The sequence below is a fragment of the Crinia signifera genome, chromosome 1, assembly GCF_055691185.1.
Source record: "Crinia signifera chromosome 1, ASM5569118v1, whole genome shotgun sequence".
Taxonomy (NCBI): Eukaryota; Metazoa; Chordata; class Amphibia; order Anura; family Myobatrachidae; genus Crinia; species Crinia signifera.
Genome location: NC_139217.1, coordinates 187,302,543 through 187,424,438, shown reverse-complemented (window position 1 = coordinate 187,424,438; position 121,896 = coordinate 187,302,543). Strand labels below are relative to the sequence as shown.

Sequence of the window (121,896 nt, the reverse complement as noted above, 5' to 3'; positions counted from 1 at the left end):
CCAGACTGTTACAGTATCACTTTATGTATTTATAAGGGAGGTTAGATATATCTCGCTGGCTAGGATAGTAATTAGTCTCTTTTACATTAATACGTAGACACTGCGTCAGAGGATTCCCCTGACCCTATGACAGTCGGGTTTAGCCTCCGGGATATAGAGTCTTTCTTTCTTTACAACGAGGGTGTGTACGCAGGCTTCTTTTAGCAGGCGTCCCCTGGCTCTCCCACAGCCGGGTTTAGCCTATGAGCAAAGCTGGGGTGGTAATGGAGGTGTGGATGTGGGGCGTTCCTGGCTGGTGGAGAGGCCGTCTCTATTAGACAGAGGGTGGGGTTAGCACTCACCACGCCCCGATGGCACTTTCAGATCAATGGCGTCGCCGCCTTCAGGCCCGCCTATCGCCTCTGGTCTCCGCCCGCTGTGACGCGTCTCTTCCTCTCACAGCGCGTCACGATCTCCGGCTCCTGCACCGCCTCCGGCACCGTGGATACCTCCCTGGGGACACCGGATCGGGATGTCGGGTCTCTGGGTAAGTACTCAGCTCTGGTCCCCGGCACCGCTTCTCGCTGTCACCTCTGCGCTCCCCTCCTTCCGTTTTCACCTCCGCAACTCACACACTTTTTCTGCGACCCCGCTAACCGTCTCCTCCATCCGGGTCTCCCTCCAACAGCCCTGCCAGCTCGTGTGCTGTTTACTGGCCTCCCCTCTTGCCACGCTCTGGACAGCTTTATTGTTCCAGGGAACGGTACATTAATTCATCTCAAGTCTGGGGGTATAGGCTGTGGCTGGTAACACCTAGCTGGCACAGTTATTGTACATAAGAGACTCCGTCTCCAGCCACTAAATACACATAAATATATATATACACTCTTATCAGAGACCAGGACTAACATCTTTAGGTAGAGGATATCACATTCTTCCCCTCTAACAATTTGCATGTCCTCATGCATTTCAAAGCCATCTTATTTTCATCCGTTATGAATATCAATAACTAAATACACTTAACATAGGTACTAACTACCATGCTAAGAACTTGGGGGTTATTCACATCCGTTCTTATCTCACACACCCCAGTGGCTGTAGCCGGAAGATGGACAATCGCACTTGATTCCGATTCCCGGAAGGGAGCTAACTCGTTACTCCATTGACCATCCATCTTCCAAACTCGGTCTAATGCAACATTCGTAGTGTGACCATAACTTAGCCTTGATTGAGAGTGAGCTGTCCCCATCTCTTCTTGCACTACTTTCTCAGCCAGTTCAAGCCGATGCCCATGTTCGTTCACCCCATCAGGCTGTATAACTTTGGTTCCCTCGGGCCTGGTGTTAAGTTCCTGTTTCGCGGCTCGGTTTCTTTTACCAGAACGTCGTCGGTGGAGAAATGGCGGTGGACTTCCACATTGAATATATCTCTGCGGAGGGAATGTCTCTTCCACCCTTTCCTCTTCTCTCGCTTGGTACATACTGATTCCTTCTCCTCTGGCTTCTGCAGCATACTTTACTTTTGGCGGGTAGGACTGCCGGCGGAACTGGCGCCTGTTGGGAGCAAATCGGCTTCCTTTAACCGGTAGACCGCCAGGGCCAGTCACATTAGCTGCCTCAGTACCCTTCTCTCCTTCTACCACATCAAACTCCACGACCTCGCCATCTCTGACACTGCGCAGCAACTTCCGGGGGTTATTTCTGGTTATAGCCGTTTGATGAACGAAGACATCAGCTTTAGTGTCATTCCGGTTGATGAAACCATACCTCTTACGGACATTAAACCACGTAACAGTTCCTTGCACCTGGGTAGCCAGTACTCTCTTCCCTGCCGGGCTTCTCCGGCCATAGATAGAGTGCTGTATAATTTGGGTCCGAATCTGAGGTTGGCTGTACAATTTCTGCGTCAGTATTGAGGTTAGTTCCGCAGGGCAATTTCTTAGGACATTCATGCCCACGATAATTGCCGGGACCAGTGGGTCTTCAACTGATGTTATTAAACACCCCTGTACGGGCATGGCAGCCCCGCCCACTTGGAAAGTCATTTCACAATAGCCTATGCAATCAATATCTTGTCCGTTGCTAGCCAGAAGTCGCAACCAGTTAGGAGGAGTGGGTAAAGTTTCGGTGGGTCCCCAATGTTGTGTAAAGAACCCGCGTTGTATGGTGGTTACTGGAGATCCTGTATCTAATAAGGCCACTACTTCTTTTCCCCCAATAGTGATCGGTACCACCGGGCAATGTCCAATGTAGTGGCCACTCCACTCCTCCGACGAAGGACCTTGAGTTACTGTTGCCCCCGGGGATCGGTCTCCATCCTCGGGGGTTGTGGGTTTAACCCTTCTTCACTTCGACACACTCTTTCGATATGGCCACTCTGTCCACAACGTCGGCAAATCGGACGACCTTGCGGGTCGAATCGATCGGTAGGACGGCACTCTCGTCCCGATGGAGCCATTCTCCAATCATTTCGTCCCGATCTATTACTGGGACGCCATTCTTTCTCAAACGGCGGATTATTACTTCGCTGAGCTAACTTCTGAAGCTCCCGCTTGATCTCACTCATTCCCAAGGTTAGCTCCTCTACCTGCCCTTTTAGAGTATAGGCCAGGTCTGTAGTTGGGGCTTGAACACTTTGTGGTAACGCTGGTCTCCTCCTACCTTCTTCCACCGCCAGTGTACTATCTCCCCCACATGCCCCCTCTTGGAATCCGGGTAATTCCGGGAAGTCTATTTCTTTGACTCTCACTTTCCCCAGTAGTTTGATGGCTATTCCTTTAAACTCCTCAAAAGACTTGGTGCTGTTCTGTGTTCGCAACATCTTTAGTTGGATCTTTATTCCTTCATTATTGACCCCCTCTATAAACTGAGTAACTAATGCCTCGTTATTTTCCTCATTCTCCTCGACATATCCTTCTCCCTGAATGTCACGTAAGGCTTCTTGCAAACCCAGTGCGAAATCCCTCAAGGTTTCCCTTGTCTTCTGTTTCCGATTATAAAATCGACTCTTCCGTTCGTGAGGGGTACTTGTATCGAATGTTATTGCCAGTTTCCGAAAGATTTGCTCTGATGTCTGTCTTTGTTTTGCTGGCCAAGCTGACACTTCTCTTTCTGCGGCTCCCCTTAGCTGGCCCAATAAAATTTCCACCTGTTGTTGGCTTCCTGGCTGATATAAGGTAAATGTAGACGTAATCCTCTTTCTGAAGGCTCTAAACAAACTTCCATCCCTGTCCTCCTGTTCCCCGGAATACGTAGGAAGCCATGGGGCCCCAAAATAGTATGGGAGTGTAAGTGGATTTGCCCCTGAGCCCACAGGATCCGTCTGTACACTTGATGATACTCCCATCCCTCCATCTTGCTCATCTGCCGACATATTTTTATCTGTGCTCGATCCTGTTCGTGGGACGCCAAATGTGACCTTGTCCTACGGCGCTGATAGCAGAGTTTATTCCCTTCGGTGGTCACAGTAGAATTATGGCACGATATGTTAGTTTCAACAATTTTATTACAACAGTTTCCTTATATGACATAACATTTACATTTCATAACACATTTATAAACATCACACGGACAATTTTATTGTACTGGAACAGGAATTGTCTTCTCTCAGCTCTTACTCGCTGCACTTGTAACGTTCCTGAATTACTACGAAAAGAATCTCATTCCAAGGTTAACAAGTTACCTCTATTATTCCTATAACTGACTAAAACTCTGCCTTCTCCTTAATTGCTCAAATTATATATAATATTTAACAAGTCAAATGCTACGTCTCCTCCCAGCAGCAACGGAATAAACAAAAGTAGTTTCCTTATAACTCTTTCTATTACTCTACACAAACACAATATGCTAAGTCAACAATGTATCTATTAGCTAGGCTTATGTTATTGCGCAATAACTCTACATTAACATATTAAACCTGAAAGCGCTTTCTGTTTCTCCCAGAGCCCCTTCCCGTGGCCACTGTCCAGAAGATTACAGTTCCTAGTTGATGTTCCGGATTTTTCTGCAGGTAAGTCTTTTCCCTTTGGTTAGCACTATATGAAGCTTGTATGTAACTGGCTGTCTATCCTGCCTGTTCACTTGCTTGTATATCTGTCTATCATCCAGACTGTTACAGTATCACTTTATGTATTTATAAGGGAGGTTAGATATATCTCGCTGGCTAGGATAGTAATTAGTCTCTTTTACATTAATACGTAGACACTGCGTCAGAGGATTCCCCTGACCCTATGACAGTCGGGTTTAGCCTCCGGGATATAGAGTCTTTCTTTCTTTACAACGAGGGTGTGTACGCAGGCTTCTTTTAGCAGGCGTCCCCTGGCTCTCCCACAGCCGGGTTTAGCCTATGAGCAAAGCTGGGGTGGTAATGGAGGTGTGGATGTGGGGCGTTCCTGGCTGGTGGAGAGGCCGTCTCTATTAGACAGAGGGTGGGGTTAGCACTCACCACGCCCCGATGGCACTTCCAGATCAATGGCGTCGCCGCCTTCAGGCCCGCCTATCGCCTCTGGTCTCCGCCCGCTGTGACGCGTCTCTTCCTCTCACAGCGCGTCACGATCTCCGGCTCCTGCACCGCCTCCGGCACCGTGGATACCTCCCTGGGGACACCGGATCGGGATGTCGGGTCTCTGGGTAAGTACTCAGCTCTGGTCCCCGGCACCGCTTCTCGCTGTCACCTCTGCGCTCCCCTCCTTCCGTTTTCACCTCCGCAACTCACACACTTTTTCTGCGACCCCGCTAACCGTCTCCTCCATCCGGGTCTCCCTCCAACAGCCCTGCCAGCTCGTGTGCTGTTTACTGGCCTCCCCTCTTGCCACGCTCTGGACAGCTTTATTGTTCCAGGGAACGGTACATTAATTCATCTCAAGTCTGGGGGTATAGGCTGTGGCTGGTAACACCTAGCTGGCACAGTTATTGTACATAAGAGACTCCGTCTCCAGCCACTAAATACACATATATATATATATATACACTCTTATCAGAGACCAGGACTAACATCTTTAGGTAGAGGATATCACAATAGTATTAGTCTGATACCGTGTCCATGTTGAAAATCGAGCCAAAAAATGTGAAAACTCATGTTGCCCTTTTGAGTGTCGACCTACAGTTTGTGTCGACCTTATGACCCTGTCATCCTTAGCCATGTTGGCCGATTTCATGCATGGACCTAAGCTCTGTTGACCTTTAGTGGTCGACCTAATGTATGTCGACCTTCATAGTGTCGACCGTATGACCCATACCCATACTTGCCTACCTGACCCTCTCCATGCGGGAAAAAATGCTCTGTTTCTGGACTTCCCTGGTAATGTATGATTGCCAGCACCTGTGGTGAGCTAGGTAATTGATTAAAAAGGTGTTTCACCACAGGAGCTGGCAATCATACATTACCAGGGAAGTCCAGGAACAGAGCGTTTTCTCCCTCATGGAGAGGGTCAGGTAGGCAAGAATGCCCATACCCCTTACCGATCAGCTGTCACTGCACCAAAGTCACGTTAAATTGCTGGTATTTTAGTATCCACTGCTGCAAAAATAGTATTATTGTCCATCCAATATGTAAAAAGGGGACACCTGTGTGGCCACTTATCAGCCAGTCACTTATTTCTATGATCTGGCTCCGCCCAGACTGGCAGCCCCATCCCCCATATGTCTCCCACACACACCTTTGCCAGTTTACAGTTTACAGAGCCCATCTATATCCATTGTGGCATCTGTAAAAGCAGGGGTGGCCAAACCGGTCCTCGAGATCTACCAATGGTAGATGTCACATTTTAAAACATACTGCATTCATTTCTACTATAGATCCACGGGTTGTCTGGAAAACATGCACCGTTGGTAGATCTGGAGGACAGGTTTGGCCACCCCTGCGTTAAAGGGATAGGAGTGGGTGCTATCTGGTGGTGTATCTGGGCTCCACTGGGGGAGGAGTGGGGATAGTTGAGATATTTAGGGGATTATAGTAATACATTGTTTGTCTGAATGATGGAGGTTTTGGCATTTTGGGTATTATGTGAAATGTGGAGTTTTGTGGTTTGTCACAGTGGCGTAACAGTCTGGCGGTCTCTAGACTGCCAAGCACTTTGAAACCAATGGCTACCACCCAGGTGTAGTGATGAATTAATCCTGCCTATTTTGGTTTTGCTGCTATGTGCTGGGCTGCAACAAAACCAAAATAGGCGGGATTAAAGGTAAAGTACTCATTTTTCTGAATTTTATTCCGAGTGCATGGCCACACCACCCATGATTAGGCCATGCCCCCTGAAAAGTAGCTGGACCCGCCCAGGCTCTCTACTGCCCTGCCATGCTTATACGCACCTCCAAGAAAATCATAAGTAATTCAACTGTGCCCATAGAGCTGCATACACATATCTGTGACTATGAGGCAATATAAGGCTGTGATTGCTTATTCTGTTGTCAGCATTTACATACCAACGCAAAAGCAATTCGCCACCTACTTCACACCCGGTACAGGAGTCAGGGTATTTAGATTGATCCCATAAAGCACAATCCCATTTACAGCACCACACATGAGGGGGCAAGTTGCCATTTGTGGCTCATTGTATTGGCCCCATGTTTTATGGGGGGGATAAATTCTTAGCGATGTTCAAAAGTGCGGTCAAAATGCCATTGATGTTGTGGATATGAACATCAATAGTTTTTTCCACACACCTGTCCTGAAAGTGACCGTTTTAAAGCTACTGTAAATGACTGAGATCTATATGGCCACACATCACATAGTAAATAATCCATGCCGCCCCACTGTGTCTTCCAGGAAATCTTCCAAAATATATCATTATTAAACATAAACTGCAACCTGAGTAAAGATATATAAGACAATGTAACTTTATTGCTACATTAAGAAAATGCACCTAGATACCTTTTCAACTACAAAACCAAACAAAACAGATACCGTACATCTAAAATTCTAGTACATCAACTAAATGAATTGTAATCCTTCAGTATTTCTGATCTCACCATTTTATATGCCTCCCCTAACTACGTTATTGTTAGCTGACAATCCCTTTCATGCTGTGGTTTGGTGACTTTATGGGATGGGCCAGGGCACTTCCTGGTTTGTGTTACATGTCTGACAATGCCTGAGTAACTCGCAGCTCGTCAGTCAATAACATCAGTACTAGCTCTCAGCGTGTGATCCACTGTGTATATGTGACTGGGATCTGATGGAAGAAAGCAAAGCATGACCTACCGGGCACATAGGGCGAGCTGGAAGGATGGGGACGGTGTTGAGATGCAAAAGGATGGGGAAGAGGACCAGACTGAAAGGAATGACCTGCAATCCTTGGGGTAAAGTTAAGGAAGTTTACTGTAAGAGATTAGTTTTGTGTATAATGTACATGAGAGCATGTAAACAGCTACATAGATAGATATATCTATCCAGCCTTTACAGAATAATACTTAAAATATTAGATTTAAAACAAATTCTGTAAACATGTATTGTATACAATGTAAATATATGGCCTGATTCAGACCTGTTTGCTAGGCTGCGTATGTTCGCAGCCCAGTGAACAGGTAAACGCGGCCCAACCGAATGACCCCCCCCCCCCCCCCACACACACACACACACACACACACGTGAATCTCGGCATTCTAATGATTTTGTTCACGTTTGGCGATGACAGGCAGTCTAAACTGACTTTTACCTTGGCCGGAGATGGCTGATTTCGGGATGTCATGTGACCTATAGACACTGGCCGTTCCCCTGCTACAGCCTCCTTCCCTCCCCTGACAGAACAAATATGAAGGCATTCACACAGGGGGTTTGCACAAGCGCAGACCCCCACCAACGAAAACAGGGACGAAATTGCTTCTCACTGAGCAGTGTATATATATTTATGGAACCTGAGACTGAGCAGGTCTGAATGAGGCCCGTAGTGTATATATATTTATGGAACCTGAGATTGTACACTTTTTAAATTTAATATCACTGTTTACATTACTAGTGCGTATTTGACTCTACTAGTGCATATATACCATAACACTAGTGCAAATATGACAATACTAGTGCATATACAGTATACGACAATACTAGTGCAAATACGACAATAGTAGTGCATAAATACGACAATACTAGTGCAAATACGACAATAGTAGTGCATATATACGACAATACTAGTGCAAATACGATAATACTAGTGCATATACGACAATATTAGTGTGTATATGACAATATACTAGTGCAAATGTAGAAATGCTTGTGCATATATTACAATACTAGTGTGTATATGACAATACTATTGCATATATGACAATACTAGGGCACTACAAAGTATGTACAGTATGAGATGTGGCTTTTTTGAATAGTGAAAGGGGCAGACTAGATGGGCCAAGTAGTTCTTATCTGCCATCAAATTCTATGTTTCTATGAAACTGCATGTAATCCATAACATCTGGTCATTAGCTTGTAAATATCTTTATACATATAGAAACAGGACATAGTTTAACAGCCGATGTTGTGTACAAGCCTCTGAGACTATTCTTTAGCATACAGAAATTGTGAGCCGGGATCCTGGCTTGTTTGCGGTCAGATCAACCACATAATGACAGACGGGATTCAATGTCCCGCCTGCCGATGGGCACAAAGGGGGCGTGGCCACGAAAACGGCCGTGGATTGTCGATCTGTGGTCCGGATAACAACAATCCACAGCCGCAGAACGGGCCCAACAGCTTCTGAAGTCAGGCCCATTCTGCCGTGATCCTGCATCAATGCTGTCGTTAATGACAGCATTGAATAAATACTGTAGCCGCCGTTATTTCCCACGTCAGAAATATCGGCAGCACATTGCATACCACCCAATGTGTTCTCAGAACAAATGCTTGTTTCCTAGCATGGCGCCCATCGTATGCCATCGCATACCACTAATTAAGGTATGCGATGGGACCCGATTTTTGGGTCCTAAAAACCGCACTGTACAATTTTAATATTGCGTCGCATCGCATGCCATTACAATGGCATGCAATGCGATTTGTAATTGTACAGGCACCCTGATGGGTGATTACTATGAAGCGTGCCGAGCGGCGGCGGTACGCGCCCTCTGACCTTTTCATAGCCCCACTATCTATGTCGGTGTGGGGTTGACGTTATATAGTGTGGCGAGCGCAGCGAGCCACCGAGCCCGAAGCGTGGCGAGCGCATCGAGCCCTGCGTGGGGACGCGGATTACTTTACATGTATTGGCGTAACAGTCTGGGAGATTACTTCACATGTATTCCGCGTCCGCTCGCCACGCTTCGGGCTTGGTGGCTCGCTGCGCTCGCCACACTATATAAAATCAACTCCACGCCGACGTGGATAGTGGGGGTATGAAAAGGTCGGAGGACGCGTACCGCCGCCCCTCGCGGGCTCGCTGCGCTTCTGGTTGGCGTTCATAGTGGGGGTGGCGTTAACAATGGGGGTGCATTTAACATAGTAATCACCCATCAGGGTGCCTGTACAATTAAAAAATCGTTTTGATCGCATCGCATGCGATCGGGTCACATGCGATACGATCAAAACTATGGCATAACATGAAAATCGTGGGCGTCGTGCTAGGAAACAAGTACCAAAATGCTAAAAGAAAAGTACTGACAGTTCACATAAATGTCACCTGAGTGGTGTCATATGCTTGTACCTGAGACTTATTCATGCATGTTTGCCATATCATACCTATTGATCATTTTGTGACTGGTGGGGTTTTTGGGGGGGTTTCAATCGCACTAGTCTTGAGTTAAAGTACAGATATATATGTCTCCGGCCCCCTGTGAATGCATATATTATTAAGACTTTCTTTCATAAACATTCAGGGGTGTGCTACCACGACAAAGAGTCATCAGGAAATTGGGGAAAGAATATGGTTTGTCACATGTGTGGTGCTCCTCATAAGAAAAAATGATACACAATATTTACTTTTTACTGGGTTTTAACTTAAACATTTTATTGGGTTTTATTGGGTTTTAAGTTAAAACCCAATAAAAGGTAAATTTTATGGTGTATCATTTTTTCTTGTGAGGTGCACCACACATGTGACAAACCATATTCTTTCCCCAATTTCCTCATTTTGTGACTGTCCTGCTGATGCAGCTGCAGATACCATCACACGTGTATTTTTGTACAATATTCTTTTAAACTCTATTGAAGTGGTCAATTTATTACCATCCGAAAATCAGAAAATAGAGATGTGCTGTGATGCCATCGAACTCGCAATTCGATAATTGACTACATTGCATGGATGTACCAATTATTGCATGCAGGGACTGTCTCTACGATCGGTCTCCACAGTACTATCAGGGTATTTTTCAGAAAAAATACCACAAAAGCTGTGCTGCACATGCGCCACCGCTGCCGCCACTTCTTCCCCATTGCCATGCCCCCTCCTGTCCTGTGCACCCCTACCTTTGATCACAGTCACTACCTGGGAATTGGCTCCTGCAGTCTTCCTGGAGACGCTAAATCCAAATGGGCTTGAGGAATTTTCACGCCCAAGGGGAGGTGCAGGGCCAGTGGCTTATGTCCAGGGTGCAGAGCAAGGCCAGTGATCTTGCAGTGTCACTATTCACGTCACCACCGGTTGCCTTTAGTAACCAGGTGGTGAGCAAAGTGTGCCAGCAAGGGTCCGTTTGGGTTACCTTCTTTTCAGAGGCGCAAGTTCATCTTAGTTGCCCAGAGGCAAGTTGAAATTTGGTGCCCCCTCCCTGTAAAATATGTGTGGAAATAACCGTTGGGTCAAGGTCAGACTCACAAGATTCAGCCATCTGTGGCATGAATCAGAGTGCACAGTTGCTTGATGCAGCACAGGCTGAGCGGAACCAGGCAGGAGCTGTCCTGTCCCCTATTGCAGGTGTTAGCAGCGCTCCTGGGACAGAACTGATTAACTCTGCAGCATCGAGTATGCCACAACGCTCCATTTGAAGAGCTACAATTACTCCCCTGCTTCTTTCGACCTTGCTCCTCCCCCTGTCCTGCCCTGTCACGTGACAGGTCATTTCTCCCACTAGGATATAGACCTAACCCCAGTTTTTCAGACTTCCTCCTTATGTGACCCCTGGTGCTGTAATGTTAGCTGCCATTTTGCAGCATCACTTTACTGCACTGGGGGTCACAGAGCATCAGCGAGCCCCTAAGACTGGCAACCCTCACCAGAGTATCAATTAACAGATCCTGGGGAGGTGAGTATAAACTTTTTTTACACATTGATCAGCTTCTTTGTCCATTGGATCACTCTGGCCCTGTCCCTGCACTGCTCTGCAGAACCCTCTATTGGCAAGTGAGCCCTGTAATTCGCCAGCTGAAGCTGGAGTTACCATAGGACTCTTGCTCATGTCACTAATCTGGTAGTGTCTATGGGACTATGGGGCTTTATTGTTAGCAGGAGAAGCCTTAGCGACAGCTATGTAGTTATTCGCATTGACCCCCTTTATGAATAGGGAAAGATTCTGTCATTACCAAAAACATTCCAACTGTATAAGCTAAAGACAGAACCCATCTTACTTTTCTGCAAATAGTAAATATTTGATGGGACAGATAATTTACTTCATTTCCACAACTTCTGTCCTAGCAATCCTTCCTTCACACATTCTGGCATAATGTTTATTTCTGACAATGCAAATCGTATTGAAATGACAAATTTTGAAAAACATGCCCCCTATTTTTCAAAATAGGGGTGCATTATTGTGGCTCTCTCTATAATACTGGCAACATGGCAGCTCTTTTCATTGTATTAATTCAGGCATTTATCTATGGCTTCAGTTTTTCTGCAGATTATTTTCCTCACATTAGTTGCTTTCCTGACATACTGAATTCAGCTGCTGTATTTTTACCTCCATCATCTGATGCTCTTATGGGCCCTACATGTACCGACGTGTGTAGGGAGAGCTTTCTGAGCAATGCTGATTTGGTCAAAATACTCAGGTCTCTCAGCACACAGCGCTGCACAGCGATGTGGGTGGAGCAAGGTATCAGGGGCTGTGTTCTCCGTTGAGAATACTGGCCGGATCGATTAACCCTTTAAATGCCAACGTTGCTGTGAGTGATCCTCAAAATGTCCACTAAAAATGCCAGCATCACTCAGAGCGACTGCTCTTCTAGTATACTGTAAATAAATACAAATACAGCCAAGTCAATGAATTGAAGTTTAGTTAAATGTTGCACCCAAAAGCGGTGCTGGCATTATGAGCAGATAGTTTGATGATCTGGCACAGCAACATTGGCACACAGAGGGTGCTTGCCAATTTTCTCACCTATTTTGACAAATTCCCTTGGCACTCAAAGGGTTAATAACTTGCGAGCAGGTTATTATTCGGCGGAAGATACAGACCCATGGGGTCGCCCATTCAAATTGTGGTTTGGAGTGATTTTCAGGCATTTCCTGAGCGCATTACTGAAAAAATGTAAAACGCTCAGAAATGATTGAACCTCGCTCCGTGTGTAAAGCCCATTAGGCTTCTGACAGGTTTAGCATTTACCGTACCTTATTTATTAATGGCCAAGCAATTGCCAAATCATCACTAGACTCGTCTGATGTCACTTCCTGTCTCGTCTCTCTGTGCCTCAGGCATCCTGGATATGGAAAACACTGGTATGCAAAAGTCAGTGGCGTTTATTCCACTTTCTCTATACTCACGAATCCAGTTGATAAGAAATTTACAACCTAGAGACATAAACTCTGTTATCATCTGCCAAAGGGAAATTTGGAATATTAGTGTATAATTAAAGCAAAAAGGGCGAGGCCTGTGGACTGCGTTTTCTTAGAAAGTCCCCCAATGAAATACTGGGTCACCAGAAATGTCACCAGTGTCCTGGGCAATGCTCTGCAATGGCCCGATTCAGTGATGCTTTATTGCGGCAACTCTTTCATATTACCATCTTTCTGTCAACAGTCTTTGCGTTTTTGGGAGCACAATTAATATTATTATTATCATTATTGTTATTATCCTTTATTTATATCGGATCTGTAGTGTCCGATGTTCATTTATGTACATTTAGTACATAAATGAATAAGAAAAACATTGACTTGGGGTGTAGACACAGGGTGATTACAGCCCCATTTCTACGCTATCTGTCTAGATCAGTTAGACATGAAGCGCGGATCACTCCGTGTGTATGGCCCTCGGTGATGATGATGCGCAATGCACGTCGCAATCGCCTGACTAGATTTATACTGCATGCAGTATATATCTAGTCATTGCCACTGTTCTCTCAATGGACAAATCGCTCAGCACACAGTGCTTGACTAGATCGCTCAGCACTCTGCTCCCGTCACCCCATATGTACGGGGCATTACCAGTGAATACAGCATATAACAAGTACAGGGTATATAAATATAGCTGCATCTGCAGAATTGGATGGACGTTTTTGGTCCAGGAGGTGTCTGCTTGTCTTTTACAAGCAGACCCCTCCTATCGCAGAAGTCATCTGACCTGCATCTTTTTACACAGTATCAGATCTCTCTCCCACCATCAGCCACCCGCTGCCCCTAGCAGCCAATGCCATGCCTGCATTCCCAGGGCAAAGCCCAGTGTTATTATGGCATAAAATGCTGGGCATTCCCCATGCTCCAGCCCCCTGTCCTCCCCCCCACCCACCCCCTTTGATGGCCTGGTGAGTGTGAAACTTGCTGAAGGGGTTTGCACATGTGCAAACGCCAATCACCGGGGAAGAAGCTTAATGTGACCCGCTATGAGCAGGTCTGAGGCAGCCCCAAAATGCCTACCTTTTATGTTAGTAGCTATATCTTCTATGATGAATCTGGCACTGCCTCCTGTGTTTGTGTAGGGTGGCACTAGCTCTTGCATGTTCAGGGTAGCATTAACCCCTGTGTGTGTAGTATGGCATTGCCTCCCATGAACATTCCTCCCAACTGGCCGTGGTGGGGTGGGGGGAGTTAGGAGTCTCCCCTGTCATTGGCTGAGCAGCGCTAAATAGACGCTGTGTGCATGCGCACAGCGCCTATTCCCACAGTCTAGAAGCTCATAGAGCCTCTGAGCCATGCCCCCACAGCGTCAAAATGGGGGACGTGGCCTCACAGAATGATGCAAATTATAGTCCACACCCCCTTTTCAGCAGGCCATGTCCCCTAATTTTGATGGCACGCATATGTTCCTCATGCAGGTGTCTGAGAGTTGGGAGGTATGTATAAATCTATGGCGTCCGTGACCCCTTGTGTGCCACTGCAGGTCAGAGCTCTGAGGGACAATAAACCCACCAAAATGTGGAGCTAGACTCACCCTTTAGGCGAAGCATGACATGCCCCCCCTAATGGTGTACATTCACTCTGGAGCCATATAGAATATCCCTGAAACTGGTTTCCATAATAGGCAAGTATGATCCATGTCCTACTTGTTTCTGCAGTACAATACATTCAAGCTCATTATTTGGCAAGTATCAATACACATGTTTCTAAAATAAGTCCAAACAATATTGCAGTTTACAGTATACAGTAGATGTATCACATGATTGTACTGGCTGGTCTTAAAAGCAGCCCTGGGGAACAAAAGGAAACACTGTATGTGAATCTTTCTACTAGTGACACTAGCAACTCAGTATAACAATGCATGATAAGATATCAATGCATGTGCCACATTTACTGTCTCCTCTGATTATTAAACTGAATATACTTGTATCATGTGCAGAGAAATTCCTTTCTCAATGTGTGATCAAGACCAGGTTAGGCTTTGTGTGTTCACAGTAAATATACAATACCCACTAGCCCAGGGGTTCTGAAACTATTTTTCTATGGGACCCCGTCAGACAATAAAAATGATTACAGGAGCCCAGCAAGCTTCAACAGAATGGGCGCCACATGTGTTGTCAGCAGAACACACATGCACTCCAGCATTGCTGAGGCATACCTCCCAACCTTGATTGAGGAGCAGGTGGGACAACGCTGATGCGCGCCGGGGGCGTGGCCTATACTCGCGGCTATGGGGGCATGACCCAGAGGCTCTGTGAGCCTCTAGCCATGCCCCCAGCCCCCTGGCTGCGGGAATAGACGCTGTGCACATGCGCACAGCGTTTATTCCCCGCTGCTTAGCAGCCGACAGGGGGGACTCCCAACAGCCCCCCCTCACCGCGGGACACTGCCAGCCGCGGGAGGGACAGCGGGACAGGCCCTGATAATCGGGACTGTTCCGCTGAAATCGGGACTGTTGGGAGGTATGCTGAGGCACCAAACAGAAGTGAAGTGACCACTAAAACGATCACTTCATTTCTTATATGATTGCAGATTGCAGGAGTCCCTACATTCATGCAACTGTTAAAGCTTTTACCTGCTGTGAAGGATTTGGGGATGGCAGGGAGACAGTGGATGACAGTGCAAGGCAGAGGATGGCAGGATGCCTGATGACGCCTCAGATCTCTAAGCCAAATAAGGAGAGGAAAGTAACAAAATCAACTGATTTTTCAGACTCCTTGGATCACTGACTGAGAGATCCGAGAACTCATCAGCCTGATGGTCAGCAATATGGATTCACGACCACATGCTGAAGTGGTCACGACCCAATTTGGGGTCAGGACCCACAGTTCGAAAACCACTGTTGTAGACACATTCACCTCCTTACTTAATGTTCCTGTACTTATATGTATATATTGAATACCCCATGCCAGCCAGACTAAACAGTCCAATCATCACCCATTCGATGAAACACCTGTTCTAGTTTCCAGGACTAAAAGTTCAGCTCCTACATAAATATCACAAAGGCTCCCATCCTCTACATCTATTTACAGAGGAGCGACAGCTGCTTGCTGAATAACTCCAGATAAAATAACACTTAACTGATTGTCAATTGCTTTACCCACAGCTCCAGTTACATACCTTCAGTGTAACATTTTATTGTGTCATTTTCAATTCATTTCCCCCATTGATTACTTATGATTTTGAAATATACCGTTCATGTAATCTGGGATCATAATGACTTTCTTCTTGTATAGTGTTAAAAATCTCACAACTTTATTTCTTTATTTATATATTTATACTTGCTTAGTCAGATTCCAATAATCAGACATAATTTCGGGATAGTTGCATCTTTTCATAAAGGACTACAGTACGTATTGTTGCGAGCAAAGGGTGTAATACCAGATTGTATTATCATAATATAGTTATATGATGTCATTGTGTGTGCTGAGCCAATAATTATGATGATTATTAGATTGTCATTAGGAACCACCAATGCAGTACATGGCCATTATTTATTAAGCATAACTGACATTCATAAAGCACTGATTCCTAGTAGAGATGGGCGAAGTGACTCACGGAAGAGAGCCATGCATGCTTACCCGCTCAGTGAAAAGAACCGGTTCTTTTTTAGAACTCACTGGCTCGCTTTGAAAATAGACATCCCATTTGAAATACAACTTTCATCTTGGTAAATTCCCCCAATATGTTAATTTGGTAAGCCGAATATATCAATTCAGTTAGTAACCAAGTCAGCAGAACAACTGAACACCAATAAGATCCCATATGCCTCCGGCTGGACCCACTTGTCCGATGACGCTGCTAAAATGATGATCTCCACAGCGTCAAGCCATAATGGGCCAAATGCACTAAGCTTCAAAAGTGATAAAATGGAGAGTGATAAACAACCAACCAATCAGCTCCTGTCTGACATTTTTCAAACACAGTCTGTGACATGGCAGGTAGGAGCTGATTGGCTGGCTGTTTATCACTCTCCATTTTATCACTTTTGAAGCTTAGTGCATCATGTACTTCATGAATCTGGTGAAAGTTAAAAGTACTACAAAGTACAGCAAACACATATCTAATAAATAATAAAAAACATGTGAACTGCCTAGCCAAAATCTGTGTGTCTGTGACAGTAGCGTCATGCTACTCACCTTTCAGTGATACTATGCTGCTTCTGGTACTGGGTACACTCCTGTGGGTAGCAGACTGCTGTATCAAATCCTCTGCTGGGACCTGTGGTGCTTCAAGATCTGCAGCAGCCCTGTTATTCATCACTCAACAGCTCCAATGCAATACTCTCCGGAGTTAGGACTTTAATGTTGGGAAGAGGAAAGGTTTGTCTTATGGCGGTGCACCATTTATAAAATATAGGAGCATCTCACTAGCTGCAGGATCTCTTATACAATCCACATTAATCTTAAAACCCCAGACACCTCTCTCCTCTAAATTTGTGATTACCAATAAGAAGGATTATTAGAGTGGTGTCACATTTATACTAAAGATAGGCAGCTGCTCTCAGACTCCGCACGTGCTTTTTTAAATCACACTGTATTCACTTGTGTCTATGTTTCATGTTGTTTGTCATATTTCGCAGATTTTAATGTATAACCAATAAAAGGTATATTTTATGATTCCTTTTTATAAATGGTGCACCGCCATAAGACAAACCTTTCCTCTTCCCAACATTAAAGTCTCTACTCCATTTGTCCGTGGTAGCACACCCCTAAAATGTATATGATTACATCCAAATATTAAGATAACAGGGGGCCAACTTTACTTCATTAAGTATGAATCTCCCAGTCTGGTGCAACAGATCTCCAACCCCTGACCTACATGTTTTTCTCTCCGGAGTTAGTACATCTCAGCTGCCACAGTCAGTACAGTTTCTGTAAGCTACCATGTGTGGCACTGCTGTGCTCATGCAAATACAAGGCTGAAACCGAAACTGAAATGAAGAATGACCATTCAATTTTTAGTGAGAAACGGCTCACTGTCTCTTTTAAAGGAACCATTCAAAAAAGATCTGTTTCACTCACAACCGCCCCATCCCTAATTCCTAGTAATTGATAGGCTGCACAAAATTACTTCTTCCTGTCCTGGTAGCCAATCAGCATGTTATAAATAATTACCTTCATTACACAGTTTGTTAACTTACGTATGTCTAGTCTAGTTTTGCTTGAGCTTGGTCCAGAGAATTAAAAACACTTCCTCAGTTTTATTTGCATATACACTAATGAGATCTGTAATTAGTACATAGGAATAAGAGTCTTTACCAATATTTTGAGTAATTTCCTAGAATAATTCTAGACATTCAATGGCTTTAAAGAGTCTATAACAGTAGAGAATACCGATGTGTAACCTAATGATTAACATTATTGATGCAGGGTTTCATCCTGCAACACAGGGTGGGATAAAGGATTAATTTTGTAGTGTTTAGGGCAGACTAAATTCCAAAATGTAAAAATAACTCATAATCTAGTGGATGATTTCCCCATACTTCTATTTTCAGTCAAAAAAAAGGTAAAGAGTCTTAAGGATATACTACAGCTCACAAACTAGTCCATGTTGATATATAAATAGGTTTGGCCTTATTTAAGCCAAATGTAAAATAGTGATTTTTGTAAAAATACATCGCTTAACTTATACCTCTGCCTCAGTATTTAGAGTTGCATGTATCCAAGTTGTACTTTAAACTGGCGTGTAGATATGTCCAGCACAAAAATGCCCCTGTCATTGTCATCAACTCAGAAATTAATCATATGGGATGAGCAAAGATATGTCTCCTAAAATAAGTCTATTTGTGTTTTTATGCCTTTACTGTATTCAAGTTACATGCGAATACCCCAATTAATCTCTCCAATTGCAAAGAGACACAGGTGCTTATGTATTCAACTAAAAAAAAATTCTGTAGGTGAGTAGTGTTACACATTTAAATCATTGCAGGCATTCCACCTCTCCGGCACAGTGCCTCTTCTCTAGGACCCAAACTGTTATATCTACCTCAGCCGAAGGTACATTTCCACAACATTCATAATGTTTTGGCACAATTCCGGCGATGATCGCTGAAAGCTATGATATGACTGCACAGGGACAACATACCTCCCAACTGTCCCGTTTTTGTGGGAACATCCTGGTTTTTTTGGGGACATTCCCGCATACTGCCCCTGGGGCTGGCAGTGTCCCGCGGGTGGGGGGGCAGTTGGGAGTCCCCCCCCCCCCCACCTGTCACCTGTAAATAGAATTCACACATCGTCTATTTCTGCAGCCAGAGGGGCTGGGGGCATAGTCAGCAGCTCACGGAGCTGCTGGGCATGCCCCCACAGCGGCTAAAATGGGGTGTGGCCTTGGAGTAGCATAGCGAGTACATGCCATGCCCCCCTTCCCGCTAGTCCATGCCCCAAAAATTTCAGGACTCTCCCTCCTCCCAGCACTCAAATGTTGGGAGGTGTGGGACAGACTGTGCATATCCATAGCAATTTACTGAACCTCCCATACTACAATAATTGTAATTTAATCTGCTGAGTCTGTTTAAGAAGCTATAGGCAGTGGGGTATATTGATTTTGACCAATCTTGTATTTACCGCTGATTTTTGGTTGCTTTTATAAATCTCTGATTTGCTAAAGGTATTTAATCCAAAACCATCTTGTGAAAAACATCAATGTTTTCACAGGAATCAATGCAAATGGGAGATTTACTAGTTCATTTGTTAAATCTAAAGATAATCATCCCAAAAATTTCTGAAATTTGATAACAATAGACCAATAAATTATAGTTTTCCACTTCTAAAACACATTCTATTGCCTAATCGTTCGTTATGATAAATCTAAAAGTAAGGATGACGCTATACCCATTTATTTGCCATTGAGATTATTGCTAAATGTAAATCACGCATAAGCTTCACACTGTGTATATGCCAAAGTGTAACAATAATGATGCTTGCATGGCTTATGTTTATGCAGAATGCTTGACAGTCAGGCCCCATGTGGGGTCATTGAACATAGACATGTGACGAGCCTGTTTGAGTGTCTCTGTTCATTGCTGATTGGTCACTGATTTATCCATACTGATTTATCCATCCTAGTGATGCCACTGATAACAGCTATGATCGCCATACAGTTCGTCAGTGAATCAAGGCTCCAAAGCATTGCGCAGGCAACCCACCATCAAAGATGTACGCAAACCATCATATGCACCTCACCATCAGAGATGTGCAGAAACCATCCCAGACATGTCACCATCTGAGATGTATGCAAATCAGAATTAAAAGAGCCATAGCAGCTTCTTGCATGTGGTATGTTTTGTCCAATAGAAAATCAGCAGAAAGTGGAAGTTCACTTTTGGTAAATTTTGACAGAATTTAAATGGAACTGACAAAAAATGATCGATTTTAAAAATGAAAAATCGCTAAACAAAAAATTTGTCACGTTCTTTTGATAGTGGTCAATTTTAGCTTAATTTTAATTGGAACAGAAAGTGCCTCCTAGTGGCCAAGTTGATATCCTGTTTATAAGTAAAGTACACAGTTGCAGACTCCCCGCCGTGTTAGCTAGCTTCTTTCTGATTTTCTCATTTCACACTACGTAAAACTATGCTGTAACCTAAATCCTTACCACTCATGTCTAATCATAGGATAAAGGGGGCCTATTTATGGCCCCCACAAAGTATAATTTCTTATCCCAACTTATTACAGCAATAAAAAAATATTTCCATTTGAATTATTACAAAATCTCATGCCACGAAAAGTCTGTCCTGGGAAAGAGTCTATAATAAAGTTATAGTATTTGCTCTCAATGTAATTCCATAGTTATGATGCAGCATAATCAGTGTATGAGTATGTTCTGCGTTCACTTTAAGTGTACCTATTATAATGCAATTGAATGCAAATTATGCAAATTGCAGTCACTGGAACATAGAACAACTTGCCACATACCTGCTCAACAGTGGTCACGTCCCATATTTGTTCTAAGTAACTATATACAGTATGGGAAAAAAATATATATGTCCTGTGACCTGGGTGTTACTGTTTGATAGATCTGTTATTGCTGACCCCTGACTTATGAACCTTGTAGTCTGCTTTGAACATTTGCCTGGTTGTTGACTACAAGCTCCAATTGCCATTCAAACCAGTTTGACATAAGTATTACATGTATGGTAACATTCAGCTCCAAAAATAGAGCATTGGAGTGTTCATTAGTACATAGAGCCTGAGGTATTTTCCTGCAAGGTGAGCACTTTACTTACATATATAATTCAGATACTTACTTATGTAAAACACATTATTGAGTTAATAAACAAACAAACACACTAATTACCATTAGATGTTGGAATTGTTAACCTCAATACAGCAACATCCCCTGAGTAGTTATTTAGTTAAAAAACAATAATTATATGAGATTTAAGTAATTAACAGCTCACCAGTTCTCCAAATGAGCTATCTGCAAAACTCATGTTGTGTTGTTTGCAGTCTTGATATGTAGTGTATCAGTTAACAGTAGATTACACTTCCAGAGATCTTATGTGCACACAAATGAGCAGTTTCAAGTCCCATACAGAGTCAGACTATGCAATATTTTAAACAATATAGTTAATTTTGGCAATTCTGAGCAATATCGTTTGTAATATCATCCAGTGTGTGCTCATTAACAATGCGCATTCCTGTGGGTTGTTAACAAGAACTTCTGTCATCTGCACATGCAGCTCAATGATTACATGTCCGAAGCACTGACAGGATGATGTCACTGAGCGATATCATTAGCGGTGTTTAGGCAGAATTTTGTTTATCCCGACATCAGGAAATTCAATGGAAATTATTCATTGTGTATACACCATTAAAATCACATAGTTTTAAAGCTTATGTGATACACTGTGAAAAGTGAAGTGATTCCGCCTGGCTGGTTCCAATGTCAGAGGCAAACGCAGGATTTGCGGAAGGGGGTTTCCACTGTGCACTCCTGAAAAGGGGGCGTGGTCACGGCAAAAGGAGGCATGGCTTTTTTGGCAATGCCGCAACCTCGTCCCTCTTTGCAGTCACTGTGGTGGCATTCCCAGTTCTCTGTGAGCTGCTGGCATGTCCCCTATCCCTCTGCATTGCTGTGAGTAGATGCTGTGTGCATGTACACAGTGATTATTTACTGCTGCGGTCGGGAAAGCATGACAAAAAGATGATACGGACGGCTGGCGATGCGCCGGTAACAATGAGAACAGCCCCATCTACTGTATATAGATCTATATATATATATATATATATATATATATATATATATGGGAGAAAGTATACCCAGCGCAAAAAGTCCAACAGTCTATATGTCAGGAGTGATCCGAATGTCCCATAAATGTGTGCAGCTCCAAAACAAGGATCCAACCACGAATCCAATACGGGTATGCTTGTAGAAAAGAGAAGAATGAAGCGCACCAATCAGCAATAAATTTAACAAATTTTACTTATATAACTGCTGACATACATAGGGTTAAGAATAGAAGGCTTGCCGTGTGGACAGGGCTATACAGCCGGACCCAGCGTAGATGGAGAACCGTGAGCAGTGATCAGTTGCAGACGGGGCTTCAGGACCGGAGCAGACAGCCAGGGAACTTCCACAGGTACAGCACGGACCAGACCAGGACGTCACCACGTCGGGAACAGGTAACCACGCCCAACGCGTTTCGTCACAGCTACGGACTTCGTCAGGGGGTCCGTAGCTGTGACGAAACGCGTTGGGCGTGGGCGTGGTTACCTGTTCCCGACGTGGTGACGTCCTGGTCTGGTCCGTGCTGTACCTGTGGAAGTTCCCTGGCTGTCTGCTCCGGTCCTGAAGCCCCGTCTGCAACTGATCACTGCTCACGGTTCTCCATCTACGCTGGGTCCGGCTGTATAGCCCTGTCCACACGGCAAGCCTTCTATTCTTAACCCTATGTATGTCAGCAGTTATATAAGTAAAATTTGTTAAATTTATTGCTGATTGGTGCGCTTCATTCTTCTCTTTTCTACATATATATATATATATATATATATATATATATATATATATACACACACTTGTTTAAAGCAAGAGTTCAAGTGAGTGGAGGCATGGTCATAAAGGCAGCAACCATTGGAGGACAGTGCACATGATTGCACATCCCACCATTCACGGACCTTTAAAGGGACGGAGCCATGGTCTATCAGGGGGGTTTCTGGGTACTCAGAACCCCCCCCCCCCCCTGCGTGCGCTAGTGAATGTCATGGTGTTGTTGGTGGTAACCAGTGGTGCCAGTGGTAACATCCATATAAATAACAAGTACTGTTTTGTTTGCAACTCTTTTAATAAAATGGGGCCTATTTATCAATGAGTTTTTAGCTATTTGAAACTCGTTGCCTATGATAAATGGTGCTACAGCCAATAAGCTCCTGTCATTTTGGCTGAAGCACCATTTATCATACACAATACTTTTTAAATAGCTACAACTTTTAATTAAATAGGCCCCAAGTTAAATTTGGTATTGTATATAAATATAATATAAATGTATATGTTTATAGTCTTTTGATTGTGTTTTTGTACTCAACACAGTTTTTTTTTTTCTTCATAAAATATTATTTTGGATTCATACATGTAGCTGCAACAAAGAGATTTATGAGGGGTTGATTTGGGTCATTCTATTTATAACATTTATGCAAACTATAAGAGAATGTGATGAGTCAACCTCCTCCTACGCTGTGGCATATTAATATGGGTGCAAGTAACTAGAACGTACCATTAGTTTTTGTACTGTTTGTTGATATGCAGTAAAGAATATTGCACTCTTTGCTCATAAAACACACTTTTCTATAGTAGAATTTGATGAACATAAACTTTGTGTGTGAAGCCCATAGGCTTCGTCGTTTTTTTTTTAAGTGGCAATCATTTACACTACAAAACCAGTTTGATTTTGCAGGGATGAGCAATGCTAGGGAGGAGGAGGACACTGGTCCGGGCAGCAGGTGAGGGGGGGCGGGTCGGACAAGGTCCGTGCGGGGCAGCAGGTGTCCATGCGGGGCGATGTGGGACGCACTAAGAAGCCCATAGGCTTCTATGGGGTATCGCTAGCTTTTGCTAGCGATACCCCTGCAGCGAAAACTCGGTGTGCAGGTTTTCCTGCATCCCAAAATGTGGTAAAAACCCAGATAATGGGGGGTTTTACCGCATTTTTCCTTTAGTGCATCCCACCCAATGTGTCTGTGTGCTGAGCGAGCTGACAGCGCCAGTGTTCTCCGGTGGAGAACACTGGCGACCAGCGAGATTGATGGACACTGCCCATCAATCTCAAAAAGCAACGCATGGGGACATGCATTGCTGTCGCTATAGCCCCTACACACAAGATGTAGGGGCATTTTCCAAGCGACTTTGCCTAACTAAGAACGCTTAGAAAATGCCTTAATATTGGCAGGTGTGTAGGCCCTATTAGTTTGCAATATAGTCAACTGCTGGAGATTTCTAATATCATTCATTTATTTGTATACATACAGTATAAGTGCAACGGAATATGCTGCACTATATAAGAAACTGTAAATATATAAATAATAATAAATGTAGAGCCACTGCTTGGTCTGATCTATATAAATTCAATATATAGATGGAGGCAGAATTGTGTGCCCTATCACATTGATTTCAGTACACAGTGGACAAGTCACCCCTCTGTGGCAAGTGGGAAATTATAAGTAGGGGGTATGGAAATTTAATAGACTAGAGATATAGGGTACACCTAGAACCGCAGAAGCTTTAGGGGTTTGATAATGCAAAATACATTTTAGATACTTTTAGCACTATACAAGTTTGAAAGAAACCATAATATATGATAAAAAGTTATTCAACTTGTGTTCCTTCCTCCCTTGCCCATCCACCTCTTCCCCTTCCCTTAATGTCTCATTTGTCACTTCTACTCCTCTTACTGCCTCATTTTCATATTTACCCCCTGCTTCTCTCAGCCTCTGTCTCTCTTCCCTCTCTCACCCCTGCAACTCTCACTCCTTCCTTCGCTCTCACCCACTGCTCCTCTCACTTCCTCCTTCCTTCTGTCACCCCTGCATGTCTCACTCCCTCTTCCCTCTCTCACCCTTGCACCCCTCACTCCCTTCTTCCCTCTCTCACCCCTGCACCATTGACTACCTCCTTCCCTCTCTCACCCCTCCTGGGCCATCTTAACACATGGGGCAGGATGCATTGAGATTCGCCGCCCCTCTCCACTGAACATCGAAAGCTACCGCATAGATAATTATCGCATATGCACTAACATATGCGATAATTATTGCAAAAGGACAGCTCTTGCGTTAAGAGCTGCCCTTTGTGTTGTGGCAGCAATTGGAAGCGGGTCCCCGGCAGCTCTCCAGTGGCTCCTCCTCCCTCCCTTACCTGGCAGATGCTACTGTGGGCGGGCTTTCCTCCTCCCTGAACCCAGAAGAGGATGTACTGTGCAGGGAGGAGGAGGTCACTGGTCCTGGCAACACAGTACTGTGCTGCCCAGCAGATGCGAGGGGGAGAGGGTCCGTGCGGGGCAGCTGTGGGTCGTGTTAAGAAGCCCATAGGCATTCCCGACATTCAGGTTTTCCTGCATATCAAAATGCAGTATAAAACCCGATAACAAGGTTTTCACCGCAGTATTCGCTTAGTGCATCCCACCCATAGGCTTACTGGGCAGCTGCCCTAGGGCCCACAATTCTAGCAGTGGTTTGTTGGTACCTCCTGAGTTTCTTGTTAAGCTAGTAGAGATTTCTGCCCAGCTGCTTAGGTTGTGAATTACACAAAACATTCTCTACCAGCCTGAAGCCACACAGTTAATGACTGTAGGCATGTTAATTGCTGGATGGCTGATAGCAGGTGTAGAGACACCGCTGGAAAATATGATTTTTTTTTTTTAACTTAAGTAGGAGCCAGAGGGAATTGCTTTGCCTAGGGTCCAAGATGCCATTAAGATGGCCCAGATCCCTACACCTCTCACTCCATCCTTCCCTCTCTCACCCCCTGCTCCTCTCACTCCCTCCTATTCTTTGTCATCCCTGCACCTCTTAATCCCTCCTTCCCTCTCTCACCCCGGTACCACTCCCTTCTTCCTTCTCTCACCCCTACACCTGTCCCTCAATCCTTACCTCTATCAACCCTGCACCTACACTCCCTCCTTCCCTATTTCACCCCTGTACCACTCCCTCCTTCCCTCTCTCACCCCTGCACCTGTCCCTCAATCCTTGCCTCTATCACCACTGCACCTACACTCCTATCTTTCCTCTATCACCACTGCATCTCTCCTTCACTCTCTCATCCTTGCACCTCTTACTCACTCCTTCCTTTACTTAACCCTGCACCTCTCATAAGGGCTCATTTACTAAGGATAGTATATACAATGTGATATGGGCAGGATCTTTTTGCCAAGGAACATATTAAAATATGCAATCCTATCAGTGGTATACTGTAAGAAGCAGATGCAAATTTGCAGCACTGCCGATCGGAAGACCATGCATACACACTGTACGCTTGCGCAAGCTCGTTCTGTGAAGTAAGCCAGCGATGGCCTTTTATCACTGGCAGTTTTCAAGAAGATTGACAGCCAGCCGGCATTTGGAGAAGGGTCCCGGACATTTATCAGGGAGGATCCGGAAAAAGCAGAACCCATGTGCTTTCTGGAAGGCCATATGACATTAGCACTGGCCCCAATCGGCATTTACCTGATTGCTGGGATCCAAAGAGTAGCAGCACAGCAACCAGGTCTGAGTCAGGCCCAGTGAGCACAGAGCCCCTGTGATTTCTGTTTAAACCATGTGGGCAAAAACCGTATTGCACCCCAAATCTAGGAATTGTTGTGCTGTGGATTGGTGATATATATATATATATATATATATATATATATATATGTATATATATAGTGATAGAGGCATTGTCCTTAATGCGCTGATTAAATGAAACAACCAGCTAAATAACCATATAATGTGGTTTAAAAGTCACCAAAGTCCCAAATATCGGACTGCTGCTCCTCCTCTCGTGTAGGACACGGGTGCCAAGGGTCCAAACTGGCAGTAAAAGATCTAGAGTGAAGAGAATAGAAGAGGGCGCTTCATGGTGCATTAAACGAGTAAATTTATTGGATCCAAATAGACATAAAAATCCTTAAGTAAAAGCAATTGCTCGTACCATATATTATAACACTGTGGGCTGGTTACCACAAGGCATGAAATTATCACACAAGGCAAAGCTGCTCACTTGTCCAACACAAACGAATGGGAGACTCCTGAAATCTGCTACTGACAGGCGCTGGCTTGCGCTGCTGGAGGCAGGAGAACTGGGAGAAACCACCGCCGGGCAGGATCAATGGGAGACAGCCAAACAGTCGGGTAGAGCGTCACGTAGCCATGCCCTGACGCGTTTCATCACTGGGACTTCGTCAGAGGGCGTGGCTACCGTGACTGAAGACCCGATACTTAACAGAGTGAACAACCAATGGGAGCGTCTCCACTGATTCACCTCTGTGAACACCGGGGCAGCAGCAGTGATGATCTAAAACGGCATTCAAAAAGAGCCGGCTGGTTCTTAAAGAGACCGCATCCTGCTGACACCGGCGACACATGTGTAGACATATATTGAAACACAAGACAGCACCTGTGTGCATATACACTAGAATCAACATAGCAATGGTACAATCAATAAACATATTTTACAAAAAGACCGCATTCAACATGAATACTGAGCAATTTTTTGTTTAAAAAATGTTATAAAATACATATATATAAAAAAAAAAAGAAAAAAATTAAATAAAAATACAACAAGCAATATAAAAATCTGTATGATTACAAATGAACCACACGATAAACGACATAATAAAACGCATATATGCAAATAGATACAAAGATATATTAAATGGATACGGGCATGGTGACAAAGTGGAGAGTGCTAAAGTGCTAATGCAGAAAAAATTAAGTAATTATAAACATTAGTTGATAAAGGGTGTAATTTCGTAACCCTCATTGAGTCCCCTAGGGGTCAATGTATTTAATTTTAAAATCCACTGTCTCTCTCCTCATAAGACGTTTATCCAAGTCACCACCCCTCCTGTTGGGTTTTACAACTTCAATACCTTTAAAAACCAGGCAAGATGGATCACAGTTATGGTGTTCCTTGAAATGACGGGGGAAGCTGTGGTTAAGAACCCTGTGTTTTATGTTGCGGAGATGTTCTAAAATGCGTATCTTCAGGCATCTCTTAGTTTTGCCGATGTATTTTAACCCACAGCTACATTTCAGCATATACACAACATGTGTTGAATTGCAGTTTATAAAATCATTGATCCGCAATAAACTGCAATTCAACACATGTTGTGTATTTGCTGAAATGTAACTGTGGGTTAAAATACATCGGCAAAACTAAGATATGCCTGAAGATACGCATTTTAGAACATCTCCGCAACATAAAACACAGGGTTCTTAACCACAGCGTCCCCCGTCATTTCAAGGAACACCATAACTGTGATCCATCTTGCCTGGTTTTTAAAGGTATTGAAGTTGTAAAACCCAACAGGAGGGGTGATGACTTGGATAAACGTCTTATGAGGAGAGAGACAGTGGATTTTAAAATTAAATACATTGACCCCTAGGGGACTCAATGAGGGTTACGAAATTACACCCTTTATCAACTAAACATTGAATAAAACGGTGCAAACAGTGTCCGACGTTTCGGGGCCATAGTCCCGTTTTCAAGGTGCAGGAAGACAACGTTGTCTTCCTGCACCTTGAAAACGGGGCTTTGCCCCGAAACGTCGGACACTGTTTGCACCGTTTTATTTGATGTGATATAAATTTTTCACTACAAGCCTGCAAGTGCCGCCTTTGTTCTTCCCTAACTATATATATATATATATATATAGTTAGGGAAGAACAAAGGCGGCACTTGCAGGCTTGTAGTGAAAAATTTATATCACATCAAATAAAACGGTGCAAACAGTGTCCGACGTTTCGGGGCCATAGTCCCGTTTTCAAGGTGCAGGAAGACAACGTTGTCTTCCTGCACCTTGAAAACGGGGCTTTGCCCCGAAACGTCGGACACTGTTTGCACCGTTTTATTTGATGTGATATAAATTTTTCACTACAAGCCTGCAAGTGCCGCCTTTGTTCTTCCCTAACTATATATATATATATATATATATATATATATATATATATATATATATATATATATATATATATATATATATATATATATATATTAATAATCTTCATTCTAGCACACTGTGTTTCTAGCACACTGTGCTAGTAGCACTACAGCAGACAGCGACACCCCAGGCAGGGAATAGGAACTGCATGGGTTTTCAAAGATAGCGGGTGCTAGAATGAACAATATATATATATGGCCCGTAAACACTGGGTGATACCCACTGCCACCAGGCAATGAGCAACGGTGAGGAGGGCGGAGCATGCAGCATATGGCAACATGGCCCTTGTTAACGATCTGCTCCGGCATTTGTACATGCACAGACGATGGAGGGGGTCGTTAACAAACCATGGGAGCTATATTGCTCATTTTATTGCCCAGTGAATGCAGGTTTAACAACCAAAATTTCACCAAATTTGGTAGGTAAATTAATTAGACATGTAAGCAAGATTTGGTGCTAATGATGATAAAATTAGGTTGTAAGGAACGCTTACCTTCATTAAGTTATCGTCTTTACAGTTTTATCTTGTTGTTTATTTATCTGTCCATTTTACTACTGTTTCCACATTTTGCACTAAAACATGTATTCACATAATCCTGGTCCTCATGTAAAACATACTGTAAGTCTCCTTACCAAATACTGCCATACTGATGTACAGGTGGTTACATTTGCAGTATGGACTTCTCTGAGTCTGCATACAATTACAATGTATTTTGTTTCATTTGAATTTCTCCTGGTCCTAGCAGACGGATAGTATTGCAGAAAACCTTGTTACATAAACGTCTCCATGCTTTGTACATGGAAGCAATCACCAGCAAGACCTGCCAAGTCTCATTCTGCTTGACGTATAGGGTGAAGATAGAACTTTTCGCCATTTAATAAATGTACCCCGTAGCGCTGCAGTGAATATCAGTAGGAATTAGGTTTTGCATTCTGTGTGTTGCTGTATATCAATCACTCTTTTAGCACAGTCAGAGGCCTCACAGGGAGAGAAAGAGTAGCATGTATTAGCAGCAGAGTTCAGGATGGCTGTCCAACAATCCTACGTGGCTCTTGCTAATCCTCTCATCCCCGGTAGGATGTTGTTTATTTTTAGTCTCTACCCAGAACCTGCACTGGAACGAGTAAACCCTCTGCTTTGATATGGATATGTGACCTTTAACTGTTAATTAACCTGGCTCTTAGAAACACCGTTTTTGCCAGTAGATGTTTTAACAGTGGATCTTTGACATTTAAACAAGTATTATGTTTTAAGTTTAATTGTGGATGTTGTCCTATGTGTTTGAAACTGAAAATCACTGTAACATTAGTTAGACAATCCCTTTCGACTCTTATTACGTTCCTAAGTAATGAGGCCTGTAAGAACCTTTGTGTACTGCATAGTTGCCAACTGTCCATAATTTCCAAGGATATTACCAGTTGCCAGCCGTCCCTAATTTCCAGGAACAGGACCAACTGCACAGTATAACTTTTCTTCTTTTTACCCTGAATTAGGCTAAGCATACGTGGAGTTGCACACAATTCTAGGCAGGGTTGGGTGGGTCAGGCAAGGGCATAACTACAAATAACTTGTCCTTTGGCAGCCTTTTGAAAAGCTCCATGCAAACACATCCAAAGGTATTATACAAAACATGGAAGTGGCTGAGATGAGCCATAAACTTTCTTGCACATGCTCACAAAAGGGGCCTCAAGCATATGCAATTATGCAGAGTCTGGCAAATGTGTCTTCTAGCACCTTGAGAGGCCGACTGAGATAGAGAACGACTTCTAACAGGTGTGAGGTGTGTTGATGAACGTAGGAAGAGTGTAGATCAGCACATACATCACCTGTCAAGTACATTGCATGGTGGTTTTATCCGCTGTATGTGAGCAATGTGACACAGGTATTAAGCCTACTTCTAAAAGACCAGGGGCTGATTTGGATTTGAAAGGATTCCCGATGTTCACAGAGCTGAGCATTTTCCGTTAGACTGTGCATGCGCCAAGGTACTCTATCGCTGCCACCTGCATTTAGCAGCAAAAATATATTGCTATGGATTCTTTGAGGAGGGCCCCAAACCAGTATCCTGCCTAGGGCCCCATGAGGGCTTATTGCACCGCAGATTATACTAAATGCACTAAAATGCAATTGTTCTAACATGTATAATAAATAAATAATTAAATGTGTGTGTATATGCAAAGTTTGCTGTAGTATAATGATTGCGTTCAAGAGTCATCAAAAGTTGAAATAAATAAATGTAAAATATCATATAGGAGGGTAAATTGGTTCTTAATTGGAGCAGCAAATCCAAAGGGCTGGAACTGTTGCAGGTTATATGGGTCCTCTTCATTGACCAGATTTGTAATAGGACTATCATGTGGTGTTAAGGTTTAATGGTTTTTCTCCCTATCACTCTTCCCCTCCTGTTTTGCAGTTGCTAGCTTTGACCTAGTGTAACTTTTCGCATGGTGTGCTTCTATAAATCTTCTATATGCTTGTATAGAGGATGCTGGAAACAGTGCTCCTTCCTTCTTTAGTCATCAGTGTCCTGCCATTAACATGGAGGATGCTAATATTGAAAATCCGGGGGCTTGACCTTCAACCAAGCTCAGCATATTCACACTCATCCCTCATCCTGCTGACTTTGAGAAGGGCCAAATGTGCAACCACCTATTTCTCTCTCTTCCTGTATATGTGCCGCTCTCCGGCTGTATCTTGTCTATTGTCCACCACATCTTATCTATGCTCTTCTTCTACCCCTGTTCCTTTTCCAGGTTACTCTCTTGTGGGTTTCTGTCTTTTCTGCACATGTTTTGTCTTGTGTATACACCTCTTTGTATTAAGCTATTTCTCTGCTACTGATGTCTTGTGTGCATCACTACTGGGTCTTTGTGCTACACTCTTTGTACCTGTTTCTCATCTTTGACCTTCACTTCATCTGGAGTCATGTGTCTCCTCCTCATTATATCTTACCCATGCCTCCCCCATGTCTTGTTTATGTCCCTGTCTCACTAATTCTTACCTGTACTGTTCTCAGATATATGTTCTATATTTATCATCTCCAGAGGCCTACCTAGATATTCTTTGGCCCCATTGCAAAAGTTTGTAAGGGCCCCCTATTTAGCAACTGATGGTGATAAATGTATGTAAAACATATTACTTAGACAGTAAAGATGGGCCCCCTTCAGCTCTGGGCCCCATAGCAGCTGCACCCCTTGCACCTATGGTAGTTACGCCCTTGATCATCTCCTTATCTCCTGTCATTGAATTTAATTTAATTTATTATTATTATCAGCGAGAAAACAAATTCTTACAGACAAAATTACGATGTACAAGAAATACTAGTGCAATAAGAACAGTTATCCATAAAAGAATGCAGATAAAAGATTGCAGGTAGCACACACTAATCAGGTCCTGGATACTGCATGCACTAGCAGTATGTCCAGCCACAGTGTATGCACACACCGCTATTTTTTTGGGCCCATTCTCCTGACCTTTTGTCCTTAAACACCTATCTTTAATGTCTCATTTTATCCCATCCTGCCACCTTCCTACATCATACAGTATCTTGTGTTTTATCCCCCCGTCTCTTAACTTGACCCTCCTCACCTGACTGAAGGTCTACATGGGTTAGGTCAACAGGGTCATTAGGTCGACAGGTGTTAGGGTGACAGGTGTTAGGTCGACCGCGTCATTAGGTCGACAGGTATAAGGTCGACAGGGTCATTACGTGGACAGTGAAAAAGTCGACATGGTTTTTTTTTTTTTTTTCAAGTGTCGACACAGTCAACATAGCACTGCGTCCCGTCGCATGGCTCGCTGCGCTCGCCATGCTTCAGGCACGGTGCCTCGCTACGCTCAGCACACTATTTTATTCTCCCATTACGCCCTAGTGCAGGGGTGAGGAACCTTTTTTGTGCCAAGGGCCGTTTGTATGGGGAAAAAATCCTTCGGGGGCCATATGTAAAAATTTCTCTAACATATTGTACAGCTGCAGCCGTTTGACGCTCTGGCGGCTGCCACTGAATAGGACTGGCAGTCTCCAGCTGCTGTTAATTAAAAGGAATCTCGCAAGAACTACCAACTTCTTGCGAGAATTCCCCTGTACTTGACTCCTGGCAAAGGGTGGGAGGGCCACTCACACCGGCTACGGGGGCCGCATACGGCCCCAGGGCCTGAGGTTCCCCACCCCTGCCCTAGTGGATGCTAGGGCATGAAATACCGCCTGTCGGCACATGTCGACTCATAAAACAGTCAAATGACCCCATGTCGACCTTTTGCTTGTCGACCTTCCCCATGGCAACCTAATGACCTTATAAAAGTCGACCTAATGACCCTGTTGACCTAATGACCATGTCGACCTTCAGTCATGTCGACCTTCAGTCATGTTGACCTAAATGCATGTCTACCTAAATGCATGGTCGACCTTAATGCAGGTCGACCTAGTGGTGTAGACCTAATGCTTGTAGACCTAAATGCTGTAGACAATATGACCGTATCCCAGATGGGTTTAGTGACACAATGCTGCACTTCATTGTCCTATAGCACAGGAAGCAGGTGTTACTTTCATAAATGGAAAGCTAAATATCATTTGCATAATTTTTGTTTATAGCTGAATATATATGAGAATTATTTATTCCTGATACTTACATCAACACTAGGATTGGGTGAAAATATCTGCAGATGGGTAGGGAATTGGCTATGTAATAGAGAACAAAGAGTGGTTGTGAATGGTGCCGTATCAGATACAATACCGGTACAAAGTGGAGTGCCCCAGGGTTCGGTTTTGGGGCCCATTTTGTTTAACATTTTTATTAACGATATTGGGATAGGGTTACTCAGCAATGTATCCATCTTTGCAAACGATACAAAACTTAGCAAAGTCATCAAATCATCAGAAGATGTCACCATGCTTCAAAATGATCTTGCAATTCTAGATGAGTGGGCAAAAAAATGGAAAAAGAGGTTAAATGTAAGGTTATGCACTTTGGGAGACACAACCAGTGTGCAAGTTACAACCTTAGCGGAGAGGAACTGGGTAATTCCATACTTGAAGAGGATCTAGGAGTCCAAATAGACAGCAAACTGGGATGTAATGTAGCTACAAAAAAGGCCAACAAAATTCTGGCATGTATTAAGAGGGGAATGTAAACTAGGGACTCAAGGGTAATTATGCCACTGTATAAAGCATTGATTGGTGAGACCTCACCTCGAGTACGGAGTGCAGTTCTGGGCCCCACGCTATAAAAAGGACATCATACAATTAGAAAAAATCCAAAGGCGAGCAACAAAGCTTATTAGGGGAATGGAGAATTTAAGCTAAGGGGAGAGATTAAGCAATTTGGGACTATTTACATTGGAAAAGAGACGTTTAAGGGGGGACATGCTCAACATGTTCAAGTATATCAAGGGCCAATATAAGGAACTGTCACGCACCCTCTTTTCTACTAGAAAGGAATCTAGGACACGAGGGCATGAGTATAGATTAGAAGAAAAAAGATTTCATTCAGCTAGTAGAAATAATTTCTTTACGGTCAAACTCTGGAACTCTCATCCCAGAGAGGTGGTAACGGCTGGCTCATTAAATGCGTTCAAGGCAAAGTTGGACAAACATTTACTGGAAAAAAACATCCATGGGTACAAATAAGAAATATAATCTGTCTGTAAAATATCAGAACCTACCAAATCAGCAATGGATATCTATACCAGGTTGAACTAGATGGACGCAAGTCTTTTTACAGCCTTACCTACTATGTAACTATGTAACACAAACAAAAATTTACTCCTATACACAAATTCTTCTTATACCCAGTTCTCACTGCCACAAAAACCCTGGATTTTGCCAGGGCAAGCAGTAATTTCCTGTGTCGTGCCTCAGTATGTATGGGTGTGAGTGAAACTCCCGGGTGCAATTCATAGGGAATTGCACACCGTTATTTTGCAGTGTTATTCCTGGGAATTACATGAGTTTTACCAGTGTGAACCCGGGATTTTCACACAGGATGTGAAAAGTCAGTCTGATTGGGGAATGAGATCAGGTGACATATGACGTCCATTTAATGCTGCAGAGAGGAGATGAGATGGTGCACTGAAGGGATGAGGAGGCGCTGGAGCTGTTGACTGTGAGAGGGGAGGAGAAAAATAAAAAAGCAAGTGCATGGCACTGTCAAGGATTTAACAGTGTACTACTACTGTCTGACCATGCATTGATAAAACTCAGCAACAGGTTGTGAACAAACTTAAAGCACTTCATAAGCAGTACTCCAAGGTACATGATCTCAACCAGAGGAAGAGAGGTGGTGCCCCTATGGACAATCAAAGCTGCTCTTTAAACAGCCAATCAAAGCTTCTCTTTCAACAGCCAATAAAAAATGCTCTTAGATTCCTCACAATTGTTGTCAGGGCAGACCTGGGAACCAGTGTGAACAGGGCAGACCCAGGAATTTCCATGGTGCAGTGTGAAAGGGGTTTATGAGCTACGATGCTCTGTGCCCCTGTAAAAACCCATGATCAAAAACCTGGGATTTTGCAGGGGTGGCAATGAGAACATGGTATAATCCATGCAATTAGTGACAGGTCTTACAGGTGTAATTGTGCAACACTGTGAACATCTTTTGAAAAACATTTTCTAAACACTTGTGGTAAATTTACTAAAGTTTCTAAAACAGGCAATGTTGCCCATAGAAACCAATCAGATTCTGTTATTTTTGTATTGCTTCCTAGAAAATGATAGACAGAGTCTGATTGGTCGCTTTGGGTAACATCTCTTTTGACTTTCAGAGGCTTTAGTAAATGTACCCCATATTGAGAGAAAACTGCTATATAAATAGCTGCTATTATTATTATTATTATTATTATTATTATTATTACACTGTAGACCGTAAGCTCTCAAGAGCAGGGCCCTCTTCCCTGATGTGCTTTTACTTATTAAACCATTTTTGATGGTACCAAATCCTGTGGCTTATTCCAGTGTCCTCTGCGTAAGCAGCTAAGCTTATGTTCCCTGTACTTGTCCTCTACTATGTTCAACTGTAAGCCATTGTTTTGTTTATTCATTTTTATACTCTGTAATTGGGCACTACGGATCTCTTGTGGTGCCATATAAATACAGGTTAGTAATAATAACTATTATTATTATTATATTATTGTGTACAGTAATTTGCTCTTCTTTACATAATTTTCCACTTCACTCACCTTCTTATCTACAAGTATGTAACCTATATCTTAAATGAACAGCATTATTTATATACATTCTTTGGCAGAGTGGAAGAACTTGGAAGGAGTGCAGGATAAGTGGGAAAAATTAAAAAGTGCAATTCTAAAAGCAACAGAACTTTGTGTCAAAAGAGTTAGGAAAAACACAAGAAAAAGAAAGCCATTGTGGTTTGCAAAAGAAGTAGCAAGTATTGTGAAAGCAAAAAAGTTGGCCTTTAAGAAATTTAAGCAGACGCAGAAGAATGAGGACAAAGAGGTGTATCTTGTTAGACAGAAGGAGGCTAAGAAGGTAATCAGATGTGCAAAAGCACAGGCTGAAGAGAAAATGGCCCAGTCAGTGGGTAAAGGGGGGAAAACTTTTTTTAGGTATATAAGTGAAAGGAGAAAAACAAAAAGTGGAATAATTAGACTGAAGACAAAGAGTGGAAGTTTTCTTGAGGGGGACAATGTAATAGCAGATAATATTAATAATTATTTCTGCTCAGTATTCACTGCTGAAAGAGAGGGGAAGGGGCCACAGTTAAGTTGCAAGTATAGTCAGAAAACTGAGGGAGAGACAAGTACATTTACAGAGGAGAAAGTCCTCACAGAACTCTCAAAACTGAAAGTGGATAAATCAATGGGGCCAGATGGGATACATCCAAGGATACTAAAAGAGCTTAAAGGGGAGCTGGTAAAACCAATAACAGAATTATTCAACCAGTCACTAGCTACTGGAGTAATCCCAGAGGACTGGAAAACAGCGAATGTAGTCCCACTGCACAAAAGTGGAAGCAAGGAAGAGGTAAGCAACTATCGACCAGTGAGCCTTACATCAGTAGTAGGGAAATTGATGGAAACACTCTTAAAACAAAGAGTTGTAGAATATCTCAAAACCAGCAATTTACAGGATCCAAAACAGCATGGGTTTACTGGGGGAAGATCATGTCAAACAAATCTTATTGACTTTTTTGACTGGGTGACTAAAGTAATAGATCAAGGTGGGGCTGTAGATGTAGCTTATCTAGACTTTAGTAAAGCTTTTGACACTGTCCCACATCGCAGACTGTTAAATAAACTTGAAAGCTTGAGATTGGATTCTACGATAGTTGAATGGATAAGAGCGTGGTTGCAGGACAGAAAACAGAGAGTTGTAGTAAACGGAGTACAGTCAAAGGAGGGAAAGGTTACAAGTGGAGTACCCCAGGGATCTGTACTTGGACCGGTGCTTTTTAATATCTTTATTGGTGATATTGCAAATGGAATTGAGGGTAAAATGTGCCTTTTTGCAGATGACACAAAGGTATGCAACAGGGTAGACACACCAGGAGGGGTAAAACAAATGATTGAGGATCTAGGCAGATTAGAGAAATGGTCAAGAGAATGGCAACTACAGTTTAATGCCAAAAAATGCAAAATCATGCACTTGGGTCTCAAAAATCCAAAGACTCAATATAGTATAAATGGCACTATAAAGGAAACTACTGAGGAAGAGAGGGATCTAGGTGTCACTATTTCAGGGGACTTAAAAGCAGGTAGGCAATGTAACAAAGCAATGAAGAAGGCAAGTCAGATGCTTGGTTGCATAGGGAGAGGTATCAGCAGTAGAAAGAAAGAAGTAATAATGCCACTGTATAGGTCATTGGTACGACCTCACCTAGAGTATTGTGTTCAGTTCTGGAGGCCATATCTCCAGAAGGATATAAATACATTAGAGACTGTACAAAGAAGAGCAACTAAAATGATATATAATATATATAGGTAGGTAGTTTATTGAGACAAACCTATTTCTAACATGTAAAATTGGAATTGTTCTAATAATATGGCAACCAGATAACACTGATTTACACTATTCATCCCCCAAAAATCTAACATATCCATTATCCAAAATATTCTGAAAACCATAGTGTCCAAAATGTACTATTATTTTTTGGTAAAAACCTACTGGGGACATCTGTAACTGGCACTACTGGGGACATCTGTAACTGGCACTACTGGGGACATCTGTAACTGGCACTACTGGGGACATCTGTAACTGGCACTACTGGGGACATCTGTAACTGGCACTACTTGGGAAATAAATAACATGTAACTGGCAGTAAATATGTACAAGAAAATGATTGCTTGGCATTCACATTCAGTACTTTATTTCATGTTTTGAAACCTTGTTTCAAGCACAAATAAAATGTATTTGTGTGTATTTCATGTGTTTGATGTGTTTATACAGCATAAAATGCAAGATACCTCATTCAAATATAAAATATTCCAAAATACGGTCATTTTCCAAAATTCTTCTGGTCCTGAGCATTTTGGATAAGGCATACTCAACCTGTATATATATCAGTGTGTTATAAACCTAACTTGCCATGTCTAGTATGCCTGCAGTTTACATCTGTCAACACAAGATAAGCCATGTGCTAGAGCCAGTACAAAGTGAGCTGTATATTGCTTACAGTCTTCTGCACGAGGTACAAATAAGCCCGATCCAAATTAAGTTGCTCACAGCTGTGAAAGCCATGTTACTAGAAGACTCTCGGCGTGTGTCCATCATTTGTGTTGTCTCCTTAGAGGTCATTCCCTTATGATAAAGTACCCCTTAAGAACACACACAAAGTAGGGATTCGGGAATATTACGGATCCGTCACCTTTTTGGTTGCTTAGTCCAAACCCTGATCGTACAACCATTTGTGGAACTGGTTTCTCCTTTCTGGTTATGATGCTGGTTGTCAAATATCAGCATGCTCAGGGCATGTACAAAATGTTGGTATGGTGGTTTATTGTGGATTATCACATAAATGCTAGTTGCCAGGAGATTTATTTCACTTAATTACCACTGCAATTACTGGTTAACGCATTTTATTCCCATTGTGTCTAGAATATTAACAAAAGCTTACAAGTACCAACAACTTCTAAGTCACACCCCAATATATTATCTCTGCTTCAATTCATAAGCTTGTAGCTATGATTATCCATCTATTCTCAACCCTCCTCTACCAGCTTTAAAATGCATATCACATTATATTTTCTGTTTTTAATTTGATTTATTACATAAGTTTAGCAGCAATGGATTTTACCTAGGGGCTGCAGCCCCCATAGTAAAAATCTGCCACCACCAATGAGCCCCCGTGATTCCCATTGGAAGCACTGGGGCAGATGTATTCAGCTTTAACAAGAGATAAATCCAAGGGTGATAAGGAGAGATAAACGTTCAGCCAATCAGCTCCTTACTGACTTTTTTCAAACACAGCCTGTGACATGGCAGTTAGCAGGTGATTGGCTGGGTGTTTATCTCTCCTTATCACCCTTGGATTTATCTCTTGTTAAAGCTTAATACATCTGCCCTCAGCTGATCACATGCTATAGTATAAATCTGCCACCACCAGTGAGCCCCAGTGATTCCCATTGGAAGCAGTATCAGCTAATCACCTGCTAGACAGGCAGTCTGGAGGACTGCAAACATCAGAGAGTGCTTTCAATGTGAAGCCACTCCTGCTTTCGGCCAGCTTAAATGAGCTGCTAGAGTCTGCAGCTGCTGCAGCCACAATGTATTTCTAGGGTCTGTAATGGGCTGTAATATGGTGCTGCAGCTCTAATGGCAGGTCTGTCCTGTAACATGTGCTGAGCTTTCGGAATGTTGTAGATGTGACACTGCCCTCACTTTCTTAACAGGCAGTGTACTGCTGGTGCTATCTGTACAGTTAATTAATTGGGGTCAGCAGCAATGTTTTACCATATGTAAAAGGACTCACTGAGAGCTGCTGGCGGAGTTCAAGGGAAGTCGGATGCGAATTATCGTGGGTGCTAAGATGCACCCTTGATCTGCTCACATGATTTATTTTATGTGTAGCATGTCCCACCTCCTCCAACTCTGACCTAATGCAACTGTGCATTGGGTTGGATCAATGTCATACACAGGTGATTTGGTCCAATTCCACACGATTTCTTGGCCCGATTTGTCGGAATCGGATGAAATTGGTCCAAATCGCACTAGTGTATCTTCAGATTCAATTGGAGGAAATACATAAGAGGTGAGGCATATAGATAGAGGTGCAAAATCTAAGTTGTGAATTTATTAAAGCTTCTAAATATAAAAAGAGGCGATGTTGCCCATTGTCTATCATTTCTCTATTGCATCCCTCAAAAATGATAAACAGAAACTTGATTGGATGCTATAGACACCATCACCTCTTTTCATTTTTGTAGGCAGTCCTTTAGCATACAATGTATTGTATGCGACCCCCAGCATGTGCTGCCGGATCCGACAAATCTTACGTGCGACACTTGAGATCTCCAGATCTGTGCATCGGATTGGAATTGGAGGTTAGGTGCATTGGAATCAGGTGAAAAGGTCCCAAATTGTATAAGTGTATGGCCAGCTTTAAGGTACACACTGCACAATATATTGGTAACGCTATGCACAATAATGATATCATTAACGATATATCATGCATATCATCTAGTGTGTATGCACTATATTGTAAACGCCCCCTCTCAGCAGTCATCTCTACATGCAGCTCAGTGTTGACTATATCGTCAACGACTGTATGTTTGGGGGGTGTTGATTTCACTGAACGAAATCATTAGTGATATTGCTCACCGTGTATGCACTAGATCGTTTACCAGGTAGTTCAAGGTACATTGATACCGATATCGCTCAAGGAGCATATCATGTACCCACCATAAGAATGTTAGAGCATGGGACAAGTAGGAAAATGAAGATTCCAAGCCCTTGATTGCAACCAAATTAGGCAGAATGATTTTCCTGCACCCCACCCTTAAAAATCTGCACCTCTGGAGGTTGACCAGGGATTCGAGTGTGGTAGCAAATTATACTGTGGTAGCAAATGGGTTAATATTAGGGATATTAAATGGGTACATCTTTCCATTTTATTGCTTGATTAGTTGAACAAATGGCATTGTGAATCTCAATGGGTTAAAACATAAACTCTCTAAAATCAAGAAAAGGGGAAGAGAAACTTGCTGATATTTGGTTTATTAGAATTATTATGTATGAGCAAAAGTTACCTTAAAAAGTGTTTGTTTTGTTTAATTCCCTACATTACAGTACAGTTCTGCAGTGCAACACTCTTTTCAGCGGATGCTACTACAGTTAAATGCAATAAAGTGGTAATCTTAGTAAATAGGCAAATACTTTTAAGTAGCTATGAACAAAGGCCTGATCAATGTTGCAGATGACTGCGAGTAGATAGCTGCTGCCCGGACAGAAAAAAACAGCCTTGTACAAGTCGTGTGAATGAATTGCAAAGATATTGCTATTTGCTATCCTTTCGGAAATCCATATGCAAGTCACGAACCATGAAATGATTTTCCACTCTGGTCAAATGTGAGTATAAGAGAAACACAAAGGGATACACTGCGCTGACAATAACATTATTAAAAGTAAAAATGGAAATGTGTGCCAGTGGTATGAAAATATGTCAAAGTTTTAATTATAAAAACATGAAGTTTAGCATGAAATGATAAGAATAAAAATTAAAAAGACAATAAAAAAATGGTAATGATAAAAAAGAGGGGTGTTGAAAAAATAGTCCAGTTCATAGGGTACCGTATTTAATATAACCACTGGTGGGTGACTCCGTTCCTGCAAAGTCTCCTGGTGTGTAGCTGGGTAGATGAAATATTCAGTATATCCAGAATTGTCCGTGGTAGCAGGGGCGTAACTAACTATTTTGCGCCCGCCCCCGCCGCATGTTTTTTCGGCGCCCCTTTTGGGGTTCCAGGGCCATTTGCATTGAGGCATAATGCCTCGGCCCATTTAAAAAAAAAAAATGTACAAATCACCCTGCGGCAGCCGTCCCGCGCTCCTGCAGCTGCACGAGTCGCCTGTCTGTGTGAGTGTGTGGTCCAGCGGCTGTGCAGGGAGTCTGATACAGAGGAAATCTCACGAGAGGTCGGTAGCTCTTGCAAGATTTCCCCTGTACTTGATGCGCTACACAGCCGCCGGGCGGGTGAGCGGGCCACAAAGACCTCCTCGGGCCGGAGGTTCCCCACCGCTGACATACATTATAACAGCTTGATCTGTGATTCACACATCAGCGATTAACTCTGAATAAATCTCAGACAGCAATCTTTATTTGTAATTTGCACATTTACAGTACAGACCTGATATTCTGGAATTGTTGGATTTATTACTGTAGTATTGCATGTTTACATATTTAACTAATGTTGATTTGGGCAGCACGGACAGTGTAATGGTTAGCATTACTGCCTCAAACTTAACCCTAGAATGAATGTGTGTGCATGTACTGTACATGTGGAAGGGAATATAGATTGTAAGCTCCAGTGGGACAGGGACTGATGTGAATGTTTTAATATATTCTCTATAAAGCGCTGCAGAATTTGAGTGCGCTATATACATAACTGTAAATAAATAAATTTGTGTTTACTATTATCTTGAGGTATTCACAGGTGATAAATAGTAGACGTGTGCGCAATCTTGTAGTGTTCACAGGTGATAAATAGTAGGCGTGTGTACTATTTTGTGGTATTAATAGGTGATAAATACTGTACTCTCTTGTGGTATTCACAGGTAAAAAGTAGTAGACATGTGGACTAGATACAGGTTATGTGGAGAAGCATTACAGGGTTACACACAGCTTATAACTACACACATCATACATGCCTACTCTACTGAAAGTTGTGGGAGACTCGTGATTTTTCAGGTAGTCCCCCACATCCCCAGAAAAGAGGCAGGATCTCCCATATCTTCCCGCTTCCTAATAATGTAGGCAGGATTTGCAGCTACAATTGTAGTGGACAATGCTAACTAGAGAAACATTTAACCCTTCCCCCTCCTTGCAAACCAGTTATTTAATTGCTGCAATTTCAGGTGGTGGGATAGAGCATAATGCCATGACAGCTTGGACCCACCCTACAATGTGTCCACCAATGTCTTCTTTCCAGGCTTTTCCCAGAGAGGAGACATTGAAAGTAGGTATGTATGCTCCACATGTGTGTAGTACTGTGGCACTCAAACACAGTTGTGTACAGTATATGCAGAATACCTATTGTTTGTCATCTTGGTAAAGGAGCATATACACAGGGAGATTTTAACCCCATTTCTAAGCGATCTGACTAGATTGCTTAGAAATGAAGTATGGATCGCTCCGTGTGTATAGGCCGGGCTTTAACTATTTATCCTGCTAAATTGCTGGGTTTTTCCTATAAACAATAGGCAATACCCCTATCAGCACAGATGGCTCCGCACACATTGCGTTATCCTGCAGTCACCCTGTGTGTACTGGGCGTAAGAGACAGATGCCTCAAATAATGGAGCATCATGGGGATGGCACAGGATCAGACATGTAATTATATATACTTTATTTAAAAAATCAAATAAAAAAACACACATTTTGCTAACCATTTACATGCAGTACAATATATGTTGGAATTGATCCTTTCTAGTTCACTAAATTCAGATTAGCAGCAATATTTGGTGGTTATCAGGCTGCAAGCTGGTCTGTATATGATTCACTGTCTGTCTTAGTTCTTGAGTCCTGAAGTGCTGGGGAGTAAACCCGCTCTCGTTTTAGCTGCTAGCAGAGCTTTTTCTATTGCTACAGGCTGGAGCAGTCGGATTCACTGGGCTATCGGGTGTTGCTTCCGGGGTCGGCTGGAGGAGGGAGCCTACCAAGCATGATACACACAGCCAGCCATACAGGGCTCAGTCAGGAGTGTGTGTTTGTCCTGAGAGGGGTATGCGAGAATGTGAGTTTGCCCTAAGAGGGGTATGCTTTCACATTAGACTCATTCTCCTCTTGTTCGATTGGTCCTTGCTTGCTTGACCAGTGGGGCCCCCCTGAGCCACTGGCCCCATAGCAAGAGCACCTATTGCACCCTCTATAGTTACGCCAGAGCTTGTGTCAACTTTTTTTCAGTGTCTTCCTGGTGCATGATGATCTTTTGGGGTTGACCTAGACATCGTTGAATGATTTATTATGTCAGAACCCATTAAGTAAATCAGTGGTCGCCAACCTTATTAGGGCAGTGAGCTACTCGAGAAAAATTAAACTGCTAGAAGAGCTACTAAAATGGTTTTTAGTGCTAATTTCTCATGAGGTCCCCGGACCTATCTGGCCAACTTCCATCGGATCCCCTCTCCATCTCACAGTGACTCCCATCTACCTTCCCATTTATGTCTGTGGGAGTGTCAGCTGTTCTGCTGTCTCCCACCAGTGGCTACCGGTGATGTGCGTCTTCGTGGGTCTTCGGAGCAGCTTCCAGTCTGCTATGGGACAATGACACTGGATCTCTCTGCAGCTGCCATTGGCATCCAGATTCTCTCTTCCTGCCGTGTGGTGGCTCCCGGATTCAGGCCCTGATTTCAGTCACTTAATCCCAGCTGACAGCAGTACTGCGGCTAGACGAGCTGCCCAAACTATGGCCGTGAGCTACCGGAGACCAATGAAGTAAATCGAACTGGAAAAAGCATTGCATTTGACTAACCATGGTTTCCATGGAAACCATGCTGATATTGCAATAGACTATTTCACAATGTGCCATCATAGCTTCCGAATGTGTAACACAGCTATTTCCTCTACTGTACACAGAGTGTTGACGGATCTTTCGGAAACTTCAGTCAGCTGTGCCTTCACAATAAGTAATATATAGAATCCAACAGATTTTATGTAAAAAATCTGTGGTTTTGTGTACACTCATTAAATCTCATTTTCCTCATCAGGTGGTTCCATGAGAATCTGTCCCGGCATGCAGCGGAAGCTCTTCTGCTTACAAATGGACAGGACGGCAGTTATCTTCTGAGAAATAGTGACTCCACGGCCAATGTATACTCATTGTCAGTGAGGTAGGTAATAATGCTTTGAATTCAGATAAAAGCTGAAGCTGTGAAGTAATAAGTACAAATTGTTCAAGCTATGTAACATAGGGACTAATCAGCATGGATCACATAAGAAAAATCTTATTTGTTTTTGTGCAGGGTAAATACTGGCTGCTTTAATTTAACATTGCAATTTAGTTTTCAGTTTGAACACACTGCACCCAAATGTAACTCTCTCTGCACATGTTACATCTGCCCCACCTGCAGTGCAGCATGGTTTTAGAGAAAGATTTTGCTCCTGTCATCCATGCTGAACCAGGCCCACAGTGTATGGTGGGTTTTTTGTGTTGTAACTTATGTCTGTTTTGTGACTAGTTGGGCAGAAATTATCTAGAGAAGCTCAACAAACATTTACAGACTGGATAACGGTAACTTGTCCCCTTTTTGCCACAAAATGATCTTCTTGTTTTATGTATTAAATAATGCAGAAACTTTTGTAAATGATTTATTCACGTTATCAGAGATGCTTTTATTAAAACATCAATTCATGGGGACAAATGTTTTAGGGTGTTAGAATTTAAATTTAGAGATTTTGGGAGTGTTTTCTCATAAAGGGTCAGATGTATCAAGCTTCAAAAAGTGATAAACTGGAGAGTGATAAACAACCAGCCAATCCGCTCCTACCTGTCATCTTTCAAATCCAGCCTACAACATGACAGGTAGAAGCTGATTGGCTGGCTATTTTTCACTCTCCATTTTATCACTTTTTAAAGCTTGATACATCTGGCCAATAGCGCCAATCATTTCCATGGCAAAAAATCAACCTGTTTTTTCACGTTAAACAAATGGGAAATCTCTCCCAAAATCTCTTGCCTTCTGATTCTCACACCCTATCCCATGATTTTAGCACAAATATCTGCAATAGTAGATTATTAACATGGAAAAGATGTCATCTCAGAAGGTCTGTTTTGTTGCAATATGCTAATGCATGTGTAGTATTAGCAACAATGTGATTATTTTCTTTTGCACTGGAACAGTTTTACAACTGTACCTGCCAGGCCCCCTATCAGATTCTGGGTCTGGATTCCCAGGCAAGGACATACAGTAGATCACAGAGGGGGAGCCAGGCATGGAGAGACAGCAGCGGAAATTCAAATTTGGAGCCATCCACAAGCAAATTGCATCTCGTGGACCAGCAGCCAATAAGAAGCAGCCACGCCTGCCGGTTTGCAAGCTGCAGCTCATCATGGCTGGCACCAAAATTGAAATGCTGTGCTGTCCAGGGCACTAGGTACGTGAGGCACGTGCCTATGGATGACATCTGCTGGGGGCAGCACGGCATCTACCCTTCTCGCAGGGGTCCGCGAAATGTAGGACAGTGGTTGTGGGGGTCGCTGCGAATCACTGGAGGGGCAGGTGGGGGGGGGGGGGGGTGGATGTAAAATACAGGAGGGGGGTTGCGGGGGAGGCGAATCGCAGGAGGGGGGTCGTGAAACACGAAGGGCTGCTGCTCCATATCCTAGCAGCACTATGGCAGCGGCTGTGGAAGTGACAGGAGACATCTCCAGCACTGGGGAGGAGGAGAGGACAGGACACCGGCTACATCAGCAGATATGGAGGGGGGGGGGGGGCGCATCAGCAGGTACACAGGGGGGGGGGCATAATGTTGTTCCTATGGGCGGCCTGCTACTTACTTCCGGCCCTGGTGCTGTCTCCCTATGCCTGGCTGCTGGTCCATGGTCTGCATCCAGCTTGGTGTCCTAGCCAAGAGGGGGGCAGTGTGTTTATGTTAAAGGGGCATCAGATACTGAATGAAAAGAATAACAGTGCTGTGTAAATCTGGCAATAATAGGGGATGTCAGTGACAGGAAATTGCCTTAGTTACTCAATATCACTCAGACAGACAGTGACGGAAATTGTGCAGACAGTTAATGCAGAGCTTTGTCACTTTGGAGCCAGTAAGATCTTTGGATAATTAGAGCATCAGTCGTTATAAAGATCTTCTGTGATATAACAGGTGAGTCTGATACTCTTACATCTTCAGCTTAATTGTTGTCAAAGATGGTAATGGTATGAAAATTCTGAACTTTCTGTTTCTGAAACATTTATCTAAAAGAGGAGGAATACAATAACAGTTACAGCAGATATTCATCCTCAAACTGATATGATTTCCACATTGTTGTTACTTATATTCCTGAAGATTTAATGTGAGTACATATAAATGCAACTGATGGTAGTCAGTGGTGCTGGGGGTAGCGGGTTGTTTATGGACAACCAGATAATACACCAGGCGATGTGTGGGGCATACACATTGCACAATGGGTGGTATTCAATTTTATATCTAAAATGACGGGAGATTGTAGGGTGATATTCAATTGATCTATTTTTGTGTTCATATCGCGCTAATTATGATCAGGTTTAGCCGCGCATTCACTCGTTTTAGCGCACCAGCACCCGGGGATAGCGAGATGAAATGCTGGTAAAAAACAGATCAGTATGTCAATATGCCTGAAAGTAAGAAATCATGCAGACCTCGTGCATGTGTAAACCTGGCCTAAGCATTATACCTTATAAGAAGCAAACTGAAAAAGTAGGTTATAAATATACTGTATGTATATTATATACATCATACATTCAAGAAAGAATCACACAGTACATAGCCCCCTTTAATACCTCAGTACAGTCACTACAGTGGTTCCCAACCTCGATCCTCCAGTAAACCCAACAGTGCACGTTTTCCAGGTCTCCCCATAGAATCTCAAGTAAAATAATTAGCTCCACCTGTGGATCTTTTAAAATAAGTCAGTGAATAATGAGTGCACCTGTGTACCTGAAAACCGTGAATTGTTAGTTGTACATGAGGACCAAGGTTGGGAACCATTGCTGTAGTAGATTAGCCATGAAAGTCCCTCATACTTAAAGCAGTCTCCTGGAGAACACATGAAGAGAATTAAAAGGTGACAAACTAGTGGCTCTGACTTCTTATTCAGGGCAGGACCACATTTTGAATACAGGTTTTCCCCTCACTCCTGCATAACAGTGTTTATTAAACCTGTATAAATGAAGATTTCAGCAAATGACTGGTCTCCCAATGAGAATTCTCCTTTGTGATGTAGAGGTTAGCCAGGTTTATGACCCAGGAGTCAATCTGCGCTATATGCAGGGCAGCCGAGAGGGGGAGGGGGGAGCGGGTACTAATTACCTGGGCCTGGGTTTGTTGGGAGGGGCCCTGGTCTGATACCCCCCTTCCCCCTCTGTCCCTCCAGGGCAGCAGCAGCAGTACACACCTACAGCTGTAGGTGTGTGCTGCTGCCGCTGCTGAGGAAAGGGGGACAATAACACTCCCCCCTCGGTTTTTTCCACACACCCTCCAACCATTTTGGGGGCGTGGCCTAATCGTGGAAGGTGGTCACGTCTTCCGTAATTAGGCCACGTCCAAAACTTTTACCGGAGCCCAACATACCTCTCGACTGCCCTGGCTATATGCTTCCTGTGCCGTAGGGAGTGCAGGGAGAGATCTGATGTAATCCCTCTCAAGGGGAAATGTGAATAGCAGCCCATAGGCTTCTAATGGGTACCACCATACTAAGGTGATGTTCCCTACCAGAGACAAGCTCCGGGATATGTTGTATTCCGGAGATTTAAGCATATGCCATGAGTGTCCAAATCTATAAAAACAGCCATTTCAAGCATCCCATCTTTAGTGTGGACCATTGTGATGACAGTACCTTGTTGTGTCACTGAGCCAACTGTAGTGTTAGTATTAAAACGGAAGTGGAAATGTTCCTGTTAAGCTTGACTAATCAAGCATAGATCCATTAGCTAAACCATACAGTGGAGAAAGGTTAGGGTAAATGAACAGGCAGTAATTTCCATGCTCCCACTCTGTAATCATTCAGCCATCACCAAATAAAATGTTACTATTCTCCTGATTCTAAATTAAGATCTTCATAAATCTAGGGCAGGTAAGAAAAGAAGAAAAATATTCTAACCTATTTAGTTAGTTTTCAGTCCACCTTTAAATGCACAGTATTTTATAAAATAATGCACCTACCCGCTTACAAACTATAAACACATTTCAATTCTTCATAGTAATTCATTCATAGTAATGGCATTTGTTGTTACCCTGACTTGAGCATGCAAACATTTAAACACATCTATTTATATAGTACATGCTAGAGAGCCAATTTATCAGATAATATACAGTACTTTGTGTACAGATTAAGAGAATTAGGGCCAGATGTATCAAGCTTCAAAAAGTGATAAAATGGAAAGTTATAAACAGCCAGCCAATAAGCTCCTATCTGCCATGTTACTGGCTGGGTTTTAAAAATGTCAGGTAGGATCTGATTGGCTGGCTGTTTATCACTGTCCACTTTTTCACTTTTTGAAACTTGATACATCTGGCCCTTAAGGTGCTTATTCTGCAGGTAGGGATGCCAATCCCGGGGCATTTTTTCAATCCCGGGAATCGTGATTAAAAAATGCTCAATCCTGGGATTGGCATCCCTAAAAGAAAATTGCTGCTGTACCCCCACATAACTTACTTTTTGGGACCTGTGGAGGGGGGCAGGCATCGGGAATGACGCAGACGGCTCTAGGCGCATCGGGTATGACGTGTGAGGCTGGGCTAGGCCCGCCGGCGAGTGAGTGACCTATGACCGAATCACGCTGCGCAGGCCACACACCGGGTCGGGAACAGCCGGGCAACGTCTGGGCACCCGCTGAGCAAACTATAATGTGCCTCACCACATGTTTTGTTATAGGACCTGATTCTGGTTTACTCACAAAAGCAAATTCTTTCTTTACTGGACTGCTTTATTTGGTACTTGTTTCCTAGCACGGTGCCACCGATTTTGATTGTATCCATTAGGTCGAAAAAATTGCGTCAATCGCAACGCATGCCAACCAAATCGCATGCGATGCGATCGACGCACAGGTATCCGCGTCCCCACGCTTCGGGCTCATTGGCTCGCTGCGCTCGACACACTTTATAAAATCAACTCCACGCCGACGTGGATAGTAGGGGTATGAAAAGGTTGGAGGACGCGTACCGCCGCCCCTCGCAGGCTCGCTGAGCTCGCCATGCTTCGGGTTGGCGTCAATAGTGGGGTGGCGTTAACAATGGGGGGGGGGCACGAAACATACTTTTTAACCATATTCAATGTGAAATTGGCCATATTGGCCCATTTCACATTGTCACCTATGTAAAATCGGGTTGATTTTCACTTTAAAAATAATTTAACATTGTTCCCTATGGGAAAATCGCGTCGGTCGCATCGCGGCCCCTTATTAGGGACCACGATGGACGCGATCAACGCGATTTTGTCTTTCACCGGCAAATTAGCTGGTGATTGACATAAAATCGGGTCCATCGCGTTGATTGTATGCCTTAAGTGCCTTAAACTTAAGGCATACAATCAACGAGATGGGCGCCGTGCTAGGAAACAAGTACCCTTTATTTTTATACTTCAATTCACAGTAGATATCAGTTGTTGTCTCCGGCCGCCTCCGCTGTTGTCCCTGGCTGCTCCCGTCGTCCCCAGAATCCGCGCCTGCGCACCCTGAACCCATGCACAGTAATTTCATAGATACTGTGCATGCGCTGGCCCAAGCCTCTGTGAGCTGGGTTTGCAGCAGCCCCCGGGGGCTTGATCGGGTTCCGGCGCATGCGCAGTATGGTCTGTGGTACTGCGTATGCGCAAAACCCGTTTTGGGGGCTGCCAAGCATTTGCGCAGAGAGAAGTATCCCAAAGGGAGGGAACACCTCCCGATTGGATGCCTTGAGTGACTGGCAGGTCAGACTTCCAGTAGGAAATCACTGCCAGTCACAGTGAAGCCAGTGCAGTCTCACAGACTGCATCTGGCTTCATTTTAGGCAGAGACAGTGGCGGATTTTACCTGGGTAAAAACTGCCACTGGTTTGAACACACCCAAATCTAACTCTCTCTGCAAATGTTACATCTGCCCCACTTGCTGAGCACATGGTTTTGTCCAATAAAGAGAGAATTTGCTTTTTTGCAAGTGAACCAGAATCAGGCCCATTGTGCCTTTACATACAGGATATTGAAGATTGTCTATAGCTAAAAACAATGTTATCAACAGATTACTACATACAATAGGTTGCATAACACATGTATCTTTGATTTAGGGCCAAGGACTCCGTTAAACACTTTCATGTCTATCAAAATGGAACTTCATTAAAATTCGGATTCAATGAATTCTCAAATGTAGAAGAGTTTACTCAACATTTTGCTAACCAGCCTTTGATTGGAAGTGAATCAGGTAACTGAATAAATGTTTACTGTGTGTCATTCTATCTGTGCTATATCATGTCTACTGTCCTTAATGTTTTTGAAATGTATACATAATTGCATACGTATTGGACTACATCACATCACATGCGATTTGCATGTGATTTGCGTGTGATGCAATCTGAAGCTAGCTCAAAAATTATGTGCAGCACATACTTTTTGAACTGTGCAATTGGGATGTCCAAGGGAGCATCCCAAGGCAATCGCACTGTGTATGGGCAACTTGAGGTTTGCTCCTGGGATGTTTGTTATTGACTAATTCCACAATATAACTTCTCTTGTCTCTAAGTTCATTGTATCGTACTGTATCCTACCTTTATGCCATGCTTTCTGTGGTTTCACTACAGTCTTTAGGGAAAATTTCCATCTGGCTAAAGTGCCAACACCAATTAAATTAATAGTCCAGCAAGAATCATGCCTGAAATAATGTGTAACAACTAGGGTAAACAATATGTAAGGTGACTATATAGTATAATTGATTTGTAGTTGATACGTTAGCTGTGATAATACATGTGTGCGAGACCACTTATCTTTAATTTCGAGTTGCTTATTTGCTCTGCTATTTGATGTATAATACAGTTCAGCAATGCTGTGTGATATAGATGGAGCTTTATCGGTAGCAGGGGCGCCGATATATGTTTTTTTTTTGGTGGGTGTTCAAGGGAGCGTGTCCTTCATGGCCCCCCCCCCCCAGTCTGGAGGCATTTGGCCCTTCGGGCAGCGCCCTGCAGTGCTGGGGAGGCAGCGGAGTCACAGCAGGGGATGAGCAGTCAGCGATGGGGTCCCTGCGACTTCCTGTGATTCTGAATTTGGATAGAAATCCAAATTTCTAGATTGGAAGAATTATATGCTACTGTATTAACTGTTTTCATCTATTTTTTAAGAAAACCAGAACCCATAATCATATTTTAAATCAGAATAACAAATCAAAACACTGGAGAGCCAAACTGAAACGTGAAAATGAATTTAAAACCAAATCCCTAGACTCCGCACACATCTCTAAATTACAATTACAGTTATTATTGTATTTTGTATAATGTGATGAAAACGTAAAAGAACACACACACCCAGTATAACAATACCCTGAAACCTCACCTGACACCTATCACGCAACAATGGTTTTACAGACATTAGTAATTTGCTTAATACTCACCTGTAATTCAGAAGTTATAACATTGTGCTGCTAATTAGTCCACTGTATTCACATATTCTTGGTTACATCATAAAGACTTCTAGCATCAAATACTGTATATCACGTTTCGTCTTGTCTATGTACTATTAGTTTTGCATCCATTGTTCCAGTAATTATTTCTTTTCAGTTTTGTATCCTTTTACAGTCACTCTCCTACGGGTGTGGTATAGCTCACAGCCAATGACTAGGTCCATAGTCATTAAGTCGACAGAAAAAGGTTGACATACATGATGTCAGCATGGACCAAAGGTTGACACAAGCAAAAAATCGATATGGGGGTAGGGGGAATGGGGAAGTATACCGATGCACAGGTTAGGCTTATTTGTTATAAGCTATATACAAAATGTGAAAAAGATAGATATTCATCCACCAATCTGTTTAATGTGAGAATAAATTTTCTTCAGAAAATTTGTTTCGGTGGAGGTACACCCCTAAAAGTGATAGGGCTATTTGGTACTTATGTATTATCTGGGCTCCCATGTTAAATGCACCCCATTTTTTCATACCCCTACTATCCAACTATGCATGGAGTTGATTATATATAGTGTGGCGAGCGCAGCGAGCCACCGTGACCGAAGCGTGGCGAGCGGACGCGGTCTCATAAGAAAAACAGGAGCCCAGATATTACATAAGTACCGGCTATTTCAAGCAAGAAGGCGGAAAGACTCTCTTTTTTGGGGTACTCTTATGGAGAGATTAATAAACGTAATCTCAGTTTTTTAGAATCAATGTTAATGCGGGAAGATGGAAGGAGAAACGCCACACAGGAGGACCCTGGAGACGCCCCTTGTGATATCAGTCAACAAACTAGTGTCACATATAAGACATAAGAATTGGTGTAAAGCAAAGGATTTAAGTGTAATAAAAATTAGCTTTTATTTCTAATTGTCGTTAAAATAAGTACTAGACAAATGTATACAGTTTAGACACATAAGACGACACACAAAGAACATAGAAAGCACATTCTATTGAACCACACTTTGTGATAGTAAGTATATGTACATGACCTGTGATGAGATTGTCACATAGATCCCTAGCTCATCAATTGGACCAGACCAGCTCACAGCAGCCGGTGTCCTGCGCCGCTATTGACGGACAAAGACCATTTGCCTCTGTTACGCTCCCAGCACCACGCAAACCAGCAGCTGACACCTCATGAGAATGTACGGTACTTCTAAATCTCACTAAGTGGGACCAGCCTTTATTTATTGGCGATTACCTGTCTGACCATTTTCTGCATTTTTTGCAATAAGGGTTTTTCCTACTACACACTGTTCTCATTTCACCTTTATCTTAACTAATCAGCCCGATCACTAAACAGGTGCCGCTCATCCTTCACCACTACAGCCTGCTGCAAATGAGGGACAGCAGCGCACCTGAATGACCTCTTTGAAAGCTGATACTTACTATTCCCCTTTACCTTTTTTCTGAACACACTCATCCACAATAGCCTGTGGTAACCTCCCCGCACTGGATCATATTCTATCCAGGGGGACCTACAGAACTACTGTATGTGGGACAGCAGTTGTTCATACCCCTCTGAATACCCCTAAAACTAAGTGTGCTCACCCACAATACCTCTAGAGCCCATCACCTCATTTTGATGGCAGCTGGCAAACTGTGGCATTTCCCATGATAGACTGAGAGGGTGACCTCCCTAACTTTCAATGGAAATTTGCCCACTCTGGGCAGTATTCAATGAGAAAATTCTCCGTGTTTTATGGAGAATTTTTGCTTTTTTCAACTTGGACGGAGCATTTTGCTCTCCAAAAGCGAGCAACCCTATTCAATGTGAAATATTCTCCGTCTTTCTAAGTGATTTTCTCCGTGTCTCTCCGTGTAGCAATTCGCCATCTTTTGATGGGGAGCTGGAATGTGAACTTTTAAACTAAAAGTTTTTTTTTTAAATTTTGGTGTCAAAAAATCAGATTTTTTTTTCTGTGAAGGGGCATGTTATTTTTATTCATGTGCTTATAGCACATGAATATATATTTAATTAAAAATTAGATATTCATATATTCACTGCACCCGATCGTTAATATGCACGATCGGGTGCAGTGAATACTGGGTCCCCCGCTGGCTATAGGGGGGGGCAGCCTGTGCTGCCTGGGTCCTGGGGAGCCCCCCTCCCCACCACATTCCTCTGGAGCAGCCAGGGAGACTTTAATCTCTCTGGCTGCTTCCGTCCCCCGGCTCCCTGAAAGCTCCCTGCCGCGGACGCTCGTCCGCTGCAGGGGTTAAGACTCGCCGCGAGTGGCGGCGAGCATCAGCCACATTGAATAGTGGGTAAAGTGCCGTGACGGAGAATCTCCAAACATGGAGAATCTCCGCAAAAACACGGAGAGTGCATGGCGAGCGAAATAAAACGCTCTCCATGCACGGAGAACTTTCTCATTGAATACTGCCCTCTATGCCATAGGTATATAAAGTTAGGGTGCAGCATCCGAAGTACAGGGTCAGTAAGAGACTTTCAATTTCTATCCCTTAAAACCCAGTGCAATTTGAGATTTCCCACAATACCTGACAAAGCCCACTACTACAGAGTGGAAGCTGGCAAAGGTTTCTGGGCCTTTTCTGATCCACAGAGGGTGAGGTGACTCCCCTGAGACAAACAGAATTTCCCACCTTTGCCATAGGTATATAAAGTGTGTTTAGAATATCTTTGAGCGGGGCATTGAAGGGAGACTAACACTTGTTCCCTACACTAACTCAGCTCCCCTCTCTCTCTTCCTACACCTATACTTGTACCCTACCACGTACTTAGAAACATAGAAACATAGAATTTGACGGCAGATAAGAACCATTTGGCCCATCTAGTCTGCCCCTTTTACTTACTTACTCTGGTACTTGCTGCTGCAGGTTAAATGTAGCATATTTCTGTAATACCCATATATACTATACATTATACATATTGATTGACTAAAACCAGTTTTGAAAAATATTTTCACCAGGGGATACTCATCCTTAATTTAGCTGGAATCTCTAAAACCAGCCTACAGCACTCTTTAGGTTAATCAATATCGGTGTTGTTATATATATTTGAAAACCATCACCTTGTGACATATAATTGACTGTTTGTTTTGAAAAAAGGATATGTAAACCCTGATATTGTCTGATCAAAACCTCTGACCAACAGATTTTACCTCTACAAACTGAATTAGACACAATGGGCGAGATTTAGTGGGTTTACCGTTTTTAGCAAATTGCGAGTTTTTCTCAAATCGCCCTATATCGCCGTTTTTTTATATCGCCGTTTTTTTACAGAAATTGCGTATTTAATGTCTGGCGTAATGCCGCATGAAAAGTGCGATATACGGCGATATGGTGCGAATTGAGTCTATGTAATACGCCATAAAAGTGCGATTTCAGGGTTAGGTCATGTGCGTATTTGCGGCCAACCGGAATGCGATTTACAGCAATACACCTGATCAGCCCATACAACATGCTAACCTATTGGCCCACCTTAGTCCCTTGCAATACGCATCACACCCCCTATATAAAGGGGCGCAGGCGCCATTTTACCCTTTGAAAGGGAGTAAGGCGTTTGAGATGGAGAGGAGAGGAGCAGTCATAAGGTGCAGAGGAGGCAGAGGGACAGCTAGCTTGGGCCCAAATACCCCAACCACTGGGAGAGGTAGGGGAGTGAGAGGCAGCACTGTGAGAGGCAGGACGACGCAAGAGCTGCGCCAGGGAGAGGCCACATGGTGGAAGCTGAGCAGGTGGCTATGGAGGATGAGGAGGAAGCAGGCACAAGCCATGTGTCCTCACAGGAGGAACAGAGTGCCAGGCACACTGAGCAGGTGGCTATGGAGGATGAGGAGGAAGCAGGCACAAGCCATGTGTCCTCACAGGAGGAACAGAGTGCCAGGCACACAGCAGACTTGGAGGTGCTGGGGGAAGAAGCAGGACAGGAGGAGGAGGAGGAGGGTGAGCCTGAAAATGTGGAGGAGGATGATGCAGCTCGTACAGCCAGTGGGAGGAAAGTCAGGTTCTCATACGAGGAGAATATGGCCCTGGTGCATGCACTCTTGCCCCTGTATGACCGCCTGCTTGGTCCTCACCATCACCGCACAAGTGTGGCAAGGAAGAAGGGGATGTGGGACAATATCACCTCCGCTGTAAATGCAGTCAGCACACACAAGAGAAGTGTGCGCAACGTCAAAAAGCGATATAATGACATCAAGCGCCTCCTCAAAGCCAAGCTTGCCCTGGAGAAGAAAGAGGCCTGTCGTACAGGAGGTGGACCTAGGCAGGAAGTCCGCTTTAAGGCCTATGAGAGGCTGCTACGCCGAATAATCCCACCAGAGGTGCTTCCCGGCATCCACAGACAGGCCCCCCATTCCACCGCCAACTGGTAAGTGTCCACACATGTCAACTTCAAATTTTGCTATGTCATGTGCGCATGCAATTATGGTGGAATGCTTTATGTGTCCAATAGATTGCTGTGTGTGGAACTACATATCCCAGCAAAAACACATTTTGCTAGGTTTCATTGTTAAATAATGGACTGTGCATTTTGCTGGGTTATGTAGTTCTACAGATCAAAAAAATGTGTGCTGTCCTAATCACTGTAGGCCTGCAGCACATTTGGAAATTCTGAGAGCCGATAGAATGCCACCTTCAGGTCCTGCCACTCGGACTCACAACGTGGGAATGTGATATATGTGCGCCACAGCTTCTTTAATGCATTTAACACTTGAGATAAATGTTTAGAGAAAGTGGCTTGTGACACCCCCAAGGCCCATGAGCTCACAGACTGAGTGGAGCCTGTGGCAAAGAAGTGGAGGGCACACATTAATTTCTGCAGCCCAGACACTGCATAGTTGGCCCCCCCACAAGGGTCCAAATCATCTCTCACCTGCTCATATAAGTTCAACAGGTTCTGTCGGTTCAACCTAAACATGTCCACCACCTGTTGATCAGAGAGGGAGTCCAGGTACACCCTAGCACGGTACCGACGAGAAGCACGGAGTGGTCGGGGTACCTGGATCTGGTGGGCAGCAGCATCCCTCCTGCGTAGCTCCTCCAAACGCCCCAGCTCACACACTTGCACCTCCAGTCCACTTTGCAACATCTCCATCTCAAACAGCCTCACAGGTGTCCATAATCATGTGGGGGTATATGTAGGGGACTTAGTAATTGCTATGTGGGTCACCTGTGAGAGATTTAACCTTTTCTATGCTCAAACGCTGGTAATTTTGAGGAAATCGCCACCCTCTACTTGGTCTTTTTTTTTTAGAAAAATTCGCATTTTGCTGGCGATTTCCAAATGCGGCAGCCATTAAATTAGCGATTTGTATCTTTTTCAATGGGAAAACATCTGGATGCGATGTTGGAAATCGCCGCGGCAAAAAGTGCGATTTATGACGCAAATCGCCACCCATTAAGTAGTCGATTTGGAAAAAAATGCGATAATGGACGTTTTTCCGATAAAAATCGCCAAAAATCCAACATCGATCTCTAATAAATGTCACCCAATGTCTCCTTTTCAAAAGGTTCTGTGTAACACTCTGGTTTGAAACAGTGTCAAATTTCTGTACTCTTCCTATTAAGAAATATTCAGGATATAATTAAAGAGGATTTGTTTTCCTAGGAAATTGACTCATTACAGGAACCTTCTCCCCAGCGATCCAATTGATGAGCTAGGGATCTATGTGACAATCTCAGCACAGGTCATGTACATATACTTACTATCACAAAGTGTGGTTCAATAGAATGTGCGGTACTTGTTTCCTAGCACGGCCACAATCTTGTCCATCGTGTACCTTAAAGTTAAAGTACGCGATGGACCCGATTTCCTTTGAAATCAGGTCCATTTTGCCGGCAAAGGCAAAATCGGGACCATCGCGTCGGTCGCGTGCATTAACATGGCCCGCGATGGACGCGATTTTGCCATAGGCTTCAATGTTAAAATATTTTTAACATTGAAATCGGGAGCATCGCGTCGGTCTTGTGCCATTATAATGGCAGAAGATGAGATGGACTTGATTAAGTCCATTTTACATAGCAAACAATGTGAAATGGGCCAATATGACCTATTTCACATTGTATATGGCCCCGTCATCGTTAAAAAGTTAAGCAACCCCATTGTGAGCGTCACCCCACGATTGATGCCAACCCGAAGCGTGGCGAGCGCAGCGAGCCCGCGAGGGGTGGCGGTACGCGTCCTCCGACCTTTTCATACCCCTACTATCCACGTCGGCGTGGAGTTGAGAATATAAAGTGTGGCGAGCGGACGCGTATACCTGTGAAGTTATACGCGTCCCCTCGCCACGCTTCGGGCTCGGTGGCTCGCTGCGCTCGCCACACTTTATATTCTCAACTCCACGCCGACGTGGATAGTAGGGGTATGAAAAGGTCGGAGGACGCGTACCGCCACCCCTCGCGGGATCGCTGCGCTCGCCACGCTTCGGGTTGGCGTCAAACGTGGGGTGCCGTTGAGGGGGTAAAATTTGGGGTCTGGGGACTACTTTACATTGAATCCAATGTAAAATAGGGTCCCAGGGGCCCTATTCACATTTGATTCAATGTAAAAATCGGGTCCATCGCGTCGGTCGCATCGCATGCGATTTGGTCGCATGCGATGCGACCGACACGATTTTTCCGACCCGATCACCCCAATACAAATCGGTGTGGCCGTGCTAGGAAACAAGTACCGAATGTGCTTTCTATGTTCTTTGTGTGTCGTCTTATGTGTCTAAACTGTATACGTTTGTCTAGTACTTATATTACCGACAATTAGAAATAAAAGTTAATTTTTATTACACTCAAATCCTTTGCTTTACACCTATTCTTATTTCTTTCATTATGACACTAGTTTGTTGACTGATATCACAAGGGGCGTTTCCAGGGTCCTCCTGTGTGGCGTTTCTCCTTCCATCTTCCCGCATTAACATTGATTCTAAAAAACTGAGATTACATTTATTAATCTCTCCATAAGAGTGCCCCAAAAAAGAGAGTCTTTCCTCCTTCTTGCTTGAAACAAGCAAAAGATCGACATGTGAAATGGTCGACATGCGGTTTTCACATTTTTTTGTATCATTGTCGACACCTGAGCCCATGAACCCTGAGTTGGTGTACATTAGCTTAGCTTGCCATGCTTCTGGCCAGGCCACACTTTACCATTCCCAATTCCACATGGATGATAAAGTATGTAAAAGTTAATAGAGGTGGAAAATACCCCCCAAAACTAATTTCAACCTTTTCATGTGACGACTGTTTTCATGGCGACTTTTTTGCTTGTGTTAACCGTGTGCATGTCACCTTTTGGTGTCGATCTATACAGGGGCGCCAATTTACGATTTTTCCGGTAGGTGCTCCCACAGACTATCAAACCCCCTCCAGACAGGGACAGGTGGGACAGGTTACATATATACGGGGAGGGGGCAGTCTGTATTTAATCGGAGGCTGCGCTCACCCGCCAGTGGCTGGTCATAAACTCTGTCCTGTGGTGGCTCCTCTCCGGCCCCTGCACCGGGTGACCGCCGGCCCGGGACCGCTCATAAGTGAACTCCGCCCCGCACGGAGACAGACAGAGCTTCCCCCGTCACAGTACTGCGCTTGCACCGAGTCATCCGCATACAGGAACAGGTCGCAGGCGGATGTCATCCCCGGCACTGGCAGACACACACTGCGGTGACCGCTCCGTCTTTCCACCGTTCAAACAGCCCGGTGGGCCCAACGCCTCGCTGACTGGACATAGCGTGAACTGTCCGAGCCTCTGATTGGATGAGGCTTGAGGTTGTCATGGGACCATCCGCACGCTCTCTAGGCTACGAAGCGCTGCCAGCGGGGTCCCAGCAGCGGATATGCCGTCAGCAGCAGGGTCCCTTCGGAAGATGGGAACTAGCAGCGGTATTAATACTGCTACTAGTTCCCATCCGCTGCAGGGACCCCCTCTGCTGACAGCATATCCGCTGCTGGGACACTGCTGCCATGGCCTGTGGGTGCTCCTCACTTTCCGTGGGAGCTCGGACACCGGAGAACCCACGGTTTCGGTGCCTATGGATCTATAGACATTGTCAGTCATCCAAATACCCTCTCCTACACCCCTGTTTCATTGATTTTAATTGTGAAATGCAGCACAGAATAAAGGACATCGGCTCATGCTCTAAACTTATGTACATATAATAATCTAACATTGAAATATAGAATATTTATTCCCCTCTGAAATTAATTGGTGCAGGTTTAATATACAGTAACACTTTCTTTTCCTCCACTAGTGCAGGGAGGATGATGGATATAGCCTGGAGATGAGAGTCCGGACACTAAACAGTTCATTTGAATTGCCCAGCAGTGCATGGCTCTCTCTTCCCAATTTCCAGCCAGTTATCAGTTTGCTGCCAGCAAGGAAGGGCACCATTTTGGAGGGTTCTGATTGTAGTGGCCTTCATTTCAGTTTTATTTCTTTTACCTGGTCTCCATGTTTCAGGATCTGCACATTCTTAAGTAACCTTAGTGCCTGTCCAATCCTGCAGGTGAATTCTGTCTCTCTGGTCTCTATTTTTGATATGGATGAGTACGTAAAGATTTGGGTCCTCTGCAAGTTGAAATTTGAGGAGGAATGATGATCCTGTTGGTTCTGGAATGGCCAGAGTGGGTGTTGTACATAGATATTCTGGGCCTTTTCAATGACACTTGACTGCATCTGTCTCTCTGGTTCAATCTTCTGTCTCAGGGCCCTTAGTTTCATCATGGATGGTGAAATTGGTTAAAAAAACAAGTCATGAAAAACTCATGTTGACCACTGGCATGTTGACCTTTTGATTGCATTGACCTTTGCTAATGTCGACCAATCGTGGTCTACCTATTGACTGTTGACCTATCAACCGGAACCAGCTTGAAGGTATACGTTTTAGCCATGTCTGTTCTTACCTGATGTACATACATTTTGTACCTCCAATGGTTTTCTGGAAGCTATCTTTGGTTCTTTGGGCTCTTTGTCTGCTCCTTTGCATCCAGTGGACTTTCTTTGTCTTAAGTAGATGACTTTTCATACTTGCCATAGCACTGGCCCAGCAGGTTTCCAAATTGAGTGCCTTGTCTTATCATTTCTGATATCACATTGGCCCTTTCTGATCTCACATTCAAGCTGGGCCATTCTGTAGCCTAATTTAGGTTATGTACCCAAAGTTCTTAGTCAGTCCACATTAACCAAGAGATTGTAGTATGGTCTTTCAGTGTTTTGGAAGTGGAAGCCTCTCTGTATATTTGAAGGCTCTCTGGATTTATGTGGACAGGAACATCGGAGCAGGTCTGGCTGACTTCTAAACAGACTTTAGCCAGTGGGCTCCGCTTGACTATTCTCTCTGTGGTGAATCTTCTGCCCTATACCATAACCAACTGCAAGTGCCGGCTCCTAAACACTAACAGCAGCCAGGTGCTGTATGTTATGTTACAGTGCAGCACCTATATTCTGTAACTGAGCAGGAACAGGCACTTTGTTGTCACCCTTCTGTAGGTGGCACTCTGCTGCGCCCTCTAGTGAAACCACTGGTTACAATTACTTCCAGAGGCCAGAGCATAGATTTACTTAGGTTGTTGTTTGATCACTGTACTGTAGGTCTGAAGGTTGCATCAGGTAGAGCAAAGAATATGGAGCCCGGTGTCTACATAATTTACATATTTTCACACAACCCTGTGTACACTTTCGTAGCTGTGACGGCATTTGTGTACACCTCTGTGTAAGGCCCACATTAACTATTTACTCATTGCAGAATTCCAAAATTCCAATATAAAATCATTTGAGACACATTTGATACTTTATGTGTCTTCAAATTTGTGCCATGCCACATCTTCCAGGGGCATCTTCTGAAGCACTCTGTCTAAATTTCAAATTACGTAAAGACCCTTTTTCCTTTTTGACAGCAATTAATCTTTGAGTGGTATACATGTTGTACAAAGTGTTAGAAATTATATAATGCCTGTATTTTCTCCCAGAATGACCAGGGGACACTAAGGATTTTATTTACTAAGATGGGACTTGTTTCCTGCCGCCCTCTATCAACTCCCTGCTGCTCCCCGTAGCCCCTGCACCCCCCCCCCCCCCCCCACACACACACACACACACACTCGCCCTGCCCATCTCCCTGAAGGGGAGACGGGCAGGGAATCTGCACCCCACCACCATGCTGATCGAGACGCGTGAGCGTGTGAGACTCTCGTCCGTCCCCCTCAGATGGAGCTCATGTCTGCCAGCCTGCGCCAGCACAGGAGATCTGGCGATTCTAAAGGCTGGCTGACAGGCACTCTATCTGTACTTATTTATTTAGCACCTTCTAGAAGATAATAGAATCTGATTGGTTGCCCTTAACAACATCCTATCTTTAATAGAACTCCCATCTTAGTAAAGTTACCCCTAAAATTCCCAGCGTTCTGTACTGGGAGAGTTGGCAACCCTCCCTCCTAGATCCTAGAGTTTGTGGCAGGCAGTGATGACACAAAATTCAAAAACAGGGATGGGGGTATGGGGAGTGGTCAGTCGCACTGGATCTGTACAAAAGTATTTTTTCTAAATAATGGTATAAACGGACCCTCAATACAGTAATAGTGGGTGTTTCCACTTTATTCTCAGGAGGGTGTGCTACCACTGGACATGAAGAAGAGCTTAATTCAAAAAGAAAGAGAAGAAATGTCACTGTGTGGTGCACCTCAGTTCGCAGAGTTTATTAAAATATAGCCTTTATTGAATATTTATTAAAAGACAAAGAGGCGAAAATATTGACAAACATGTGACAACATATAACACAGACAGTGTAATGATAAAAAAGGATAAAGATTTATCCTTACTCAGTGTGGCCCAATTCCCCACGTGTCCCCTATGGATGTCACAACTGTGGCACAACTGGCAGGAAAATTCAAACTTCAAATATCTGAGTGCTCAGCACTTCATTCAATTCCTGTCGGCTATTGATCGGTGTCTAAATGGCTAGACTTGGCCTGCTATTTGTCTAATGAAGTTTTACTTTAAATGGTACTGCTAAATTCCCACCGGGTATATGGTAAAGTAAATAAGTACAATTTTGCTCCTGAACCCTGCTGGGGGGAAGGGCAGCACAAATTCACAGGTAATTGGCAAGGTTTAGTAGGTATATATCGAGTTAAGACTCTGCTTAAATACTGCCGTTGCCAGTCCTGTAAGTATGCCTGTGCGGCTGAATGCCTTCCCAGCGGGTGAGAACTGCCGAGAACTGCCACTCCTATGTCAGTCTCATACCGCTGTGGGGAGGCGAATACAGTAGCGGCCAAGTGTCACAGAGCTAAGCGGGCGGCGGCGTGTGAGTAACAGCGCCGTCCGCCTCCCGTCTTCTCTGTGAGCAATGAGCGGCTATCACAGAGCTATGCAGGCGGCGGCGTGTGAGTAACAGCGCCGTCCGTTTCCCGTCTTCTCTGTGAGCAATAAGCGGCTATCACAGAGCTATGCGGGCGGCGGCGTGTAAGTGACAGCGCCGTCCGTCTCCCGTCTGCTCTGTGAGCAGTAAGCAGCGGTGCAGACGTTACACCCCGCGGCTTAAAACAGGCGTGCGATCCCAGTGAAAACTGGCGTACGCTCGTCCTGTCAATTTACAGCTAGACACAGATCAATACAATGTATACATGGGGAGGGGAAAAGGGAGTCAAAACACACTGAGTTGTTAGGTCAGTGTACACTAGGCCGCTACTGTATTCGCCTCCCCACAGCGGTATGAGACTGACATAGGAGTGGCAGTTCTCGTCAGTTCTCACCCGCTGGGAAGGCATTCAACCGCACAGGCATACTTACAGGACTGGCAACGGCAGTATTTAAGCAGAGTCTTAACTCGATATATACCTACTAAACCTTGCCAATAATGACACAAAATTCATGGTCTCGCCCCATGCACTTTCCCCTTGGTCTTCTTAGTAGGAAAGTATGGGTTAAACCAATTGTATACACCATCAGTAGTAGTAGTTTAATATATTTCTTGTGGGTTCAGTGTGTGGGCTGTAGAGGATTACACTGTAGCCCTGAGGATTCATCTGCCTCCTATTTGCTTTAGCATGCCGTGCTTGTCTGCTAAAACACAATTTCAAAGAGGATCAACACCAGCAGAGAGTGAGTGGTTTAACTTTCAAGCACTAGTGAGTCAATGTGTGTTTGGAGCTCCCAGCAGATAGAGTGTTGTTGTGGGATATGGACACCTGTCAGTGTAGGGAACTGGACTGCTACCACAAACTCATTGCACGCAGGTCACAAAACAGCTGTCAGCCACTACTAATTTTATGCTGTACCTAAAGAGGGTCAAATGTGAAGTTCATTCTCAGGGTGAGAGGTGTCTGCATTTTAACCCTTGCCAATGAGGGAAAATCCTGTACTACGTTAAATAACCATTTCTAAAACCACTGTGATGACTTGTTATCAAAAGCTAAAAATATTTGTACAAGAATGAGTTATACAGTTTGCTGCATCATTCATACAGTATGTCTGCTCTGTCTCTTTGCTGCACATCTACCTGGTATAAGCATGGTTGGGTACGAATAGCCCATGTCTACATTCACCATGTCCACATGGATTATACTGTATGTCAACTTGATAAAACTTAGAAATGTAGAATTTGTGGTCAGGACCACTTGGCTGATCTAGTCTGCTCCTTAAACATTGCTGCCTACCCTCCTGCATTCTGCAGGAGACTCCGTGAAATAACATCAATCTCCCTCTCTCCCTGACTAGTCTAGCAATCTCCCTCATTTCATCTAGCCCACATTGTACTGTTGCATTTATGGGGAAAAAGAAATGAGAGATAGATTCATTTACACTGAATCATCAGTACCATTTCCAGCACTGGTGATAAAACACAATGATCCCACAATGAAGGCTACTTGCATTTCTTGTGGCTTTTTATATGGTACAATCCCTGACCTGTACCAGTGACTTTTTTTTAGCAAGTATAGTAGCTCTTACAAACTACATTTGGATATAAGTCATTTTAAAATATTCCTCTCAAATGTAGCAGTACACACCCACGCTTCTAGGTGCCACATTAACAATCTCTTATCACAATCTCTCCATATATGGAACTAGACACACCATTTGGATGGAGCATGACACGCCCCCTCAGTGGGGCACTGTGCAAAATTATACTACCAACTATAATCTCCTTGAAACTAGTTTTCAAAAGTAGGCAAGTATGCCCTTAAATTATCGACAAATATTTCCTAGTGGTCGAGGGAAATTATACCTTGTCCTAGCGGCTGCAGCACATTCTTCTGGATCTTAGTGATCATCAATTCCAGTGCTAGTGTCTGAAGAGTGGCCTTCATGTAAGCAATTTCCCGCTATCCAAAACCCTTACCTTCCCCATAGTGCCTAGCCCAAAGCTCCCTCCCCTTCAGTCTAATCCTAACCTTCGGTATACTCAGAATGTCGACAATGTCACATGGCAACATTTCAACATTGTGAACCTATTGACATAGTGAGGATATCGACAATTAATAGTTTGAACCATTTTGAGATTGTGGTATTGACATTATGAATATCAACATGTTTTCTGTTTGCCTTCTGACCGCACAACATTTAGTCTTAATTTTAAGAATGCCTGTCAATGCTAAACTGCTGTAAAATCATTGCACCCGATAACTCTTACCACTGTATACCAACCAGCAGTTTATAAAAAGAGAAACACGCAACATGATGATAGGATGACGATGAGATACTGTATGTCCCATACAGCTGGAAATACTGCAAAATAAAGAATAAAGAATCTTAATGTGACACTGCATGCTAACATCAATCAGATTTGTGTTTATGTATAGTATAGTGCGATGTACAGACATTGGTTGATTAAACTGTTCCCTGAAGGACCTGAGGAATAATGTGTACAGTGTAAAGCCACAGATTATTTTATTTCATTTTAGGTACTTTAATCTTATTGAAACATCCTTACCCTCGGGAGGTTGAAGAGCCATCAATATATGAATCTGTCAGAGTTCATACTGCCATGCAGACTGGTCGCTCTGGAACTGACCTGGTGCCTGTGGCCCCCTCAGTAAGTCAACTTCATTAACTGAATTCTGCTTACATAGTCTGATGATTTATGTTTCTCCCTGTATTTTTTTTCATAAAAACATGTATTTTGTTTTATTTATGTGCATAAAAGACAGCAGAACTAATATAGGCTTAGTTGTACGGTACTTGTGTAATATCTGGGCGCCCGTTTTTTTTTCATTGTATTGCATCGCATCGCACTACTTAAGGCATGCAATGTGATTTTTCATTGTAAAGACCCAATTTTTAATTGTATAGTCACCCATGGGTGCTTTCATACCCCCACTATCCAACTATGCATGGAGTTGAATTTATATAGTGTGGCATGCGCAGCGAGCCACCGAGCCCGAAGCGTGGCGAGTGCAGCGAGCCCCGCAAGGGGACGCAGAATACATGTAAAGTAATCCGCGTCCCCTCATTCGCCACAATATATAAAATCAACCCCTATACGTAGTTGGATAGTGGGGGTATGAAATCACCCATGGGTGACTATACAATTAAAAATCGTGTCTTTACAATGAAAAATCACATTGCATTGCATTGCATCGCATTGCATGCCTTAAGTAGTAGCATGCAATGAAAAAATCGGGCGCCCAGATAATACACAAGTACCAGTTGTACTAATATTCAGTTTGTTGCCATTTTAAACTGTCTGATTGTACCTTCTTGTGCTAACTAATTGATTTATGCTGGGTACACACTGAATGATTGTTTTGCCTTGTAAAGGACTGCAGCTTTAAAAAAAAACAACCACTGAGTCGGGCCAACATACCGCCTGGGCGCAAGACTTGCAACCTATTTTATTGCACGTCATATGTCTGTGTGCAATGATAATCACAGGCTTATTATGTTGGCAATGCAACACAGCCAATGCTCAATGTATCTGCAAATATATTGGTGCATCTGGCTATGTGTGCAGGTGACAACTGACCATTGTACCCTTGCTGCAGGGACCACTGGTGAATTACAATTCAACTAACCAGGCAAATTCAAATGCCCACCCAATTTTTATGTCAATGCCAACACATCAACCAGCTGATTGGTAAGTGTCAGGGGCAAATGCAGGATTTGCAAGGGGGGTTCCAGAGAGGGGTGGAGAGAAGAATGGGCTTGAGACTGAGGTGAATCGGTATATACCTGGTCATTTAAACAAGTGTAATTAGATACAAAAATTATATACATAATATCTGGGTGTGGTAGGATTGGCCGACGGTTGTGATCTCAACGATCAGCATACCGACATCGGAATCCCAGCCTCTAGTACTCCGACAGAGGGGCAATCACAAAACAGCCCCTTGCTGCGCAACGAATACAACTTTTAAATGAGATTAATCGCATTGTTGGTGCCACTTACCTACATGCTCGTTGCCAGGGGTTCCATGCTCATTGCCAGGGGGAGTACTTGCTTGTTGCCAAGGGGGATTACATACTCCTTGCCATAGGGGGTCCATGCTCGTTGCTAGGGGGATTACATGCTTGTTGCCAAGGGGATTACATGCTCCTTGCCATAAGGGGTTCCATGCTCATTGCCAGGGGTTCCATGCTCGTTGCCATAGGAAGTTTACATGTTCGTTGCCCAGGAGGAGTTAAATGCTAGCTGCTCAAGGGGAGTTAAATTTTCATTGCCCAGGGGGAGGTAAATGCTCATTGCCCAGGGGGAGTTACATTTTTTTTAGGGCCGGCAACAGAATTTTTGGGGCCCCATACACTGATATATCTTGGGGCCCTCCACCCCCTCAAATGCTATCACCCCTCCCTGTTGGAACATAAACTGGATGCACTGTGGCCTGCATTCTTTCCCACTGACGCCCTCCCTCACCCCACAGCTTGGGCTCTATCACATTGGCACACTCCCTTACCCCACGGCTTACGCTCTATACTGTAACACCAATGTGCTCCATTACCCTGTGGCCTGCATTCTATCACACCAACGCGCTCCCTCACCCTGCAGCCTACACTCTATCACACTGGCGCACTCCCTCACCCTGTGCTCTATCACACTGACGTGTTCCCTCAGCCCATGGCCTGCACTCTATCACACTGACATGGTCTGTAACCCTCCCTACCCCTGCAGCCTAATCCTTACCCTTTTATCCTGCACCCTAACCCACCCTATATATACACACACTAAGCACTTACATTAGAAACATCCACAGAGTGCAATCTCACTCTGTGGGTGGCCCTGGAATGGCAGCAGCTTCTCTTCTTCCTCTTAACCAGGCTCAGGCAGCACAGCATGTCTGTCACTCTGAGTCACATGTATCCCCGCCCCTTCCGGGACCAATGTAGCCCCACCCCTTCAAGGCCTGTGTAGCTCTGCCCACTTTTCTCCACATTCGGGGCTGCAGCCTGCAGGACATATGAGCGAGGGGAAGGGAAGGCAGGGGAGACACCATCTGAGTGACTGAGAGGGACGGAGGGTTGAGCTTATTATTTATGCCAACCATGTGGCCAGCTTGTGTCTGTCTGGTGATCATCCTTCTGTCATGATAGTGGGCCTATGTTTATGTGGAGACCTGGATCTGCAGCTCCATCTGCCCCATTATTAATTTGGCCCTGCCAGCAATGCAAAATGGTGTTGCCCAGGTGCAGTTAACTTGCTTCTTTTTTTCTTTTTCTTTTTTGCATTACTTCCAAATAAAAATTAGACCCGTAGATACTATAGTTCAAACACTAACATACTCAACCCTCACCATACATCAAGCTTTATTTCTTAATAACATTGTCATACCCCCCCAAAGCACCTGGAGGGCGGCAGTTCGCCCCTCACCCCCAGCATGTACATATAGCTGTCGGCGTCCCTGCAGTGCTGGAGTGGGCAGGTGCTGGAGCGGGCAGGGGTGTCCGTGCCGTGGGGGTACCTGCGGCGCTGTCACTGTGTATAAAGCTGCTGATGGCAGCGGCGGCGGGGTCCCTGCAGTGAATAGAGAATAACTAGCGCTATGCGTCGGCGCGGGTAGCGCTTCTGGGTTTGAAAACACTTGCCGCACGCTGATTGGCTGAGATTCAGCCAATCAGCGTGCGGCAAGTGTTTTCAAAATCGGAAGCGCTTCCCGCGCCACCGCATAGCGCTAGTTATTCTCTATTCACTGCAGGGACCCCGCCGCCGACAGCAGCTTTATACACAGTGACAGCGCCGCAGGTACCCCCGCAACACGGACACCCCTGCCCGCTCCAGCACTGCAGGGACGCCGACGCCGCCAGTTTTATAATACAGGTACCACCCCCCTCCCCACCCCCCAGGGCGCCCCCACCCCGACTCGCCTGGGTATGGTACATATACATATGTGTTTGCGTGGCACTCCCAGGGTCGGTTCAAGGTTTCTAAGCACCCTAGGCAAATCCTTTAAAAAAAACCATACCCAATACCCAGCCTTCAGGTGAAAAGTGTGGAGCCACAATCTTATAAGTTCCCCAGCCAAAACCCCCCTCCCCTCCTACCTTAGGCTCTTTCCTACACATTGGTATCTCCTGTCAATGTCATGGGTCCAAGTTCTTTCTCTGTCATCATTGTCACAACCTGTGCCATCGAAGGTGGTGGGGACAGGACTAATTCAATAGTCCCTGGCTAGTGCTGCTGCTGCTGCACCTACCCTGCTTCATCCTGCAGTGTGCACTTCAGCCCCTGTGTCACTGCATGTCCCTGCATGGAGCAGAGGATGCAATGTGTGTATTGTAGCTGACTACACATCACACCTCCGCTCCTCTCCCATGTGCATGTTATCCATGAGAGGGGGATTACTGTGGCCGCTACCGCCTCTGTCCAGCTCTGGGGGGGTTGCTTTCAGCCGCCACTAACTGCTTCCTACATACATACATACATACATACATACATACATACATACATACATACATACATACATACATACATACATACATGTTGTATATACCATCATTAGCTGTGGTCATCCAGTCCAGAGAAGGTCAGTATGATACTTAGTAGAGAGAAATTGGGCTAGTGGGGAATAGTAAAGCAACTCATTGTTACTGTAGGACAAACTCAAGCTTAGCACAATTTCCATCTATCTCGGATAAGACTACACTCTGTATAACCACACGACATAACCGCATTATTACACACATTACATATAGATACTAAGTGCCAGGATAAATACTCTGGATTCCATATTAAGGCCCCATACACTTATGTGACTTCTCAGAGAGACAAGACGCATGCGGTCCTTTTGCATGTAATATCGCATGTGATACTATTCACCGCTGCAGGAGGTTGTCCGATCCGACAGATCCTTCATGCAGCAGGTCTGATCTCTATTCGCATGAGACCGTGCATCGGAAGCACTATCCATCCACTGGAATCAGGTGAAAAGTGGCCAAATCGCCCTAGTGTCTGGCCAGCTTCAGAAACTGGTTTCCTAACGCATGCAGAGAGGACAGTTTGACTCCTTTCACTTTGGAGAGCATTGCATTTTACTTTCTGCTTGAATCAATATGGGATAGTTTATTTGATGTAAAGTCAAATATTTATTGAAATCAAAAATAAATGCTACATGTAGGAGCAGACAGATATCTCAAGGGGATAATGACTCTGGTTAATGTGGAGTTGACTCTATAAATGGCCATTGGTCCATGGGATCCAGTACTACTATATAACTGAAAAAGGAGAAATAATGGAATCTAAGCACTGTCAACTTAAGTCTCTATCACATTCTGCATGTTTAAATGTGGTCGATGCGTTCTATGATTGCTGATGTTGCTCTTTACTCTTCATAATGCATGAAGGAGGTGTGCTCCGTCTATTAAATTTTCATATTTTCATACATATAAATTGTATTCCTTTTTTTGTTTTTCAGTTGGGCACGAAAGAAGGATATCTTACAAAACAAGGAGGACGTGTGAAGGTAATGAGTGCTGCTATGTTACCTGGATGGCCTCTGTACTATGCTGGATATATTATAGGGATCAGGTTCCAGACTCTGTACATGAATTATACATTATACTACATGGGACTGTATCTTCTACAGAGCATTGCTGTTAATAATCTAGTACATTATCAGTAGTAGTACTAGCAGTATTTCTTATACTTTACTATTTCCTCTCTAGTGGTTAGTCAGACAAAAATTGCAACTGGCTACACCCCCTCTGGATACTGGCCACACCTCTAAAGTGGGCCTCCATTCCTAAATAGGGCTTTCATGCTCCAGTCAGACACTGGCCACTGTACTGTGGGATATATGAGTGCTGCTTTGTAACAGATGGCATCTGTACTGTGCTAGATATAAATGCTGTGAGACAAAAGCACAGTTTATTTGCCAAATACATAAACAAGATTCATAGGTCTGCCATATACAGATGGAGTGCAGCTCATTCAACCGGGGGCTGGTGATAGAATCGCCAGCCCCGGCCAGAAGAGGGAACGCGCGCACGAGATGCTCGTGCTCCCTGTTCCGACGGAGCTCTCTCCAGAATAACCTCCTAAAGCACAAAACCAAATCAAAATAGAACAATCCACATGCCTCCCAACTTTGCGTCCTCAGCAGTCGGGACACCCAGAAGCGTGCCTCAGGCGTGGCAAAATTGTCAGGGGCGTGGCCTAATTTTCAAGGCCGTGGTCTATACTCGTGGCTCCCGCTAGGCCACGCCCCCTTTCCATCATTGTGGGGGCATACCCAGCAGCTGGACATGCCCCCAGCCCCCTCGGCAGCAGGAATAGACGCTGTGCGCAAGTGCACAGCATCTATTCAAGTTGAGAGGGGGGACTCCCAACTGCCCACCCCCCCCCCAGCCGCGGGACACTGCCGGGAATGTCCAAAAAATCGGGACGTTCCCGAGATAGGCGGGACAGTTGGGAGGTATGAATCCGCCTTGCATACAACAGTTTCCATTGCTGAAATGTAATTGTACACATGCCATGATGTATTTGGCAGATATTGGTATGAATAAGCTCACCACACCTGCACAGGGATATTATACAGTATCCAGAAATAGGACTAATATAGGAATTTTCCTTCAACCAGTTTGATATGTCTTCTTTAAAGTGGTAATTGATATTCTACTGTAGACCCCTGCTCTTAACTATCCATATTAGATGTGTTTCTATGCTAACATGTGATCGTGTAATAGTAGTGATGAATGAGTAAAACTCTTTGCCAGCAGCATTAGTATAACAGGCTGAAATTTAATCTTTGACACTGTGATATTTTTGCACAAGTCCAGCAGCCGCTGTGAGTATTGTGTTCCTTCTGCAGGAACACTCTTTTCTCAGTGATACAACTAGACCAGGGGACATCACTCACATTCTAATAATGACAACAATGTGATAATTGTCATCCTGTCTTACAGAGCTGGAAAACCAGATGGTTTATACTGACCCGTAATGAGCTGAAATATTATAAGGACCGCTTGGTAAGTTCTGTTACGTGTCAGGTGCTCAGATGTTATCAGGTTCCTGAAGGTATAACATCAAACATGGCCAGAACAAATCAGGGCTTTCCAATAACGCTTTTTTATTTAAGCTTTTTTATTTATTAAACTGCACAAACAGTTTTCTATATATGTGAAAACAGAAGACACAGCAGCTTTGAATATTTTAATTAATATTGCATATATATCAGTGGTGTAACTATAATTTAAGCGCCGCCCCCCCCCCCCACCGATAATAAAGCAGCGCCCACCCACCCCCCTTCCCCCCCGGCTACCCACGCGCCCCCCCCCCCCCCCCCCCCCATCCCCGGCAGATTTGACCTGTATTCGCTGCGGTGGTCCCGGCTCCCCTCCTGGCTTTATTCTGATGCTATGAAAAACAGACCATCACAAAATGTCCGCCCCCATACAGCAGACAGTTTCAGAGAACTGTCTGCTATATAGGGGTGGACATTTTATGATGGTCCTTCTCCATAGCATCCAGGTAAATCTGCTGGTCTGTGGCAGCGGCATTACAATAGCCCCGCAGCCCCCCGGCGCAGTGCCTCCCCACTACCGCGGTGGCTGCAGGGCTATTGTTACGCCACTGAAATATCTGCTTGCTTAAATTGTCTGCTTAATTTTTAAAACATTAATTAATCCAGATTCACTTTGTTACGCTACAAAAATTGTTATCCATGGTTTTTTTTTGTAATTTGTTTCTAATGGGTATAAAAGTGCATCTCATTTCTATGTACACTACAGTCATTACTATCATAAATCAGAATTAGCACACATACTGTGTATATATATGGGCATAGGGGGATATTCAGACCTGATCGCAAAGCTGCTTTTTTCTCAAATGGGTAAAATCATGTTGCACTGCAGGTGGGGCAGATGTATTATGTACACAGAGAGAGTTAGATTTGGGTGGGTCAAAACTCAAATCTAAATTGCAGTGTAAAAATAAAGCAGCCAGTATTTACACTGCACAGAAACAAAATAACTCACCCAAATCTAACTCTCTCTGCTCATGTTCACTCTCATCTGCCCCACCTGCAGTGCACATAGTTTTGTCCATTTAAGAAAAAAAATAAGCTTTGTGATCAGGTCTAAATAACCCACATAGTTTGGTGATCAAAGTACTGTATTATTAAGATTATAATCTCACATATCCATAATACTAACACAGGATTAGTATTTAAAAAAACAGCATTACCAAAAAAGACATGGTAATGCTATTCAACATTTTAGAACAAAATCTTAAAGTGCATGGAATAGTTTATTTTCAATTGATTTTGAATATGCTATTGTAATTTCTTGGCCTATAGCAGCCACCAGTGCATTAATGGCTCTTGGTCGATGAAATCAGCTTCCAGATGGCCCAAGGAGGCCTTCCATGAAGCTGATGAGGATTATTTGACACCCATTAATGAAAATTTTGCTTGTTGACTTAGACCAGGGTTAGCCAACTCCAATCCTCGAGTGCTACCAACAGTTAAAGTGGTACTTGTTTAGTTTCACGGCGGCAGCTCTACGCTACGCTGACAAGTAGTCTAAGCTACGTTGTCAGCATAGCCGGCGCCACCTGCAGCAGCCGTGTCACTCCTCCACTCTGCCCGTGCTCTGTCACTGCTGCCCTGGGGGGGGGAGGAGGGGGCCCAGCAACACTGTGAGAGCAACGCTGGCGCCAGGGACACAGAGGAGCAACACTGGCACCGGGGACATGGCGCCAGCGGGACATGGAGGAGGGGAGCGCCGGGGACATCGTTGAGGGTAAGTATAAAACACTGCACTACACACACACACTATCAACACACATTTCACACACTAACACAATCATACCCACTATCCACGTCATACCCCCAGTATCCACGCGGGCGTGGAGTTCATCTTATAAAGTGTAGCGAGCCACCATGCCCGAAGCGTGGCGAGCGCATCGAGCCCCGCGAGTGCACCAGTGAGCTGGAAAAGGTGAACTGTTGGTAGCTCTCAAGGACTGGAGTTGGCTACTCCTGATTTGACAAATAAAAGTGAGCTCTGTGAAGAAATTGCATCTATAACACTGGAAATACTGTAACCTGTCAGTAACCTGTCAAGTAATGCAAAAACTCAGAGATTGACTACTCATCTGGATCACGAATGAACGCCACCTTCTGGATTTTACCATGTCCTATTTGATAGCCTTCAAAATTTGGGAGTATTTTTGTACCACCCTGTATAATGCGCCTCATTGTCTTTAGAATATTTCTGCAGAAGCTATACAACTGTGCCGCTGTCCCTCGGCAGGAGATCATCGCTGCTCAGCAGTGATCGCTGAAGATATGCAGCGCGCCTTCGCACAGCATCTCTTCAGTGCAGGGAGGGAGAAGGGCACGGAGGGAGCCAGGGGCTGCCCAGCTGCTATGGGAGACAGAAATGGGGGTCGTGGTGCTAGGCCATGCCCCTCTGTCCAAAGCCCCGCCTACATGCCTGGTAGCCCCACACCTCTGAAGAGCAGCATGGGGAGCTGGGGGCACCCCAAATTTATGAAAACTGTGGGTATCATGCCAATAGTCCTGCCTCTTGGATCAAGACCATGCCCAATCCTCCCTTGGCTTTGCCCCCTTTTCGGATCGGTCTCACCTTTTGGTATATGTGTGTGTGTGTGTATATGTATGTATATATATGTGTATACTGCCTCTTGGATCAAGACCATGCCCAATCCTCCCTTGGCTTTGCCCCCTTTTCGGATCGGTCTCACCTTTTGGTATATGTGTGTGTGTGTGTATATGTATGTATATATATATATGTGTATATATATATATATATATATATATATATATATATATATATTATTGCGTCTCTCATCCACACTCATTACTCGCTCCCATTCCCGACTGCAGGACTTTCTTCGGGCTGCACCCATTCTGTGGAATGCCCTCCCAAGCACAATAAGACTCTCCTCCAGTCTCCAAACCTATAAGCGTTCCCTAAAAACTCATCTCTTCAGGCAAGCTTATCAAATTCCAGAACCAGTCATAAACCCTTGCGTTCTGGTGGAATCGATGCAATAAAGAATACAGTATCTATCCTTATGTATCAATGCCTATTTCCCTATAGATTGTAAGCTTGCGAGCAGGGCCCTCCTACATTTTGACTGACTGTAAATACCCTGTTTTGTTGTATCACTGTCCCCTATGTAAAGCGCAATGGAATATGCTGCGCTATATAAGAAACTGTTAATAAATAAATATATAATTAAATAATAATAATAATTAAATATTAATAATAACTAAATAATGCATGATTTCATGGATCTTTCCACAGGCCCAGGAGCCAATAAAGACATTAGATCTTACAGATTGCAGTGCTGTACAATTTGATTATTCACAGGAGAAAGTCAACTGTTTCTGGTAAGCGATCTCTAAAATATATAACTCAATGTTCCTGCGAGTGTAGACCAAACAAGGTCACGTGAAGGTTACTCTAGGGCCTCAGACACATGAAAGGAATAAGCCTATTAGACGGAAATGAAATAAGCAATTGAGTGTATACTAAGTAAATTAAACTTGTTATTTTATCTTAGAAACTACAAGCTTGTCTGTTATACATTTATACTTACACGATGGGGTTAATTGAAATAAGTTGGCACACAATAATGGAAGTTTGGTAACCATTTGCAGGTACTTGGATGTATGACATATGAATCATAACTACCCTCGCTGTGGTGTATAAGATGTTCCCAACAGCTCGGTTGCAAGCGGGACAGTCCCGCTATTTGGAGACTGTGCCGCTGTCCCTCCCGCAGGTGGCAATATTCAGTGAGTGTAAATGTTGGGGCAATTGGAGATCATCGCTGCTCAGCAGTGATCGCTGAAGATATGCAGCGCACCTTCACACAGCATCTCTTCAGTGCAGGGAGGAGGAAGGGCAGGGAGGGATCCAGGGGTTGCCTAGCTGCTATGGGAGACAGAAATGGAGGTTGTGGTGCTAGGCCATGCCCCTCTGTCCAAAGCCCCGCCCACATGCCTGGTAGCCTTACACCTTTTTCAGACCGGTCACTCCTCTGGCACCCCACACCTTTTTCAGACCGGTCACACCTCCGGCACGGCAAGTACCGATTACAGATTTTAAAATGTTGGGAGTAGGGAGGCCAATCCCGGGATTGGCGGGATCCTGGGATTTAGGCTTAAAATTGGCGGAATTTGAATCCCGGGATTGAAGCTTCCAATCCCGGGGATTCCGGGATTAGTACCCCGTGTAAAATTCACTTTTTTTTTTAAAGCCGGGCAGCGCTGAGCACCTATATGGCTCAGATGCTGCCCGGTTGACTGCTACTGACCAGTTACCAGTGCCATCCGGCAGTGCCGCTATTCAGGATAGTGATCTGTGCCGACAAGCATGGCAGCGCCCAGGTTGTGCAGCGTGACCCCTGACATCATGTCACGCTGCACAGCCCGGCCGCCAGCATGTCTATCAGCACAGATCACTGTCCCGATCACAATCGCCCGGCCACACGCCCACTGCCCGTCCGCAGGAGGAGGACTCCTGTTCCTGCCTGTCCCCGACTCCCCATCAACGTAAGTGACTGCGGACTGTCGGGGGTGGCTTATTAGTCATTTCTATTGACATTTGCGGGGCGGGAAGTTTGCGGGGGCCGGGTCATTTTTTATTTTTATTATTAGAGAGGCCAATCCCGGGGATCCTGGGATTAAGCATTTTTCAATCCCGAATTCCGTGATTGAAAAAATGCCCTGGGATTGGCATCCCTAGTTGGGAGGTATGTGTCCATACACTTTCTTGGTTTTCCCTCCTGCTTATAAGTAAAGCAGGAAGTGCTATAGTGTCGCTATAATACACCTGCCCCCAGTGTACTTTACTTAAACAGGAAGCATATATAAAGATCCTTAAATAAAGATATGATACCACAATTTCCCTACATTATCAATTGGAAGAATTACTGTGATCATTTAGATGTGAAAATTGGTTTCACATAAAACTTACAAACACACCCTGCAGGTCGGTAGATGTATGAAGCAGTGATAAGGGAGGATAAATGATAATAGGGCAGATGTGTCAAGCCATAACAAGAGATAAATGCAAGGGTGATAAAGAGAGATAAACATCCAGCCAATCACCTGCTAACTGCCATGTTACAGGCTGTGTTTGAAAAAAGTCAGTAAGGAGCTGATTGGCTGGACGTTTATCTCTCTTTATCACCTTTGCATTTATCTCTTGTTAAGGCTTAATACATCTGCCCCAAAGTGCCTGGGACTTTATCACCAGCAAATCAGCTCCCGGCTGTTAAATTACAGGCTGGGTTTAAAAAGGGACAGTTAGGAGCTGATTGGCCAGTGATAAAGTACCAGGCACCTTATTACAGTACTTCTCCTCCCTTATCACTGCTTCATACATTTACCGCTGTGTTCCCAAAGCTCTGGCACAACTGAAATTCACATTTAGATCAACAAGTACCAGTTAAAGAAACCCTGAAAACAAAGACATGGCCGCCTAAATAATCATATATTTAAATAGAAATTGTATTATTTATCCTATGGAAAATGATATGCTGATTTTGTTCCTGCTGTTTCTTTACAGTTTAGTATTCCCACTGAGGACATATTACCTCTGTGCAAAAACAGGTGCAGAAGCAGATGAATGGATTAAGATTTTAAGATGGAAAATGGTAAGATGGGTAAGAATGTGTATAGCTACAGTAGGTACACAAGATGGGAGTTCTATTGAAGATGGGATGTTGTCTGTTTTAGATTCTATTATCTTCTAGGAAGTGCTAAATTAATAAGTAGAATTGATTGGTTGCTATGGGCAACATCCCATCTTCAGTAGAACTCCCATCTTAGTAAATTTACCCCCATGAGATTCTTCCCAGCATCGACCAATTCAGATGACCCTGAAAATGACCCTGAAAATGGCCGATTTACAATGTACACAATGCCCAATAACTGGTTAGTTCTAAACAATTGATTTGACTTAAAATCATCTTGCCCATCATGTTTCCATACACTGTGGGGGGTAATCAATGTTGGTCGATATTTCCAATATTTTTTATATAAATAAGTCAAATTTGGGTACTTGTGTATTATAACGGCGCCCATCGCATCGCATACCATAAGGCATGCGATGGTATGCGATGCGACGCGATATTGTACAATGTCATACAATTACAATGTCATGCAATTGTGTATGGCATACAATGCGATGCGATTAAAAATTGTATAAGCACCCTAATGGGTGCTTACAATGTTAAATGCACCCCCACGTCACCCCCCCACTATAAACGTGAACCCGAAGCGTGGCGAGCCCGCGAGGGGCGGCGGTACGCGTCCTCCGACCTTTTCATACCCCCACTATCCACGTCGGCGTGGAGTTGAGAATAGAAAGTGTGGCGAGCGCAGCGAGCCACCGAGCCCGAACCGTGGCAAGCATAGCGGATACCTTTACGGGTATCGGCGTCCCCTCGCGGGCTTCACAGGTATCCGCGTCCCCTTGCCTCGCTGCACTCGTTTATAGTGGGGGGGGGGGGGGGGGTGGCGTGGTGGTGCATTTAACATTGTAAGCACCCAAAAATCACGTCGCATCGCATGCCATCAGGTGCATGGCATGCAATGCGATAAAAACATTGTGCGCTATAATACACAAGTACCCAAATTTGCATTTGCCTATTTAATGTCAGGGCCTTTTCTTCAGCATCCTCCTGAAAACGCTGGTCGTTCCCATGGGTATGCGGACGGATGGCTGACGTCACATGACATCCACCGCCCGCCCTGTCTTTGTTCTGGCGGCCGCAAATATAAGTCATATTCAACTAACTTATATTTGCAAAGGCAGTGGAAATCATTTGATGGCCATCAAGTAATTTCTCCTTTTGCGGGCACATGTGAGGGGATGTGTCTTCCTAACAAATCTCCGGCAGTTTGGGCATAAGGGGGACTAAAGAGGAGGGTGGGAGACACTGTGCAGCTTCTGCCAGTGGGTGGGGGTCCAGCGTGGCAGTACAGGAGTACAGGACGGTGGCCCGGAGTCAGTGTCTCCTCCTACTGTGTGGGAGTTAGGGTGCATGAGAGCAGGAGGCTGGGCTATGAGGCATGATAGGGGTATGTGGGCAACACATTGTCAGCGACTCCCCAATGGTGGAAGTTACGGTTCAGGAGAGCAGGAAGCTGGGTAGTGATAGGGGTGTGTGGGCATACGGGGGGGGGGGTGTCGCGAATTGCGGGAGGGGGGGCGCGGTGTGTTGGCGCGAATTGCGGGAGGGGGGTTCGCGGGGGCGGGGGCTGCCGCAAATCGTGGGAGGGGGGTCGCGGAGGGGGGTGCCGCGAATCGCGGGAGAGGGTGGGGTCGTGGGGGGGGGGGGGCGTGAATCGCCACAAGAAAAAATAAAAAATAAACACAGAAAGGTACACATAAGTGTGGCACTTCATTGGTGTCCATGTCGATACATGAGAATGAATATGAAAATATTCAAAAAATGAAAAATAAATCTTCAAAAACTCATGTCAACCTTTTTCATTGTCGACCATAGCCATGTCAGTGTTTTGCTTGTGCCATTTAATCCTGGGGTTGTCGTGAATCGCGGGGATAGGAGGGGAGTTGGGGGGGGCGCAAATCGCCGGAGGGGGGGGTCGCGGGGGGTGTGTGTTTGTGCAGTGAATTGCGTGAGGGGGGGTGGATGCCGCGAAACGCAGGAGGGGGGGTCACGGGGGTTGCCAAGAATCGTGGGATGGGGGGTCGCGGGGGGTGCAGCGAATCGCCACAAGAAAAAAATCAACACAGAAAGGTCAACACATGTAAATGTTGACATAAGTGTGGCACTTCATTGGTGTCCATGTCGACACATGAGAATGAATATGAAATCATTCCAAAAATGAAAAATAAATCTTCAAAAACTCATGTCAACCTATTGCATTGTCGACCATAGCCATGTCAGTGTTTTTTGAGAGTCAGTGTTTTTTTGAGAGTGCCTCCGTTTGTTTTGTACTGTTCGCTATCCGAATTATCGGGAAGGATCCATGCTCACATGTGATGGCAATCATACATTACCAGGGAAGTCCAGGAACAGAGCATTTTCTCCCTCATGGAGAGGGTCAGGTAGTAACCCTGAGTTCAACAACAGCTGGAGGGCCAAAGGTTCCCCATGCCCGCATTAGGCTATACTAGTTCCAGCACTAGAAAATTTGTTGTGAACCACAGCTGCTATTTGATCTGATGCACCTAAATCTAATAGGTAAACTTGACAAAGAAAGCTGGATTCTCATATGCATTACTTGTGTCTACACTACAGTTTCCTTGCCAGTACTTCTTACGGATTTGGTATGAAATACCGACGGTCAAAATACCGACAACCATGGCCTGACGGTCAAAATACTGACATAAAACCCGTATACGTGTACCGCTGCGCTCGCCATGCATCCGGTGCGGTTTTATTCTCCCTCCGCGCCCTAGTGGATGGTAGGGCATTAAATTCCGCCTGTCGGCACATGTCGGTGCGACATGGACAGTCAAATGTAGTACCGCGTCCCCGCGCATGGCTCATGCTTCAGGCATGGTGCCTCGCTGCGCTCGGCACACTATTATATCCCCCCCCGTCCATATCCACTGGGATGGTAAAGTATGAACAAGTTAAATATTGGTATTTTGACCATGTTGGTATTTTAAATGTCGGTATTTTGACCGTCAGGATTTTGATTGTAGCTAAATTGACTGCATCCCCTTCTTACAGCACTCTGCAATTTTCATTTATAGACACAACCCTGCATTCCAATGTTGCCATCTAGTGGCCGATTGTTAGGGTTGCATTATATAGTATTGTAAATGAGTTAAAAGCTGGTCTGAATTATGGCTTGTGCAGTCAAGGGAGGTAGTGCTTCCCCAGTCATTTTGTTTAAAATAATACAAATAATATACCTATGGCATATATTCTGTGTCATAAGTATTTTCTTTATATTATTTATTATATTATTTTAGTCATTTGTAACCTGTAGATTAGTTTGGGAGGCTTTATACTTCAGCCTTTAATGTATTTTGAGCAAAGATTCCTTTTGCGTCGTATATTAGGGTTTACCCCTGATGAAGTCTCCGAGACAAAACGCGTTGTGAATTTGTTTTATCACCAAATGCAACAAATTGTTGTGATCCAGAAATGATTACTTAAAGATAAGAAATGTCTTCATCTATTTGTTTTTACAAATGGATTTTTTTATTTGAATAAATTCTCTTGAAATATATATATATAGCGAACAGTACAAAACAAACTGAGGCACTCTCAAGGTCTTTGCAAAACAAGCATAATTTAGTGGGGATTTATACCACTAAATTATGCTTGTTTTGCAAAGACCTTGAGAGTGCCTTTGTTTGTTTTGTACTGTTCGCTATCCAAATTATCGGGAAGGATCCATGCTCATTTTATATATACACACACACACACACACACACACACACAGATATATATTTATTTTGTATTGGTGTTATTTATATGTCCTTTACTTTACTTTATAAGCACACAGATACTGATGTGTCATATAATAAATGCATAGTCCCATAGCTAAATATTCTCTCTCTCTCAAAGTGGGAATATAATTTGCATTAAAATGCTCAGTCCCTAAATTGTTTTTTTTATCTTTTTTTCTTAGTCTCAAATAAAAAGACGGGCAACTTTGAAATGAAAATGGTCGCAGTCATAATTGGAAGAACCATGCTCAAATCTATGGTGTAACTTGTTTAGGCCATAGAAAATAAGAATATGTATTCATTATTTGATACAATGTGATAAAAATAACATGTTCTCCATAGGTCTTGAAAGCGACAATATTTCTAACTGACAAATGTAATTTAAAGCAAGTTGACAATTTTCTCTTTCATCTTAATATGGATTTTAATTGTTTTTCGGCACTTCCTAGTACTGAAAGTCCAATATTCAGTTGTTCAGTGAGTCCCAAGGGCACCCATTCATTTTCTTGCCCAACAAGAACTAGGTTTAGACATGTAGTTTAGTGGCTAAACCGCTGCAGTGTTATGGGTGCACTGCTGTAAAAGCAGTTTAGGAACCCTAAGAGCACAACTTTTTGTAGATTACTGATATTTAGGATGACTTGCGTAAAATCTACTTCAGCCATTTTACTTCAGATTAATGTAGGTCACTAGCAACACAAAGTAATGGAACCTTGTTTGATACACTCTGATATGTCCCTTAACTGTTACATTCCATTAGTCTGTTGTAATATTTTACTGGAATACAAAAGTGAAAATGTATTTTAAGAATAAATAAATGTATCCATTGCATTGTTTACATGTTAATATGCACGAGACAAATAATAAAAGTGTGAAAATGAAATAAAATGAATGTTTACCTTATACATAAATAAAGGTATGTTTCACTTTAGGACACAAGCTTATGCCAGCCTCATCCATATTGCATCTATTTTCCAGCCAAGTGGAGATCTGACCTATAGATGAGATTTCTCTGATTATATTTAGCTAAAATGGCAATCTATGGGGAGGTCTCTTCGCAAGGGGCTTCACAACATCTTCATCTGCAGACTAATCATTATTTCCAGTGCAAAATCCGCAACATGCATAGCATAGAGCCATGGCACCTGGAGCAAGCTTAAGACATTGTGCCATCACAGATATACAGACATATTGTACTTGACAAGGAACAAAAAAAATTGATGGGAAAAAGACACAATGTCCCCTAACAGGAAACATATTGGCTCCCCCATCACCTTCCTCAGCCCAAGCACCTATTATCACTGCCCCTTTCACATTCCATGGACACAGTTCCATCACCTTCCATTGCAGCCTGCCTCAGCACAGATGTAACAATGCACATTGACCTGTGGCCTCACTTTTCCGCACCACCAACGGTGCACTCATCCTGGTCTGTATCTAGGAAGAGCCCAGCGCTACACCCCTGACAATTCATATATAGAATATAATTTAGAAGACAACCGTAAAGGGGAAGTTGGGTGGATCTATAAATGGTTTATCACAAGGAGTGCAAGTTTTACACAATGCTATAGCATACTGCAGTGTACTTTAAACATCGAAAGCTAAACTACTGATTTCAACAGCATCCAACATATAAAATATGGAAAAGGAACAAGTTGTACACGCATAAAGGGGAGAGCAGTTATCCAATTATGGCCCAAAAAAAATCAGCACAATGTTTTCCTTGGGCAATCCAATTGAAGCCTGTTTTTCTGCCCAAAAAATGACACATTTTGGATCATAGGATCTGGAACATTCTTTTTACAGGTGGACTACAAGTCCAAAGAGGCCCATTAATGCCCGGTACTTTTGGTTTATATATCGATGGTACACAAAGCCCCATTTCTAAGTATTCTGACTAGATTGCTTAATGTGCCCATACACGTACCAATTACCTGGTACTTTTTGTGCTAAAATAGCATCGCATGCACAACAATGCTATTTTAGCACAAAAAGTACCGGGTAATCAGTACGTGTATGGGCACCTTTAGAAATGAAGCATGGATTTCTCTGTGTGTATGTCCCCAGCAATGGCGATAGATTTATGGGTACTCTTTACTTAGCACGGCGCCCATCGCGGGCATTGAATGCATTAAAAAATCAGGTGCGACGCGATGCCCGCGATTTCCCATAGGGAACAATGTTAAATATCTCAAATGTCCCGATTTTCCTGTTCAATGCCTCAATTGACCCGATTTTTCCATAGGAAACAATGTTAAATGGCCCACAGAGGCCAAATAGGCACCCTGAAGTGTGAAATGGCCCCCACAATTGTTAACACCACCCCATGATCAACGTGAACCCGAAGCGTGGCGAGCGCAGCGGTACGCGTCCTACAACCTTTTCATACCCCCACTATCCACGTCGGCGTGGAGTTGAGAATAGAATAGTGTGGCGAGCGCAGCGAGGGGACGCAGGTACCTGTGAAGCCCGCGAAGGGACGCGTTTACCTGTGAAGGTATCCGCGTGCGCTCGCCACCCTTCGGGCTCGCCACACTATTCTATTCTCAACTCCACGCCGACGTGGATAGTGGGGGTATGAAAAGGTCGTAGGACGCTTACCGCCGCCGCTCGCCACGCTTCGGGTTGACGTTGATCGTGGGGTGGCGTTAACAATTGTGGGGGCCATTTCACACTTCAGGGTGGCTATTTGGCCTCTGTGGGCCATTGAACATTGTTTCCTATAGAAAAATCGGGTCAATTGAGGCATTGAACATGAAAATCGGGTCAATTGAGACATTTAACATTGTTCCCTATGGGAAATCGCGGGCATCGCGTTGGTCGCGTTGCACCCGATTTTTTTACCTGCGATGCCCACGATCAAAATCGTGGGCGCCGTGCTAGGTAAAGAGTACCGATTTATGCGCGTCACTATCGCCTGACTAGATTTAGGGGGGTATTCAATGTGCCGCCGCTATTTCCGACAGGGGAAGTAGCGGCGGATCCCTACTCAGTGCTGTCTTTAGCGACAGCATTCAAGCGGGATCACATCAGAACGGGCCCGACTTTAGAAGCTGTCAGGCCTGTTCTGCCAATAACTGCCATGGATTGTCGCGATCCCGGCCGCATAACGACAATCCACGGCCGTTTTCACGGCCACGCCTCCTTTGTGCCGATCGGCAGGCGGGACATTGAATCCCGCCTGTCGTTCAGCTGTCGGGCTGACCGCAAACGGGCCAGGATCATGGCTGTCGGCAGGGATCGACAGCCGTGATCCTAGATTGAATACCCCCCTTATACTGCATGCAGTATAAATCTAGTCATCGCGTGCCCTCTCAATTAAAAACACTGCCCATGACAGATCATGCAGCACACAGTGCTGGTGCAGCGCTGTGTGCTGAGCGATCTGAGCTTAACTAAATCGCTCAGCACGGAGGCTAACTCGCCCCGTGTGCACAGGGCATAACAGGTCATGTTTTATGTATCTCTTTAATCATGCACAAGTTATGTAATATATTTTGCTGAGTCAGTAATTATCCCACCTGCTTCAACAGACAGAAATCCACAAAACATGACCTGTTAGGACAACATGAGGGTTAAGGCTGAGAACCACTGTAATAACCAGCTTTAATAATTGATTGCAGGACACATTGTTTTCAAAAGGGAAAAAAAAAACATGTACACTGCAAGTGGAGCAGATGTAACATCTGCCGAGAGAGTTACATTTGGGTGGGTTATATGGTTTCTGTGCGGGGTAAATCCCTTGCATTGGCTGAATGCACATTGAACAAGGCACTAGTACAAGACCCCTTTCACACTGCACCTTGGACCCAGGATAGTGCCGGGTTGCTACGTAACAACCCGGGTCGAGGTGCAGGGTGAGAGTACCAAAGCTTATAACCCTGGTCAAGCAACCTGGGTTATGACAAGGGTAAACCCAGTTCGACCTCTGTATAATGGGCAACTCAGGTTTAATGTGAAGGCTCCGGACCCAGGATCTCCAGGTCCGACCTGGCATTGTGATGTGAAAGGCTTAAGTGAGACCTGAACAAAATGATATATTGGGTGAGATTTAATAGGATGAGAGATTCAGAAAGTGGGAGATTTGGTTAGAAATCGAGTTTTTTCTAAAGCGGCATCCAGTTACACTGCAAAAACAGTTTGATTTTGCAGTGTAAAGGATTGCCGCTTTAAAAAAACTGAAGATTTCTTACCAAATCTCTCACTTTCTGATTCTCTCATCCTATTAAATCTCACATTCTATGTCAGTTATATGGAGAGTTTTGGAGTGGGGGCCCCCAAATTGGTTTGACTGGGCTGCTTTGGTGCATCACAATGAAACACTTATTTAAGCACTTTATAGCACCGGTTGTTTTTTTCAATGTACCTTGTCACACAACTTATTATATCAGCTAATGCTCTCGATCACTCTTTCCAATGCCCCAGGCTTCAACCTTTAGAATGTTTGGGACTTACCTGGACGCCAAAAACCTTGGCCAAGATTCATGCTCAATTTCTCATACAGACTTTACTTGTTAGAATGGCAACTCTGTACTCAATTTGCTTAGTGGGCTATTCTGCGTAAGAAAATCGCATCGCATGGGCCATTTTAATGCCATGCGATTTTCCTATGTAATTTATTCACTGCTCTTTTAGCCCCAGGCCATCGCATCGCATCTACCGCAAAATCGCATGCGATTTTATAGGGTGTGCGATGCCATGAAATTAGGTATACATTTATATGATTGTATGTCCCCCAAATAGGTTTAACGCACCCCCCCCCCACCTATCCATGCCACCCCGAAGCGTGGCGAGCCCCGCGAGGGGCGGCAGAACGCATCCTCCGAACTTTTAATTTCCCCACTATACCCTTTGGCGCGAAGTTGATTTTATATAGTGTGGCGAGCGGACGCGGAATACATGTAAATTAATCGGCGTCCGCTCGCCACACTATATGAAATCAACTCCACGCCGACGTGGATAGTGAGTGAATGAAAAGGTCGGAGGACGCGTTCCGCTGCCGCTCGCCACACTTTGGGGTGGGGGGGGTGCGTTAAACCTATTTTGGGGACATACAATCATATTATTGTATAGCTAATGTAATGGCATCGCACACCCTATAAAATCGCATGCGATTTTGCGGGACATGCGATGGCCCTGGGTTGACAGAGCAGAGAATAAATGACACACACACAAAAAAAAAAAAAATCGCATTGCATCGCATGCCCCGCAAAATCGCATGCAATGCGATTTCCCTACGGTGCCGTACGTAGCAAAACTGGGCGCCGTGATAATACACAAGTACCGGCAACTAGAATCCTGGCCATGCACTCCGATTTGGACACTTTTCTTGTGTTTAAAAGGAAGAGAATACATACCACTTTCGCCAATTTATGCAGATCAAAAGAAATTGTTCGTCTCCATCTGCATTTAAGAACCAGAAGAAAATGAGACCTTGGGGGAAATTTACTAAAGGAAATGTGTAAAAAATAGGTGTAAAAATAGGTGTATTTGTACCCAGAAATACACTTATTTTTGACATTTTCTATCCCGAAAATACAGCAATTCGTATTGATGTGCTATCAATACGAATTGCCATATTTTCGGGATAGAAAATGTAAAAAATAAGTGTATTTCTGGGTACAAATACACCTATTTTTACACCTATTTTTTACACATTTCCTTAAGTAAATTTCCCCCCTTGTATCAATCATTTTTCGAACAAGGATACCCAGATAAATTGCTAAAAGAGTCCCTTAAAGTGTTAGAAGAGATGAATAGAGAAAAACTCCTAAGTACATAACAAGGACAGGTAAAGACGAGGGAGAGAGGAGCAGTTTTTGTGACCCAATATAATACCCAGGCTAAAAGTATAAAAAGGATTGTTAAAAAGAACTTACATCTACTTGAATTAGACAAACATATCAGAACAAAAATCAATACAAAGGATACTGTGGTGTTTAGGAAAGCAAAAAAATGTGAAAAATAAATAAAGACAGAAATAAGATCATAAATAAACCTTCTTGATTGCCAGAGAAACCGGAAGGATATTATACATGTGGGGGACAGAAATGTGGGATAGATTTATTACGCTCAGTGAAGTGATAAAGTGTCTGGTTTTTATCACCGGACAACCAGCTCCTACCTGTGAGGTTACAGGCTTGGTTTTGAAAAATCCCCATAGGGATTGACTACCCCTACACTTTAGCAGCTGCTTTCTGAGAACCAACATATATCATAGGCACCCTATATCTTTTTCCTAAAATAATTAGATCTCTTCTCTCTTTGTTTTGAAAAATGACAGGTAGGAGCTGATTGGCCGGTGATAAAAACCAGACACTTTATTACTTCACTGAGCTTAATAAATCTAGCCCTGGATCTCATGCAAAAACCTGATAAAGAAAAATCTAGGTTTTAGCTCTTATACATCAGGTGAGGATTTCATGATTAAAGGATAGAGCGCGATTGGCCGATACGTCTCCATGGAGACGCATAGCTCAGCCAATCAGGACTGAGCTATGCGTCTCCATGGAGACGTATCGGCCAATCGCGCTCTCAGCCTCTGTAGCGCTGCAACAGCGCTACAGAAGCTGTTAGAGGCAACGGAGAAAGCCGGTTCTCCCCGCTGCCTGTCAGTGTGGGGGGAGCCGGCTGTGAAGCAGCCAGACCAGCGCTGGATCCAGGAATGGTAAGTAACGCTGGTGTAAAAGTGAGGTGTGTAATAAACTTTTACTTCTCTGTGTGTGTGTTTTTTTATAAACATTCTTTTTACAGGTGGACTACAAGTCCCAGCGGGCCCATTAATGCCCCGCATGCTGGGACTTGTGGTTCTCCAAGTCCCAGCATGCGGGGGAGGTCTGCTGGCACTTGTAGTTCTCCGGTATAAAGCAATGTAACGTATGATGGATTTAACCCTATCAGGCCGGCGTCCACTGGCCACGGACGCCGGTGACAGCCCCGGGCTTCAGCCCTGGACGGGTGAAGCCTGGGGGGGGGGGACCCCTTTATTGGGGGGGTCCCCACTCCTCCAGTTACCCCGTCCAAGGCTGACCAGCCACGGTGCTCATGTTTTGGCCGGGGGACCTTGTATAAAAAGTGTCCCCCGGCTGTGGCATGACACCGCGGGCTGTTGGAGCCCGGTGCTGGTTTCAAAATACGGGGGACCCCCAGATTTTTTGTCCCCCGTATTTTTGGAACCAGGACCGGTCCAAGAGTCCGGGGCTGGTTTCAGAAATATGGGGGACCCCTATGCTTTTTGTCCCCCGTATTTTTGGAACCAGGTCCGGCTCAATGAGCCCGGGGCTGGTTATGCTTAGGAGGGGGGACCCCACGACGTTTTTTTTAAACTTTTTTTTTTTGCACAAAATCGCATTTATGAAAATGCGCACATTTTCATGACTGAAAATGCGCACATTTTCATGACTAAAAATCGCCCGAAATCGCGGCAAATCACATTTTTTGCCGCTAATTCGCATCTCATTACATATGCGAATTCGCGGCAAAAAACGCGATTTTTAAAGGTGCGATTTCTGGCGAGTTTGGAACTCGTCCAAAAATCACACCCTATTACATTTCGCCCCTGATGTTCATAGCTGTATCCAAATTTAGAGATTACCCACTGCTAGTTCCAGGATCTATGAGATTAATTTTAGAATTCTAGGATTATCTGCAAATTATTAATTGTAGGAAGATTGTTCTTAGTATTGAGGGAATATGGTTAGAGATGATATTTACATTTAGAAATTGGTATATATTCTCTCTTATTATATATTTTTTTTATATTGTTTTCATTAAGAATTATTATTTGAATGTATGTATTATATGTTATATGTCTAGTATAAATTAGAGCAGTGGTTCCCAACCTCAGTCCTCAAGTACCCCCAACAGTGCACGTTTTCCACATTGCAAGTGAAATAATTAGCCCCACCTGTGGATCTTTCAAAAGGTGTATGAATAATGAGTGCACCTGCTGGGTGATCTGGAAAACATGCACTGCTGGGGGTACTTGAGGACCAGGGTTGAGAACCACTGAATTAGAGGTACCTGTATAAGGCTTGTTTGGCATGGATATGCTAATTAATGAGGCTGTTCTTAATAGCGATATCCGTGGCTGTTTAAAGAGGCTTATACCCCATGAATGGGGATCAAAAAGAGGCTTGGACAGTGTTTGTATGGAAATAAAATGGCTGTGGAATATATCTACTATATTAATGTAACAGAGGCTTGGTTTTGTAAATAAAGATGGCCGCCGCTATTCAAGAGAAACAAAAATGAGGCTTGACACGCATAAGGAGGAAGTTCACTATAAACAAAGATGGCCGCCGGCTCAGGACTGAAATGAAAGAACGGCAGGATTTATGCTGTCTTGTATGTTTTGTCCTTTGCAGTGCACTGATGTTGTATGAAATGTATTTTATTAAAATTATATTATATACGTGCTTATTAAAAGATATCCTTTTCAGAAATTATTTGTGAGATATTATTTGAGGTAAGCAGCGCCACCTAGTGGTATCAGATTATTGCTGCTACTACACCACACCATTGCTGCTAGTACAGAGGTACACAATCCTTTTGAAAGGTGGCTGCAGCTGACTCGCATAATAATAATTTGTAACTGACCACCAATTATACCAATTGTGTGACTATAGGTCACTTTTTGTTTTCTTTCTTGTGTTTGACATCTGATCCAATTCCGTGCACAGCTGGGTCAGAGAGCGGACCTGCTTGCACATCAAACTTCCGACGCCAGCAGCGGGTAATGGGAACGCATGCGATGTACCGCATGCAATGTAGTGGCTGCACCTTCTCTCTTCAAAGAAGTCGCAGTAATGTATGATGACCTTCAACAGCTAAACTATCAACATATGTGAGATAGTAATGGTAATGCCATTTTGAAAACAAATATGGACACAAATCAACCTAAAAATCGGAAGCAACTCTTGTTTAGAGAGGCTTTGGGTAATAATAATAAAAATACATACACAACACCCGTATATGCAAAACAAGGATATCTCATTTTAAACTCAAAATATATATTTTTTGTGTAAATAAATTTATTTGAAAGGTTCTTTCATTGAAAAGAATAAAACTGTTAAACAGCCAATTTGCCCACAGTGACATACTGTTTGTTGACTGTTGGAAGCACCTTCCTGGGTGCATGCCCACAGCTGGCCAGAGAGACATACCCTTATGACAAGTAAAGAGGCATGGAGTGCTCCATATCCACAGCACAACGTAATCTCCATTCAGTGCAGTATAGAACATACAGCATCTTTGGGGGTGTTCTACATATGATTGCTTTGGGAAGAGCAACTCTTCATCATGCCGAATGTCCAAGTTATAATTCACTACAGGATGGGTCAGCTCAAGAGTTCTCCACAACCTGCCGCAGCTCTTCAAACAAGGGACCGAGCTCCTTCTCTAAACTGAGGATTAAACCTAGAAGCAACAAATATAAAGTTATTAATAAATTAAATGAATCATTTCTAAAAGCATTCCTCATTCTGTCTTCATACTCTAATGGTGTAGACACACAGGTTGATCTGGAGCCACCAATATTGATTAGATATTGGTGGCCACCAGGATCGGGCGAGGTGCAGACGTCAGCTGCTATTGAAGGGAGGGGCAGGGCGGCATGGCATTGAGCAGAATGGCCCTTGTTCTGATATAGTCTAAATAGATTGTGCAGCACAGTCTATTTCTACATTCAATTCCAATACCGTTCATTGTCATCAAATCGGGATTGGGTGCTGGAAAACATGGTGCGATTTGCACAATATGCTATGCGATTTTGACTACATACAAGTGCAAATGTTACCGTGTGTCTACAGCTTAAACCATAGCCGATGGCATTAGTTTGCAGTCTAGCCTGTCTGAGACGTTGAGAGCTGGTAAAGTATATTCAGTTATTTTTAAGGGAAGCTAGTAAAATTTATAGCACCATATACTTTTTGTGAAAACATTCTTGATCCAATCCTAAATGAGACAATGGACTGTTTAAATGCCTATCAAACCCTGTTTTGCAGTGCATCCGGAAAGTATTCACAGCACTTTTCCCACATTTTACTAAGTTCTAGCCTTAAATTTATTTTTCCCCTCAAAATCTACACACAATACCCCATAATGACAACGTGAAAACAGTTTTGGGGAGATTTTTGATAATTTATAAAAAAATAAATCACATGTACATAAGTAATAACATATGCCATTAAACATTCCATTTCCACTGATCAATTAAGCTGTAGGAACATCTCAAGGATGGAGTCAACCTGTCGTAAATTCAGTTGATTGGATATTATTTGGAAATAAATACACACACACACACACACACACACACACACACACACACACACACACACACACACACGTCTATATAATGTCCCACACTTGACAGTGCACATCAGAGCACAAACCAAGCATGAAGTTTAAAGGAAAGTTCTGTAGACTTCAGAGACAGAGTACAGAAAAATATCTGCTGCTTTGAAGGTCCCAAAGAGCACAGTGGCCTAAATCATCTGTAAATTGACTCTTCCTAGAGGTGGCGGGCTAAACTGAGAGATCGGGGGAGAAGGGTCTTAGTAAGAAAGATGACCAAGAACCCAATGGTCAAAGATAAAGCATTCCTCTGTTGAGAGCAATCCACCAACCAGGCCTGTATTGTGGTGGTCAGACGAAAGCCACTCCTTAGATATATCTTAAAAAAAAAAAAAAAAAAAACTCATGGCAGCCTGCATGGAGTTTGCCAAAATGCATTGCCTGATAAGACATAGATTGAACTCTTTGGCGTGAAAGCCAGGCATCCTGTTTGGGGGAAATCAGGCACTGCTCATCGTCAGGCCAATACCAGTCCTACAATGAAGCATGGTGGTGGCAGCAACATCATGCTGTTGGTTTTTTTTTTCAGCAGAAGGAACTGGAAGACTAGTCAGGATAGAGGGAAATATGAATGCAGCAATGTACAGAGACTACATGAAAACCTGCTCCCGAGCGCTCCACATCAGACTGGGGCGACGGTTCATCTTTCAGCAGGACGACCCCAAGCGCACAGCCATGATATCAAAGGAGTGGCTTCAGGACAACTCCGTGATTGTCCTTTAGTGGCCCAGCCAGAGCCCAGACTTAAATCCAATTGAACATTTCTAAAGATATTTGAAAAGGTCTGTGCATCGACGCTTCCCATCCAACCTGATGGAGCTGGAGAGGTGATGCATAGAGGAATGGCTGAAACTGCCCAAAGATAGGTTTGCCAAGCTTGTGGGCATCATACTCCAAAATATTTGAGGTTGTTATTGCTGCCAAGGGTGCATTGACAGAGTATTGAGCAAAGGCTGTGAATACTTATGTGCATGTGATTCATGCAATTTTTTTTTTTTTTAAGTTGCAAAAATTTCCCAAAAACTTTTTCAGGTTGTCATTATGGGACGGGGGGTGTAATGTGAGTAGAATTTTGAGGAAGAAAATGAATTTATTCCATTTTGGAATAAGGCTGTAACATAACAAAATGTGGAAAAAGTGAATACTTCCATATGCACTGTAAATTGTTTAGCTAAAGAAGCAGTTTTCAACTAGTAAATCCGATTAAGCCATGTCAATAAAGGGCAGACGCATTGTTAGCCTCCCACCCACTATTATGAAAGGGAGTTTAAACCAAACTCGAGACTAAAACAAAGTAGGAAAATGCGCAAAGTGGTTGTCCCTTAGCCAATAAAAAATGACTACCAACAAAGTTAAACTGGACAATAATCGAATTGTTTTGTGTGCTTTATTAAAGTTGTTCTCATGTTAAAATTGAGCTCAATATTTCACATGGGAAAATGAAGGCAAATTCTAAAACATCAATACATTAGATCAAAACAGCGGATAAACCAATTCTACTATGCCCTTTTTAGATCCGTCCAGAACATCTTAATTCAAATGATTGTACACAGTGATATATACACTTTACAACCAGAATTTGTTTATGTAAAATGATGGGGGTTTTTTTTGTCCAGGTCCTAAAAAACAAAAAAAAACAAACAACAACCCACCAATGGCTGTCCTTTACAGGGCAAGAGAGTAAATAGCAAGTTCAACGATTTTGCACCTTCTGTGCAGGATTTAGTGTTCAAGAGTACGCAAGATGACACATGATGAACTCCATCAGAAATCAACACAATGTAAGGATGGAAGTGTGTATATATAATGTATACCTGTGTTGGCATTGCTGCTGGCAATGAAGCTGACGACCAGAGGCAACCTGTTAAACTGGACAACCTATAAATCAGAAATAAAGGGGTTTAAGGTACTTGACTGACATGATGGTAATGGACATTACGGGGGAAATTTACTAAAGGAAATTTGTAAAAAAAATAGGTGTATTCGTATCCAGAAATACACTTATTTTTGACATTTACTATCCCGAAAATACAGCAATTCGTAGTCGTATTGATGTGCTATCAATACGAATACGAATTGCCGTATTTTCGGGATAGTAAATGTCAAAAATAAGTGTATTTCTGGATACAAATAGACCGATTTTTTTTACAAATTTCCTTTAGTAAATTTCCCCCGTAATGTCCATGTTGCTTATTTAATAACAGTGCATCCAATTGCATGCATGCAGGGAACCTTGGCATGTGAGGGGCGGGGCGGCGATTGTGTGGGTGGCAGGTGGCGTTTAAAGCACAAGCAAAGCTGCGTGAACCAGAATGACCTACCAAGTCTGAATTTGGCCCCATATTAGTAAATTATTACTACACTACCTTTAAAACGACATACCTGATAGGTGTTGTAGTAACATATGATGCTTTTGTTCTTGGAGAGTCCCAGCTTACTCCCCTGATCAGTTGCCAGTGCAAATGTGGATAAGAAACTTGGCCGCAAAGCATGTTCTGGGGCGTTCTCATTGGCAACTAAATAGAAATAAGCAGAATGTAGCAATTAGCAACATGTTCTTGTGTTTCAGCCTGCAGTTACTTCCAAGTACTGGGAGCTATTATCAAAATATTTCAAGTATAAAGACTTTGCATAAAATTGAGCCATATGCAAGGAAAAAAAGCATAGTTTTTTTTTCTTCCAGAAAGTGTCAATAATGCAGAAGGGGTTGGGATCATTTGGTCTATTGCATTATGGTCGAAAGTCATTAGGTCGACATGCTAAAAGGTCGACATGATTCTAGGTCGAAAGGTCATTAGTTCGACAGGTCATTAGTTCGACAAGGTCATTAGTTCGACATTGTCTATGTCGACATTCACAAGGTCGACATGGGGTTTTTCACTGTTTTTTTACCTGAATGTCAACACAGTCGACATGGACACAGTTTAAAGTGCACTGCATCCCCTCGCTGCGCTCGCTATGCGTCGGGCACGGTGCCTCGCTACGCTCGGCACACTATTTTATTCTCCCACCACGCCCTAGTGGATGGTAGGGCATGAAATACCGCCTGTCGGCACATGTTGGCTCAAAAAACAGTGAAAAACTCCATGTCGACCTTGTGAATGTCGACATAGACAATGTCGAACTAATGACCTTGTCGAACTAATGACCTTTCGAACTAGAATCATGTCGACCTTTTCCCATGTCGACCTAGAGTCATGTCGACCTTTTAGCATGTCGACCTAATGGATTCGACCTAATGACTGTCGACCATAATGCAGTAGACCAAATGACCGCATCCCTGCAGAAGTATTGCTATTATAGCACTGGTATTGTTAATATTGCAATGTTACAGTATGGTCGGTTTCTTACCTTTAATAACCGGCACACCATCCCTGTCTGACACTACAATGGCGTGAAGACCTTCAACACTGTCAAGAAGGAAGAAAAAAAACACATAAAATGTAACCAACTTATACAGTACAGGTCGAGTATCCCGTATCCGAATATCCGTTATCCGAATTATTCCGAAATACGGACATTCCAGAAAGTGAAAAAAAAATTTTTTTTTGCTAAAAACTCACTGGGGACATTTGTAACAGCATCACTGGGGACATGATATGTAACTGGCACTATATATGTGCAAGACAATGATTGCTTGGCATTCAAATTCAGTGCTGAGAGAGTACACACATTTTGTTTCACGTTTTGAAACCTTGTTTTTTGAACAATTAAAATATATTTGTGTGTATTTTATGTGGTAATAAAATATATTTGTGTGTATATTATGTGTTTATACAGCATAAATGCAGGATACTTCAAAATACATCATTGAAATATTAAAATATTCCGAAATACGGAATAATCCGTTATCCAAAATTCTCCTGGTCCCGAGCATTTTGGATACGGGATACTCAACCTGTATATACTATCAGCCCAAGGTTTACTTTGTGCTTTATACCAGCTTCTCACTGCAATCCCAGGATGTTGTCTTCTGGGACTTCTCTGCCCATGCTTGGAGAGGACTTTTTTTCCTGAACAAGTGCTGGGACACAGTTTACCCATTCACAAGTCCCTGTAACCTGACTGGACCTGGGCTATTTTTCTGAGTCTCTTTCACACAGATTTGTGACCAGGGTTAACCGGCAATATCCAAGTAAAAGCAGCGGTGTGAAAGGAGTATTAGTCTGCAGAACACACTGACATATGCTATATGCTGAATGATGTATAATTTCCTCATTATGCATTCATTACAGTGCTATGGATCCCAAATTGGGTCCTGTTGAATCTAGGACGCATGTGCCAGAACTATACTGTGCATATGCAGTATAGCTCTGCAACATCGGACATAGAGGGAGGCAAAGAGGATGGTCAATAGGTGTTTGGCCTGCATCTTGGGGTAAGTACCTTCCTCAGAAGGCACACATTTCTGGGGCTCTGTTGGATTTGCCGTGGCCGTATAGTGGGACCCTATGGATAACTCAGCCAGCCAATGTGTCTCAAGTGATGTGAGGGATCAGTAATGCAAACAGGAGGCATTCTTAGATCGGATGGTTCCTGATGTATTCACATATTAGTGTTATAGCTGCTTCATCCATGTTACGCTTTTTACTTGCAGACCCTGAGTAGGTCAAAAGTAAGGGGAATCCTGATTCAAAAAGGTAAAAAAGTCAAAGCCGCATCAAAATTCCTGAAACACCCTCCACCTTGAATTATTAATAGACAAAAGAAATGATGCAATAGCATAAATGTGGCCAATAATGACGAAGATATTGCAAAAAGCAAAATAATGGGATAACTTATGTGGGACAGGCATATTTAGTTGTATTGACGGGGCATGTGTTTTTTAAACTTGCAGCTGGGAGTTACCATGCAATTACAGTTATGCTGGGTACACACCAGCGTGATATTGCCGGTGACTGGCCTGGTGGGGGAGCCAGCATCGGCAAGCGCATACATACTTACTGATGCCAGCAGCAATGTTGTGGGGTGAAATTGCGATATTCTACGTTGTCTTACATGTACAGCCGATGGAGTATGTTGCGCATAATCAGCGACATAGTGCTTACACACTGGAAGATATGAAGATTTTGTTGTTCTGACACATCAAAATCATTCATTTTATCCTATAGTGTGTACCCAGATTTAGATATATATTAAAAAAAAAAAAAAAAAACACACGCCATTTTACACCTTTTAAAAGTTTCAAATACTTCGGGGGATATTTAATCCTGGATCACGGCTGTCGTTCCCTCCTGACAGCAGTGATCTAGGTCCGTTTACGTTTTGCCCGACAACAAATCGGCAGGCGGGATTCAATGTCCCGCCTGGCGATCAGCGAAAAGTGGGCGTAGCTGCGTAAACGGCCGTGGATTGTCAATCTGCGGCCACTATTGCGACAATCCACATCTGTTATCGGCAAAACGGGCCTGACAGCTTCTGAAGTCGGGCTCGTTCTGCCATGATCCCTTTTCAATGCTGTCGGTGAAGACAGCATTGAATAGGGCCCCGCCGCTATTTCCCCCCATCGGGAATAGCGGCGGAACATTGAATAATACATGTTATTTTCACTTTTTGGGGGTTCAGGGTAATTTGCCCAAACTTAACGTGGCTTACACCATGCACAATTACTGCACATCTCTCAGGATAAGTAATGTATAGCCAAGAGTGTAACTAGCAGGAGCATACATGCAGAAATGACAGCGTTATAAATGAATTTAGCTAAATGGAGTTCTGTGATGTTGCCCAATTTCTCTGTCAAGATGCGATTATATGCTCACTGGACAATATCAAAATGTTGACACTTACCTTTTATCCCACATACACTCTAAGGTGGTAGATTTACTAAAGTGCACATTTTAAGGTGAAGAAGTTACCAATAGCAACCAAGAATAAAGTTTTAAGTGATATTTTCCTCTTGGTCAGATCAGTCCAGTTATACCCCTTTCACACTTGCAAAAATATCCCGGGTTTTTGCAGATGAACGCGCATCAACCCGGGATTTAGCTCAGTGAAAGGGTCTTGAAAGAATATCCCGGGATGAACATCCCGGGATTTCTACCCAGGTCCTGATCTGGGTAGATTCTGGAAACGACCCAGGATGCAGTCATTGTGAATGGTCCAGTACCCGGAATTGGTTACACAGGACTTTAAAAAAGCTGCTAATTGGAGCTTTCTTGGGCTCACAAATGCTGATGGCATCTTTCAGAGCCCTGGAGTCCATTTCTAATGACATGTGTGTGTATTTGCAGGGATTTCCCAGGATCAGTGTGAATGGGGCTGTCCCGGGTCGATTCCAGGTCTGAGTGCAGTGTGAAAGGGTATATTCCCGGGTAGACTCCCAGGAAGCATTCGGGAACATATTCCCGGGTATGACCCGGCTCTGCAAGTGTGAAAGGGGTATTATTCAGCTTTGCAAAGAGATGGGCCCATAACTAATATGGGTTTACACACAAATATGGTCATCCACAACATAGCAATCCCCTGAGAAATAAGGAGAAATCACTTACCTTGGAAGCTTTTTGTACAAGAAACGTCTCAAATCCTAAGTAAGAGAGCACACAACATAATTACATGGATGTCAAGTCAAAAGCTGGTAAGAGACAATCTATAGAGTGTAAGCTTGCGAGTAGGGCCCTCCTACCATTTTGACTGTCTGTAACCACCCAGTTTGTTTTATCCCTATTTTCAATTGTAAACCGCCACAGAACTTGCTGCGCTGTATAAGAAACTGTTAATTAATGAATAAATAAGACACCATGTTTTGAAATGGCCATTGCTCAAACCTATGTGTTCTATGAGAAACAATATTATAGCAAAATAAACATATCAATACAGATAAAGCTAATATATTGATTTCTGTAAGGTACTGCAAGGGACAATTGTCCCTGTAAGTCGGGATTCCGACTGTTGGGCATTTAACAGTGGGGATTCCAATGTCGGGATACTGAGAGTCGGGATTCCGACTGTCACGAGGCCAACCAATCAGCTTCTACCTGCCATGTCACCGACTGTTTGAAAAATGTCAGACCGGAGCTGATTGGTTGCTAGTTTAATCACTCTCCATTTTATCACTTTTGAAGCCCAAGAACCCGCCACTGAAACTCGGAACAACACTTTACCTACAGTATACTTACTTCAGCCATATTTGCTCTTCTACGTTGACCTGAGGGGGAAAGAAGTACTGTAAAAAATATTTTTTTAAAGTAACATATGCATTTCAGAGAAGGCAAATAGAGCCTTTAAAAGAACAAAAGAAAATGTTAAATACGAATAGGTTAGGAAAGATCTAAAACGGACTTTTACTTTTGTCTGTATTTAACCAAGGTCTGAAAATAAAATGTCAATATGTGACAAACTGGGCCACGAAAAGCATGTGTAAACAACTGACTTATATGTTTATAGAGCACAGGGTTGTTCTAAATGAACATATTTAGAGGTGATCACATTTGTTAATATGGTGCTGTGAACACAAGTATTAGGAGCTGTTTTTTTTTTTTAACTTTAAGTAACATTGCAGGTGGCCTTAAGGCATCTATATCTGCACATTACCATAACTGATGTAGCTACATTATTTTTCAAGAAGTTATTAATGCCCCCACACACTGCGGCGACCACACAGTGCTCCCTTGAGCCATCCAGAAGCCAGATCATACTGTATGCAGTCCTTTTGCGTGCCATATATTGCATGCAATCGCAGCCAAACCGGCCTGGCTCAGAAGCAATCCATAATTGCTTCTGTAGCAGGTGTGACTTGGAGAGTCCAGAGCGATGCACACGGGATGGTGCTGTCAGTCATTTGCAATTTGGATTCATGACAGATCGCTCAGCACAGCGCTGACACATTGCTGTGACCTGAGCAATCTAACATCGCTCAGAACACAGCAAATCTCTATGTGTGTAGACCCCTTTAGAAGATAACTAGCAGATAAATGGTCCCTCAGATACTAGAAGGTTAGACTCCCTGACTATTGTAAGAGAAGGATGGACTGGCAGTGCCATGCATAATGGACACCCTGATCTTCTGAGCAACCAGTGTACAGTGTAGCCCAGATTAGTGCTGCCACTCACCTGAACAACCCAGGCACACAGGAATAAGGATCAGCTATTCATAAAGCACTATTACTGGTATGGTGTATATATGGAAAATTCGGATAAAGTGTGAGCCTAAATGAGCCCTTAAACTAATAACCCTTTCACGCCGAGTGTCTGATCTGGAAAATTGAAGGAGTAACCTAGGCTTGGTGTGCAAGGGCTTACTCAGGTTGTAGTCTGCAGAATAAAAGCTGAACCTGGGTCAGGAGAAAGTAGCTGCTGATATCATCTCAAGGGCCAGCTAAAGGACAGCCCATCCAATAACATGGGCGGGATGTACTAAGCCTTGAATAGTGATACAATTGAGAATGATAAAACCACCAACTATCAGCTCCTACCTGTCATTTTTAAAACAGAGTAAATAGGGGGGACCAGCCCCGGAACCAGGACCAAGGCCCCGGAACCGGACTCTTCAGCCAAGGAGCCCCGGATCCAGGGACCGACCTACGGGCTCAAGGTAGGTAAGTATCAGTATGTGTGGGCTGTGGATGTATTAAACTTTTATTTTTCTGGGTGTCAGTGTGTGTTTTATTTAACTATTTTTTGTACTATGGAACTACAAGTGCCAGCGGGCCCTTTAATGCCACGCATGCTGGGACTTGTGGTTCTCCAAGTCCCAGCATGCGGGGTAGGCTTGCTGGGACTCATAGTTCTACAGTATAAGACAATAGTTTTTATTCTTTTTTTTTTTTACACTTTTCATCAGCCCGATGCCCACCGCCCAGGGGCATCGGGGACAGCCCCGGACTTTCAGCATGGGCTGGTAAGTCTTGGAGGGGGGGGGGACCCCTTCATTGGGGGGGTCCCCACTTCCCCAGGACCCCTGCCCATGCTGACCAGCCACGGGGATAATGCTTTGGCCGCGGGACCTTATATAATAAGTGTCCCCCGGCTGTGGCATTACCCTGCTGGCTGGTTGGGTCTGGTGCTGGTTCTTAAAATACGGGGGACCCCTAGTCATTTTGTCCCCCGTATTTTGGGAACCAGCGCTGGACCTTGAGCCTGGTGTTGGTTTCATTAAATCAAGGGAACCCCTATTTGTTTGTCATTTTGAATTTATGATACCAGCAGCGGCTTTTTGAGCCCGGGGCTGGTTATGCTTAGGAGGGGGGACCGCACGCCGTTTTTTTTTCAACACACCGCACATTACTGAATATGTGCCAATTTTCATGACCGAAAATCTCACATTTTCAGGACTTAAAAATCGCACAAAATCGCACTTTATTTCGCTATTTTGCCGCAAAATCGCATCTCATTAAGTATGTGAAAATCGGCCCAATAACGCGATTTTAAAAAGTGCGATTTTGTGCGATTTTTATACATGCTTAAAAATCGCATGTCATTAAATTTCACCCAGTGTGTGTGTCATACAAAATGTACACACTCTGATTTTGAGAAATAACCTGAGAATTTCTCAGGGGGAAATTAAATGTCCTCTTTGTTTCTATCTTAATAATGACATGAACGAGGCACTGATAATGTTTAATAATTTTGGTTAAATGGTGTTTTATGTAGTAGAAATATAGAGTAGATACACTCTAGTTAATAATCAGGGCTATCTGATCAGCAATATTTGTCAAATATTTCCCTATGGTATACAAGTAAACAATAAAAGAATAAATTGGTATTGATATCCAAAAAACAAAAAGGTAATTAACCAATGTTATTCTGCTGTATGCAAGTTAAACAAAATAGTTTAGCCAATCTTGCAAAGGTTTTTCACATTAATGAACATCAAGTATATTAGTCAATTTTGTTAAATGGATAGATAGTCAGTATTTTCCTGATTATTTACTAGAGTGTAGCTACACTATATTTCTACACAATAAAATAACACCATTTAACCAAAATTATTAAACATTATCAGTGCCTCAAACATTAAATTATTAAGAGAGAAACAAATAGGACATTAAATTTCTCCCTGAGAAATTTTTCAAACACAGCCTGTGACATGGCAGGAGCTGATTGGCTGGGGGTTTATCACTCTCCCTTTTATCACTTTTGAAGATAAGTACATCTGGCCTCACATGCGAACATTCGATAAGGTGTCCATACAATAGGGCTATTTCATGGCGACTTGATCACTTTTCATCCAATTCTGGCGATAAAGTGGATGTGTAATGAGTATCAGTGGTACTAGTTTTAAATTGATGTGTAATTGGGAATCTACTGTTCCATAATGCATATAAGGAGTACTACTGTGTGGTGTAAAGTGAATAACGGACACTACTGTGCAATGTAGTATCCTGTGACCCTGCCCTTTCAACACATATTCACCTCACCACCCCTAATTCAAATATTTTACCAATGCGCTTTCTGGCACAGGGCATCACAATATCTAGTTACTGCTCTTCTCCAGTCTCTTCTTTTCTCTCCAATGCCACCCCCTGCATGTCTCTGGGAACATTACCCCCATTTATTCAGTACCATCTTTCCTGCACCTCTTAAGCACTATCCTACCTATGTCTCCCCAGCATCAACATATCTCTCTCTTCTTGTGATTCATTCTTTGTGAAATTGTTTCCATTTTCCATGCTATGGGGGTTTTGAAAAATACTGTACCCGTAATTTAGCAAGAATAAAAAAAACATTCTGATGGTCATGAACTAGTGGCAAATGGCCCTTTATTTCTGGTGATTTTTTGATGAGTGGGTGTAATTCCAGCCTCTGTTGGATTGTCAACCTATTACTTAACCCTTTGAATGCCAACATCTCTGTGAGATGTGCTAAAAATGACAGCATTGCTCACGTTTGTTATATAAATTCAAATACAAAATGTTGTGTAAAAAGAAAAAATTATATATTTTATGTATAAGGTAAACATTACAGGTCATTATGATACATAAAAATGTGTGATTGGCCATTTTTACACCTATTTTGACAAAGTAAATTGGCACTCAAATGGTTAAAAATCTGGTGGCTCTAAAAAAAAAAAAAAAAAGCCACTTAACTTTTTAACCTAAGAAGCCTGCACTGATCACACTGATCACCTGCCAAAAGGTATGTCAGTGTTCGGTCAGTTTTAAAACTGGCCAATAGTAAATATGCACGTTTCTAAAGGATATCTATATAGAATCATTAATTGTTGGTGCAATGTTATAATGTCAGACGAGTTTTAGGTATTCTGTCAGTTTTGACTTTAGTAAATGTGTTTTTGGTTGATTTATACAACCAATAGGACGTTATCCAAAACTAACAATTAGTATCCCAACGCTGTTTAACCCTGCCACAACTACAATTACTTATTCAAAATGACAAAACTGGGTGCTTATGCCCACTTTACCACCCATTTACAAGCCCAATGCTTGTTGGTCAAGGTAAATTGCAATTTCTATCAATGCAAGCGACACTATGCTCTATTAGCTTGTCATCTATTATGAATTTTTTTTAATACGACGTGAATGATGTGCTGAATAAGAAGCTATGAGAGAGGGAGAGGAGAGAGAAAGAGAGGAAGGAGAGGAGAGAATTTCGCATTGTGATCGCTGGAACAACCAGTAGCATAAGTGGTCTGGATTAGACTTTATCAGGAAGCTACTGCGAATCATGCAAGCAGGGAACACGAGAGCATTTATCACAGGGGTCACACACTACTGCATCTACACTTCACAGCATAGACAGCTTACATTGGTGAATTGCAGCAGCGCAAGGGCGACCAGCACACACACTCACCTGTAAGCTGGAAAGCGAATGTCTAGGTAGGAGATCAGCAGCTTATCTGTACCTGCACCTCTCAGTATCCACTTCCTGCACTCTGTCAGTAAGCGTTACTGTTGCAATCAGCTGACAGGAAACAGCGGTCACATGAATCTGTAAACCATCTGACACTTCTGTTTTGTTTTCCTAACACTGGACGGCCATATTTATTGAGGGCGAATTTAAGGGCAACTCCATATTAGCATTATGCATGTAATTATCGTGTCTTATGCCCCGTGATCGTGATGATTATAATATGTATGTATGTATGTATATATATATATATATATATATATATATATATATATATATATATATATATATATATATATAATATATAAATAAAACCCACACAAGCAGTGCTTGTACCATTATCTTTATTTCACATTATAGGGGTGTGTCACAAGTCTTGGCTCACAGCACACCCCCATCCATCTTGGAGTCAGGCACGTCAGGTGGGGATGCATTCAATTAGAGCGGGGATTAAGGTCTGTGGGGGCCCTGGAGAACAAAATTGTGGGGGCCCCCACACAGATCATGCCGCCGACGACCTCCCCCTCCCCGTGCCTCCTCCTGTACCTGTGTCCCACGCTTACAGGAGGGGTCTCTCCGGGGCTCCTGTACGAGGCATCCCTATGTACTGCACACAGCAGCAGCAGCCAAGATAGAGGTGCCTGTGTGCAGCAGTGGCAGACAGAGCGAGGTATACTGGCAACTGTCAGTGTCCCCGGCACAGGGCTGGGAAGGTGGAAGGAGATTACGGCACTTGGTTGGGCAGCGGCGGCTAGTAGCGCTATTTGCCCGGCAGGAAGCGCTGCTAATTTTGAAATAACTGGCCGGACGCTGATTGGCTGAGCATCCTGCCAATCAGCGTCCATCCACAATTTTCAAAATCAGCAGCGCTTACTGCCCTGGCGCTCAGCAAATAGCGCTACAAGGTCCCAGCACCCGCTGCTCCCCAGGGCAGTGCCGTGCTCTCTGACTGATTTGGCAGCGGCGCCGTGAGTGTGGAGGCCCCCTGATGTGTGGGGGCCCCAGGGCGACTGCCCCCTATCGCCCCGTGATGGATCCGCCCATGGTGCTGCATGTGGGATTACCAGCCTTTTGTTGAGAGATTCCTGGATAGTGGTCCACCCCTTGATCCACCTACAGCCCACCCATTGACCCACCTTATCACATTTTTATTTTAACCTTTGCTCCAATTCTATCCTTGGTTTTGCACACCGTATATGCATATTGCGATACACATTGCAAGTTTTGGCACACACCGCGATGCCCATTACACGTTTTGCAATACACCACGATACCCATTACACGTTTTGCCACACACTGCGATACCCACTACACATTTTGCAATACACCGCGATGCCCTTTGCACGTTTTCATACCTCCCAACTGTCACGATTCCGTCGGGACAGTCCCGATTTTCGGGTCCTGTCCCGACGTCCCACCCGCGGCAGGCATTGTCCCGCTGCGGGGGGGTGGCAGTTGGGAGACCCCCCAATGTAGTAGAATAGACGCTGTGCGCATGCGCACAGCGTCTATTCTCGTATGAAAATGAGGTCGCGGCTAATTAGCATAAGCCGCGCCGTCATTTGCATACGCCACGCCCCCTTTTCGGACGCTCGCGCGGCTTCGCCGCGCGAGTGTCCCTATTTCTTAACATGAAAAGTTGGGAGGTATGCGTTTTGCCATACACCGCAATACCCATTAATTGTTATGCCACACACCGTTATGCCCATAACATGTTATGCCACATATGCCCATGCCAGGGCTTGGCAAATGTTTTTAAAATGTAGACAAACTAAATATAGGGATAAATATAGGGATACAACCAAAAATTTACACCGTAATGCTTATTACACGTGGCACACACCATAATGGCCATTACTCGTTATACCAAACACTGTAATGCCCATTACACGTTAGGCCCATTATATATAATGCCACACACCGTAAAGCCTAGTACATATAAGTTCTGCTTACCTACATGCTCGTTGCTATCGGTTTCGTTCTTGATGCCAAGGATTTCAATATTTCATGCTCGATGTTAAGGATTGCATGCTCTCTGACAGAGGTTACATAATCTGCCAGGGGTTGCATGCGCTGAGCCAGGGGTTATATGCTCTATCCCAGGAGTTACATGCTCATTGCCAAGGGGGAGTGAGAGGTGAAGCCAGGCAGGGTGAACGGTGCAGCAGGCAGGGAGAGCGGTGAGGCAGGCAGATTGAGTGGTAAAGCAGGCAGCCATGCATAAAACTGAATGAAGCACAGCCCGCTCCAGTAGTTGTATCGCAGTCAAAGCAGGTTTTCGATGTTTGAATCTTGCATGGTCTGGCAGCCAAACAGGAGCCGCTGCTCCTGCTTGGCTGCGCAAGCCAGCACGAGATTTAAATTAGCTGCAGACATGCTCTTCTATCTTCGTTGGGCCAGCGGTTATTATCTCTGCCGGTGACTCTCCATCCATGCTCTGTTCCCAGACAATGTATAGTGTGGGAACTCCACCCGTCCAGACTCCGGACACCCGGCTTAATTACCGGACTTTCCGGAGTAATCCCGGATGGCTGTTAACCCTAGCTGTGTGCAGCCATCCCAGCTATCTGTGTTGTCGGACTAGCCCACCAAGCCATTGACCCATCATTTTTTGAAGAAGCATGTCAGGGACATTGTGAAGATAAAACCCATAACTCCCAACATGACCCTCTCCAAGAGGGACACAAAGCTCGGTTTCTGGACTGCCCTCTTAACTTATGATTGCTATCACCTGTTTTGAACAGGTTATGTAATAACAATGGTGTCTGAACACAGGTGATGGCAATCATAAATGAAGAGGGAAGTCCAGAAACAATGTGTCCTTCCTGGAGAGGATCATGTTGGGAGGTATGAAAACCTATAAGCGTGGATGTGCACTGCTACATCTATATGTAGATGAGCCCCAATGCAGTTAGTAAGATCTACTATACTTGTTGAAGAAAATACACTTCTACGCATCAAGGCTTGCTCATTGAATGTGTTTTAATGTGTTCCATATAAGTGGCCAGGAAAAACCTTATTTAAAATGCAAGTAGCCATAGGTATCATTGTGCTTTAGCAGCAATGCAGGGGAATGCACTGATGATTCTATTTGAATGCTTAATGTATATCTCTCTGATTTCTCCCCCACTCCTAAACAATGTTACAGCTGCATAATGTGGGTTAGGTACAATCAGGAAAATTGGTAGACACTTCAGGAGGACAGGGAGATTGGTACCATTTCAGGTAGTCCCCTGCAGAATGCAGGAGGGTAGGCAATTTGACAGAAGTAAGGCAACTAGATGAGCCCCTAGATCCCAAGGGGCTCATGGTCTGGCCCCACTATATCCAGATACTCCATAACAAGTGCAGTATACAGTGTGCATTGTCAGGGTTTATATAACTGTGATATTGTCAATTTGGATATCATAGTTGGCACATACACAGTCTGCAACCACAGATGCACAGTACATGTTGCCATAAGTCTGAGTGCGGAGACTGATACTAGTGTCTTTTTCTCACCTCCTATGTCTCAGTCCCACTATCTGTGCCCACTGCCATGTAGACCAGACTTCACTAACCCTGTGCCAAATGCAGTATCTAACTCTGACTCCACTAACCCTGCACCCACTACTATATATACCCCGACTCCACTATCTCTGTGCCCACTACTATATATACCCAACTCCACTAACCCTGCACCCACTACTATATATACCCCGACTCCACTATCTCTGTGCCCACTACTATATATACCCAACTCCACTAGCCCTGCACCCACTACTACATATACCCCAACTCCACTAACTCTGTTCCCACTACTATATAGACTCCACTAACTCTGCGCCCACTACTATATATATACTCCTGCCTCCACTAACCCTGCACCCACTACTACACTACTATATATATCCCGACTCCACTAACTCTGTGCCTACTACTATATATATATATATATATATATAGATATATATACCCCTGACTCCACTAACTCTGTGCCACACTATATACAGTATATTCCCCTGACGTCACTAACCCTGTACCTACTAATCCTGTGCTCACTGCCATATAGCCATTTGGACAGTATAGATGGTGTTATGGTTAACATTACTGCCTCAATTAGGGCGGGATGTATTAATATACATCGCCGCCCTTCGCATGGCAGCCGCCGCGATGCTGCCGCATATGTACTAACATATGCGGCTAGCATCGGGTTGCGGTGACGGAGACCCCGCGATACCTTTGATGTGGGCTGCGGGGGTCTCCGTCACCTCCCGGCGGCTGCCAGTGTCCGCCTGCGTCTCCTCCTCCCCCTGAAGCCGGATGTCCTGCCGGCTGTGACACCTGCTGGGGGAGGAGGAGATCAGGAGGATGGGAGGGGGGGCACGCGGATGGCGGGTGGCGATAGAAGCCCATAGGCTTCTATAGGGTATCGCCCCCCTCTTGGTGGCGATACCCTGCCATGCGAAAACGGGGCGGACGGGTGATGGTAAATAGGAAAATGCGGTAAAACCCCCGTTTTACCGCATTTATCCTTTAGTACATCTCACCCTATCTGACAGGAAATATAACGGCCTGGTTTGGAAACAGCATCAAGAAGGAAAGGCAAGCTCTCCAGAGGGTTTTGCGATCGGCAGAGCGTACCATCCGTTCTAGCTCCCAGACCTGGACAATATATACAGCAAGTGATGCCGGACCAAAGCCAGGCAGATAATGAATGACCTCAGCCATCCCAACAATGGACTATTCTCCCTATTGCGATCAGGGAAACGCTACCGCTCATTGAAGGCAAACACAAAGCACATGAGAAGGAGCTTCTTCCCACAGGCCATTAGATCCCTCAACCAGACCTCCTTCTGGACCTACCCAACACATTCTCTCTAGACTCTTCCTCAGCCGATGTAATGTAGGACAGTTGTATAAAAAAAGTATTACACTACATATTGTACTATGTATGATTTTCGTATGTGACAAATAAAAATTTGATATGATTTTTCAAAGTACTGAAATCATGGGTTTAAATCCCACCCTCCTTGTGCTTTTGTGGGTTTCCCCTGTGTACGCCGGTTCTAACTACAAATCAAAAATATACTGATTAGTTAATTTTCTCACAATAAAAAAAGAACCCTTGTTTGTGTTTGTATGATCTTATTAGTCCCGAAGGGTGTGGGTTGCCATTCTGGTGCTGTTTTAACACTGAAAACGGCACCCGAATTAAGCCTAATTCGCACCCTTCGCAGAGCTGAATTTGCTGAAAATTGCTCGCACCCCTATGGCCATCAAATTCTATGTTTCTATGGGTAAAGCAATGCACTCTGGGTGAGCTGCTCTACGCATGCATGCTTACAAATTGAAGACACCCAGAGCCTTTTCATCTCTGTTAGTCTCTCTCTCTCTCTCAAACGACCCAATGATTATAGACTAATAGTGTATAATAGAGAAAATGGGAGACAATTTCGATCTGTATACTCATTACAAAGAGCATGCAGTGCATTGGAGGGCACAGTAAAAAGCTGTAAATGTATTCATTACATATTAGGCTCATAGATCATGCAATGTTTTGGTCCTATCTGGACCATCCTCGAAGGCACAGCAAAATATAGCACCCGGATCCAGCAGGGGGCTCTACATTTTTGGGGTAGTCCCCTGCATCCGCTGGAAGACTGGGCAGCCCACCTGTATTCTGCCCACTTACTAGTGAAGTGGGCAGAACAATGGTGAGTGTGGAGGGGTGGGTCAGAGCCTGGTGACACAATTCTATGTTAATTGCGCCATTTAGGCACCACCCCCTATTTATTAAATGTGGAATTCACAGCACTTTGCGGCTCTGCCGCCCCCCCATCACAGTCACCCCTCTAGTCATCTCCAGGCTTCTCCCAGAGAGGAAGGGGCATAACTTCCAAAGGCAATGGAGTCACCTGCTTCTAGGCTCCAAGCCCTGCATGTACAGAAGCACTTGTGTGGTTTACAGTTGGATCCAAATGTGACCACTGCTCTTCCAACGGAACTCTAAGGAGCACCCGCATAGTTGTTTGGCTCTATCCCAGGAGCCCTGATAACATCTGCAATAGTGGAATAGAAAGCTCCCGCGTGGTACCAGCCTGTGCTGCAGCAAGCGATAGTGCACCTGCCACTGCTGCTTGATTGTGAGACGGGACCTACTGTGAACACTGATTCTGAATTGTTGTGTGTCTGACCCCATACCACTGGCCTTTCACACAGAGTAGCTGGGGCCCTGTCAATTTACTGTGGGCTCCAGTATTCACACACGATATTTGTTTACCCTTTTTTTTTTTTTTTCTTTTAAAGGAGGATGCATCAAACTAACTTGGCTCTGGGCAATTGGAATAAACATGTGCCTCTGCAGAGAGGACATACTAGGATGGCACTCAAATTAGTTATAAATAAATCAACCAAAACCTAACAGATGTGCTTGTCACAATAGAATATTGCTTCTAATCAACTGGACTATGGATGATGAGCCTCTCATATATAAGATAGGTGAGTGACTTGATGTTCTTATGACTCTTGCACCAAAGCTGTTTTACATATTTAAAATCAAGAGTGTTGACTCAATACATGTAACTATATACCATAAATAAGTTAAAACTGTACATACAGGGGCCCATGTGCAACCACCTCTGTCCGGGCTCCCTTCCTCTCTGCCGACACCAGCATCAGCACCTTACTGCACATATCTTTGGAAAAATGGCACAGTGGCAATTTTTCCAGTGATCTGTATACCAGCAGCAGTGCAGTGTTGTAGATTCTGAGCACTAGAGCGCTCAGGGCGTACTGTGCATGCGCAGATGCCCAGTAAAATGTTGCAGCAGGCATGATTTCAGCAACACTGAGTCACGGGACTCCGGAGGGTAAGAATATTTTTTTTTTAAATGGGTGCGGTGTGGGCCCATCTCTTCACATTTCACTCACAGCTCTCCATTACTCACTCAGCGACCATCTTCATCCACATACTCATCTCCATCTTTGGCTACCAGCCCCTAGTAGTACATTGTTCAAGTCCTCCTCACTACTTACATTTAAGCTGGAATCTGTATTGAATTGTGGTGCTCTTTTTAACTGTACTTTGATTATAAACTATAAAGATTGGGGGGGGGGGAAACAAATCTGTATTTTGTCTGTCTGTTGCAGCATTGTGCAAAACCTACTGGATGGATTTGTTATTGCATTTTCACTATTCTATAATCTAGAAACTGAAGTATGTATTCTCTCAATGTGGCATAAGGGACAGGAGCAATAAAAGAAAAACCAGATGCTTGGCACTGAAACATCCTGATTATGCTTCTGTGGAACCACCCATTTTTTGCAACAAAGCCTGACGTAAATTACCTGCTCTGCAGAGGAACTTATTTGAGACTGAGATTCTACCAGGATGTTGCGCAGGTATAGTTGTTATGTCCAAAATTTTTACTTATAATTCAAACAACTGCAGTTTCTGGCCATACAGTATACTAGTCCACTTAAGCCTGATTTTGCTGCATTGGGCATATAAATCAGATGTGATTAAGCTTCGATACAATGTCCCGTGTGCTTCGGATTGGAGCCTAGATCACTAGTTTTGCGCTAAGGATCTATCAGGGCCAGAGCCTTGGCTGGGATTACATGCAACATTGCATGCAAAATGACTGCATGCAATATATTGCATGTGAACCTGCTGGTTCAAGTGAAATTATTTTGTGACTTCTCTCTCAGAAGTCGCATAAGTGTATGACCAACGTAGGAGTTTGCTTGTTATGATGATCAACAAGTCACAGGGACAAATACTCTTTAAAAATAAATTCTGTGATCAAAGTGTTCAAAATAAAATATATATTACAGTATTACTGTCTTTTTAAAATAATTTCTGTTGAGCAATAATAGACAATGACGTGAGCAATATATATATATTCCAAGGGAAGTATGCACTCGCATTAACAATTAGTCAAAAAGGGGGTGCACCCAGCTGGAGTCATTGCTGAAGATCCAGAAAATTATAAAATGAGGAGAGAGAAGGGCACTCACCAGAGCAGTTTGGAGACAATCAAACTTAATGGTTAAAATCAGCCATTCATTGACGTTTCTGTCAAAAGATAGACCTTTTACAAGATGGGCAGTATTCAAGTCATCAAACCAGGCAAAAACAGATAACACCATCAGAGATGACATGGCAAAACATGGAGGACAGGACATGGAGGACAGGTTGTTTTTGCAGAATGGATTTGTGTCGCAGCTTCTCCAAAGGAATTTTTGGTACTTATGTAATATCTGGGCTCCCATTTTTCTTATGAGACCGCGTCCCCTCGCGGGGCACGGTGGCTCGCTGCGCTCGCCACACTATATAAAATCAACTCCATGCATAGTTGGATAGTAGAGGTATGAAAAAATGGGGTACATTTAACATGGGAGCCCAGATAATACATAAGTACCGAATTTTTAATACCAGTATAAGTGGCTACTATACTGAAGCTGGGCCTAACGTTGGCAGGATGGTTAGTCTGATTAAAAAGTTGGTTAGGTGTGTGGGGTGGCATTTTATTTGGAGAGAAAAAGTTGGTCGGTAGGAGGATAGTCTGGTGTATGGCCCACATGACATACAAATGGTAGCAGAGAGGTCAGGTGAAGAGAAAAAGATATGTAAATATTCAGTCTCAACAACATACTTCGCCCAAAATGAAAATGCACAAATTTAAGAAATAACATTAAGGTTTCACATTGAAAATCATTTATTCAGATACATGATACAGAAACCACATAAATTAGAAAAAACAAAAACCTGTTAATGCAGGCCAATGGTCCATACAAACTGGTCTACATACATTTTCTAACCATTGAGTTTCCTTAACATGCACTGACTGCCAAAAGAAATTATAGGGCATTGGTAAGTACTGTAAATTCTCTAATGGCAAAGAATCATTGGATATACAGGTATCCTCATATTTCTAGCCACACAGAGCAAGATTCCTGGAGCGAGTGAGCAGTCCGGTCTGATGCAACTCTGCTAGTGATGGCACAAAATGCATCTTCGTCACAATGTGATTTGAGTAGGACACCCCTGGAGACTGATTAATTTGATAAATCACGACATTTGTGTACGACGGAGTCTGTATGTGAAGCACAACAGAACTGGTCATGGAAAAAAAGCCAGGCCTGCTACTTCATAGCACTTTGGAACAGAGACTTTTTGGAAAAAATGTACACTCAGCGCTAGCAGAGTCTCATTGGACCTGGTGCAGCAAACGGGGCTGTTGGATATGAAGGCAACAATGATGTATGAGGACACATCTGTAAGTTTACCATGAAAGTCTTTTATTCAGAAAATGTAACAATCAACTGTATATAAATTAATGAAAGAATTATAGAAAATACAGATGAAATAGTCCTTAATATAAGGACTAGTCTAACATAACACACCAATAGTAGTGATGGAAAATATTTGAATGTAATGTCATTTTGAATTCAAAATTTGATCTACAGGAAAACAAGTGATGCTTGCTAAATAAAAATACTAACCATTAAACCTTATTATTAGTCAGTATTCAATTATGAAACCGCCATATTGCATGGTTCACGTAATCGCAGAGATCAGGGTACAAACTTTAAATATTTTTTGTACATTTTAATTCAGTTTTGCTATTTTCTAAATTTAACAGATTAATAAATTATGTCAAGGCTCCTTAGCCAATTCTTGCAATGATTAAATAACCTCTCAAGATGTATCTATTCTCAGTAATGGGAAGCAGCTAACAGAGAAATTCCACTGTTATGAAATGGAAGTTAATGGTCAAGGTCATGAGTAAGATTTCTCAAAGGTCTTCCAACAGATCTTGTATCATGGTCAGAAATTCAAAGCAGTGCTCAGATATTGCTCTAAAAAGTCCTGCAGAAAGGTTTTACTAATGCTGGTGTAATGGTCATGGTGGCAGGACTACAGTGCTTGCATAAAAATTATTTGCTTTTTAAGCTCAGATATAAAGTTCCCTATTATATCATCACAAAAGCCAACATACAGTATGAAATATGGAAAAATATGGGAAGAAGAAAAATGTTACATATGGTTATAGATCTAATCAATCTTGGGGTTCTGTTAGCAAAGATATAATGAACTTTTTAAATAGATCAATAAATCTTAAGGTGTTTACACATGTACAGATTTTCTGTCTGATCTATCTGGTGGAAACAAAAACCTGGAAATGTATGGGAGAATATGACAATCAAAAATTTCCACCCAAATGCAGGAAAACAGAAAAAATATATATGCTTTGATAAATTTGTTATATCAGAATGATTAAACAATTTGTCTGACTGATCACTGTCTGTTTTCAAGTGTTTGGGAACAATTTTTTGATTGTCAGTTGCTCCCATACATTTCCAGGTTTTTGTTCCCACCAGATAGATCAGACAGAAAATCTGTACGTGTGTACGCACCTTTAGAAGATATCTCAGTCAGCAAAATATACTAAGCTGGAAAGAGGATGAATATAGGTCAGTAAGAAAATGACCCAAAAACAAAAAAATCAACTATAAAAAGTACTTCCAGGAATGAAATCTTTGAGTGCAGCGCACTGCCTGGCATAAAAAAATATTGCATGAGCAGTTTAATATCGAATTGGCAGCGATTTTAGGCCAAAATCTTGGGATCCCACCAATCCTGATCCCAAGATTGGCCTCCCTAAAACCAGGAGAACTTCTAAATTAACAGTGTGTGCAAAAAGACCTAATTAATATTTTCAGCTAAAAAGAGTACGAGAGAGATATATATGTCTCGCATGTGCTTTAGGTAATTAATGCAACTATCTATGGAGATGAATTCAATATAAAATGCAATATAAATTAAAAAAGAAAATAAAAATTTTATAATGAATATAAGCTAATGAATTCAACAATTTTTAGACAATAGCCAGAGATAATCATAATTGGCTTGGTGTGACCTGATTTTCCAGTACAAACAAAAGATTTCCCAGATACAGACACAATATATGATAGAGGACCACAATTCTTGAATTAAGACTAGTTTGAAATTGAGATTTATTAGTCGGGGGGCGGGGACAAGGCTGCCGTATCAAAGCCCCGCCCCCGATCCACACAAACGCAATTCGCGGGTCCGCTAGGCTAAAATGATGCAAAATAATGCGATTTGTGTCATTTTAGTCCCACCCCCTCCCCCAGACCTGCGGTTTATGGCACGCCGGGGGTTCCACCCCCACACACACACAAAAACACATGAAAAGTTCACGGATTTGTGCATTAAGAGGATGGCAGCTCTGGTTAGACACCTAATTTTGGGATTATTTTCACCTATAAAAAAAAAAAATCCTTGAAAACTACTGCCGACGGGCTCACTTTTGGGCTAATTGAATAGCTCAGGAGGATCAAATAGCTTGCAGTAAATAAATGTAGCAAACTGAACTCCCACATTTTTCTATCAATGTTTTTATTTAACTGGTTTTAAAATATATGTTATAGTATCCAATCCTTTGATACAGAATTAAAGCGGTTTAGACTTGCCTTACTAGCATGCTACTTGGCCTACTTTCTCTTCATTATGTACAGTATTATTTAGATCTCATGGTTAGTGAATAAGAAGGGGTTTTACTACCATACAACATTTTCATGGCTGTTGTAAGAGAGAAGGGTCCCAGTGTAGTCTTGGTGCAGCCACTAGGCCCTCATATATTGTGCTCTAAGTCCCACACAATATGTTCAATACCACGACTGAAAATGACTATCATGGTGCACTCTTCATAGTGAAGCATACAATAGTTTAATGTAAGTAGTTGCCATAACGGATTGCTTTTTCATTTTCAAAAAGGCCTACAAAAAACCCAGAAGCTACACATTTTACACATCTTTGGCATGATGGTTATAAGCGAATTTCTTTGGTGCACAAAAAAAATCTTACACATCTATGCCCATGTAGAAAAGGACATACTGTAACACTCCTACTTAAGAGTTGGCGACGATGGAGGGGTGTGCAAGCACTGCGCAAGTACAGTAAAGGAATTTTCACACAAATGCATCCATTGCACACAACAGACACTTGCTCCTGTAAGAGGGAATATCACTTGTGGGTGCTCGACCCTCTGTGCAAACTAAGCATTGAATACAGTGATTAGCAGCTGCTACCGATTGGCTGATTGTATCTAGAGCCAATCAAGTGATATATTGCATTATTAATAGATATTTGTAATCAGTCCATAACACAAGAGCAAACGTGAATAGCAGCGACTATGAAAAGGCCAATTTGCCGGCGTTCACTTTTGGTGAACAGTGATAATTGAATATACGGCGAATGGCATTTTCAGGGGTAAAAAAATTTGCAGTTTCGGCAAAAAACGGCCCTGTTCACCGAAAATAAGCGGTGATTCAAGAGCATTGAATATGGCACTTTGCGTGGCTGTCCCCTTGAATCCCCCTCCTGTTTAAAAGGTACGGGCGATGTGGAACTGCCTGTCAGGCATACATCTACCGTTAAGCCGCTCGGTGGACTTCGCTAGCCCCAGGCCAGTGATGTCATATCCTTAAAGCAGGGGCAACACTGACCCTGCTGCTGGCTCTGGGCTGCTTATGAGATCTTGCAATAATCGCAAGATCTCGCACAAGCCCAGTGAGCCAGCTGGTGGTGGAAGAGACTGATGGAGCATGCGCCGATAAAGAAAGCCGAATAGGCAGAACATAACGACTCCCCTTATCGGCTGAAGGGGGTTAATACATCAGGGTGAAGAGGGTGCCTGCTTCTCCTCGTTATGCAGGAGAAGCATGAAATGAAAAATACAAAACTTAAAGACAGATTAGTAAATCTGCCCCACTAGCAGAGCGCACACCACATACACTTGTACATATAGCTATGCCCATGAACTGAAAGGTGTATTTACTTGCCAATCCAAAACATTTTCATAGCTCAGCGATGTTCTATCACTTTGTATATACTCTCCTAGGGAAAACATTATGTGCAAAAAAAAATTCCAGATATTTCATAGATAGATAGATATATCCAGTGGCGTAGCGACAATTTTTGCACCACCCCCCCCCCCCCCCCCCGGAAAATATCGGCGCCAGCCCTCCCCCTAAATTTAACCCTGCGTCCCCCGCCCTGTCTTATAGTACCTGTCCCGGCCGTCACTCTGTGGCCGCCGGCCGGGAGCCACAGATCTACTAGCAGACCAGCGCTCCTCCTGGCTCCCTATGACAAAATGTCCATCACAAAATGGCCACCCCCTACAGCATCTTAAAAAATCTGTCTTCTTTAAGGGGGCAGCCATTTTGTGATGGACATTTTGTCATAAGGAGCCAGGAGGAGCGCCGGACTAGTAGATCTGCGTCTCCAGGCCGGCGCCCAGAGTGACGGCCGGGACAGGTACCCTGCAGGTAGTGATAGCGTAACAATAGCCCTGCAGACCTCGGTGCCCACACTTACTTGGCGCCTCCCCACCACCGTGGGGTTTGCAGTGCTATTGTTACGCCACTGGATAGATCATATCGCCTGGTAAAGAAAAAAAAACAAAAGATTTCCCAGATACAGACACAATATATGATAGAGGACCACAATTCTTGAATTAAGACTAGTTTGAAATTGAGATTTATTAGTCGGGGGGCGGGGACAAGGCTGCCGTATCAAAGCCCCGCCCCCGATCCACACAAACGCAATTCGCGGGTCCGCTAGGCTAAAATGATGCAAAATAATGCGATTTGTGTCATTTTAGTCCCACCCCCTCCCCCAGACCTGCGGTTTATGGCACGCCGGGGGTTCCACCCCCACACACACACAAAAACACATGAAAAGTTCACGGATTTGTGCATTAAGAGGATGGCAGCTCTGGTTAGACACCTAATTTTGGGATTATTTTCACCTATAAAAAAAAAAAAATCCTTGAAAACTACTGCCGACGGGCTCACTTTTGGGCTAATTGAATAGCTCAGGAGGATCAAATAGCTTGCAGTAAATAAATGTAGCAAACTGAACTCCCACATTTTTCTATCAATGTTTTTATTTAACTGGTTTTAAAATATATGTTATAGTATCCAATCCTTTGATACAGAATTAAAGCGGTTTAGACTTGCCTTACTAGCATGCTACTTGGCCTACTTTCTCTTCATTATGTACAGTATTATTTAGATCTCATGGTTAGTGAATAAGAAGGGGTTTTACTACCATACAACATTTTCATGGCTGTTGTAAGAGAGAAGGGTCCCAGTGTAGTCTTGGTGCAGCCACTAGGCCCTCATATATTGTGCTCTTAAGTCCCACACAATATGTTCAATACCACGACTGAAAATGACTATCATGGTGCACTCTTCATAGTGAAGCATACAATAGTTTAATGTAAGTAGTTGCCATAACGGATTGCTTTTTCATTTTCAAAAAGGCCTACAAAAAACCCAGAAGCTACACATTTTACATATCTTTGGCATGATGGTTATAAGCGAATTTCTTTGGTGCACAAAAAAAATCTTACACATCTATGCCCATGTAGAAAAGGACATACTGTAACACTCCTACTTAAGAGTTGGCGACGATGGAGGGGTGTGCAAGCACTGCGCAAGTACAGTAAAGGAATTTTCACACAAATGCATCCATTGCACACAACAGACACTTGCTCCTGTAAGAGGGAATATCACTTGTGGGTGCTCGACCCTCTGTGCAAACTAAGCATTGAATACAGTGATTAGCAGCTGCTACCGATTGGCTGATTGTATCTAGAGCCAATCAAGTGATATATTGCATTATTATTAGATATTTGTAATCAGTCCATAACACAAGAGCAAACGTGAATAGCAGCGACTATGAAAAGGCCAATTTGCCGGCGTTCACTTTTGGTGAACAGTGATAATTGAATATACGGCGAATGGCATTTTCAGGGGTAAAAAAATTTGCAGTTTCGGCAAAAAACGGCCCTGTTCACCGAAAATAAGCGGTGATTCAAGAGCATTGAATATGGCACTTTGCGTGGCTGTCCCCTTGAATCCCCCTCCTGTTTAAAAGGTACGGGCGATGTGGAACTGCCTGTCAGGCATACATCTACCGTTAAGCCGCTCGGTGGACTTCGCTAGCCCCAGGCCAGTGATGTCATATCCTTAAAGCAGGGGCAACACTGACCCTGCTGCTGGCTCTGGGCTGCTTATGAGATCTTGCAATAATCGCAAGATCTCGCACAAGCCCAGTGAGCCAGCTGGTGGTGGAAGAGACTGATGGAGCATGCGCCAATAAAGAAAGCCGAATAGGCAGAACATAACGGCTCCCCTTATCGGCTGAAGGGGGTTAATACATCAGGGTGAAGAGGGTGCCTGCTTCTCCTCGTTATGCAGGAGAAGCATGAAATGAAAAATACAAAACTTAAAGACAGATTAGTAAATCTGCCCCACTAGCAGAGCGCACACCACATACACTTGTACATATAGCTATGCCCATGAACTGAAAGGTGTATTTACTTGCCAATCCAAAACATTTTCATAGCTCAGCGATGTTCTATCACTTTGTATATACTCTCCTAGGGAAAACATTATGTGCAAAAAAAAATTCCAGATATTTCATAGATAGATAGATATATCCAGTGGCGTAGCGACAATTTTTGCACCACCCCCCCCCCCCCCCCCCCCCCCGGAAAATATCGGCGCCAGCCCTCCCCCTAAATTTAACCCTGCGTCCCCCGCCCTGTCTTATAGTACCTGTCCCGGCCGTCACTCTGTGGCCGCCGGCCGGGAGCCACAGATCTACTAGCAGACCAGCGCTCCTCCTGGCTCCCTATGACAAAATGTCCATCACAAAATGGCCACCCCCTACAGCATCTTAAAAAATCTGTCTTCTTTAAGGGGGCAGCCATTTTGTGATGGACATTTTGTCATAAGGAGCCAGGAGGAGCGCCGGACTAGTAGATCTGCGTCTCCAGGCCGGCGCCCAGAGTGACGGCCGGGACAGGTACCCTGCAGGTAGTGATAGCGTAACAATAGCCCTGCAGACCTCGGTGCCCACACTTACTTGGCGCCTCCCCACCACCGTGGGGTTTGCAGTGCTATTGTTACGCCACTGGATAGATCATATCGCCTGGTAAAGAAAAAAAAAAACAAAAGATTTCCCAGATACAGACACAATATATGATAGAGGACCACAATTCTTGAATTAAGACTAGTTTGAAATTGAGATTTATTAGTCGGGGGGCGGGGACAAGGCTGCCGTATCAAAGCCCCGCCCCCGATCCACACAAACGCAATTCGCGGGTCCGCTAGGCTAAAATGATGCAAAATAATGCGATTTGTGTCATTTTAGTCCCACCCCCTCCCCCAGACCTGCGGTTTATGGCACGCCGGGGGTTCCACCCCCACACACACACAAAAACACATGAAAAGTTCACGGATTTGTGCATTAAGAGGATGGCAGCTCTGGTTAGACACCTAATTTTGGGATTATTTTCACCTATAAAAAAAAAAAAATCCTTGAAAACTACTGCCGACGGGCTCACTTTTGGGCTAATTGAATAGCTCAGGAGGATCAAATAGCTTGCAGTAAATAAATGTAGCAAACTGAACTCCCACATTTTTCTATCAATGTTTTTATTTAACTGGTTTTAAAATATATGTTATAGTATCCAATCCTTTGATACAGAATTAAAGCGGTTTAGACTTGCCTTACTAGCATGCTACTTGGCCTACTTTCTCTTCATTATGTACAGTATTATTTAGATCTCATGGTTAGTGAATAAGAAGGGGTTTTACTACCATACAACATTTTCATGGCTGTTGTAAGAGAGAAGGGTCCCAGTGTAGTCTTGGTGCAGCCACTAGGCCCTCATATATTGTGCTAAGTCCCACACAATATGTTCAATACCACGACTGAAAATGACTATCATGGTGCACTCTTCATAGTGAAGCATACAATAGTTTAATGTAAGTAGTTGCCATAACGGATTGCTTTTTCATTTTCAAAAAGGCCTACAAAAAACCCAGAAGCTACACATTTTACACATCTTTGGCATGATGGTTATAAGCGAATTTCTTTGGTGCACAAAAAAAATCTTACACATCTATGCCCATGTAGAAAAGGACATACTGTAACACTCCTACTTAAGAGTTGGCGACGATGGAGGGGTGTGCAAGCACTGCGCAAGTACAGTAAAGGAATTTTCACACAAATGCATCCATTGCACACAACAGACACTTGCTCCTGTAAGAGGGAATATCACTTGTGGGTGCTCGACCCTCTGTGCAAACTAAGCATTGAATACAGTGATTAGCAGCTGCTACCGATTGGCTGATTGTATCTAGAGCCAATCAAGTGATATATTGCATTATTATTAGATATTTGTAATCAGTCCATAACACAAGAGCAAACGTGAATAGCAGCGACTATGAAAAGGCCAATTTGCCAGCGTTCACTTTTGGTGAACAGTGATAATTGAATATACGGCGAATGGCATTTTCAGGGGTAAAAAAATTTGCAGTTTCGGCAAAAAACGGCCCTGTTCACCGAAAATAAGCGGTGATTCAAGAGCATTGAATATGGCACTTTGCGTGGCTGTCCCCTTGAATCCCCCTCCTGTTTAAAAGGTACGGGCGATGTGGAACTGCCTGTCAGGCATACATCTACCGTTAAGCCGCTCGGTGGACTTCGCTAGCCCCAGGCCAGTGATGTCATATCCTTAAAGCAGGGGCAACACTGACCCTGCTGCTGGCTCTGGGCTGCTTATGAGAT

At 43.6% G+C, this 121,896-nt stretch overlaps 2 protein-coding genes across 4 annotated transcripts; one reads left to right on the top strand and one right to left on the bottom strand.

Annotated features, from left to right (window-relative positions):
* The first annotated feature begins 7,039 nt into the window (after positions 1 to 7,039).
* On the top strand, positions 7,040 to 82,908 carry DAPP1 (dual adaptor of phosphotyrosine and 3-phosphoinositides 1). Of its 2 annotated transcripts, none has more exons than XM_083179040.1 (9): positions 7,040 to 7,277; positions 44,666 to 44,788; positions 50,913 to 51,046; positions 66,140 to 66,270; positions 71,081 to 71,128; positions 72,570 to 72,632; positions 75,939 to 76,024; positions 78,210 to 78,297; positions 82,262 to 82,908. In XM_083179040.1, exons 1-9 carry the CDS (start codon positions 7,171 to 7,173, stop codon positions 82,292 to 82,294), a joined length of 813 nt encoding a protein of 270 aa, XP_083035166.1. In that variant the 5' UTR covers positions 7,040 to 7,170; the 3' UTR covers positions 82,295 to 82,908. The 2 variants fall into 2 exon arrangements, with proteins under 2 accessions (XP_083035166.1, XP_083035167.1); XM_083179041.1 differs by lacking the exon at positions 7,040 to 7,277 and adding an exon at positions 41,174 to 41,308.
* Positions 82,909 to 91,089: 8,181 nt separating this feature from the next.
* Positions 91,090 to 105,017, bottom strand: LAMTOR3 (late endosomal/lysosomal adaptor, MAPK and MTOR activator 3). Of its 2 annotated transcripts, none has more exons than XM_083179037.1 (7): positions 104,781 to 105,017; positions 99,548 to 99,576; positions 98,921 to 98,955; positions 95,784 to 95,842; positions 94,815 to 94,948; positions 94,247 to 94,310; positions 91,090 to 91,496 (listed from the first exon to the last, which is right to left on the bottom strand). In XM_083179037.1, the coding sequence occupies exons 2-7, from the start codon at positions 99,554 to 99,556 to the stop codon at positions 91,423 to 91,425; spliced, it is 375 nt and encodes a 124-aa protein (XP_083035163.1). In that variant the 5' UTR covers positions 99,557 to 99,576; positions 104,781 to 105,017; the 3' UTR covers positions 91,090 to 91,422. The 2 variants fall into 2 exon arrangements, with proteins under 2 accessions (XP_083035163.1, XP_083035161.1); XM_083179035.1 differs by lacking the exon at positions 104,781 to 105,017 and adding an exon at positions 104,178 to 104,321.
* Between the last annotated feature and the right edge of the window lie 16,879 nt (positions 105,018 to 121,896).

Excerpts from the sequence above, each read along its gene's own strand:
- DAPP1 (XM_083179040.1), top strand. The coding sequence starts at position 7,171 with ATGACCTACCGGGCACATAGGGCGAGCTGGAAGGATGGGGACGGTGTT. Across the intron at positions 51,047-66,139 it reads TTTGATTGGAAGTGAATCAG|GTACTTTAATCTTATTGAAA; the intron begins GTAACTGAATAA and ends ATTTCATTTTAG. Across the intron at positions 72,633-75,938 it reads AATATTATAAGGACCGCTTG|GCCCAGGAGCCAATAAAGAC; the intron begins GTAAGTTCTGTT and ends ATCTTTCCACAG.
- LAMTOR3 (XM_083179037.1), bottom strand. Across the intron at positions 94,949-95,783 it reads TGGTGTGCCGGTTATTAAAG|TTGCCAATGAGAACGCCCCA; the intron begins GTAAGAAACCGA and ends ATTTCTATTTAG. Across the intron at positions 91,497-94,246 it reads CAGCAGCAATGCCAACACAG|GTTTAATCCTCAGTTTAGAG; the intron begins GTATACATTATA and ends TGTTGCTTCTAG.